Below are 144165 nucleotides of genomic sequence, written 5' to 3'. Positions count from 1 at the left end.
CCTTTGAATTTCCAATCGAAGGAGCCTTTTGTGAAGTTTCCAAGACACCGCCTTCTATAAAAACCTTAAAAGCCCCCAGGTCATATCTTAAAACCCTTGCCTCCTGAAGGTTGTGGGGGAGTGTCCTCCTCAAAAACATATTTTCCATCTGGAAATCAACTATGCTGAAAAAAATGGCTAACTCAAAATTTTTATTGGATGTGTTTGGGGGGATGATGGGCCTGGAGGGGAGGGCTAGTTGCCCTCCAATCAATTTTGACTATTAAAAAGGGCACGAGTCACTTCAATTTCCAATCGAATGAGCCCTTTTCAAAGTTTCTATGACTTGAGATGATTCAAAGCATTCAAAACTTCACAACGCAATATAGGCAGAACAAAGCGCTGACTTAGAAATCTAGGGACAATTCGTCCCCTGAGAGCGGTTTTGTCGTAACTATGGTTTTCAAAATTCCTATAAAAACGACTTTGAAAATTTCCTCTTTGCTGGAACTTACACGGTACAACCGATTTTCTTCGCAAATACATCAAAAAAAAGAGAAAAAATAACAAGGAAGGTCTCCCCAATATGAGATGGAAAAGGTAAAGTTTTCATTGTCAAAACTTGAAATGAAATACAGATACGACAATACGCCCTTAACGAAATGGGAGTAAACATAGATACGATAAAACGGTGTGGGCTGCCTATTCTTTTCACCATAAAGATACGACAAACGAGTTCTGATGCAGCAATACTATTTGAAAAAGTAAAAAAATTAAAAAAAACGTCAGAAACGTCTATTTTTTGTTGAGTTTCTTTGCCGGCAGCCGTTTTGCTTCAGTGGAATTCTCCTCTGGAGAGGGATCTCGCGTAGACGGAGAGGCTTCCAAACGTTAAGCATCCTCCTTGGCCTTGTAGTACTGTTCAATCTTGGTTTCAAAATACTCCTTGTCTTGGTTGGGGATGAACTTCAAGAGATACTTGACATCTTTGATTTTCGCCTCAGGTAGATCAATCTTTTTGCCACAAAGTTTGGTCAAAACAAGACGTTCAACAACACGGACAGCCGAAGTGTTGGGACACTTTTTAACCGAAGTACATTCTTGTGATATAGTAGCCATATGCAAGTCTCCAGAGAAGGAGGCTTTGAACCAAATTCTCTTAGCGTTATCCTGACGGAACTCAAGTTGTTTACCTTTGAATACGGTACCAACGAGTACTTGTACAGCTTTGCTGGCTTTTGAAAGTCAAAGAACTTTGACTGGGTCATTTGCAGGACATTAAAAGGATGTATCCTTCTTACTTTCAGTAACTTCATCATCAGATCTAGTGGGGATAACAAATCAAGATGCTTTAGCCCCCGCTCAATAGTGCTATGTACAGCATCAACCTCCTGTATACTGGAATGACCTGGTTCATAATACTTCATAACCACTTGTTCTAAGTGCGGAAATTTTCTTAGAACATCTTGGATGGCGAAGCTTATAATTGAGTTTTGGTTCTGGGACACGCAGGAGTCCGACCAAGTAATTAACTGGCAGATATCAGGGTAAGTATCAAGGACTTTTTCCAGTATGGCCACTAGTCCACTAGCTATTTCGTTTGCTCCACGTCCAGCATCAAACTCGGACCAAATGCAACAGTATACCTCATTGATTTTCTCTCCAGTCCTTCTCTGGAATGAAAGAATTGCCGTGAGGTTGAATGTAGTTATCTTCCTTTTATAGAAAAATGAAGAAACATTACTCCGGGGCAGCGGAAAAACATTCTCCAGATCAAAACAAAGTAGGGGAATAGATAGGTTTGACCTGTCCACGTCACGTTCAATCTTGGTCTCAATTTTACTTTTCACATGAGCCTCATACTTGTCTTTTACTTCCTGATCCATTTCAATTCGGTTTTCTTCACTTACACGTTTTTCCTTGCATACATCACATCGATCTGTTTTCGGAATATGAAATGACAAATTAAACTGCGTGTTGAAGATCTCACGATACTTAAACTCACTAACATCATTTCTTGCTAGTTCTCTGCAGTATTCCTGATACAGTTCATACATTTTGCGAATGTTTAGATTTGCCTCCAAGAATTTTCTGGTAGACTTGGCTCGAGTATAATGCGATTCAACGCACGGGAAAGATTCAATATGCTTTTTCACTAGTTCAGTGTCCTCGTTACTAGTTTTGTTTCGAGGTATCCGTACTGCCTTTGGATTTGGCACTCCTGTTGTAGGAACATTTGAATGTGCGTAGTAAACTCTTCTCTCTGACATATTAAGAGTAGCCAAATAAAATGTCTTGCAAATCTAGACTGTTTTCGTGTTAACGACAAAATAATATCGCAGTTTGAAACTCCTGCGCGTCTCCGCTTTCTTCTTGATTTTAGTCTCGGTTGGAACGGTTTTAGTTGTTTTCAAGTAAAACATTTTCTTCATATCCTTGCTTAGTTTCCAGAAATCATCAAAAATCTTTTGTCTCTCTTCAGAGGCAATAGCCTGACTTCAATTATAATGACAATCCTTATTACAAACAACATCCTTCACTTTCTTCTCTTTTCCATGAGTTTTCTGGTTGTTAGGATTCATATATACAGTACCAGAGTTTACTGCTGCCTTGATCTTTGTCTTAACCCAGTTCTTCTTATCTGAAATTCGTTTTCTGGTTTTTTTACGTGAATTAGGATGATCCACTGTATTGCTTTGACTATTTAGATCTGGCTCGGTTGTTTCTTGTACAGGTTCAGCATTATTGGGAATCTCGAGGTGCTCCTGATTTTCTGCTGCCACTGAACCTGTTATGGCACTTGAACTAGAACCACAGCCAACACTGACATTAACCTCTGAAAAGAGATCATAATCCACATTTTCTTGAAGAGCCTCAGCTACTTCCTGATCAGATTCTCGGAAATTTAGTTCTGAAAGGCTGCTTGCATCTAGTTCAGGTCGATAGAGAGGATCACTGCCTTTTTCTGAATCAGAAGATAGATCTTCCTCGCTAGAAAAAACAAACAAAAAACTAAAAAACAAACAAACAAAACAAAAGCTTAACAAACAAAAGCTTAGGCTATACAAGCCCAATGGACATTGTGGCTTGATGCAATGCTTCCAATTACTTGATTTTACTTCAAGTCAGGAAATGGAAAATGGGGCTAGGTCAGGAAAATGAAATTTTCAGTAGACTAAAGATAGGCTTTGTAAGGATAGACTAGTCTAGGCCTAGTAATAGCAAAACATATTTTTAGCTCTAATATTTATTAAAGGGGAGAAATCAGATAAAGAAAAAAAGGAAATATACCATTAGATTTTCTATTTCCTTGTCTATTCCCCCACAAAGCCAGATACACCTTTAGGCTTAACAAAACAGTTTGATTTTTCTTTAAACTAGCTTTATTTGGTAATACACATCAGCTGCTGATGAAGAACTGGGTATATTATCCAAGCACCCCTGGTGTTTGGATAATCACTAACTTTGGACAAGCAACCGAGCATAATTTGATTCAAATAGAGCCTATATTTCCAAGCAAGCTCTTAGTCTTGCATATGTATAGATTTAGATTACCTTGTTGGGATTAGCTCAATTTGATCTCAGAAACTTTTTTATACTGAAAATTAAGCTTAAAGAAAAGTTAGCAAACCCTAGTAGCCTATTTTTTCTTTACAGCACATTTCTGGGATTGAATCTATTTATGTTTGAGTGGTTTTGTATCCTACAAGGCCTATAGGATCATGTGTTTAAGATTGGGCAGTATTTTCTAGAATTAGCCTAGGCTATGCTTAAACTAAATTGTGTATTTGTCATTAGACTCTACTATTAACTATCAATGCATTCAAAACATTCAGCAATCCATATGGCTAAAATATTCAGCCTAATCAAATAGCCTAGGCTAGCCTACTTGTTCAAGAAAATTTGATACTTCCTTTGAGTTCTGCAAATTAGCAAATCGCATTATGAGATGGTGCAGTGGTACAATAATGTGCGTAAATAGACAAGACAATTCTGTTATCTAGGAATAGAACCATATTCCTAATTCAATGCTGTTTCCAAATCAAACTATATATGCACCAAAAATCATAACAAATCAGGTAGCCTATTTGATATACTCTTGGGTAAAGGTGCAGTGTAGCTCCCCTGTACTATAGGGTGCAGAGACCCTACTAAGAGAACTGCAATATACAGTAAGATGTGTGTTGTTAGAATTATACTTCTATTGGACAGTATCTGTGCAACTTTACAACTCAATTGACTGAATAATAAACCCTTGGAAATACGCTGTTTTTATCAGGGGGAGCTACACTGCACCTTTACCTACTCTTGGAACAAAATATTAGTCAAGTCCACAAAAATGAGGTACCTGGATTCCTGCAAATATTGTGCAGCTTTTGCGGATGTAAACAATGTCCGTTTGGGTTTCATTGTGAAACTTTAACAAACTTTTTCTTCTTCAAAAGTATACGTCGACGGAGTTACGACAAAAATGCCCGTGTAATTTTCCCATATGAGGTACGACAGAACCGCTCTTAACAAAACGGCAAAATGTGAGATACGATAAACGAGAAATCTAAAATTGGGGCACTTCTAGCTGAGCTACAACAAAATGGTCGACGGAATCGGATAGAGCAAACAATTTCACGTTAGATGGCAGTCCTAACTCCACTTCCCGAAAAAGTCGCAGATACGACAAAACCGCTCTCAGGGGACGAGGTGTCCTCTAGGGTGAGAGTCACACACCTCTTCAAGACATGAATTACATCCTTTAATTTGTACTGCATAGCCTCTATGTAATTTACAAGGATTACATAATTTGCACTTTTCTCTATAGTCATCAATAAATGTACAACTCTCACATTGAGTCCATCTGCCAATAGTTTACATGCACAATGGACATAGATAGAACATTTTTTTGGTTTTCCAATGTCACTTGACTCTCTCACAGCTAAAACGAAACTGAGCGTCCTCGCTCCATAAATTCAGTGAGGGGAAATGGGGAGAGGAGTAGCTCTGTGACGTTACCTCTTTCGAAGGAGGAGCCATTAACTGTTTCCTATTCCGTTAGGTCTTGCGTGCACATGAACAAAACAACAACAAGATCTTGAAGAAAGTGTCATTGACCCTGTCTTCGTTAGACTCAATAATCCATCAAAGTGAGAAAAATACTGTTTTTCCATTCTCACTGACAAATACCATAAAACAGACATAAATTATTGTTGACATCCATGAAAAACATCAAATAAATTGGCCGACACTCATAAACCTGCAAGAAACATCCATCAAAGTGAGAAAATTCCTGTTTTTTCAAGTGAGAAAAATTCTATTTTTCCATTCTCACTGACAAAAACCATAAAACAGACATAAATTGCTGTTGACATCCATGAAAAAAATCAAATAAATTGGTCAACACACACAACCGTCCAAGAAACATCCATAAATGTGAGAAAATTCCTGCTTTTTCAAGTGAGAAAAATCCTGTTTTTTCATTCTCAGTGAGAAAACCATAAACCACGTGGTTCGTACCGGAGTATAAGATAGCTTTCTACTAACACTATGTAAATATTAAACAAAAGTGAAACGCCACGTTGTGCGTTTGGTTTCCTCTCCAAACTAACATTTAAACTACTGTGGAAATTTTCACTCTCAGCTTAAAGAAAGAAAAACGAGCAAAAATGAAGTCTTTAAAGGCCAAATGAAAACACTGAAAAAACAAACAAAAGCGAATATTTCGAGAGGACAAACGCCTCTCTTCTTCAGTGCGAAACGAAATAATGTATCCAAGGAAAGTGCCGAAGAAAAAAAACAACAAAAAACAAACACGGAAAGTCAACGTGAAAATAACATTGTATTCATTGTATTTTATTCATCTTTTAAGTTTTTGGTTTTTTTTTTTTGGTTTTTTGGTTCTTTACACATTGACTTTCCGCGTTAGTTCTTTGTTGTTTTTTTTATTCGGCACTTTCCTTTGATGCATTATTTCGTTTCGCGCTGAAGAAGAGAGGCGTTTGTCCTCTCAAAATATTTGCTTTGTTGTGTTTTTTCAGTATTTACATTTGGCCTTTAAAAACACCATTTTTGCTCGTTTTTATTTCTTTATATTACCATATCTTTCTTTATGAACCATATTTGACCATTGTCATCATTGTAGCTTCCAATGTTCAAATCTCAGTCGGTTGGTAATTGAGAGGGCTAGTGCCTTCTTTAATAGTCAAAAGTGATTGGAGGGCAACCATCCCCCCTCCCACACTTATCATTTCCCCAAACACTATCAGTAACAATTTCAAGATAGTTATTTTGTTTGACATAGTTTGAAAGTCCAGAAATTATTTCTTTGAGGATGATGACCCCCTCACAGTCCTCAGGGCAAGGGTTATAAGGTATGCCCCGAGGCCATTTAACATTTTTATGGAAACGGTAGTTGTATAAAACTCGGAGGGGGCTCATTGGATTGGAAATCGGAAGTTGAAGATCCATTTTTAAGAGTCAAATTTATCGGAGGGCAGCTATACCTCAGCCCCACGTCATATTTTCCCCAAATGCATCCGATAGAATTTTTAAGATAGCCATTTGTTAAAAAATTGTCCAAAGATCTCATAACATGGTCTTTGGGGTTGACACAACCCCCCAGAGTATAGGGATAAGGTTTTTATGTTACGCCCAGGGGGGGGGGGGTAAGATTTTTAGGAAGAGGTAGTCTTGAGGACTTTACAGGAGGCTCACTGGACTTGAAATGCATAGTTCTAATTCTATTTTAAGAGTCAAGCTTGGTGGAGATATTCATCTCCAATGAAAAAGGGTATAATGTCAAAAAAGGTGCTAGAAAAGGTTTGAGAATTAATATTAAGAATACTAAGTCGCTATGCCTAGGAATAAGTAAAGATGAAAAGGTGACGTTGGGTAACGAAAAGATTGATCAGGTGGACAACTTAACTTACCTTGGTAGTATCATAGGTATATAGTATTAGTTATAGGGTTTTCTTAAGATTCAAAGCGATCAGAAAGAAAATACCCCCCCCACACACACACGCACGTTGCATTTTCTCGAAACGCATCTGATAGAAATTTCAATATGGCCAGTTGTTGTCATAGAAACTTCGAAAAGGGGTCAGTCGGTTGGTAATTGAGAGGGCTAGTGCCTTCTTTAATAGTCAAAAGTGATTGGAGGGAGACCATCCCCCTTCCACACCAATCATTTCCCCAAACACTTCCAGTCAAAATTTCAAGATGGTTATTTTGTTTGACATAGTTTAAAAGTCCAGAAATTATGTCTTTGATGATGAAGACCCAATCACAGTCCTCAGGGCAAGGGTTATAAGGTATGCCCCGAGGGCATTTAATGTTTTTATGGAGGCGGTAGTTGTCTAAACCTCGGAGGAGGCTCATTGGATTGGAAATCGGAAGTTGAAGAGCCATTTTTAAGAGTCAAATTTATCGGAAGGCAGCTATACCTCAGCCCCACGTCACATTTTCCCCAAATGCATCCGATAGATATTATAAGATAGCTATTTGTTAAAAAATAGTCTAAAGATCTCATAACATGGTCTTTGGGAATAACACAACCCCCCAGAGTATGGGGGTAAGGATTTTAAGCTATGCCCCGGGGGGGTGTAAGGCTTTTAGGAAGATGAGGTCTTGTCAACTTTAGAGGAGGCTCATTTGATTTGAAATACATAGTTCTAGTTACATTTTAAGAGTCAAGCTTGATGGAGATATTCATCTCCAATGAAAAAGGGTATAATGTCAAAAAGGGTGCTAGAAAAGGTTTGAGAATTAATATTAAGAATACTAAGTCGCTATGCCTAGGAATAAGTAAAGATGAAAAGGTGACGTTGGGTAATGAAAAGATTGATCAAGTGGGCAGCTTCACTTACCTTGGTAGTATCATAGGCAGCGCGCTAGCGCTGCCTAAGTAAAGAACGATGTGGCCACAATGTGTTTTTTTTTTTTTTATTATTTTTTTTTCTCCATTCCCGGGCACTTCGTATCGAAACAGTCGTCGTAGAAACTTCGAAAAGGACTCGTTCAATTGGAAATTGGAGTGGCTAGTGCCCTTTTCATAGTCAAAAGTGATTGGAGGGCAACTAGCCCCCCCCCCACGCCCATCATTCCCCCAAACGCATCCAATCAAAATTTTGAGATAGCCATTTTGTTCAGCGTAGTTGAATTCCAGATAGCGAATATTTTTTTGAGGAGAAAGCTCTCCCACAACCCTCAGGGCAAGGGTTTTAAGTTATGCCCTTGGGGTATATAAGGTTTTGATAGAAGGCATTGTCGTAAATAAGTAGAGTAGTACCTTATACTTTGCTTAAGGCCCTAGGAATTACCGTGCTATTTGCTTGAGGCCCTAGGACCATGCTATTTGCTTGATGTTCTACACCTTTTCAAAGAGAGTGAGTATCCTCTCACACCTTTGTTCCTTGGTACCTTTCCAAGAAAAGTGATCAAACAAGTTTCGAAACTATAGTTGAAGTTGTATAATGGAAGTAGACTGGTTTTTGAGGCAATACCAATTTTCTAGGGCCAATCAGAGAGAGAGGAGGTTACTCCATATGCGATAACTTGATTGGTAATTGGATTCGAATAAAAGAATTGATTTTCATTGCAATTCATGTTAGTAAGAGAATTGAACTCATAGAGAGAATAGTTTATTTGAGACGATATTAGTAGAGAAAATGAGTGGAGCATTTACACTATTGGAGCTTGATGAAGGAGCCGGCAGCAGCAAAGATATACGAGTACCAAACGTGACTGTGGAAATAACAGGAGGATGTAGACTATGCCTTGAATGGGATGACTTGTATCTTAGATATGTGATATCCTTGAGCAAATTTAAAATGGAGGAGCAAATATGTTTTGCTGCGAAACTGAATATTGTGCATATAAATAGACTTCAGGCAGCATTAGATGCGCTAGTGAAATATATTGATGAAAACAAATTGAATCAGTAATTATTATTGTTGTACTTATATTCAATAAAACTGTTTCTATATCAAAGATAATTTTCTTTGTATAGTAGGCTAGCGTGTATTTTAAGAGTAGAAAAAAAAATCTGGTTAGTCTGAAATTGGCTGTGAGAGTGTTAGGGCTCTAAAAAATGGATAGATTTGAGAAAGAGTGAATCATGGGAAATCTTGTGTTTATGGAAAAACGTTTGATTCTAAATTATGATTTTCTATAGCTGTCTATTCAAAGGAAGATATTTTCTCAGGGAATGCTTGTCGATATAATGAAAACTGATTCTCCGTCATTAGACTATTGTATGAAGCTTTTACGTTGTGGTCCAAATGCATTTACACAATTTATTGACATATTAATCACGACACAGCAAAATGATATTGTGGATATGCTTTTAAACACCAGTTTAGAAATTCAGGACTTTTTTTTCTCATGAGAAAGATGGTGTTCAATGATGATTTACTCCTCTCTCTCTTTCTCTCTATCCCACTCAATTTGTTGTTGCTAGCTCAGTTTCATTGTGATAGTGAGAGTGTCAACACACATAAAAAAAATGTTCCATACATGTCCGCTATGCATGTACACACTGGGCAGCTGATCATCATGTGAGAATTGCACAATGATTGATGAGTATGATGAAAAGTGCAGATTATGCAACCCGTGTAAATTGCATAGAGGATATGCTGCACAAATTAAAGGTTGTAATTCCTGTCTTGAAGAGGTGTGTGACTCTCATCCTAGAGGGCACCTATGCTCCAATTTCCACTATGATAAATGTAATCAGTGGGAGAATACATATCCTGGTAGGATTGGAAAGAATCCTAAGTGTGATTTTACTTTATTGCTAAGAGATTGGTATCGTCGTGGCTTTAGATTGTTCTGGGAGGAGGAACCGGGTCAGTGATTCAACTGTTGGAACAACAAAAGAATTTGTTTTCTACGTCATCGTTGTGAAGACAATGGCTACTATGATTATAAAAACACTGATTTTTATTTGGCTGTGACAGAATGTGATTCGCCACTTGAGGACACTGTTTGTGACATTGCTTCAAATTAGCAAATTGAAACATGTGAATTCTACAAAATGAATGAGAATAGTATCATTGACTATACAAAGAGATATGACAAGAGTAAAGTTACACTCTATTGTAGAAAATGCGAACCTGACGTTGCAGCACATTAGGATCATTATGCCGTGAATTCATATAATCTACCTACATTAGTTGTTCTCGACAAATACCTATACCTAGTAGAAGATGAAATCTAAAGAGTCGAAAAAGTCGTTTTCTAAAGAGTCGAATCATGTACATACATTTTTCATTTATTAATAAACAATTTCACATACATTTTTAGATCATTTTGTTCTTAGGACACTAAAATCAATATTAAACACACTTGAAAGTATATTCCCCACTAAAAAGTCGTTCAGTTGAGGAAAGTCAACATAGATGCTGAGAAACTACTTGTAGGTATAGCCACGACATCTGAACATGAAACAGAGTAGAGCATGAAAGCCACATGTCTTAGTCGTTAAATCCTGTACTCTTCGTTGATTTTGAATAATAGTTTTTCCACTGCTTTCAATAAAGTTGCTGATGTATGGCGTATAGAATTTATAAGATAGCCCAAGAAGATCAAAAAATTCAATATTATTCGCTGTTTGAATGATTCATAGCCAACAGCCTGTCTTCAAAGTCGATTGACTGCTATTCACAATGATTAGGATATTGTTAACGCTTGGAGTTTTTTCAATAAAGTCCAATGGTACGCAATAGGACTTGTATTGGGACAAGTATGAATCCATACTAAATACGTTGATTATTTGGTTTGCGTTCATGGTGCTAAGTCTAGTAGAAAACTGCTGTCGGGTGTGATTTCCCAATAGTTTTCATATTGACTCAATGATATTAGCGTGATACTCTCAGTCAAAGCATCGGCAAATGTGCACTCTAAACGTACATTCCCTGTTCGTACAATGCTCATAACATGGGTCCCAGACAAGTCCAAAACAATTACACCATGATTTTTGAAAACGTTGAATTGGTTATTCCATTTTCAAATAGTTGGGAGTCATGATCTAGGGATTGCATGGTCAACACATAGAGAGTTCTATAGGATTTTTTGTCAAATGATAGAGTGTACAGCGGAATACCATTCACTTTACACACAAGGCTAGAGAGACCAAAAAAATCATGGGGGGATGCATTCCAGGACCCAACGGCACTGCCACTCTTCACAAAGGCCAAAACGAGTTTTGATGGGATTTTCCCATTGATAAATGATGAACCGGTATAGCTACAAGAGCCGGTGGCAATGTAACGATGATTGGTGACCGTATGGGGGACAAGAAGTTTAATGTTGTTACCATTGGCTCTTAGCTTTCCCACTGCCAATGCAACAGAGCTCATAACCTGTTGTTTTCAGCCATGAAGAATTGCCGATGTTATAATGACATTTGCACCGAGTGCTGCTGCAAATGTTTTTCTCAAAAGAAGATTTAATGGGGCTAGTTGCAACTTTATGTCAATCTTGACATTGGGGGGTAACCATTGGGATATATTGAATATCTCATGATTTAATTTTCCAACTAAATGATACTCCTGGGTCACTGCAGTAGTCAACTCACCTTCAGTATTAACACCTGCTCGATATTCATAGCCCAATGGCTGTCCTTTCAACTCCTTATATGCCTTTGGTGTCATCATCTTAAAGTGTATGTAGGTTGCATAGTTGGATAAGTTATTGCCAGTGCTCGCCAATGTTCCATTAATAAATACATTAATTTGTTTGAACAGGTTGTGTAGAATACAGTTTTCGTAGGAGAGACCATCGGCAACAGTTGGAGTTGTGTTATCTGAATTTTTCTTTACTGCAACATTTAAATCAATAAATGTTGGTGACAAATCAAGGAAATAGTCTTCATTGGAAAATATTTGAAAGTGTATATTTTCCGAGAGGGGTTGCTGGAGATAAAATTGTTCATAGTAGCCATTCTTGACACTGACATCAACATTTTCAGCATTGAACAGATTCAATGAGGAACTGATTGATGGACGCGATTCCTTGTGAGGGAGATATATCATCTTAAAAGAAGAAATCCTTCTTTGATCTAACAATCTTTTTCTTTTTTTCTTTTTATTGGTCTTCGGCATTTTATTCCTCAAAGTCCTTGTTGATGTCCTTCGCTTCCCGCCTGGGTAGAGACTGATGAGTGAATGACGCGCACGCATCCTTTTCAATCCCTTCCCATTTTGCTGATATTTTAATTACTCACCAACGGCTCTTGCTGAAGATCTAATATTTTCCTTAACACTGTCCTTGAAATTCTTGCCGGACCCCCAGTCCTGTAGGGTGGAGGCAGCAAAATTTGATGCAGCAGATACAAGATATTTTCTGGCTAGGGGTACTGCAGATCAAACAGCCTAGCAAACCAGCTACCAAGACCATAGCAAGACATTGTATTACGCCCCTTGTAATAGTCTAATCCATTGCCTATATGACGTGGACTCAAAACGCCAACATAGCAATTGATATCGGGACAGACAAAAGGAATTCTTGTATTGTTCATTTTAGGAGGTAGTGTCGCCGACAATGGGTCGAAAATGACATGTAATCACTGCCATGCCTTTTTGTTATTGCTAAAGGATCACACAATTCGCTTCTTAGTATTAACTGACAGAGTTCCAAATACGAAGTGTATACAGGAACATACTGAAGATGCTTTATATTATAGTGATGAACAAGTTCATGGTTTTTTTTTGTTCAAGAACACGTAGGAGGGGGACATTTGAATTACAAACTCTCGATGTTTCCACAAAGGATGCATAGAGAAATATGCAAGAGTCCGAGGCGAAACCAGGTGCATAATCAGTAAAAATAACTAGATTCATCCCGTTAACAGTGCCAGCGTTTTTCCCATTGATCAAATTCTGTTTAAAGCCAAGAACGTCTCTCAGATTATCACTGAGAATAATCATTTCAGTGTCAAGAGGTGAGGTAATGTAAATGCTATCGTGTTCCACTGAATAATTAAAATGGAATGTACCATTCCTACGATAAGAGATTTTTCTATTGATTGTATGACACAAATCTGTCATATTATCATGTTCAATATATTTCAATTTGACATGTGGATATTCCCTAGATTTAAGTGCTACAACCCATTCAGACTCGACAAAGAGTGACCAATCGAGTGGTATAACTTTTATATTATACACACGATCCTTTCTCAGGATGTCATAGGTATTTTTGAGAATACAGTCGATAAGAGCCACTTCATACTTTCCGTCATCGAATTTAATGACGGGAGAAAGTTTCTTCCAAAATCACTTGTTTTATTAAAGCCTTTGTAGAAAGTATTGAAGACGTTGGGCATAAATGTTACAGAAAAATCACTGGGTACTGTCAGTATCATTAACACTGATACCAGAATCCAGACAAGAATTGTATCCTAGCCACCGAAAAAGTATCTGTTTCCTACCCCTTTAAGCACGAGTCTAATATCTTTTCAATTTGATAAATTTCACTATTATTTTTAATTTTTTGTAGTTCATAGTCATAAAAGCCGCCGAGAATTTCTTCATCTTTGGTATCGTGCAAACGATAAGTTATGGGTTTAGTATCTAGAATTTTAACCACTTTAAAAAGTTCTGTGGACCACAAGTAATTACCCTTTTCAAAAACATTAGTTGTTCTATTAATTTGAACACTATCATCAACATTAAATTTTTTCTTCTTGACAATCGTTTCATTGAAATATTAGTTTAAGAAAGGTGTCCATTGTATCATAATCAGAATGATGAACTTCCGTTGGGGTTGAATTGGGCAATGATCGATGAGGTCGTTGATTATAAATCAACATGATTTTGTCTAAATCATGAATAAAAGCAGATGTATTTTTCAATTTACAATATCTTGAAATTAGAAATCAAATAGTTCTTATCAATCGTTCTGCCAATGCAGCCTTTATATGGCTATAACTATGATAGAGCAGTGTATTATATTTCGCTAGTACTTTTGCAACATGGGGATTAACAAATTCACTACCACGATCCGTTTGAATTTTTTTTATACGAATCCTGTTCGAGAATACTTTCAACGGCTTGAGCAGCTTCAACACCTCTCTTTGGGCGCAATGGAATGGCATATGCATAGCGACTAAAAACACTGATTGCAAGTAGAATGTACTTGTGCGGTGTATTGTGACGTCTTTGAATCTCATCTAGAGTTAAGAGATCTGCTTGCATCATATGCATTGAGAAAAAGCCTTTAATTTTTCGATAATTGTTAGCACGAAGTCTATGGTTTCTATGCAGAGAGTAACTTGTTTCATTTTGTAGATAGTCTTGTACACTTTTAGCGCGAACGCCAGTGACTTTGGAAAGAGTGGTGGGGGAACTTAAACTTCCCACTTCACCAGTATTTTCATAAACACGTTTCAGAACTTCAACCATTTTGAACGTAAACATGTAGTGTAACGTCCACTACCCTTTTGTATACTAGCGGTTGGCGGTGGTTGTGGTGACGTTGAATTGATGAGTCTTCGCTTTTGTCTAGCTATCAGTGGTGTGCCGCTCCTCCTCCTCACCATTGTCAAGTTTCCTCTAGGTGTGCTAGTATTTTCCAAAATTGATTTAAACTCTTCTTCTTCTTCTTCTTCTTCATGTTCATATTTTAATGGTGTTGAGGTTGCATGTTCATTTATTTTTTTAGAATTTGCCTATTGCTAATAAGGCTTTTGGGGAAGTTTAGTGTATTTAGAAATTTGTATAGATGAGCGTCAAATGATAATAGTCCTTTACGATTTGTAACCATATCGTATATTAAATCAACTAGATTATAGCTCTCGCCCTGAATTATAATCCCTTTCCCATTGCTATCAACTTGAATATGATCTTGACCACTTTCCATGAGATATGCTATGAGTCTTTTACTTTGTTCACGATATGAGTGGGGCATTAGATTTCCAATGCTTGACACAATTGAATCCGATTCCTCCTTCTTTAATTGTGTTCCAGCAGCAGCAGCAGCAGACTCCTGAGGAGATGGTTCTTTTTTGTGATCAATACCACTGACCTTCACACGATAGGGCTTATGTTTGTCCACTCGGCGAAGTGCATCTTGAAGTAAAAGCAGTTTTTTTATCATCCTCAATATTCTTGTTGTCAATGAATTTACTCAGATTGTCCTCAAAGTGTTCCACGGGTGAGAGAGCGATGTCTATTGGAGTCAATATATAGGGTTTGGTCATTCTCTCTCTCTAGAGAAAAACTGCTTACAAGTTCTGCAATTATCGGCAGTAAAAGTGTGAAAACGCTATCGCCCACCAGAACAAGACGTTTCCTTTTAAAATTCTTTCCTTTGTTTTTAGAGGCCAATGTACGTACAATGGAACGATGTTGCTTTGCCTGTTGCTTAACTACTTCTGGCAGTTAAACATTGCCCTTGGTCAAATTTAAACAATGTTCGGATAATAGATTAATGAAATCATTGTCAACACCATGTTTGAGTATGGCTTTCCTAAGTGGGGGGTTTTGAAGTGCATAGAACTGAAAATAAATGTCTATTTTCATGTGGTTTCTTCAGTGTCATGATAGCAACTAATAGGTGTTTTTACTGTTCACGGGGAGATATACTGTAATTTCATTGTCAAAAATATCTGTGACGATACGCAAATCCTCGGGTGTATTTTGATTAAGATCCAACAGGATGTAGCCGTAGGGCTTATTAGTTGCCTGATTGCACGCTGAGAGAAGAAATTTAGGTGCCCCGGGGTATATTTGTTTATTGAGGGTTATTAGCGAGCTAGAATCACGAACAACTCTGTAGATGATATAGTAGGTGCAGTTCAATGCAAGTGTTTGCATACATTTGCTCTGAAGAAAGAGGTTGTGTAGAGCCAGAGTAATGGAAATCTGTTCATGATGAGAGTGAACGGTGAACAATTTCAGCATTTCCTGGGGCTATTTTTTAATAGATTCAGCCAGATCGTCAATAGTCAGGCAAGAAATTAGTTCGGTCATGTTGAAAACATTGAGTTCCTGTATGAACTGTATCCGCACCAACCCCAATATGCCAATTGCTTTTATTTTTTTGTATGACTCCTGCCAAATACTATAACAATAGTAGACTTTTTCAGCTTTTCCACAAACACTTCATCGCAATTTTTAATTATTTTAGTTAAGAGTGTCGTTTTGCCGGACATTGATGGACCGCACAGAAACGATCTGAATGGTGTTTTAAATTAATACATGTTCCCTTCGACAGTTCATCTACAACTAACTGTAGACTATAGTTGTCTAATGAATAAATAATTTCCCTACTGTTCCGTTCAAAAATAACGAAAAGAAGAAGAATAAAATCAATAAAAAATCATATTTCTTGTATTATTGACATAAAAAACAGCATTTCACAAATAATAAATTACAGAAAAAAACAAGAAAAATACACTTAAGATTTTTTTTGAATTTATTTATAATAAAAAACATTTATTTTAAAAAAGCACTAGAAAAAGCACTTTAATAAATATACTTTATTTATTTATTAAAAAAATAAAACATTTAATGAAAAAATACACTTAGAATAATATCACTTTTTTTACACCATTTTTTTTTAATTTGAATGCAACAACAACATGTAAATTTACAAAAAAAATCTGCTCTAAGTAAAAAAAAGATACCTTTGGTAGTGGTGGCGCCCCCCGTTGGCGGCTGGCCGAGCGCCCCCCCCTCCGGCCACGAGCCCCCCCCCCCCGGGCCGCGAGCCCCCCCCCCTCGAGCCGCGAGCCCCATCCCCCCTCGGGCCGCGAGCCCCCCCAAAGTCTTGGAAAATTTATTGGACTTTACTCAAACCGAGACTTTCCCTATGACTAACACATTCGGCTCGGTCGGAAGTTAAATAGTGCCCCAGGGGGAGGGTAGACCTTGTCGGAAATGATACTCATGGCAATTTTTTCTATATTTACAGTGAAGTTCCTGTAGTTTAACGAACGAATTGCCAACAATTTTGCTGGTGGAAATTGTACTTTCAAAATTATAATTCCTATAAATTTCCATTTCAAAATTCTTATCCACATAGCACCTGGGTACTTCTTTGAAACGGTTTATGATTTTCACGTCGTGTGTCTGTATAAAGTACACCTTCGGACTTACAAACATACCACGGGAAATCATGTCGCTTCCCGTTTCTGATTTTAAAAATAAAAGTTGATTTGGCGCCCGACATTTTACTATCTCTGCGTAAAACCCATTCTCATTGGTTTAGTTCCTCTGCGAACTGATAATTTCACCATGCGCCAAGTCATTAGTTCTGTTTGTGGTTATTACTTTTACCAGTAGAGAATCTGTGTCCCAGCAGCAGACCTCTACTTGCCCCTTCTCCTGACACTGTACCCTAGCCACATTGTGGTAGAATTCCATCATGATCTTTTTAGAGAAATCCAAGATGGCACTGCCTGCAGCAATATTTTTATTCAATAAAATGCTTCTTTTTTTCCTTTTGAATAGTACCATATCCGGGCATATGATTGTAAAGGAAGTGTAATTTGGATCGGCAATAGTTCGAGCACATTGTTCGGGATCGGTCACGACGTCACAACGATTCCTATTGCGAGCATTTTCGCACACTTTACCAGAAGCCGAACTTAAAATGAGGTTATAAATTTGTTTTTTGACTTTTTTTTTCGCTTCAGAACGATTCTTAGCAAAAGTGTCTAGAAACATTTTCAGATAGTGTTTTTTATTGAGCTGAAGAGTTCTTTAAGCGTTTCTGACGTTAAACTTATTGTTCTACATGTATTTTAGCACCACTAGATGTAAGACATTATGTATCTTTTCCCGGAGATCAGTAACAAGTTTTTGTTTTGAAGATGTCCAATGCAGTTCCCCTACTTCGGTCAAAGGTCTTTTGCAAGGGCTCAAAGCGTCCCTAGACACCAGTCTATTGATGCATGGAAAAAAATCCTTTACCGAATCGTGAAGCTCAACTGGTATCTCCCCATCAATTTCAAAAACCATCCAACCGGCCCATTTTCCTCAACACTGTCAATGTTGGGGAAATGGGGGCTTGAGGATCAGTGAGCCGTTTATAGCCATTTCAGGGTAGCGCATAATGGGACGTGGTCGAGGGGTAGAGGGAATTCATATCAAGGAAAACTGCATCTGATTTTGTCCCCGTCTTCTCTCCAGTTGGATCAGTTTCCAAGATACGATCCCCATGAAAAACGTATCCACCCCTCCTTGACCTCTCGATGAACAGGTGCTTATCGATGTCGGTGATCAGCCCGATTTTTTCTCCGCTAATTTTTAGGATGAGGTCTATTACCAGATGAGGAGATGAAAAATAATATCCTAAATCAAAATTAAATTCCCCATATATTTTGTCCGTATTTTTACACATAATGTCTAACAAAGTTAACAAATCACTCGACAAATAAAGCTTGCAGTAGTCAAACCCATTTTTACACCCTTCCTCTGCCCACACTTTTTGTAGCGAAACTTTATTCATCAGGGGTGCACCTACGATCATGTAGACTTTCGTAAAATGATTCTATCGAGGGAATAGTTTCCTCAGCGAATCTCGACATGGAGCAGTAATAATCATAAGGATATATGCCCTTGACCGTCAATAAATCATATAAAACATTTGGAAATTGTTGCTTGAGAAGGTGGAAAGTGTTGTAGCCGTCATCGTTTTTCTGCACTTGATTTAATTCGCTCAATGATTTGGGGAAAAAACTGTAGGAATCTAAAAAGTGAATTTTATTCGTGGACTCAATGTCGTCTTTAACATATCTCCACATAAATTCCAGAACAAGCAACTTTTCCGACGATTTAGGAATGATTTTGTAGGAAAAGCAGTCTATCACCCATGCATCATCCACTGTTCCATTTCTTTGAAGATGCGCCATTGCTGGTAGCACATACTTCAGATCGTAGTTAGAATTATGTATAAAAACCGGAAGAAAGAGTTGCTGTTTAATTTTTAAATTACATGCATTGTGAGCCCAGCCCACCCCCGAAAGTTACTTTTCCCCGTTGAATTGGGGTCAATAAGATGATTATGATTATGATGATTATGAGCGTCTTTTGGGGCAAGAGCACCCCTACAAACCCAACAAATTGTCCCCTTTTCTAGTGCCCGTTGCTCCTTTTCTGATAATGACATTGGGTAGTTGGTGTGACGCAATCGTGAAATTGCACCGTTCGCTGTTTTTATTAAACACACCAATAACTTCTCCATGCTACCCTCCTCATCCATAGTAAAAAAAATCTTCCAATTGCATTTTATTACTGGAATCACGACGGGCATGCGCATAGGAATATGCAACTAGTTTGTGTTCCTTGACTATAGTTGGCCTTGATGGGTCCGATACCTCCAGCAGTCTTTATTCACAATCTAAACACACTTTATCAACCTTTAGCAGGGAATTTTGGAAGTTTTTAAATTGTAAAGTATCTTTGCCTTCTGCCGGCATTTCTATTCTTTGATTGCCATGAATTTTGCGATATCTCATGTGATCCGTGAATGCTCGTTCAGTTGTAAATGGGGAAAGGCACATGGGGCAATAGTGACATTCCTCTTTCTTCACACCTTGAGATAAGAGTCAAACTTATTGCCGTAACGGGGAAAAATTGACCATAGGAATTTACATCTTTGGGGGGCTCATAGATAATCCAAACCCAATTTTTAACATTATCTACCAACGGTGTCCTAACTGAATATAAAATCCCTTTTTATTTGGTTTCTTTCCCCCATTTACAAATTCTGTGTCATACTGAAGAACAACCACCCCCAACTTAAGATTTTCATTTGCTTTTTCAAATATGGTTATTTCTTTTAAAGACAACGGATACTTTCCCTCTAAACAATCAAAACTTACTTTAGGGAAATTGTCTCCACCATTACGTGCCAGTCTGTTGAGATTTTTTATTGTTTAATGTTTTATGGGCTGCCGCTAAAAATGCATATTTAAAGCATAGCAGTCCTGTGTCAAAACCGAAACCCTGAGCCTCCCCCCCCCTGTAGCCGACAAATCTGGGTGGCATTTTATTTGTCGACTACCCCGCCCTCCCCTTAAAATAATTTTTTTAAATCTATTGAGATTCAGATCCATATATTCAATGTATAAAATGGTGAACCCGCTTCCCCTCTCGTTAAATGTGTCCAAAGTTGATATTAATTTATTGACTCAATTGAGAAAGTTACCCTCAAATTCATTTAGACCAGAGTTAAAAGTTTGGTTGCCAGTTGAAAAATGAAAATAAAAAATGTCCCCAGATGTCCCCTTTTGTAAATAAACTTTTTGATTGACCGATGCCTTAATCCTCCCCTCACCCCCCCCCCCAATTCTGAATCTGAATGTTAATAAGTGCTCGAATTCGGTTGATGTAGGTATGAAGAACATTTACAAGGTCTGTTAAAATGACACTCCCGTCAACCAAGTTTTCCTCGGGAGGATTAAAATCTACCCTATGTGTTTGCAAGTGACCTAGAGTAGACTCTAACAAATAAAATTCACGTATTTCTGAAGGTGCGACACTATTTCCATGTCTTACACCTTTTTGCACAGGACCCAATTAACCAATAATAAAGCCGTTGTCAAAAATCTTCCCAGAAATATCAGGTCCAGCAATTTCTAAAAGGGTGTTCATTTCTTCCATTGTAAACTGAAAATCCAGGGGAATAGTAAACGACGTACCTTCACTAACATCATCCGATTGTTCCGGCGAGAGGGGACAATTACCCATGATATTCTGAAGTCCTGGGCCAGGGAAGGCAGTTGTTTTTGTAGCTTCCCCCTGAAACTAAAATGAATGGATTGAGTTTTTTTCTTCTTTGAGGAAAGTTATATCACTATAGCACACTATTTATTTTTTTTCTTAGTCGGATTTGTATTCATATTATTTATCAAACAAATGTTTTTTTTTCTTAATTGGATTTGTATTTATCGAACAAATGCATAATAAATTACAAATTTTTGCTTATAGCATTATTTATAAAACAATTGCATAATAAATTAAAATTCTTGTTAATAGCACACACACACACACGCTCACGCGCGCACACACACACACACACGCACAAACACACACACACAAACAAACACAAACACACACACAAACACACACAGACACACAAAGACACACAAACACAAACTCACACACAAATACACACACAAACACAAACACACATACACACACACACAAACACAAACACACAAACACATACACACACACAAACACACACACACACACACACACACACTCAACACTACAGGACTGGGGGTCGGGTAAGAATTTCAAGGAGAGTGTTAAGGAAAACATTAGATCTTCAGCAAGAGCTGTTGGTGAGCAATTAAAATCTCAGCAAAATGGGGAGGGATTGAAAAGGATGCGAACGCGTCATTCACTCATCAGTCTCCACCCAGGCGGGAAGCGATGGACATCAACAAGGACTTTGAGGAATAAACAAGGAAGACCGATAAGAAGAAGAAAAAGAAAAAGATTGTTAGATCAAAGAAGGATTTCTTCTCTTAAGATGACTTATCTCCCCCACAAGAAATCACATCCATCAATCAGTTCCTCATTAAATCTGTTCAATGCTGAAAATTTTGATGTCAGTGTCAAGTATGGCTACTATGAACAATTTCACCCCCAACAACCCCTCTCGGAAAATATACACTTTCAAATATTTTCCAATGAAGACTATTTCATTGATTTGTCATCAATATATGTTGATTTAGGGGCTATGGCGTAGAAAAGTCCAAACAATATAAATCAAAATGCTGGCGACAACATATTCAATGAGTACAGCTTTCTAATAAATTGGTTTCAAAAAGTTGATTTTTTTATTAATGTAACATTGACAAACACTTGTAGTAGCTTTTAAAATTATGCAATCTACAAGCAATTTATGATGATGACACCAAACGCATACACTGAGTTGAGAGGACAGTCATTGGGCTATGAATATCGATCAGGTGTTGATACTGACGGCGAGTTGACTACTGCAGTGAGCCAGGAGTTTCATTTAGTTGGAAAATTAAATCATGAGATATTCAATTTATCCCAATGGCTACCCCCCAATGTCAAGATTGACATAAAGTTGCAACTGGCCCCATCGAATTTCATTTTGAGAAAAACACTTCCTGCAGCACCCGATACAAATGTCATTATCAAATCGGCAATTCTCCACGTCCGAAAATTGGCAGTGGAAAAGCTAAGAGCCAATGGCAACAACATTAAACTTCTTGTCCCCCATACGATCACCAATCAACGTCACATTGCCACCGGCTCTCGTAGCTATACTGATTCGTCATTTATCAATGGAGAAATCCCATCAAAATCGGCTTTGGCCTTTGTGAAGAGTGGTAGTGCCGTTGGATCCTGGACTGAATCCCCCCATGATTTTAATTTTGTTGGTCTATCTAGCCTTGTGTGCAAAGTGAATGGTATTCCACTGTACACTCTATCATTTGACAAAGAATCGTGTACAACTCTGTAGGATTTGGCCATGCAATCCCTAGATCAGGACTTCCAACTATTTGAAAATAGAATAACCGATTAAATGTTTTGAAAAAATCATGGCGTAACTGTTTTGGACTTGTCAGGGACCCAGGATATGAGCATAGTACGAACAGGAAAGTACGTTTAGAGTGCACATTTGCCGATGCTTTGACTGAGAGTATCACGCTAATATCATTGAGTCAATTTGAATTGAGTCAATCGAATGATCCATTTTTGAAATATCACGTTTTGACAGCTGCAGCTTTGCAAGAGAAAGCTGGGATTATATGGCATGGTCATCGACACCGAGAATCTCTTGATAATGACACATAACTCTTTCCACAAACGAAAGTTCGAGAAAATTGGAACTATTGCAATTTGATTGGCAAAAAATTGGCATTTCCTATCAGTGTAACTGCGTCATTTTGGTACTGATGACTGCAATAGTGACCATATCGAAGCTGTAACTTGGCCTTCAGCTTTTCGTCGCCTTTAGACATTTCCTCAATCAATTCAACCGAATTAGCCCGATTTGCAGATGTTTCTGATTCGTCATGACCCCTCAAAGCAAGACCCTGGCGGCCAAGAAAGCAAATAGCGCGAAAAATGTACTTCACATGATCTCTATTTTCCTGAACCTCTTGAGATCTGGATTGAATAAAGGCATTCGCTATAGACTTCGACGTATCAGTACTCATTATCTTAAATTCCGTCCATGCTGACATACAATGCCTATGTCTTTCAGAACCATCATGTTGCTTTAATAGAGCAGAACTGTCTTTCCACTTGCAAAATCCTGACTCAATGAAAGCCCTTTTTCCGGCAGTATCTCCAGCCCTTAGAGTCCCCATAGAAAAATGGCGGCAAGCAAAACAAAACACAGAATTCAAGTTTTTTGAGTATTCAATCCATTCATAAATCTTACAGTAATGTTCACTGAATTTCCTTCCGTTAGAAGTGGAAGCCGGATATCTCTCAAGAATAGGTTGAGCTAGTTTGTCGTGACGCGTCCTAGAGATATCTGAGAGAGTTTTTTGACTGCTACTGGAACCCGCAAGGGGTTCAGCGATGCAGACCGAACTTTCATGTTGATCTGAGCCATTTATTGTTCCGCTTGTTTCCAAAATTCTGTCACAGATTGGGGAATTTATCTCAACTAACCCGAGACTTTGGGTGCTGACACTATTGCCAGTTTCTTGCACTAAAGTTTCTTCATTTTTCTTCCGCATTTTCACCGAACAAAAAAAATGCAAAGTTTGTTGTCGCCTTTTACTCATAGTTAAACGAGTAGTAGACAAGAACTTCACTCAGACACGGCAAGAGAAGAACTGAAGAAACACGTAGAAACTCACTTAGAAAATCACTCCCATACTCCACGGTGAAACTTTCCCGCTTAGAAATCCCATAAACCAATCACTTACATTTCCCCCGTTCACGACAGTCCCATACACTCCACTGGGACTAGTCATCCCATAAACTATTCAACAACGTCAAGAATCTGCTGACCAAAACCCCCTTGAAAGCCTAGAACACATTTCCTTTCCCAGCTACTAAAAAAGGCAATATACAAAACTCATATTTTACAACGAATTCTTCACAAGAACAATAACGAAACGGGTACTGACCACATGAAGCTTAGTTTTGAATGAACCCTCCTCGGAAATAAAATAGTGTAGACGCGCTCGCTCTTAGACATATCAAAACAAGATTATATAATTAGGGCACCAGTTTGTTGGTCGTATTTATTGGACCAGTTGCTGGTTTAATATAGCACATAGCTAAAATAGAAAATAGCTGTGAAATATAAATAAGAAGGTAATTTTCAAAGTCTAGGGGTTCTCTCGGTTAGCCCTGCCCTGTCCTTTTCTTCTTTTTTTCTTGTTTCTTAATGATGGGTCTTTAGCTGCCCGTATTATTTCATCTTGAGATTATGAAGGCTTTAGTATTAACCCCATTCCGACGTTTGCTTTTCAGGCCTTATTTTAATTTTAAAGTTATCTTTAAATAATATATTTTTGTTGTGCGATAATAAACCAAAGATATATCTGTCTTCGGCTTGTGGTTATTACTAGTTTAGACCAGCGTATCCATCGAAATAAGCTCTATTAAGTTCTAAAAGTAAATAAAAAGAGTTCACAGCTGTTTAACCATTATGACGCATAAATCTGCAGCGAAAAACAGATGAAATTTGGTGAATCACGCAAAATGGTTGTTCTTCCGAGAAAGCGGAGCAGGATGAACCAATGGTAAGCAACATGGGTGCCAATAAGAGGGACAGTTGGGGGGGGGGGGAGGGAACTCCTCCCCCCTGGCTGAATGATGCTGTCTTATTTTTATATTTTTGTTCTGAGATTTCTATTATATAGCATTAAAAGTGCCAATTAGACGACGTTTGCCCCCCTAGAATTCACCTTATGGGCGCCCATGGTAATCAAGTAAGGTAAAAGTAGAGTTAGATTAGGGGCGAAACTTTTTCTGACTTTAGCCCGAAAGAACTATCTTAGCACTGTTTCATCGTGTGTAGCGCTGTAGCACGTTCTTCAATTTGTAGCACTTTCGTAATACAATTTCTTAATTTTGATATGGACGAAATAATGAGGATTTTGAAAAAGGCTAAGGAAAGAACAAAAGGTGTGGACCGTATTTGTTTCGAAAGATTTGTGCGAAGTTTGATTTAACCAGGACCACCTTTTTACCGTGTTCGTTTCGAAAGATCGGTACAAAGTCTGAAATAGCCGGACAAAAAAAAATCATCTAACTAATCAAAAAACTGATAAAACTAATCCAACTGCACTTATCGGGCCACGTGCAATTTTTTCTTTTTTTTACTTTAGCACCGAAAATTGTTTTGAAACACGCAAAATTGGGCAACTTTAGCACTTTAGGAACTGTCAATGATGGCACTCTTGGTTTTCAAAGGCTTGGACAGATTTTGGATTGTTTTCCAAAGGCTCGTGCTTGTTTTTTGTTTAATTTTCTGGCAACAGTGACTGATAGTCGTAAAGGACGAGAAGGAATAAAATTATTTACATTTTTTTTTTGAAGGCCCATAAGGTAATTTTTAAGTGTTTTCCCATTTCCATATTCTTTGTCCTCAGGTTAAGCTTTAATTTTAAAAACGAGTTTAATTTTATGTAAAGATGATTTCTTCCTACATTTGTTAGAAGTTAGGTCCACCTAATTTTCTTAAATGCATCATTTGATGGTTTTTTATGCTCTTTCATAATTCAATAATTACATCTGGAGGAAAGTACATTTTTAGCGCTTAATCAGGCTGCTATAGGTAAAACATTTTATAGTAATCAAAAGGTTAAAAATTGTTCCTAAAAAAACTGTCTTGGGAAAAAAATTACCTTTTGTGGCTGATTTAAAAATGTAATTAGGCTATTGTTTCCCTTACTTTTGATTGTACAAGTAGCCTAGCCGGTAAAATTCTAGTTTAGCTACTTTTGGCTATCTTGGAATGGGTTTAGGTTAGGAAAATGAAACTTTCAGTTATGGGTCCACAGGCCAAAGAATGTCCTGGGAAGGTATTTTGAAGTACCTACCTCCACTCCTTTTCCCTCTAGAGGGTCCTGAAATTTGCCTACATGATAGGTCTATAGACCTACCTATTGAAATTTTGTCAAAACAACACTTTACCTTAATTTTGAGTTATCAGTTTCTTTTTCACTGGCTTTAGTTCTGAGACTGTAATTTTAGTCATTTGAGTAGAATTTTGAGCCATATCAATGTTTTAATTTCAAAATTTAGGAAAAGTATTTGCATATCTTTAAAACCTTATAAATTGGGATTGAGCAAAGTTGTGAAGCTGAAAACAATTTTGTTATGCTTCATTTAAGCAGAAGATCTATTTTGCAAGGTTTTACTTCTATAGCTCACAGATTTTATAAGGTCATCAAAGGTCAGGACCCTCTAGACAAAGAAGGAGTAGAGGTAGGTACTTCAAAATACCTTCCCGGGACATACTCTAGCCTGTAGACCCATCCCTGAAAGTTTCATTCTCCTAACCTAACCCCTTTCTGAGACAGTCAAAAGTTGCTAAACTAGAATTTTACCGCCTAGCCTATGGCAGGAATTTTGAAATAGAGCTTGTAACCCCTGAAAATGACACCACAGCAAAATTGATGTCATTCTGAGGGGTTTCTGGCTCTATTTAAAAAAAAAATTATAATACATTTGGTAGTAGCCTCATGGGCACCCATAAGCTGAATTCCAGGGGGGGGGCAAACTTCGTCTAATTGCTACTTTTAATGCTATATAATAGAAATCTCAGAACAAAAATATAAAAATAAGGCAGCATCATTCAGCCAGAGGGGGCAAGAGCCCCCCCCTGCCCCCCCATATGGGCGCCCACGAGTAGCCTAGAGCACTAACTGGAGAGAAGGAATCATGGTACAAAAATAATTCTTACTTTATAATATACAGAATAATCATAATTAACCAATTTTGCATACAGCCTTGCTATACTCTATCCCCCCCCCCCTTAATTTGCAAATATAGAAGAAATTCATTAATTTCTTAGAACCTATATATTCACAGAATATATACCCCCACCCCCCTAATGTGGAAATATATACCTAGAATTGAATCCTCAATCTAAATATAACATCTATTTGCATCCGAAATAAACTTTACTCCCATATTAGCCATGTGGTGGATGTCCATTTACAACTAATGAAAATTATAAGTACTGTTCCTTAATCAGCTACAAAAGGCAATTTTTTCTCACTAGCCAGTTTTTGCTAAACAAGTTTTCAAACTCTTGGTTACTATAGGCTGTTTCAATCCTATAAGGGCTGAAAACTTAATTTCCTCTAGAGGTAAATATTGAATTATGAAAGAAGGAGCTGTTTCCTTCAACCTTGTGGTTTTAATGCCAAGTTCTCTTAGCCTAGGCAAGTGTTTGGTAAGTTCTAAAAGGATGTTTTGGCTTTTTTGAAAAGTTGTTGAGGAAAATGACTGAAACTCTTGGGAATGAATTGGAAGCTCAAATGATCCCAATGGAAGTTCTTTTTAAATGCCTATTCCCACCCCTTCCTTCTTAAAAGGGACACTGGCCTTTGGTGATATTCTACAGTCTTTATGTGTTAAAAGTGAAACCTTGAAGAATACACCTAGTAATCAAATGAGGCACATAGAAAGTGTTTTAAGGCTCCTTCCTCTTTTGATCTTTATTTACAAGGTTTTAAATATTTGAAGATCTATTTCAATAATATGAACTAAGCCTTAATATGGCTTAAAATCTTGTCTCATATTCAGGGAGCTTTGTTTGACTTTGGCTCAGGTGTAAAGAATAGTATCTTGTTTGATGGGCCACCATGATAACACAATAGAACCAAAAGGTCAGTATCATCTCCAATGACAGCAGTGTTGTGATACCACGAAGAATCAACAGCAGCTTGCACAATTTGGACATCTGCATGACTTGGTGCCTGGACTACAACAAAGCCCTTTGATTGGAGATAAACAGCCTCTGTGTAGATAAACCTGGCTATGTTTTTATTGCAGGACAAGAATTCATCCTTTTTTGCCTTCAGCTGCATATCTGATGGGAAGAAGATCTCACAGCCAATTATATGACTTCTCTTTGACTGGGCCATATCATTTATGGTAGCTCCACCAACATAGTCATCAACCACAGTAGTGGCAGATGGATACTTTTGGGTCATGTAGGTAGCATAATGGTGAAGGATTTTGGAGTATTGTTTGTTTTTGGCCCTTGGAATTCTGTGCAGATGAGCTCCACAGTTGATGATACATCAAATGCCTTTGGGAAGGGGAGTAGAGCACTCTTCAAGATTGCAAGCATGTGCTATAACCTTGGCAAACTGGCTTGTTTGGAGACCAGAGGATGGAAGAACTGTCAAAAAGTGATGCTGGATAGGAACACAGTTTGTGTTGAAAGTACTCAGATCCCATGAGATGGATCCTCTTTGCTAGCATGATGAACCTCTGAAAAAGGAGAGTGGGGTCCAGTCTTTTGCAATCTACACCCAGATTCTGCTTTGTAGTAATTTGAACTGCCTGTTGTTTTTGACAAAACACAAAATCAGAGACCAGCTTTCCAGACATGGAGTCAATGATTTTTAGACCTAAATCTCTAGCAGAATCAATGTTGGCAGATTTGTAGGCTGTCAGACTATTGCTGATGTTTCTTAGTTGAAGATCCCCATATAATGGGGATCTTTTTCAAGGAAATCAATAACAATCTGAGTGTCTTTACAATCTCTTAGCTGCCTCAGCTCAGACATTTCCTTATGTTGTTCATTAGTTCCATAGAAAGCCTGTGACATACCCTCCATCAGAAGATTTAGTGTAGAGCAGACTGGACAAGTCAGAACCCATAAATACCTTTGAACTTCTGTCATACCACTTCCATCAGTAAGGCCACTAGCTGTTTTGAGACAACACTTGAGCTCCCGCTCAATGACAAGATCCATGGGGAGCCCAGAATCTATCAGAACGTCTGATCACATGCATCCCATTCTGGAAGGCTTGATAAGTGGCAGGATGGGTTTCTTAGAGCTTGAACATTTGCTGGATATAAAGCTGGCAGGATTTTGTGTCATTGTTGTGCCTAGATGCTGCCAAATGAGTTAGCATATCAGGGGTGGATTTTAAGTAGATATCCCATGACCCAGATTGTTTGGCTCTTAAGAATATTCACAGTATGGATACCATAGTATTGGAACCACAGTTTCAAGTTTCTGGACTGGAGCAGTTTCAGTTTCTTCCTATTGATAAAAGTGCATATTGAAGAACATGAAACGGGTTTTCTAGTAGTCCTTACATTAGGTTAATTTGATTTTTGAGATCAGCTCAACATTTTATGTCAGAATAGTTGTCTTCTGATAGTATGGTGAAAAAGAGGTCACAACAATGAGAAGGGTAAAATCACATATTGAGGATTATGAAACTTTCTGGTACATTGTACGTCAATTTTGCTTTAATTTTTGGGCTGCCTAAGTAAAGAATGATGTTGGTACAATATATTATGGTATTTATTTTTTTTCCTTTAGACCAGGGCACTTTGTATCAAAGGAGTTGTTGTAGAAGTTTGAAAAGAGCTCATTTGATTGGAATTGAAATTTGATTGGAATTAAAAATGACTAGTGCCCTTTTTAATACTCAAAAGTGATTGGAAGGCAACTGGCACCCCTTCCATGCCCACCATTTCCCCAAACACATCCAATCAAAATTTTGAGATAGCCATTTTGTTCAACATAGTTGATTTCCAGATAGAAATTATGTTTTTGAGAAGGACACTCCCCCCAGAGCCCTCAGGGCAAGGGTTGTAAGTTTTGCCTTGGGGGCATATAAGGTTTTTATAGAAAGTATTGTCATAGAAACTTCAAAAAGGGCTCATTCAATTGGAAATTCAAAGGCTTAGTGCCCTTTTTAATAGTCAAATATGATTGGAGGGCAACTAACTCCTCTCTCTGACCCACCTTTTCCCCAAACATATACAATCAAAATTTTGAGATGGTCATTTTGTTCAACGTAGTTGAAAGTTCTGGAAATTAGGTCTTTGAAGATGACAACCCCCCACAGCTCTCAGGGCAAGGGTTGTAAGTTGTGCCCTGGGGCATATAAGGTTTTTGTAGGAGTTGTTGTAGAAACTTCAAAAAGGGCTCATTCAATTTGAAATTGACTAGGCTAGAGCCCTTTTTAATACTCAAAAGTGACTGGAACGAAACTAACACCCCTTCCACGCCCACCATTTCCCCAAACACATCCTATCAAAATTTTGAGATAGCCATTTTGTTCAACGCAGTTGAAAGTTCTGGAAACTATATCTTTGAGCAGGACACTCTCACCACAGTCTTCAGGGGTTATAGGTTATACCCTGGGGGCATATAAGGTTCTTATTGAAAGCTTTGTCATAGAAACTTGAAAAAGGGCTCATTCAATTGGAAAGTCAGAGGGCTAGTGCCCTTTTTAATAGTCAAAAGCAATTGGAGGGCAACTAACCCCCCTCTCACGCCCACCTTTCCCCCAAACACATCCAATCAACATTTTTAGATAGCCCTCTTGTTCAATGTAGTTGAAAGTTTTGGAAATTAGGTCTTTAACGATGACAACCCCTCCCCCCTCACAGCCCTCAGGGCAAGGGTTGTAAATTATGCCCTGGGGGTCTATAAGGTTCTTATAGAAAGCGTTGTCACAGAAACTTCAGAAAGGGCTCATTCGACTGGAAATTGAAATGGTTAGTGCCCTTTTTAATAGTTGAAAATGATTGGAGGCCAACTAACCCCCTCTCACAGCCACCAGACACATACAATCAAAATTTTTGAGATAGGCATTTTTTAATGTAGTTGAAAGTTCTGGAAATTATGTCTTTGAGGATGACAACAACAACCCCCCCCCCACAGCCCCCAGGGCAAGGGTCGTAAGTTATGCCCTGGGTGTTTATAAGTTTTTTTTTATATAGAAAGCAATGTTGTAGAAACTTCAAAAAGGGTTCATTCTATTGGAAATTGAAAAGGATAGTGTCCTTTTTAATAGTTGAAAGTTATTGCAGGGCAACTAGCCACCCTCTCACATCCATCGTTTCCCTAAACACATTCAATCAAAGTTTTGAGATAGCCATTTTGTTCAACGTAGTTGAAAGTTCTAGAAATTATGTATTTGAGGATGACAAACACCCAAGAGCCCCCAGGGCAAAGGTTGTAAGTTATGCCCCGGGGGCATATATTGTTTGTATAGATAGTGTTGTTGTAGAAACTTCAAAGGGGGCTCATTCAGTTGGGAAATAAGAGGGCTAGTGACATGTTTAATAGTCGAAAGTGATTGGCAGGTAACTAACCGCCCTCTCATGTTCACCATTCCCCCAAAAACATCCAATCAAAATTTTGAGATAACTATTTTGTTGAACGTAGTTGAAAGTTTTGGAAATTAGGTTTTATAGGTTTTATAGCACGAAAGAAGCTTTTGCTGTGATCTGGCTGATGTGATCTCCAAACGAGAGATCATCACTTCATGTAATACCAAGTATTTTTTTTTCTAGAGGCACTAGCCCTCCCAATTACCAACTGACTGAGCCCTTTTCGAAGTTTCTATGACAACAACTGGCCATCTTGAAATTTCTATCAGATGCGTTTCGAGAAAATGCAACTTGTGTGTGTGTGTGTGTGGGGGGGGGGGTATTTCCTTTCTGATCACTTTGAATCTTAAAAAAACACTATAACTGGTTGCCCTCCATGAGCTCTTTTTGATGTTCCTATGACATTTCTTTCTATAAGAAGTGCCCTGGTCTAAAAAACAAAACAATATATTGAACCCACATTGCTCTTCTTTTAGGCAGCGCTATCGTGCTGCTTATGATATTTTGTCTTGAGATATCAATTATATAGTACTAGAAGTGACGATTAGACCAGGTAAGCCCCCCCCCTAAAATTCAGCCTATGGACGCCCATGCTCCTGCCTCCCCTTAAATACGCCAGTGCCTACTCTGTCTGTAAGCTCTTATTCTCAGCTAGGATGTCTATCGCCAAAAAATTGCAAGGAATATGGAAACTGATGCCAAACGCTATGTAAGTATTAAACTAAAGGGAAACGCCACGTTGTGCGTTTGTTTTCCTCCCCAAACTAAAATTTAAACTAAAATTGAAATTTCCACTCTTAAGTTAACAATTGAGAAGTTCTTGTGTTATCAAACACCCTTGGTCTTCAGTTTTATGGATTATGAGCAAGCGTTCGATTCTGATGGAAGAAGACCTTTAGTGAAGGTCTTATCCTTGTATGGTATACCAGAAAATAACATTTTAGTGATTATTGCTATTTACCAGAATAACACTGCTGCTGTTAAGGTAGGAAAAGAGGTTACCAGCTGGTTTCGTATTTAATCAGAAGTTAAGCAGGATTTTGTTCTATTCCTTTTATATGGATCATTTTGATGGACTTCGTCTTAAGAAGCACAGGAAAGGCATTAGGAAAACATGGATTCAAATGGGGAGGAAAAACTTTCTTGGACATAGTTTATGCCGAAGATTTAAGCATCCTAGATGAAAGCATGAGCAAAATTAATGAACTTTTAGAGGTTTTGTGAGTTCAAGGTGCTTGAATAGGCTTGAAAACTAATGTTAAGAATACTAAGTCACTAAGGCTACGAATAAGTGAAGATGAAAAGGTGACGTTGGGTAACGAAAAGAATGATCAGGTCGACAGCTTCACTTACCTTGGTAATACTCGTATTATTAGTAAGGAAGGTGGGAGCGGTGAAGATTTTAAAAGTAGAATAGCCAAAGCTCAGGATGTTTTTTCACCGTTGAAAAAGTTTGGAAGAAAATGAAGATAAGTCTGCAAACTAAGATTAGAACATTGGAAGCTACAATGATGACAATGATCAAATATGGTTCTAATGCATGGGCACTCCGAAAAGCGGATGAAGATTCGCTAGATGTTTTCCAGAGAAATTGCCCATGGATTGTTTTGGGTACCCGGCTGACTGACCGCACTTCAAACAGTGGACTGTACGAAAAGTGGGGTTGAATCCCGCTATCTAGGGCTATTAAAAAAAAAAGTTTTTTTTAAACTGAAAATAAGGAGCGACATTAAAACTTAAAACGGACAGAAATTATTCCATATATGAAAGGAACTGTCCCCTCCTCAACGCCTTGCTCTTTAGGCTAAAGTTTTTTATTGTTTTAAAAAATAAAGTTGAGTAACAGAGTCAAACTTTAGCGTAAAGAGTGAAGTGTTGAGGAGGGGACAGTTCCTTTCATATATGGAATAATTTCCGTTCATTTTAAGTCTTAATGTCGCTCCTTACTTTCAGTTAAAAAAAACTTGTTTTTTTTAAATTTAATTTCTGAACGTTTTTGAATTAATTCAGCTTTGATTTTGGCTAACCGTACATTAATAATTAAAACAAAATTTGCATATTAATTTTACTTTTTTTGGCTAAATGGCTTTCTCGAAATTTTTTTCTGACGTAAATTACGAATTAACTTACGTAACGAACTTCTACATTCCTATGTTTTTATTACGTATATTAGGGAGTTTGCTCCCTAGTCAATACCTCGTTCTTTACGCTAAAGTTCAAATTTTGTTCGAATCACAAACCTCTGAATCACAAAGGCCGGTTAATTAGAATAGATACCTCTTTTGAAAGTACTAAAAAAACTTTAGCGTAAAGAGCGAGGTATTGACTAGGGGGCGAACCCCCTCATATACGTAATAATTTCTGTTCGTTTTAAATTTCAATGTTTGCCCCTTACTTTCAGTCGAAATTTTTTTTTTAATTTAATTTCTGATCGTTTTTATATAATGCTGGGAAATCCGGCGCCCCCTTCATGGAAATGTCCCTTCCCCCAAGGAAACATCCTTGGGAGTTTTTTTGGTTTCTTGGTCTTAGACCAGGGCACTTCGTATCGAAGGAGTTGTCGTAGAAACTTTGAAAAGGGCTCAGTCGATAGGAAATTGGAGTGGCTTATGCCCTTTTTAATAGTCGAAAGTGGTTGGAAGGCAGATGGTACCCCTTCTATGCCCACCATTTCCAAAAACACTTCCAATCAAAATTTTGAGATAGCCATTTTGTTTAACGTAGTTGAAAGTTCTAGAAATTAGGTCTTTGAGGATGACAGCCACCTCACAGCCCTCAGGGCAAGGGTTGCAATTTATTCCCTGGGAGCTTATAAAGTGCTTATAGAAAGCGTTGTCGTAGAAACTCTAAAAGGGCTGCCATTTTGTTCAGCGCAGTTGACTTCTATATACTTATATGTATATATACATATATATGTATGTATATATATATATATATATATATATATATATATATATATATATATATATATATATATATATATATATATATATATATATATATATATATATATATATATATATATATATATATATATATATATATATATATATATATATATATATTCAGGAGGACACTCCCCCATAGCCCCCAGGGCAAGGGTTGTAAGTTATTAAGGTTTTTATAGAAAGCTTTGTCGTAGAAACTTAAAAAAGGCTCGTTCGATTGGAAATTCAAAGGGCTAGTGCCCTTTTAATAGTCGAAAGTGATTGGAGGGCAAGTAACCCCCTTCTCACGCCCACCTTTTCCCCAAACACATCCAATCAAAATTTTGAGATAGCCATTTTGTTCAACATAGTTGAAAGTTTTGGAGATTAGGTCTTTGAGTAAGACACCTCCCCTCCCCCAACCCTAAGGACAAGGATTTTAAATTATGTCCTGGAGGCATATAAGTTTTTTTTTACAAAAAACGTTATGGTAGGGACACCAGAAACGGCTCATTCGATGGAAATTGAAATGACTAGTCCATTTTTTAATAGTCGAAAGTGATTGGAAGGCAACTAACACCCCTTCCACGCCCACTATTTATCCAAACACATCCAATCAAAATTTAGAGATAGCTATTTTGTCCAAAGTAGTTGAAATGTCCGGAAATTATATCTAAAAGGATGAAACTCCTCCCACGGCCGTCCGGATAAGGGTTGTAAGCTACGCACTGATGCCCTGGGGGCATATAAGGTTTTTATTGAAAGCTTTGTCGTAGAAACTTGAAAAGGGCTCATTCGATTGTATATTCAAAGGGCTAGTGCCCTTTTAAATAGTCGAAAGTGATTGGAGGGCAACTAAACGCCCTCTCACACCCACCTTATCCCCAAACACATCCAGTTAAAATTTTTAGATAGACATTTTGTTCAATGTAGTTAAAAGTTGTAGAAATTAGGTATTTGAGGATAATAACTCCCCTCAGAACCCTTGGGACTAGGGTTGTAAGTTATGCCCTGGGGGCATATAAGCTTTTTATAGATAGTGATGCTGTAGAAATTTAAAAAAAGGGCTCATTTGATTGGTAATTAGAAGGGTTTGTGCCCATTTTAAGTGTCAAAAATGAGTGGAGGATAACTAACACCCCTCTCACACACACCATTTCCCTAAGCACAGCCAATCAAAATTTTGAGATAGCCATTTGGTTCGACGTAGTTAAAATGTCTGGAAATTATGTTTTTAGGATGATACTCCCCCCACTGCCCTTAGGGCAAGGGTTGTAAGTTATTCCCTGGGGGCGTATGCTATAAGGTTTTTTATTATAGAAAGCGTTGTCGTAGAAACTTCGAAAAGGAATCATTCGATTGGAAATTGAAATGGCTAGTGCTTTTTTTATAGTCGAAATTGATTGGTTGGCAAGTAACCCCCTTCTCACGCCCACCATTTCCCCAAACACATCCGATCAAAATTTTGAGATAGCCATTTTGTTCAACGTAGTTGAAAGGTCCGGAAATTATGTCTTTGAGGATTGCAACTCCCTAAAAGCCCTCAGGTCAAGGGTTGTAAGTTATGCCCTGGGGCATATAAAGTTTTTATAGAAAGGGTTGTCATAGAAACTTCAAAAAGAGCTCATTCGATTCGAAATTGAAAGGGCTAGTGCATGGGCGCCCATAAGCTGAATTCCAGGGGGGGGGGGCAAACTTCGTCTAATTGCTACTTTTAATGCTATATAATAGAAATATCAGAACAAAAATATAAAAATAAGGCAGAATCATTCATCCAGGGGGGGGGGAGCAAGCCCCCCTGTCCCCCCATATGGGCGCCCATGGGCTAGTGCCATTTTTAATAGTCGGAAGTGATTGGAGAGCAACTAGTCTCACTCTCACGCCCACCATAGTAGTATCCATCTTTTGAATTCTAGGAGACATATAGCAAATACTTCTACGGGACATATAGCAAATACTTCTACGGGACATATAGCAAATACTTCTACGGGACATATAGCAAATACTTCTACGGGACATATAGCAAATACTTCTACGAGACATATAGCAAATACTTCTACGAGACATATCGCAAATAATTCTACGGGACATATAGCAAATACCATGTTATTCTACGACGCCCCCGTACCAAACAGGTTTTTCTAATAGGTATTGTATTCTACTGGTCATTACACTCTTTCTTTGTCAAGAGATTTACGCAATTTCAAAGTTCAATGTCTTTTTTTTAGTGATAAACCAAAACCAGCCTGTCTTGTTTCGCTGTTGTACAATTATTTTTTGTATATATTCAGGTTTCAAATTAGATTCTTCAACAGTTTTGAATAGTTTATTCAACTTAACACTACAGACATTTTTTGTAAACATTTACATAGAAAATGGATAATTCTAAGCAATTTCTGGTGATTAAAAATTTTCTCATTATTATAATAAAAAGAAATTGTCTTGTCATTAAGTTAAAGAAGAAATTCTTTCCTTACACTGTGTGGTTACCTCTTTTAAAAAGTTTTGACTACTTAAGACAGAAACTAGAACTAAGGGTACTTATGCACTTAGAAGCCTATTGTTTAGGAGCTGAAACCTTTACATATATCTCTTATAGGCTGAAATTTAAGGTGCGATTTTTATCAAGATCAGTGGGCCTTTTTAGAGTTTCGGCTACTATTAAGCTGATTTGTTCCTTACTTATAGTTCGTTACCATGTACTGCTGGAAAATGTATTTCAGTGATATTTTAGATCATAGTAGCCTAATGGTGCTTTTAGTCTTTAGAAGAAGAACCAAAACAATTTAGAATCTATGCTGCTGCTTACCTTAGTTTAAGAGCTGAAAATCATTCTAAAAAATCTAAATTTGTAACAATGAGTATTTTATTTTGATAATAAAGGAAAATATAAATATTTATTTAATTGAAAAAAAAAAAGACTCAAGTAAGGTTTTGTAAAATTTCGTGGCAAACCCAGTTTTTGTCGAATTAAGATTCAATTGGTAAAAAAATTAATTGAAAAACCCTTATTTCTAAATCAAGATGTTTTTTAAACTTATTTAAATGCAAGAAATCCAATTAATTATTTTCAAAAATATAAATACATTTTTTCTTCATGCTAAATAATGCCTTTTTTTTCAATGACTAGGATGTGTGTAATAACCCCCCTTCTGAAAAAAAAGCAAGATGTAGCAAACGTGTATTAATGCAAGCTACAAGACCATCAATTATCAAATATGCCGGTAGAATTACACACGATCTGGACCATCCAACAATTACCCAACTTATAGTGACAGAGCCCTCTAACCCCAGTGTTAGCTCCAAGCAAGCTGGAAGGACGTTCAAGAGAGAATGGACTGCTTCTCATAATGCCTCAGCTTAGCCTACTGAAGATCGTGAGCTTGACCCCCTTTATGTTTTGTCAAGGAGTTCAGATGTAGAAGCCCAGTCAGAATTTGTAAGTATATACATAATTTTTTCTATCCCTATTTTCAAAAATAAGGTAAATTTTCTCAGGCGCATAGCTTTTGATGAGTAAAACTTAAATTTGTTTCTAAAATATTTCATTTTCTTTCATTAACCAAATTAGCGGTATATAAAGGAATGCTTATCACGCATTTCTAAAATAAACAAAAAACTTTACCTTGTAACTTCTAACTAACACGCATTCTAATGCAATAATTCCAATATTCATTTTAAACAAAAACTAACTATTTGAAAAACAAAAAAAAAACAAAAACGATTTGCTATTTCACAGTTGGCAAGCACTCTTTAAACTGGTATTATTGCGCTGAGCTTTTGCGCGCATCCGCTCCTTATCAGATCTCCCCTCGCTAAATTTGAATTTTAATCCGCTTTATAGCTATAATTTGAATTCTAAGTGGGCTTCGTGTGACAGGATGTGTATTTCTAATAAGATATATTAGCACAGGGGAAGAAGCTTTTTAGTAATCTTCTATTATGTGTTCACAGTGTTGTCAAGAAACATTATTTGGGGCAGACTCATTTCATTGAAATACTTAGGTGTTTTCGAGAAAGAATTTGAGGCTGTTCTATTTGAACAGTGTTGTGAAGTCCGATACCCCCAACTCGAAAGGGTATCAATCCTCCTACCTCGAAGGAAGCTCCCGGTTCCCAAGGGTCCTCCCCGGGAGGGGTTGGGGGTTGGGGGGTTGGGGGGGGGGTAACTTTTAGTAAAAAAAAAAAAAGTGTGTTATAATTGTGATAAAACTTTCGTCAAAAAAAAAAACTTAATCCATTCATTTTCTAGTTTCAGGGGGAAGCTGTGGAAACTTCTGCCTTCCCTGGTCCAGGACTTCAAAGTATTATGGGTAATTGTACCCTCTCGCCAGATGTTAGTGAAGGTACGTTATTTGATATCCCCCTGGATTTTCAATTTACAGCTGAAGAAATGGACAGTCTTATTCAAATTGTTGGGTCTAATTCTTCCGGGGACATTTTTAACATTCTTCCGGGACATTCTTCCGGGGACTTTACAATTAGTGAATTGAGTCCTGAACAAACAGGGTCAGGACATGATAATAGTGCAATGTCCCCGGAAATACCGGATTTTATCTGTTAGAATCGTCTCTAAGCCATTTACAAACATACAGGGTAGATTTTAGCCTTCCCCATGAAAACGCGAGCATTATTTTAACTGACACCGTGAAAGTTCTCCATAGTTATATCGACGGAATTCGAGCAAAAATTGAGATTCAGATCCAGAATTGGGGGAGGGGGTCGAGGGGGAATTAAAGCATCGGTGAATCAAAAAGTTTACTTACAAAAGGGAACATCCGGGGACATTTTTTATTTTCATTTTTCGACAGGCAACCAGACTTTCTACCCAGGTCTAAACGATTTCGAAGACAACTTTTTCAACTGGGTGAATAAACTAATTTCAACTTTGAATACATTTAATGAGAGGGGAGTGGGTCCACCATTTTATACATTGAACGCATGGATCTGAATCTCAGTAGATTAAAAAAAAAAACTTTATTTTAAGGGGAGGGCGAGGTAACAAAATAAAATGCCACCCAGATTTGTCGGATACCAAAGGAGTTCAAAGTTTCACATTTGAAACGGGGCTGCAATGTTTTAAATATGCATTTTAAGCAGCAGCCCATAAGACATTAAAAGATCAATCATCAATGAAAAATCTTGACAGACTTGCTCGTAACGGTGGGAAAAATTTCCCTAAATTAATTTTTTTTTTTTTTGTGTTAATTTATCGGTGTTCATTTAAATAAATACGACTTTTTTAGAACGCAAAGTAATTTGTGGGGGGGGGGGGTGTTGTTCTCCAGTACGACACAGAATTTGTAGATGGGAAAACAACGGATAAAAAAGGAGTTTTTTACTGAGTGAGGACCCCGATGATGGAAAATGTTAAAAAATTTTTATGGCTTATTTACGAACCTCCCAAAGATGTAAATTCTTATGCTCATTTTTCCCCGTTACGGCGATAAGTCGACTCCTATCTGAAGGCAAAAAATTTGGAGAACGTTTCTATTGCCCCATGTGCCTTTCCTCATTCACATCTGAGCGAACATTCTCAGATCACATGGGGTATTGCAAAATTCATGGAAATCAAATAATTGAAATGCCGGCAGAAGGCAAAGACACTTTACAGTTTAAAAATTTTATAAATCCTCTTCTGCAATCTGATAAAGTGTCTTTGGATTCTGAAACAAGACTGATTGAGGTATCGAACCCATCAAGGTCGAATATAGTCAAGGAACACAAACTACTTGCGTGTTCCTATGCGCATGCCCGTCGTGACGCCAACAATAAAATGCTCTTGGAAGAGTTTTTTTTACTATGGACGAGGAGGGCAGTATGCAAAAGTCATCGGTTTCCTTAATAAAAATGACAAAAAAGGTAATTTCACGATTACATCATATCAATTATCCAATGACATTGTCAGATAAAGAGCAACTGGCACTGGAAAAGGGGACAATTTTCTGGGTTTGTATGGGTGCCCTTACCCCAAAAGACGCGGTGCAGGACCACAATTACCTTATTGACCCCAATTCAATGGGAAAAAGTAACTTTCGTGGGTGGGCTCACAATTCGTGTAATTTAAAAATTAAACAACAACTTTTTCTACCGGTTTTTATACATAACTCTAACTATGATCTAAAGTCTGTGCTACCTGCATTGGCACATCTTCAAAGAAATGGAACAAGTGATGATGATGCATGGGTGATAGACATGCTTTACGTACAAAATCATACCTAAATCATCGGAAAAGTTGCTTGTTTTGGAATTTATGTGGAAATTTGTTGAAGCCGGCGTTGAGTACACGAATAAAATTTGCTTTTTAGATTCCTACAATTTTTTCCCCAAATCATTGAGCAAATTAATTCAAGTGCAGAAAAACGATGACGGCTGCCATTCTTTTCCTCTTCTCAAGCAACAATTTCCAAAAGATTTATATGATTTTTTAACGGTCAAGGGCATCTATCTTTATGATTATTATTGTTCCATATCGAGATTCACCGAGGAGACTATTCCTTGTAGTGAATCGTTTTACGACAGTCTTCACGATCGTAGGTACACCCCCGAGGAATACAGTTTTTCAACAAAAGTTTGGGTAGAGGGAAGGTGTAAAAACTGGTTTGACTACTGCAAGCTGTATTTGACGAGTGACGTTTTAACACTGTTAGACATTATGTGTAAAAATACGGATAAAATCTATGAGGACTTTAATCTTGATTTGGGATATTATTTTTCTTCGCCTCATCTAGTGATGGACCTCATCCTAAAAATTAGTGGGGAAAAATTGGGCTAATCACCGACATTGATCAGCACCTGTTCATCGAGAGGTCAATGAGGGGGGGGTTTTGTTTTTCACGGAGACCATATCTTGGAAACCGATCCAACAGGAGAGAAGACAGGAACAAAATCGACTACAGTTTTCATCGATATGAATCCTCTCGATCCCTCAGCCATGTCCCATTATTCACCACCTTGCTCTGACTATAAATGGCTCAATGATCATCAAGCTCTCCATTTCCCAAGCGTTAACAGTGTTGAGGAGAACGTGCCGGTAGGATGGTGTTTTGAAATTGATGGAGAGATAGCAGTCGAGCTTCACGATTCATTAAAGGATTTTGTTTTCCCATGTATCAATAGACCTGTGACTAAGGACTCTTTGAGTCCTCGCAATAGGCGTTTAGTCGAGGTGGACGGATTGCATTGCGCACCTTCAAAACAAAACTTATTGCTGACCTTCTACCAAAAAAAAACATATTTATACATCATGTATCGTTAAAATGGATGTTTAACAATGGTTTCAACGTCACAAAGGTTCACCGAGCACTTCATTTTAGTCAAAAACTTTATTTGAAAACATTTGTTGACACTTTTGTCTGCAAACGTTATGCAGCACAGACGAAAGCCGAAAAAGGAATTTATAAACTCATTTTGAATTCGGCTTTCGGCAAAATATGTGAGAGTGTTCGCAAGAGGAATCGTTGTAACGTTGTGACCGATCCAGAACAATGTGCTCGAATTATTGCCAATCCCAATTACACTTACTTTACAATCCTTGGCCCGGACATGGTACTTTTGAATAGGAAAAAAAGACGCATTGTCTTGAATAAAAATATTGCTGCAGGCAGTGCTATCTTAGAGATCTCAAAAAAGCTCATGTTGGAATTCTACTACAATGTGGCTACGGTATAGTGGCCGAAAAAGGGGCAAGTAGAGGTCTGCTACGGTGACACGGATTCTCTACTGCTCAAAGTAAAAACATCAAATCTAATTGATGATTTGGCGCATGGTGAAATTATCAGCTCACGAATGTACTACACCAATTGGAGTGGTGGTCTTTACCCTGAGCTAGTGAAACGTGGGGCGCCCAATCAGCTTTTATTTTTTAAATCGGAAACCGGAAGCAACTTGATTTCCCGTGTTATGTTTGTAGGTCCGAAGGTGTACTTTATACAAACATACGACGAGGAAATCAAGAAACGTTGCAAAGAAGTACCCACGTGCTATGTGGACAAGAATTTCGAAATGAACAATTATAGGAATTGTATTGTAGACAATACAATTCCACGAGCAAAATTGTCGGCAATTCGTTCATTGAACTATAGGAACTATACTGTAAATGTAGAAAAAATAGCCATGAGTACCATTTCTGACAAGGTCTATGTTTCTCAAGATGGTGTGACCACCCTCCCCCTTGGTCACTATTTAACTTCAGACCGGATCGAATGTATTGCCCATCGGGAAAGTCTCGGTTTAAATAAAGTCCTGTAAATAATTTCCTAAAAAAAACCTTGGGAGGCGGGGCCTCGCGGCCCGGGGGGGGGGGCGGCCCCCGCCAGCGCGGGGGGCACACCGTCACCAAAGTTATCTTTTTTTTGGACTTAGAGCAGATTTTTTTTTTCAAGTGCCATCTCTCTAATTTAATGTTTTTTTTTCACTATAAAAAAAAAAGTGTTTTTTCTCTCTGTGTGTGTTTACCTATGTAAATGTTGTTGTATTTTTTTTTTATTATAAATAAATTTTAAAAAGTGTATTTTTTTTTTCAAGTGCTCTCTCTCTAATTTAATGTTTTTTTCTCTATAAATAAACAAAAAAAAAGTGTTTTTTCTCTGTATCCCCATGTAAATGTTGTATTTTTTATTATGAATAAATTTAAAAAAGTGTATTTTTTTTTTCAATGTATTGTTACTTTTTTATGTGCATATAATAAAAGAAAAAATATGATTCTTTATTCGTCTTTTGTCTTTGTCTTCTTCTTGAAGAACAGAGTAGTAGTAGGGAAAAAAATTATTTAGTCATTAGACAATTAGGGTCTACAGTTAGTTGTCCAGGTGAACTGCTTAAATGAACATTTATCAATTTAAAACACCTTTTATATCGTTTCTGTGTGTGACCTCAATGTTGGGCAAAACAACACTATTAAATAAAATAATTGAAAATTGTGATAAAATGTTTGCAGAAAAGCCGAAAAAAATATACTATTGCTATAGTATTTTGCAGGAGTCATACAATAAAATAGAAGCAATTGCTGCTGCAGTGGGATCGGTGCAGATACAGTTCATACAGGGAGTTGATGTTTTCAACATTATTGAACAAAATTCATGTTTGATCATTGACATTCCGGCCGAATCTATTAAACAATGATCCAAGCAAACGTTGCATTCGGTTATAGTCTACTATCACCATGGTCAGAGTTTTAACACTGTAGTCCTACACAACCTTGTTCAACGGAGAACTAGTACGTAAAAACTTGTATAGTATTATACCTACTATAACATCTGATAGGTCTCTCGTGATTCCTTCTCAGCAATAGAACAAAATAAACAGAAATATCAAGGTTTCCCAAAAATCCTGCTCTCAGAATACAATCAGGCAACTAATAAACCCCACGGCTATATCCTATTGGATCTTAATCAAAATACATCCGAGGATCTGCGTGTAGTCACAGATATTTTCAACAATGAAATTACTGTATTTCTCCCGGTGAACACCAAAAAGACATATTATTTTCTATCATGACACTGAAGAAAATGTATCAAAATAGGCATCTGTTTTCAGATCTAAGTACTTCAAAGCTTCCGATTAGGAAAGCCCTGCTCAAACATGGTATTGACACTGATTTCATTAATCTAATATCTGAACTTTGTTTAAAATTGACAGAGGGTAATGTTCAACTACCAGAAGTTTTTAAGCAACAGGCAAAGCAACATCGTTCCATTGTACGTACATGTGCCTCTAAAAAGAAAGGAAAGAATTTTTAAAGGAAACGACTTCTTCAGGAGGGCGGTTGCTTTTTCACACTTTTACTGCCAATAATTGCAGGACTTGTAAACAGTTTTCTCTAGATGGCAAAACCCTATAAATTGACTCCAATAGAACTCGCTCTCTCACCCGTCGAACACTTTGAGGACAATCTGAGTAAATTCCTCGACAATGAAACTATTGAGGATGATAAAAAACTGATTTTACTTCAAGATGCACTTCGTCGAGTGGACAAACACTATCGATCAAAGCCCACTGCTGCTGCTGATCCCAAAAAAAATCGTCTTCTCAAGAATCTACTGCTGCTGGTGTAACAAAATTAAGGAAGGATTATTGGTATTAATTTTTTTTTAAATTTGTAAATATAAGGCCCAACAATTTGGGTGAAAACTTAACACGACTCCTAATCTATCTCTTGGAAAGTGATCAAATTCAAGTTGAGAGCAATGGTGAAAGTATTATAATTCAGGGCAAGAGCTATAATCTACTTGATTTAATGTATGACATGTTTACAAATCGTAAAGGACTATTATCATTTGACACTCGTCTATACAACTTTCTAAATACATTAAACTTCCCCAAAAGTCTTATTGGCAATAGACAAATTCTAAAAACATTAAATGAACGTGCATCATCATCATCATCATCATCAACATTAAAATATGAACTTGAAGAAGAAGAAGAAGAAGATTTTAAATCAATTTTGGAAAATACTAGCACACCACTGATGGCTAGACAAAAGCGAAGACGTATCAAGTCAACGTCCCCACCAGCAGCCAGTGTACCAAAGGGTAGCGGACGTTATACAACGTGTTTACGTTCAAAATGGATGAAATTCTGAAAGGTGTTTATGAAAATGTTGGCGAGGCAGGGAGTTTAAGGTCCCCCACAACTCTTTCCAAAGTCACGGGTGTTCGCAGTAAAAGTGTACAAAACTATCTACAAAATGAACCAAGTTACACTCTGCATAGAAATCATAGACTCCGTTCCAATCAATATCGAAAAACTAAAGCCTTTTACCCATTGGATATAATGCAAGCAGATATCTTGACTCTAAATGAGCTTTAAAGACGTCACAATATGCCATAAAAGTATATTCTACTTGAACTCAGTGTTTTTAGTCGCTCTGAATATGCAATGCTCTTGAGATCAACGAAAGGTGGGGACGTTGATATGGCCATTGAAAGGATTCTCTAACAGGATTCATATAAACAAATTCAAACGTATCGTGGTAGTGAATTTGTTAATCCTAATGTTGCAAAAGTACTAGAGAAATATAGTACACTGCTCTATCATAGTCACAGTCCTATAAAGGCTGCATTGGCCGAACGATTGATTAGAACTATTCGACTTTTAATTTCAAGATATTGTAGATTGAAAAATACGCCGGCTTTTATTCATGATCTAGATAAAATCATGTTGATTTATTATCAACGACCTCATCGATCATTGTCCAACTCTACACCAACGGAAGTTCATCATTCGGATCATAATACAATTGACACCTTTCTTAAACAATATTCCAATGAATCAGAAGTCAAGAAGAAGAAAAATAAATTCAATGTTGGTGATACTGTTCGAATTAATTGAACAACTGATGTTTTGAAAAAGGTAATTACTTCTGGTCCACTGAACTTATTAAATTGGCAAAAATACTAGAAACTAAACCCATAAATTATCACTTGCATGATACCGAGGATGAAGAGATTCTCGGCGGATTTTATAACTATGAATTGAAAAAAGCTAAAAATGCTAGTGAAATATACCAAATTGAAAAGATATTAAAGACACGTACTCGCGAGGGTAAGAAACAGTTACTTGTTCGATGGCTAGGATACAACTCTGATTTTGATTCTTGGATTGTTGTTGAAGAAATTGACAATGCCCAATGATTTCTATGTAACTTTCATGGCCAACGTTTCCGATCCTCTCTACAATGACTTGAATACGACAAGTGATTTTTGGACAAAACTCTCCCCCGCCGTCAAATTTGACGGTGCATATGAAGTGGCTCTTTTCGACTGTATTCTCAAAAATATCTATGACTTCCTGAGAAAGGATCGTAAATATGAAATAAAAATTGGACCCTATGATTGGCCGTCACCACCAGGTGATGAAGAACTAATTCAAAAAATCAATTGGATGAATTATCCATATATTGAATTACCCTACGAGGAGCTCACCTGCATGAATGATTTATGTCGTACTATCAATAAAAGAATTTCTGCTCGTAAAAAAGGAGCTTTTCATTTCAACTATTCAAAGGAGGAGGGCAAGATCTACATTAGTTCACCGATTGCCAATGAAAAGATTATTCTCAATGATAACTTTAAGGACGTTCTTGGCTTTAAGCTCAATATAATCAATGGTAGAAGTGCTGGAAACACTAATTTCATTTTTGCTGACTACCCACCTGCCTTCTCCACGGACACTTGTATATTTCTCTACGCTTCATTTGTAGAAACATCTCGGGTTGGTAATTCAAATTTTCCCCTCCTCCTTCCGAGTTCTTGAACGAAAAACCAATCAAGAACATGTTCATCACTACAATATAAAGCATCTTCAGTATATTCCCGTAAACACTTCCTATTTGGAACTCTGTCAGTTAACACTAAGAACTGAATTAGGTGATTCTCAAGCAATTTCAAAAGGCTTAGCAGTGATTACATGTCATTTTCGACCCATTGTCAACGACGACGGTACAATAACCTAAAAAATGAACAATAGAAGAATTCTATTTGTCTGTCCCGATATCTATTGTTATCTTGGTGCTTTGAGTCCACGTCAAAAAGGCAATGGATTGGACTACTACAAGGGGCGTACTACAATGTCTGGCTATGGTCTTGGTAGCTGGTTTGCTAGGCTATTTCGTTCTGTACTACCCCTTGCCAGAAAATATCTTCTACCTGCTGCATCAAATTTTGCTGCCTCCACACTACAAGACTGGGGGTCGGGCAAGAATTTCAAGGAGAGTGTTAAAGAAAATATTAGATCATCAGCAAGAGCTATTGGTGAACAATTAAAATCTAGACAAAATTGGGAGGGATTGAAAAGGACGCGTTCGCGTCATTCACTCATCAGTCTCCTCCCAGGCAGGAAGCAAAGGACATCAACAAGGACTTTGAGAAATAAAACAACGAAGACCAATAAGCAGCAGACGAAGAAAAAGAAAAAGATTGTTAGATCAAAGAAGGATTTCTTCTCTTAAGATGACTTATCTCCCCCACAAGGAATCATATCAATCAATCAGTTCCTAATTGAATCTATTCAATGCTGAAAATGTTGATGTCAGTGTCAAGTATGTCTAATATGAACAATTTCACCCCCAAAAACCCCTCTCGTAAAATATACACTTTCAAATATTTTCCAATGAAGACTATTTCATTGATTCGTCGTCAACATTTATTGATTTAAATGTTGTGGTGAAGAAAAAGTCAGATAATACAACTCCAAATGCCGGCGATGGTCTCTCCTATGAAAACTGTATTCTACACAACCTATTCAAACAGATTAATGTATTTATTAATGGAACATTGGTGAGCACTATCAATAATTTATCAAACTATGTAAGCTACATACAATTTATGATGATGACGCAAAAGACGTACAAAGAGATGAGAGGACAATCATTGGGCTATCAATATCGAACAGTTGTTGATACTGACGGTAAGTTGACTACTGCAGTCACCCAGGAGTATCATCTAGTTGTAATATTAAATCATGAAGTATTTAATATATTCCAATGGTTACCCCCCAATGTCCATATTGAAATAAGCCTACAGCTGACCCCTTTAAATTCCATTCTGTGGAACTCTCTTCTTCCAGTACCTAATGCGCATGCTCAAATCAAATTAGTCCTTATCCCCGTTTGAAAAAAACAAGTTATGAGCTCTGTTGCATTGGCAGTGGAGAAGCTAAGAGCCAATGGTAACAACATTAAAATTCTTGTCCCCCCTACAATCACCAATCAACGTCACATTGCCACCGGATCTCGTAGATATATAGATTCATAATTTATCAATGGATAAATAACATCAAAATTGGCTTTGTCCTTTGTGAAGATTGTGAGTGCCTTTGTATCCTGGACTGAATCCCCCCATTATTTTAATTTTTTCGATCTATCTATCCTCGTGTTCAAAGTGAATGGTATTCCACTGTACACTCTTTCATTTGACAAAAAATCCTATAGAACTCTGTACGAGTTGACCATGCAATCCCTAGATCATGACTCTCAACTATTTGAAAATGGAATAACCGATTCAATGTTTTCAAAAAATCATGGTGTTATTGTTTTGGATTTGTCATGCATGCAAGATATGACCAGAGTACGAACAGGAAATGTACGTTTAGAGTGTACATTTGCCAATGCTCTAACCGAGAGTATCATGCTAATATCACTAAGTTAATATAAAACCTATTTAGAAATCACCCCATGCGGCAGTGTTCTACTAGACCGAGCACCATGAACGCAAAACAAAAAATCAAAGTATTTAATTTGGATCAATACATGTCCCACTACAAGTCCTATTGCATACCATCAGACTTCATTGAAAAAATTCCAAGTGTTAACAATATCCTAATCATTGTTAATAGAAGTCCATCGACTTTGAAGACCGGTCATTGGCTATGCATCTTTTAAACAGCAAAGAATATTGAATTTTTTTGATCCTCTTGGCCTATCCTATAAATTCTATGCTCCATACATCAGCAACTTTATTGAAAGCAGTGGGAAAACCATTATTCGAAATCAACGAAGAGTACAGGATTTAACAACTAAGACATGCGGCTTTCATGCACTGCTCTTTTTCATGTTCAGATGTCGTGGCTACACCTACAAGCAGTTTCTCAACATCTACGTTGACTTACCTCAATCGAACGACTTTTTAGTGGAGAATATACTTACAAGTGTATTTAATATTGATTTTAGTGCCCTAAGAATAAAATGATCTAAATATTCATGTGGAATTGCTAATTAATAAAACAAAAATATATATACATGATAAAACGACTTTTCTACTCTTTAGATTTCATCCAATACTAGTTATTTGTCGACAACAACTAGTGCAGGTAGATTATCTGAATTCACAGTGTACTGATCCTGATGTATTGCAATGTCAGGGTTACATTTTCTACAGTAGAGTGTGACTTCACTCTTGTCATATCTCTTTGTATAGTCAATGATACTATTCTCATTCATTCTATAGAATTCACATGTTTCAATTTGCCTATTTGAAGCAATTTCACACACAGTGTCCTCAAGTGTCGAATCACATTCCGTCACAGCCAAATAAAATTCAGTGGATTTATAATCATAACACCCAGTCTCTTCACAACGATGACGTAGAAACCATATTCTTTTGTTGTTCCAACAGTTGAATCGTTGACCCGGCTCCTCCTCCCAGAACAATCTAAAACCACGACGATACCACTATCGTACCAGTAAACTAAAATCCCGGTCAGGATTCTTTCCAATCATACCGGGATATGTATTCTCCCACTGCTTACATTTATCATAATGACAAATAGAACATAGGTGGTCTCTAGACTGAGAGTCAAACACCTCTTCAAGACAAGCATTACATCCTTTAATTTGCACAGCATATCCTCTATGCAATTTACGCGGGTTGCATAATCTACAGAGTTCATCGTACTCCTGAATCAGTTTGAAATTCTCAAATAATGATCAGCTGCACTGTGAGTATATACATAATGGAGCTGTATGGAACATTTTGTCATTTGTTGACGCTCTCACTGCCACAATGAAACTAAGCTAGCAATAAAAAAAAATTGTCTGAGAGAGAGAGAGAGGAGTAAATCATCCTTAAGCACCATCTTTCTTATGAAAAAAAAAGTCCTAAATTTCTAAACTAATGTTTAAAAGCATATCCACAATATCATTTTGTCGTGTCGTGATCAATATATAAATAAATTGTGTAAATGCATTTGGACCACGTTGTAGAAGCTTCATACAATAGTCTAGTGATGGAGAATCGGTTTTCATTATATCGACAAGCATTCCTCGAGAAAATATCTTCCTTTGAATAGACATCTCTAGAAAATCATCATCTAGAATTAAACGTTTGTCCATAAGAACTATATTCCCCATGATTCGATCTTTCTCAAATCTATCCATTTTTTTTTTTTAGTCCTAACTCTCTCGCAATCAACATCAGACTGACCATAATTTCTTTTTTCTACTCTAAAAAACATACGCTAGTATACTATAGAAAAAAAAACCCATTGATTTAGAAACAGTTTTATTGAACATAATTACAATAATAATATTCACTGAAGCATTTTGTTCTCATCAATATATTTCGATAGGACATCTAACGCTGACCGAAGTTTATTTATATGGAGAATATTTACTTTTCCAGCAAAACACAGTTGCTCCTCCTGCTTAAATTTGCTTAATGATATCACATATCTCGCATACATAGTGTCCCATTCAAGACATAGTCTACAGCCAGCAGTTATTTCCACAGCTACATGAGGTACTCGTATATCGTTGCTGCTACTACTGTCGGTTCCATCATTAATTTCCAATAATTTAAATATGTCACTCATTTTTTTTCTCCACTAATATCCTTTCAAATAAAAACAATTCTCTCTGAATTCAATTCTCTTACTAATATGAACTGTAAAGAAAACTATTCCTTTTATTCAAATAACAATCATCAATCGAGTTATACTGGTTCCTCTTAGCAAAGGTGTAATGACCTGTAGAATAGAACTACCAGAAAAACCTGTTTGGTACGGGGGCGTCGTAGAATAACATAAAAATTGCTATATGTCTCGTAGAAGTATTTGCTATATGTCTCGTAGAAGTATTTGCTATATGTCCCGTAGAAGTATTTGCTATATGTCTCGTAGAAGTATTTGCTATATGTCTCGTAGAAGTATTTGCTATATGTCCCGTAGAAGTATTTGCTATATGTCCCGTAGAAGTATTTGCTATATGTCCCGTAGAAGTATTTGCTATATGTCTCCTAGAATTCAAAAGATGGATACTACTCACCATTTCTCCAGACACATCCAATCAAAATTTTGGGATAGCAATTTTCTTCAATATAGTTAAAAGTTCTGGAAATTAGGTCTTTGCGGATGACAGAACCCTCCCCCCCCCTCCACCCCTCAGGGCAAGGGTTAAGTTATGCCCTGGGGGCATATAAGGTTTTTATTGAAAGCGTTGTCGTAGAAACTTCAAAAGGGTTCATTCGGTTGGAAATTGAAAGGGCTAGTGCCAATTTTAATACTTGAAAGTGATCGGAGAGCAACTATCGCCCCTCTCATGCCCACCATTTCCACAAACACATCCTATCAAAATTTTGAGATAGCCATTTCGTTTAACGTAGTTGAAAGTTCGGGAAATTAGGTCCTTGAGGATGACAACCACCTCACATCCCTCAGGGCAAGGGTTGTAATCTATGCCCTGGGAGCATATAAGGTGTTTATAGAAAACGTTACCGTAGAAACTCAAAAAGGGCTCATTCGATAAAAATTGAAAGGGCTTGTCCCCTTTTCAATAGTCGAAAGTGATTGGTAAGCTTGACATTTTTATAGTAAAGATCGATGTTGTACAATGCACCCACTTCCTATTTTTTTTTTTTTTTTTTTTTTTTTTTTTTTTTTTTGTTTAGACCAGGGCACTTCGTATCGAAGGAGATGTCTTAGGAACTCCGAAAACGGTTCATTTGGTTGAAAATAGAAAGGGCTAATGCCCTATTTAATATTCAAAAGTGATTGGAGGGGAACTAGTCTCCCTCCCACGCCCACCCTTCCATTTGCCCATATATTGCCTGAAACCGTATGCTCTTGCCCATGTTGAACTCAATACTTGTGTTCAGGCTGTGGCTATCAGCATGTGGCTCGACGTTTGAGCTACAAAGCGTATGCTGCTTTTCAATAGTGATATTTATAAGGTTTGTGAAGTCGAAGAAAGTGACCAAACAACTGATCTAGTCGATCTTGATAATATCCTAGCCTCCTTTGAATCTTAGTCTTAGGACCTTAGTCTTATGGACCTAAGTGCCTTTTTTTGGTTTGTTTTTTTTTACTTGAAGGATAAAAAAAATGTGTTGATTTGTCGTAGGCATTCTCTCGGTTAGCCCTGCCCAGCCCTTTTCTTCTTTTTTTTCTTTTTTGTTAATGATCGGTTTTTAGCTGTCCGTATTATTTCATTTTGAGAATTTGAAGACTTTTGTATAAACCCCATTCTGACGTTTGCTTTTCAGGCCTTACTTTAATTTTAAAGTTACCTTTAAATAATATATTGCAACTGTACCAAAAATTTTTGTGCGATAATAAACCAAAGATATATCTGTCTTCGGCTTGTGGTTATTACTAGTATAGACGAGCGTATCCATCGAAATAAGCTTAATTAGGTTCTAAAGTTTACAAAAAGAATTCAAAGCTGTTTAACCATTATGACACATAGACCTGTAGCTAAAAACAGATGAATTTTGGCGGATCACGCAAAATGGTTGTTCTTCCGTGAAAGCGGAGCAGGATGAACCAAGGGTAAGTAACATGGGCGCCCATATGGGGGGGGGCAGTTGAGGTGGGGGCCCTGGCTGAATGATGCTGCCATATTTTTATATTTTTGTTCTGAGATTTCTATTATATAGCATTAAAAGTGCCAATTGGATGAAGTTTGCCCCCCTGGAATTCAGCTTATGGTGCCCATGGTAAGCAAGTAAGGTAAAAGTAGAGTTAGATTAGGGGCAACACTTTTTCTGACTTTAGCCCCAAAGAACTATCTTAGCACTGTTTCATCGTGTGTAGCGCTGTAGCACGTGATTCAATTTGTAGCACTTTCCTAATACAATTTTTTAATTTTCATACGGACGAAATAATGAGGATTTTGAAAAAGGCTAAGGAATGAACAAAAAGTGTGGACTATATTTGTTTCGAAAGATTTGTGCAAAGTTTGATTTAACCAGGACCAACTTTTTGCCGTGTTCGTTTCGAAAGATCGGTACTAAGTCTGAATTAGCCGGACAAAAAAAAACTAATCTAACTAATAAAAATAAAACTAATCCAACTGCGCTTATCGGGCCACGTGCAATTTTTTTTTTTTTACTTTAGCACCGAAAATTGTTCTGAAACACGCAAAATTGGGCAATTTTAGCACTTTAAGAACTGACAACGATGACACTCTTAGTTTTCAAAGGCTCAGACAGATTTTGGCTTGTTTTCCAAAGGCTCGTGCTTGTTTTTTGTTTAAATTACTGGCAACAGTGGCTGTTAGTCGTAAAAGACGAGAAAGAATAAAACTATTTACAGTTTTTTTTTTTTTTTGAAGGCCCGTAAGGTAATTTTGAAGTGTTTTCCCATTTCCACATTCTTTGCTCTCAGGTTAAGCTTTAATTTTAAACATGAGTTTAATTTTATGTAAAGATGATTTCTTCCTACATTTGTTAGAACTTAGGTCCACCTAATTTTCTTAAATGCATCATTTGATGTTTCTAAAAAACTGTCTTGGGAAAAAATTTACCATTTGTGGCTGATTCAAAAATGTAATTAGGCTATTATTTTCCTTACTTTTGATAGTACAAGTAGCCTAGCGTATTGCAGGAATTTTGAAATAGAGCTTGTAACCCCTCAAAATGACACCACGGCAAAATTGATGTCATTCTGAGGGGTTTCTGGCTCTATTTAAAATTAAAAAAATAATTATAATACATTTGGTATTTGCCTAGAGCACTAACTGGAGAGAAGGAATCATGGTACAAAAACAATTCTTACTTTATAATATACAGAATAATCATAATTAACCGATTTTACATGCAGCCTTGCTATACTCTATCCCCCACTTAATTTGCAAATATAGCCTATAGTTCAAAATATTTATTTTCAATGCATTCTACCACCCGTAACTTGTTTTTCAAGTTTTTGTTTTGTCATACCGCAGTGGATTCAATCTACAGGTACACAGGTTGAAACCGGCATAACTTCAAACACATACAATCAACCTTTTTGAGATAGGCGTTTTTTTTTTAATGAAGTTGAAAGTTCTGGAAATTATGTCTTTGAGGATAACAACACCCCCCCCCCCAGCCCGCAGGGAAAGGGTTGTAAGTTATGCCTGGGGTGTTTATAAGTTTTCTTTTATAGAAAGCGATGTTGTAGAAACTTCAAAAAGGGCTCATTCAATTGGAAATTGAAAGGGATAGTGTCCCTTATAATAGTCGAAAGTGATTGAAGGGCAACTAACCCCCCTTCTCACGCCCACCGTTTCCCCAAACACATCCAATCAAAGTTTTAAGATAGCCATTTTGTTCAACGTAGTTGAAAGTTCTGGAAATTATGTATCTGAGGATGACAAACCCCCAAGAGCCCCCAGGGCAAAGGTTGTAAGTTATGCCCTGGGGGCATATATATTTTGTATAGATAGTGTTGTTGTAGAAACTTCAAAGGGGCTCATTCAGTTGGAAATTGAGAGGACTAGTGCCCTTTTTAATAGTCGAAAGATATTTGCGGGTAACTAACCCCCGTCTCACGCCCACCATTTCCCCAAACACATCCAATCAAAATTTTGAGAAAGCCATTCTGTTGAACGTATTTGAAATTTTGGGAAATTAGGTCTTTGAGGATGACAACCCCCCACAACCCTCAGGGCTAAGGTTGTAAGTTATGTCCTGGGGGCATATAATTTTTTTTTATAGAAAGTATTGTCATAAAAATTTCAAAAAAGGCTCATTCGATTGGAAATTGAAAGGGCTATTGCCCTTTTAATATTCGGAAGTATTCGGAGGGACAATACTGCACCCATCATTTCCGATCAACATTTTATATGACCATTTTGTTCAACGTAGTTGAAAGGTCTGGAAATTATATCTGTGAGGATGACAATTTTCCCACCATAGCCCTCAGGACAAAGGTCATAAGTTATGCCCTTGGGGCGTATAAGCGTTTTATAGGAAGTTTTGTCGTAGAAGCTTCAAAAAGGGCTAATTTGATTGAAAATTAAGAAGACTAGTGCCCTTTTCTATTAGTAGTAAGTGATCAAAGGGCAAATGCCCCCCACACGCCCATAATTTACCCAAACACTTCCAATCAAAATTTTAAGATTGTCATTTTGTTCAGCGTATCAGAACGGTCTGGAAGTTATGTCTTTGAGGATAACAAAACCCCCAGCCCTCAAGTTAAGGGTCGTAAGTTAAGCCCTGGGGACATTTAAGGTTTTTATAGAAAGTGTGGTCACATAAACTTCGGAGGGAGCTCATTGGATTGGTAATCAGGCACTATAGTGTTCTTTTTAAGAGTCAAAGTGATCGGAGGGCATCTATCCCCCCCCACACACACACACGTGGTGATTACCCCGGAATACATCTAATAGAGATGGTGAGATACCTATTTTATTCAAAATGGTATAAATATTATAGAACAAGGCCTTTGGGGTTGAAACAACCCCCATAGATTAGGGGCTAGGGTTGTAAGCTATGTCCAGGGTTTTTTAAGGTTTTTATGGAAGGGATGGTTGTTTAACTTTAGAAGATGCTCAGTCTTTCTCCCGGAAAAAGACTATGTCTATATAAAACAAACACAAATTAATTAAAAAAAAATTTTCAACAAAATAAGTTTTTTTTTAAAGTAAAGAACTATTAAACCAAAATGAAAAAAGTAGAATAAAATAATTTACCAAGAATACAACTAGCACAAATCAGTATCAATAATATATGAAACCCAAAATAAACAGGAATTAAAATAAATAAGAGTCAAACTCAAAACGAGCAGAAATTAATGTGAGTAGGGTTCTAAATCCCAAGCTTTCTAAAAGCCATGATATAATTTGTTCTTTACTGAAAAAAATTCTTTTAAATGTTTTCAAAAATCAAATAACATTTTAAGGAATAAACATCAGCATATGTATATTAAACTGACAATGCAGATTTTTTTCAGTAAATTCATTTAAATTTTTTCCAGTAAAGTACAAATTATATTCTGGCTTTTGGAAATCTTGAGGTTTAGAACCCTACTCATATTAATATCTGCTCGTTTTGAATTTGACTGTTATTTATTTTAATTTCTGTTTTTTTTGGGTTTCCTTTATTTATTGATACTGATGTGTTGTAGTTGTATTCTTGGTAGATTATTTTAATCTATTTTTTTTTTCCTTTTGGCTTATTGGTGTTTTTTACTTTTTTTTCAAAACTTATTTTGTTGAAATTTTTTTTAATTAATACAGAAAAAGGAACATTTACCCACAGTTCAGTTTTTTTTTGAAAAAAACTGAAAAATTTACACGAAAAGCAAAAAAAAACTAGTTTTGCGTCGACCTATTATGTGCAACTTTAGATATGTTGTTCATCTTTTTTTTTTCTCTATAACATGGTGTAAAAATCTTTTCTGTTGCAATTTGTCTTTACCAACAATCGACGAATTGGTGGACAATAAGTGCTTAAAGAAACATGTCAAATGAAAATAAAAAAGTCTATATTGATGAATATGAAACAGGTTCTCTAGTAGACATTACATCAGGTCAATTTTATTTTTGGGCTCAGCTCATCTTTTTATGTCAGAATAGTTGCCTTCTGATAGTATGGTGAAAAAGAGGTCACAACAATAAGAAGGGTAAAATCACATATTGATGATTATGAAACTTTTTTCTGGTACATTGTTGATCAGATTTGCTTTCATTTTCGGGCCCAGCCCTTCATTTTACATCGAGATGATATTTCATATAGGACAGAAAAACGAAAGTTTTCCGACAGTTCATTTTTTTTTGAATAAAACTGAAAAATTGACATGAAAAGCAAAAAAAAACTAGTTTTGGATCGACCTAGAATGTGCAACTTTGGATATGCTGTTCAGCTTTTTTTTCTCTACAACATGGTGTAAAAAATTATTTCTGTTGCAATTTGTTTTTACAAACAATTGATGAATTGGTGGACAATAAGTGCTGAAAGGAACACGTCAAATGAAAATAAAAAAGTGTATATTGATGAATGTGAAACAGATTTTCTAGTAGATATTACATCAGGTTAATTTGATTTTTGGTCTCAGATCATCATTTCGTGTCAGAATAGTTGCCTTCTAATAGTATGAAGAAAAAGAGGTCAAAAGGATGAGAAGAGTAAAATCACAATTTGATGATTATGAAACTTGTTTCTGGTACATTGTACATCAAATTTGATTTCACTTTCAGGCTCGGCTCTTCCTTTTTCATTGGGATGATAGTTCATATACAGAAAAACGAACATTTACCGACGGTTCATTTAAAAAAAAAAAAAAAAAAAAAAAAAACTTAAAAAATTGACACGAAAAGCAAAAAAAACGACTTGTGTTTTGAGCTAGAATGTGCAACTTTGGATATGTCTTTAAGCTGTTTTTTCTCTACAATATGGTATAAAAATCATTTCTGTCGCAATTTGTTTGGGTTCGACCCATATTTTTGGCTAGTTTGCCTGTACTATAATTGAAAATGTTTGTTTCAGACATTGGTTGACAAAAAAAAAAAAAAAAAAAAAAAAAAAAAAAAAAAAAAAAGGTCCCACAGAGAGGCCACAGTCCTTTTTTGTGGTGTGTCCAGCTATATTACTGGTGAAAACAGTTTTTATCTTCCTTATGTGCAATCAATTTTTTAGTATGTTTTCTTTATAATAGTTTTTAAGCCCCAAACTGGGAACCTGTAAATGATTAATAGTATACTGTTGTGTTGGATATGTGTCTAATATCAAAATTGATTAGGTGATATGACCACCTTAAGTCTTATGATTGTTACCAATACTATAAGAATTTTTTTTGTAAGTATTGTTATAAATCAGAAGCAAGAGTCATTTTAGAATGGACACATCAAGTGTCAATCAGGACAGATTTTGGCATCATCTCACAACAATTTTTTACCGTTCTGTAAAATAGTGATCTTCAAAATTTGGTCCAATGCTTTCTGACACTGCAGGGACACATTTTGTCAGGCTGCCCGTTGGTTGATTTTGACCTTTAAAAAAAACTACTAGAACTCCTAATTAGTGGTTCCATGAGCCTTCTCTCAAGTTTATATAACCATTCTTCACTGTGAGAAGGCAGGAGAAAAAAAGAAGAAGAAGAAGAATAAAAATTTTCATAGGAAATGCATTGTTCTTTACTAAGTCAGTCATATTGCATTCATCATGATGTGGATTAACAAAAACACAGAGGCTCCCATCAGGCGTTTCTAAAACAACAAGTGGATTGACCTAATCTGTTTAATGAGCAACCTTCTCAATCATTTCCAGCTGACACTTGCAGACAAGTTTATTCTTTAGTTTTGATTATAGAGCAGAGGTGATTTGCCACTCTGGCTAGACTAACAGCTGCACTCCTTTCTTCAGCTTCCCAGCACCTTCAATTAGTTTAGAAAACACTCTGTGGAGATTATTCATCAACGACACCTTGTTGTTAAGACTCAAGTTACCTTGAACAATTTCAATTCATGTTAATTTTATATCCTAGCAGTACTTGTAGCTTGGTATTGGTGCTATTTCTGTAAAAGAAACAAAAATATCAAAGGATTACTGTTTATAGCTTCTGTACAGGATATTTTAGTAACACATGGTAATATGTTCCCTTTTGTGCAGCCTATAATCAAGGCAATGATTTTAACTTATCAATGAATGGCTTTGGAGATTATACTTACTTGTGCTGCATTGTCAATTTTGAGGTGTAGAATTAGTTGAAACTAAATGTTATAATAATAATAATCTTTATTCGTTCCCTTTATTACACTGCAATAACATGGGTATCGTCAATTTAAGCAAAAAAAAGAAAAGCACAAAAAGACCCAACACCAAGAAAAACAAATGATGAACCATGACCTCTACTTCAGGACACTATTGTTGTAACATCTGACGTAGTAGGGCCTAAAGGATTTTAGATATCTTGTCGTCAAGTGTGTAGGCGGGCATTCTAACAGTTTTTTTCCTTTTTTCAGAGTTGCCAACCTTGTTTTGTGTGCGTGGGTCTCTGAAGTAAACGGAGGAAGGATATCTTGGTGTGTTGAGGACTTCAGGATGTCAGCTCCGAACTTCATCAGCATTTCATGCCTCATTCCATCCAGGGTGGGAGCTTGAATTAGCTCAAGCTTTGTTCATAGTTTTTATAATTCGGCCCAAAAATTATTTTGCAGGCTCCCTTCTGAATTGTCTCTAGTTGGTTTCTGTGCTTCTCTGTAAGCAATGGGTGCGAGACACGACAGCCGTACATCATTACGGGCATTACATAGGTTTTATAGCACGAAAGAAGGAGTTGCTCTGTCATTCCAAATCTTTTTAGATTTGCAAAGGATTTTAGAAAATCAGCTGCTTTTATTATTATTATTATTATTATTTTATTATTTATTGGAAAACCCGTCATACAAAAAAGGAAAAGACGGAGCAATAAGCAAAACAAAAAAAGCAATACACATAAACTTAGGAGTTATACTTGTGGTTTGTAGTCACGAACGCTGGAGCTAAGATCTAAATCTGCACTTAGAACAAATTACACAAGACGAGAAAGAAAAACACAATTATACACTGCTCTGTAGGTACGCGACATGTTTCTTTTCTTTTTTTTAGGCTTCTAAATACTGAACAAACATAAATAATATGAACATCATTGCATCAAGCCGTAATTGGTAAAAAAAGACACAAACAATCAAAAGTGAATTAAAAAAGATATACAGTAGATAATAATATTAACTAGTGTAAATATGACAAGGAACGGTAAAAACAGTTAAACGACACTTGCGCCCACTGGTCTTGAACTCAGATCACTCTCAACAAATGATTCATTTACTCCGATATAAATAAATAACAGAAACAAGGAAATTATTCAATCACGGTTCCTTTTACAATTGTACCTTAAAGCAATATACTAAAAAAGCCGATAATTAATAAACAATTAAATTATTAGTAATATACGCAATATATTATAAAAACAATTGACATCAAAATCGAGAATAACCAGCGTCATTTAAATTGGACTCATACAAAAAGAGACTAAATCATCAGTCAGTTTAAAAACTGCAACAATTACACTAAGCGCGAAAACAAACACTTTAAAAAAAAACAAAAACACAACAAATACATCTTAACTAATGGGCCAATACTGACGACCAGGGATGATTCAACTTCATTAAACGGGAATTATAAGCACGAATTTGCTTTTCCACAGCTATAATGGGGTCAGCAATTTCTGAATTTTCTAATCAGATAAGAATTGCGCGTCCAAGAGGGAAAACGTAAAAGATATTTTGCGAACCGGAAGAAAACTGATAGAATTTTTGACTTGTCAGAATTTGTGAGCATTTTCCAAAACAGAGATATCTACAGATAGTGTGGTAGGGTGACAGAGTTAAAAAGTTCTAAAAGAAGACGGAGGTTGAAGCGTAACTAATTAGATACAAAAAAAGCATAAGATATCACAACTCTACGCTCGTTGTGAGAAATTAATAATTGTCGCGGGTGCATTACTGGCAAACCAATGGGAAGACCAAGGTAGGTGATTTGATCTACTGACTTAATCCTACTATTTCCGAGAAGAATATCCCTAGGCGACGCTTGTTTCCAATTGAAGAATACTACTTTGGACTTTTCAGCATTGAACTGAAGACCTAGTTTTGCATACTCAGATTGTAGCGTTGTGAAAATCTCGCTTATGCGCTGGATAGTACGGCTCAAATTCAGAATGTCGTCTGCATAGCATATGAGAGATAAAGCAAGACTGGCAAAGGTGAAAGATGTGGGAACAGATGACTGTGCATCAAGAACTCCATTATTGAAGAGTGAAGGGGAAGAAACAGCACCTTGACGGGTACCTTTTTCGACATTGACAAAAATATTACGGGTTAGTGCATAGACTTGAGCCGTCAACTTTAGCTAATGGGTGAAGTATTATGCGAACTTTAAGACGATAATACATGTCTCGAAGGGCTCTGATATATGAGGCGCTCACTCCACGTTTTGCTGCATGGAATAGCATAGCGGCGTGAATGAGAGTCGAACGCTTTACGAACATCATTCCCAGCCAACACGAGAGTTTCGCCTGATGCATCAGCATCTATCAATGCGTTCGCGACAACCGACAAAGCGTGGGCACAACCAAGACGTGGCTGGAATCCAAATTGGTTAGGTGGAACATAGCATTTTGTGTTCAGTTGGTCAATGAACAGAAGTTCAAAAAGCTTACAGAAGGTAGTAGCAACCGTTATAGGGTAGAAAGACGAGCACTGGCTGGCAACTTTACCTTTTTTTGGAATTTTAATGAGATCTCCGATCGAAAAAGAAGAAGGTATAGCTCCTTGGGTAACAATCATCTGCATAAAAAGAGCAATATGGTTTATCTGCAGCTCGCTTCCATCCAGAATGTGAAGAGCGCTTATTTAATCGATGCCAGAAGATTTCATACGCTTTAGGCGTTGGATTGCTCGCAGTACAGAATCAACTGAAACAACAAAATTGTCGGTAGGACACCCTAGACAGAAATTTATCAAGCTTATCTTCATATTCGGACTGTAGGGCGGCATCTGGTGGGGAGAATTCAGCAGAGAAGTATGAATTCTCTGCTGATGAAGTATGATAGCCCGGCCCTAGGAGGATCTCTTGATACGTTTCTCCAGAAGGAAGGTTGGAACAGAGAAGCTTGCTGGGATGTCTCTTCAACTATCTCGTTCATGTGGATAGATAGTTCTCTTGCAAACTTTCTTTTGGTAGAAAGACGAATGTCAGAAACCCAGCCAGAGCGAGAACGGTCACACTGGTGCCACAAATGATACCAAAATTTGGATTTTCTCCAAGATTAAACTAGGCTCGGATTACTGGACCAGTGCTTTGTGACACCCCGACGTATACGTTTAAGAGGCATACTAACTTTTTCTGCGCATCGCAGAGCGTGGCAAATTTGTGCAAGATAGTTATCCCGCAACACCGGTGTTTCATTTGCATCAACTTGTTGATTTTCCATGAGCAGCTGGAACGGAACATGAATTCTATGTAGAACATAACTAGTATCTGCAACAAAAAGATCATCTTGGATATTTTCCCAATCCCTGTAAAATTGGGCGTGGGGCTGATGTGGTTGTGTGGTGGGAGTAGACTGAGCAGAGGGACAATAAATGGATGCAGATATTGGAAGGTGGTCTGATAGTTGAAAATCAGTAACGACGTGAACAGGTGACACTTGGAGATTTATAGAAGAAACTGGATGGTCAAGGTTCGACACGTGACTTGAATGGTGTGTGTAAGTGTAATCAAGATCTTTCGGCAATATCCTAAGCCAATCGTCAAAAATACCAGACAAAATAGAAGTACGCAATAGCGAGGCGTCAGTTAAATTACAGTTAAAATCTCCTATAATAATACAACACTTACCTAACAGGCGAATCTTTGAAAGGCAAGACCCTAGTTTCTCACACGCAGAAGTAAATAAAAATCTCTTTCGGTCATTGCGATAATCTGTTGGGAGATAGACGTTTACAATAACATACTCTTTTACACGGACAGCAAGAAAAATATCACATGAATCAAAAATACTCGACCGGCACTAAGTCCTAACAAGCATCGCAATACCACCCAAGGGGCGGCCACTAGAAGCGGATCGTTTAGCGGGCACCGAATAGCTAGTAAAATTATTGTCAATTTTCAGAAGGCCTAACCATGACTTGTTCAGAAAAATTCTTGCAGTCTCAATGCGTTACAATTCGAAAGCACACCTTTTAATAAAGGGATTTTTACAGAAAATTCCTCATTAATATTCAAAGAGAGTACAGCTTGCGTAGTAATGAATACATCCATGTCCTACCATGGGCTTTGCTAATTGACTATTGGTATCAGGACACTGTAACAAGTATGGCCGGTAACTTTACATTCTAGACAGAACATTTTTTTCCGAACACGGAGAGGCACCGTTTGAGGTGTGATCGCATGATCCACAGCGAGAGCAGAGGCCCCGATAGGAGCACTGTGAGGCCAGACGCCCAGTTTTATGACACGAGAAACAACGCTTTGGGAGATATACAAATGCTTGTGCAGAAAGCTTTTCGTAGCCAACTTTCACAGAAACTTTTAAGAACTAATCCAGGTTTTGTTTCGGCTCAAAGTAGACCTTGAACACTCGGGACTTTCCGCACTGTGAAACTTTCACGCAATTTGGTACAAGAGATTTTACTTGATTCTCATCGTATTCGATCGGTACGCCTTTCAGGATCCCTTTAAAATGTGAGGATTTCACACTCACCGAGATACCTGAGGTACTGTTTTTAGCATTCTCGGCAATTTTATTCGCTGCACGCTTTGACTTAACAACAAGTTTCCATTCCGAAGCCGATTTTTTAGGTTCAGTTATTTCACTTAGGCCTTACGGTAAAGGTTATCGACGAAGTTCTTACGAGTACTAGGTGAGGTCAGGTTTGCTGGACAGTTTTTAAGTCCAAGGGCAAACGTAGGAGCTGGGGCAGGGATAATTGTTAAGTCGGTATCAATTATAGCCGGTCAAGCAGGGCCTGAATGCGTCGCATTCTCTAAACAGCCGTCAATTTTCCGAGAGAGTTCATTACCTTTCGAGACTAAAGTAGCCGAGACTGCCTCCCCGATTTTTGGTGTTTCAGAAGGTGAGAATATAACAAAAGTGGGAACAGGCAAATTGTCCCTTGCCGCCTGATTTAACTGTTTACATATGTCAAATACATTATCTTCATCCTTTGCATGTTTCACATATTGGCTCTGAATATTCAGCTCCTTATACAGAAACTCTTTAGCACTGATAATAGTACCATGATAAAAAAAAACTAACAGCTTTTCTGATAATCAGATTAGTTTTCGCACCATCAAGCATGGATCTCGTGACAAAGTTCTGTAATGGATTTAAAATAATTTTACTATTTTGATCGGTCATTGCGCAATTTAATTATCATAGCCACGGACAGTCGAGCATTCCAATCGAAACATATATGTAGTAGGTAAATGTACTATGTAGTTCAAATAGTATAATCCGAGTTCAAGGTGAACTATTTTTAAGTCCAAATCCGATTATGAAATTAATTCATTAAAAACTATAGGGAATCACAAAGGTCTTACTGTATTAACAGTTTTACTGTATAAATGAGATTATATCCAAAAACAGGTGTTTTCAGTATGAACTCTCAATGTATAAACTCTTTTGCTGTGATCTGGCTGATGTGATCTCCAAACGAGAGATCATCACTTCATGTAATACCAACTATTTCTTTTTCTCGAGGCTTATCTGGAGCTTTACTTGATCAGCTTGATGTTGAAGCTCTGCAGCAAGGGGTATGAGCTGATTGATTGTTTGTGACAGGAAGTGCAGCAGGCGTAGCGAAAGATCATCTGCAAATTTATACCTCTGTTTGTGTTGCTTCATCAGTCGGTTGATGACTATAACAAATAAGATGGGACCCAACTTGCTTCCTTGGGCAGCTTCACGTGTGATGTCTTGGAAGTGGTCTTGGAAGTTGGATGTTTCCCCGTTTTCGAGTTGTACGCACTGTTAACGACAAGAAAGGGAACTTGCAATGGTATATAAGAGAAACAGTGAGACTTCCAGGGCATGTGCTTCGTTGATTACAGTCTCATGATCAAGCAGATCGAAAGCTCTCACGAAATCAGAAAATGATTATTTCAGCAAGGGCCTCAGGATTTTCTAGATGTTCTAGTAGATCATGGAGTAATCTGACCAGATGGTGAGCTGTGCTGTGTCCTCGACAAAAAGTGAACTGCATAGGATCGATTTTGTGTTCTACTTCTGCTAGTAAACATTGTAAAGTAAAATCTTTAAAGACTTTTGAAATGAAGGGTCTTTGAAATTGGCCTAAGATCGGATGATGAGGTGGGTAATCTTTTCTTTGAAATTTGTGTGATAACTGCCTTTTTCAACTTATCTGGGAAAATGCATTCCACTAGGCATTGGTTATACACCATTGCCAATCATTTAGCCAGTAAGGGGGAGCATGCATGTATCAGCCTTATAGGAATTTAACCAGGGTACAAGGCTTTCCTAATGTTTGTTTTCGAATTTTCTTTGGACATTGGAAACTGTGATAATAGGGATGGTTTTGATTGGACCATTCTGTGGCATAACCTTGAGGGGAGGCCGTTGGCGGCAAATATTTTAAAAGTGTGCATTAATTGCTTCTGCGGTTACATTCTCTCCTTGCAGGTCCCTCAGGATGTATTTAAACTTCTGCTGTCCCATTAGTTTCTGTACAGTTGTGTAGAACTTTCTGGGGTCACTGGCTGACAACTTAGCAAAATTTTGGTGTCCATACAGACGTTATTGATCAGCTATGAAATACATGATGTTTGGTAAACTATTTATGCTACTTGATTAGCTCAATATTTGAGCCTTCATTTATATATGGTGGAACATAATGCTAATATTTGCTACTTGGGTTTCAAACTAAAAGTGTATGATGTTTTCTCTTTTCCAGGTTATATTTTTGTTCCCTAAGAGTGATTCATTTTAATTGCTTCTAACTCAATTACAATGAGTGGATCATCGTGGGAAGAGGTGAAGAAATTAGCTGCTGATTTTCAGAAAGCCCAATTGTCATCAGCAGTTCAAAGGTATAGGTATTTTTTGGTATTCTTAGGACCAGTTACCCATTGATAACAATTCTTTTCATCATGAATTTCTATTACTCTTGCAGAGGGTAAAGATTTGGGTTGGAATAGACCAAGAAGCCTAGTTCTTTGATTGGTATAATACAGATGATATATGCCATAGCTGAATGATTAAAAACAATACTGTGCACTCAGGTATGGATTGTCAAAAACTAAACTTAAATAAATACCCCTAAACTACCTGAGAAATAACCAAAATATACTAAAAAAAGAAATACATAAAATCACAAATCCGATTATCCTAGGCAATGGCTTCTCTTCAAAGAAACCACATTAGATTGTCTTCTCACCTTCATCATGTTTGCTCTCAGCAACCATACCATGCACAATAACCAGAACAAGGCTTGGATATTTGTGTTGCTGTTTAGTTTGAGCAGATGAAATGCTCATATACTTGTAATCCTGTTTTAAATTTTGGGCTTTATTGAAGCCACGTCACTTTGAAAATCACACAAATGAAATTTTGGCAGAGGCCTTGTCAACATTTAAAATATGCTGGGGTTGGAAATTACGTTATACAGAGTGTTCTTGCTTAAATCACTTGCAGTGGTTTGTATATCACATCACTATCCTGCTGTGTGCATGTAACATATCTAAAAACATAAACTCAAATTTAAATATAGCAAAATACATAAAAAGAAATATATAAATAAAATAGGTAAAAAAAATATAATGAAGACACAAGAATCATAGAATATTATGCAGATTGCAATTTTTTTATACGCTTAGTCAATAAGGACATAGCCTTTCTATGGGCCCACTTAGAGGAGTTGCCTGATCTAGGATTGCTCTCATTATAAATGCATCAAAACACTTTATAATTAGGTTTCTGAAAAGATTACTTTTCAAGACTTCCTAGACTTAATGAAAGTATCTCTATCATTGGCATGACCTGTCCTCAATCTGATAATGGTAACAGCAACAGATCTAATATCATGTAGGTATTTCCCTTAAGGGTATGTTCTCTCTTACCAGAGTCAGTAGACCTCCCCTTTTTCTATCCCACCTTACAGGATGAAAGCAATCAAATACTGGTATCTTCTTTTCTTTAGTTAGAAGAGCCTCTTGGAAGAGTACCAAATCAGGTTTTGTTCTCATTATTCGTGTATTTATTAAAGCAGTTTTAATTGTTTCTTTCCCTCATGTGTTTAGTTGTAAATCCTTCATGTTTTAGTGATGTACTTCGCCTTCTTTACGTATTTACCTTTGTCTGGTGAGTTCTCTTTGTCAGGTGATGTACGGACACTTTTAACTATTTTCTCTTTCGTTTATCCGTTTCTGTTTTGTCATTGCTTGCAAACTTTTTAGTTGACCCAGGAACCAGGCCATGAACTTCATCTAGGACTTTAGTAAGATTTTGTACAATATTCTACCTGTCCTTGGGATAATTGTCTTTCTATTATCAGTATGACCCTTAGCTAGAATATGCACACTAGTCATTGTCATTTTGGTATGAGTGCCTTAGCACAAGTCATGAGTGTGAGTGCCACAGCCCAAGTACTTTCTTTAACATCTGTTCAGAGTCATGTAAGGAGGTGTAGAAGGCTCTACCTCCATCCCCACAAAAAATACCTGGCACCCTAAGAACTAGCCAATTCTATTTATTCTAGAATGATTTGAAAAACAACATAACATAGACTTACTACTCTCTTATGCAAGAAGCTTAAAACGCACTTTTCACAGTCTAATAACAGACAAATAGTTTCTACAGACTGGTATATACGGGAAAATTGTCAATGATATAAAAAGCCGTTTCACTCTGGCCAATCGTCTCCCCCCCCCAAAAAAAAGGCTACTTCTTTTGATGTAGGTTTTAAGTTGTAACCGTTTGTTTCTTCTCAATAAAGAATCTGCACAAATATTTCAAATTCTCCTTTTTTGAATTTCAAATTCTCCTTTTCTTTTTCTTCTCTGCAATTTTTCGTCTTCTGTCTATGGTACATGAAAACCCCCTGAATTTATAGACATCATAGGCAGCGCAATAGCAATGCCTAAGTAAAGAGCGGTATGGGCACAATGTAATATTGCTATTTTTTTTTATTTTTTTTAATTATTTTTTTTTACCAGGGCGTTTCGTGTAGAAGGAGTTGTCGTAGAAACTTCGAAAGGGGCTCATTAGATTGGAAATCAGAATCTCTACTGCCCTTTTAAGAATCAAAGCGATCGGAGGGCAACTACCCCCCCCCCCCTTCACTTCCTATTTTCCCCAATTCCATCGGATAGTAATTTTGAATTGCCATTTGTTTAAAAAATAGTCCAAAGAGCACATAAAAAGGCCTTCGAGATTGACACAACCTTCCAGAGTCTAGTCACAAGGGATGTAAGTTATGCTGCGGGGGCATATAAAGTTTTTCTGGAAGGGACGATCGTTTAAACTTTAAAGGAGGCTCATTTGACTGGAAATGTTTTAAGAGTCAAAAGTGCTGGAGGGCAACTGTTTGAATTTTACTGTCCAAAAAGACGAAGGGCATTAGTTGAGCCTTTCAGAGAATGTTGAGGGGAGTGTTGAACGAAATCAAAACACATTTATGCGTGTATGGGTTGTCAAAAGGGCATAACCCAGGAGTTACTGAGAATGTTAATTTGTAACTTTCAGGAAATGACAAGAGAGATGATCAAAAAAGTAATATTTGCATCCTACCACTTTTACTACAACTACCACCACAACTACTGCTCCCACTACTTCTACTATTACCACACTACTGCATTTACAGTATTGAGGGGAAGTTTGAACTAAATCAAAAAATGCTGTGTGCAGGCACATTGTCAAATGAGCGCATCTCAATAATTGATTTGGGTATTAAGTTGGAACTTTCAGCGAATGCTTAAAAGATCATCTGACCAAAAGACAATATGTGCACGCTACTAATAATACTACTATCACTGCTACATTAACTACTACTGCTACTACTTCTATTGTAACTACTTGTAACGCTAAGAGCATAAGATAAAAATTTCAAACAGTATATGAATATACAGGTTATCAAAAGGACACATCAGCAATGTCATAAAAATGGCTAATTGTATTAAGTTGAAACTTCCAGGACTTGATGAGAGGTATGTTCAACTGACCAAAAGGCACGTTAATACTACTGCCTCTACTAGTACTACCGGTGTAACTATTAATACTACTACTAGTAATACCAATACTACTACTGTGACTACTATTACAACTATGCCTAATTGTTTGAAGGTTAAATTTTCAGGGAATTTTGAGAGGGGGGGGACTCAATCACAACACGCAATCTGTATGCAGGTTAGCAAAAGGTTGCCACAGCAATATCTTAGGCCCAATTTGCTGTGTGAAGTTGAAACTAACAGTGCTTGTTGTGTCGAGCTAACCAAAAAGAATATTTGCATCCTTACTGTAACTAATGACGCTAAAGGTATTGAGGTGAAACTTTTAGAGAACGTTCAGGTGGACTTTCAATTAAACGAAAAAACTATATGTAAGCTGGCTTTTAAAAGGGCATACAAGCAATATCATAGATAGCGCCGCTCTATAATAGCTAATAATATCATTGACCCTTTTAAAGGAGCTAATTCAGTTGGCAATTAAAATTTCTGGTACCCTCTTTAAGAGTCAAAGGAGTTGGAGGGCAAGCAGATCTCCTCCCAAGCCCATCCATTTTCCAAACGCATCTAGTCAAAATTTTGAGACAGTCATTTTGTTGAGCATAGTAAAATGATCCAGTAACTATGTCTCTAGGGATATTGGGTATGTGATCCCCCATCAATTATGTAATTGGCCCATTATGATTTAAAACTAAATCAAAAGGCACTCTGTGTAAGGTGGCCAATAAGACACTTCGACAATATATAGAGAACGACTGGCTCACCTCTTTAACCAATAGCAGGTTACAACTATACACTTCTATACATAAATTTAGGACTCATCAAATCAATCAACTCAGTCAAATAAAGCTTTAATAGGAGGCTATGTAAATAGTTTTTTGACAGTTCAAATTAGACGGTTTATTTGTTCTGTAGTGGCGCAGTGGGTTTGATATCAGCTTGGTAATACTGGACCCAGAGTTCGAACTAAACTGTAGCAACGCACTGGAGGGTTCGGAATTTGATTCTGGTCATGAGATATGTGAAAGCGTCTCCAGATTAATCCAAATAAGAAGAAAAATGTTTATCTCAAGATATTGACTCCATAGAATTTTTGCCCTGTTCAGTCCAAAATGTTTATTTGACCCTACAAAATAGTTAAAATTGCCAGCTTGATGTGATGCAACATCTTCTGTTACATCACAGGGCACGATGACTTTCGATTTCCATTTGAAGGAGTCCTCTTTGATATTTTATGATCGTTGGTTTAATACAGTCCCTCCTCTCATGATAAAAAAAAGTAGCACAGATCAATTACCATTCTCCTCTGGAAAAATACAAACTTGTGTTCATAAGGACTTGAATCCTCTGCTAAGGATTTGCTGAATCTGATTTGTGGAATTTACATCAAGATTGCTCTCCTTTTTGTGAATGTTTCCCCCCTTTTTTAAAAATCTTGTAGCTTTTTTTATAGTAATACATTTTGTTGAATTCGTTGGATAAATTTCGCCTATTTGAAATCACTTTAGAAGCAAATACTTTTTATACATATGTATTTATAAAAAATATATTTCCTTGAGTTGTAGTTACTATTGGTAGAGGTTGTTCTTTATTTAAAATTTGTTTGCTACAAACTGTTTGATGGTTTAGTTTATCGGAAAATGTACATGTTGTTAATTGGCATCCCATCCTAGGGATTAGTTTGGATTTTATTGTGTGTGCTATTTCCTATTTTATATAGATAAAGGCTACCTCTTATGAAAATATTTTTAAAAACTTGGACCCTTTTTTGTACAATCTTTAAAGCCTTATAAGCAGGCAAGGATTGGAGACCAGAGTTTGAAGAAACTTTCCTAATGTTTAATTTGGGTTCAAACACCATTGTTAGGGGATTAAATTCTATCAAATAGAGCGATTAGAATTTTTAATTTAATTTTTTATATTCGGTAGGCCAATAAGGTAATTTATTCTTGTTGATTAACCTCTTTATTTTTCTTATTACAGACTTTCAGAAAGAAATTGTGTGGAAGTCATCAATAAATTAGTTTCTCAGAAACTTATAGATATCCTGTATACTATTGATGGAAAAGAGTATATTACCCGGACCCATTTAGCTAGAGAAATTGTTGATGAGTTGATTTCTCAGGGTGGTAAGCTATTATCATAATATTATTTTCAAATGCTAAATTAAACTTAAAAAAAAATATTTTTTTTCATGAAAGGTAGATGACAACTTTAAACTGAAAAACAGCGCAAATTGGCTCATTTAAGATGTGAACTTAAAAATAGACACAATTTATTATTAATAAAGAACTGAAGCGTAGAACAAACATAAACTTACGTGAACGCTGAGGCAATCTTAAAACGAATAGAAATTATTGCAAGGCGCCCATTTATCAATATACAATATTTGGAAGATTCGCATAGAGTTGAAGGGGATGTAGATAAAGGCAAGGGGACCAAAAAGACAATGAAAGCACTTACTAAAGACAATGAAGTAATAAGCTATTGAAAAAATAGTTCTATTGATTTGTGACGTTAAAAATGGACCTAAATTGTTTTTGTTCCTAATTCGCTACCCAATTACTGGACATTTATCCTGGGTAGTGCAAACCTAGGAGGAAAACAAATGTTTAGAAAAAAATAGGCTGTATAGATTTATGAAACTCCAAAATGGGCTTACCATTGTTCTGATTGGTGTTAAACTTTTGAGGTAAGTAGACTGGGCTGAGAGGACCCTGACAAGAATAATAAATTTTGGAAGAACAGTCTGGCTATGTTATTTCTTAGCACAAAAAAAGAAGAAAATTGCTTGCTGATCTGCTTTACAATTGTAGACGGCTCAAATAAAATTTCAGAACTAAGGGAACCTCAGTTAAAACAAAAAATTAAGGAAACAATTTCGGTTGTGTTGATTCGAGATATTCTATTTTCTGTAAGATATCAAAACAGAACTCTTTCTAGTAAATTTCTTTTGCCTGCATTTATTTAAACAAACAAACAAAAAAATAAGAAGAAATATAACTTAAAAATATTTTTTTAATGAAATGGTAGATTAAGGTACAAGGGTGTCTGTAGGATGGCTCTAGCCTGTAGAAAACCACAATTACGCCAATTGTAGTTCATAATACTCCTTTTTTCCGCCCGGTTCTATTAGTAAAAGTATTTTTTTTAGTGTATTACATAAAAATACTGTTGATGGAAAGTACCCGGCTGACTGACCGTATTTCAAACAATAGGCTATACGTAAAGTGTGGTTCAACACCGCTCTCTAGGGCTATAATGAAAGAAAGGTTGAGGTGGCTAGGGCACCTTGTACGGATGAAGGATGATAGACTGTTGAAGATTGTTCTTTTCGGCCAACCGTCTAGGGCTAAACGGAAAGCAGGTCGTCATCGTCTGGGGTGGAGGACGTCATAAAGAAAGATTTAAAGGAAACGGGAACTTCGTGGACTGTTGTAAAAAGAGATGCTTTGAATAGTTTGGGGTGGAGGAGGATCGGGCGTAGCTGTGTTGGCCTCAGGCGGTTTGGTGCTGCGGTGAGTTGTTAGTAGTAGTAGTAGTTATTAAAAATTTAAATTTTGCACAAAGTTCAATGAAAATCCATCATTTTGAATTTCAAGCCCCCCCCCCAAAAAAAAAAGATACAAATATTCCTAATATTGACCAACAATAAACCTGTGTCTACCAAAAACCGAATAAAAATTTTAAAAAAGGTTTTTGAAGAAGGAAGTTTGTCAGAGAGAATTAAAGAGTCAAATTAAAATCTGAGATGAGTGGAAATGAAGTCTTATAGTAATTCAAGCTTAAAACGAATAGAAATTAGTGAATAAACAAAATCCAAAACAAACAGAATTTAAAATAAATGATGACGTCAAACATAAATAAAACAGATTCTGCTATAGGTAACTAAATGAATCCTAAACGAACAGAAATTACCACAGACAGGATTATGGCTACCACCTCCTAATTCTTCCAAAAGTCATGATGTTTCTTGCCCTTTCTTGGAAACAGTATATGTTTTATAACGTTTTCTCTTTTATAATTGTAATACCGAAAAATAAAAAATTGCTGGGATTTCCAGGAATTAATATCATCATGTTTTAAACGCTGAGTCTATTTTCCTATTTCTTTCCGGTCATCTTGATTAGAATTGTGATTTATTTATTTATTTTTGTTTTTTATCGGTGTTTTGAAAAATAGAAACGGCACTGTACCAAATTTAAATAATTTTCAGTAAAACGCAAATGATACTCTAGCTGTTTTGATGGTTTGAGAGGGAGGGAGGGGGTGAGGTATAACTACTCTTATTTGTAAGCCGTGTGCCTTGTGGTATTGTTTTTTGTTGTTGTTTACTTCTAGAAGGTTTAGGGGGTCGGTAACCCCGAGGGTAACCCTACTCCTTTTCTCGTGGTAATTTCTGTTTGTTTTGTCTTGATTATTCGTTTTATATCTGCTCGTTTTAGGATTCATTGATAGCAGTATCAGTCTTCTTTGTGTTTTATGTGATTCTTTATTCAAATTTTTCTTTGTGTTTGTTTTTTTATTCGCTGATAGTAATTTCTGCTCGTTTTAAGTTGGAATTATTATAGGACCGAATTTCTGCTTGTCGTAGGTTTTATTATGACTGTTTGATTTTCTTTGAAAAACTTGTTTTTCGAAAACGTTCTTTTAAATTAAGTTTAAAGTAAAGAGAAGGTAATATATAAAGAGTATTGAAGATATCTTTCACAAAGAAAGTAATCATCAATTTTCTAGACTTTACATGTCCAAATATGCTTACGATAAATAACCTTTATTATTTTTCATTTCTTGTTAACTTGATAAATGATATCACTAGCTATACTTATTAATCACAACCTCGCCTGCTCTCAGGGTGTTCTGTAGATGCTTTGTTGGATTTTGTTATTTCCACTTCAGTTATGATTAGAACCCCAGGAAAATTGTATACCTTATTTGCATAATTTACGTCACATTCTCTCCTTGGATGGCTGATTAACGCTATAGGCCTGTTTTTTCACTCATCAATGTGCTAAGATCTTACAACTTTTGTCAGAAAACGCTTAAAAGTGAAATCTTTGAACAAAGATCTTTCATCTTTGGTCGTTTTTGTGCAAATGTCTTTCATCATTCTGCTCTGATCAGCGGTCTGAGAACAATGATGAGTAGATCATCTAATTTTTCTTATCATTGTTCAATATGGCAAAACAGTGGTAGTTTTCACACTTTTTGCTAACATCAGTGAGCTGTAAGATCGTAGAACAATGATGAGATAAAAAACCATAGTCATAGCAGAAAGATGTAAGTTCTTAGAGGCAAGATCATACTGCTAAGAAACGGGCCTTATGTTGACAAAGGCGATGCAGAGGCAATTTAACTGCCTATAGGCAATTAGCTCATGTATCCAAAGCGAACTACTGTTTTGCTTCAAGTCTGTTATTAGATAAGTTTTACGATGAGATGTTTCGATTAATTATTTTGGATTTCGTAAATTTTTGTTGTTTCTTCCACCTTGGACCAAAAACCGGGTAATTATTAATAAATTTCTTGTTCCTAATATTACTGAAAAACTGGAAGCACTACACAGAAAACTTTCAAATACTGCTTGTATCCGTTTTTCTCCGCACCCTCGCCTTATCAGGTTTTTTCAGTCGTATGTTATTTTTCTTTTATTTGTTTATTAGTTTTTCTCTGTTTGGTCACTCCACATTTTTTAGTATTGTAAAGAGTGAGTAAAAATCTAATAATGATAATAATAATGTCAACTTGTGTCCACATTTCTGTATGTTTACTGCTTGTTAGATTCTGCAAGTTGTGAGTTTTTTCTCTCTTCTTCTTTTCCCTCTCCTTTCATGCTATTTCTCTTTTGTTTTAGTTTCTTTTAAATTTTTATGTGATACTCTGTAACTGGTAATCTTTGATTTCTATATTGATTTGTTTTGCATTTTATGTGTTTTTCCTCGTGATACTCCACGTATTGTACCTCTGTACAGTGTGGGTTAGAAATAAATAATAATAATAATATATGAAAGATTAAATGACGAGATGAGAGATTAAATGATATATCGATGTTTTCACTTTCTATATTTGTTATAATGATTTCTATATCTCCGATCGTTTTTTTTTCTGTTCAAATTTATCAACTCTTCGCTTTGCCAAAGTTCAATTACAAAAATTGTAATTAAAGAGTATTTTGAACAATTTTTTTCCAAACATTGAATAATATAAAAATAAGTTTCGGTGATATAAATGCTTACTATAAAAATCTAGATTTGAAATTACACGATCTCAGCCTCTGGATAAAGAAAAATAAACTACTGGCTATTTTTGACTGTTTAAAATCAGTAGAATTTCTATGTTTTAACCTGAAAATCGTTTGTGCCTTTTCGTGATTAAACAAAAAAAAGCAGATTTTTCGACTGAAAGTAAGGATCAAAATTAAAGATTAAACGAACATAAATTATTGTGATATGGGGAGGACAGAGAAAATTGACCTCCCGAAAAATGTCTGTTTACTTCCCAATAACAAATGCTATGTGTAAGGAATGGGCAATAGGCTTTTCTTTTTTGGATTAAATGAAAAAAAAACAAGTTTTTTAAACTTAGAGTAAGCAACGACATTAAAACTTAAAATGAACAGAAATTATTCCATATATGAAGGGACTGTTCTCTCCTCAACGCATCGCTCTTTACACTAAAGTTTGACTCTTTGTCACAACTCTACTTTTTAAAACAATAAAAACTTTAGCGTAAAGAGTGAGGCGTTGAGGAGGGGACAACCGCTTTTCATATACGGAATAATTTCTGTTCGTTTTAAGTATTAATGTTGCTCTTTACTTTCAGTTAAAAAGACTTGTCTTTTTTTTATTTAATTTCTGGACGTTTTTCATCTAATGCAGGTTCGAATTTCGCTCACCGTACATGAAATATAAAAACAAAATTTGCAAACTAATTTTGGAAAATTCATTACTTATATGAAGGGATAACCCCTCCTCATTACCTTACTCTTTACGCTAAAGCTGTTAGCACTTTTAAAAAAAGCTTCCTATTCTAATTAAAAAGCCCCCGTAGTTTCAGTAAATGCTCTTAAAAGATTGGGACAAACCGTCAAATCTTAGCGTAAAGAGCAAGGTATTAAAGAGGGGGACACCCTTCATATACGGAGGGGGCATCCCTCCCCCTCACGGAAATCTACTTTGGTGAAATTTCATCCAACGTAAAGTAAACGTTTCCCCAGTCAAATTCCCTCCGGACAGTTCCATCCTTGCTGAGAGTCCCACCTCCCTGTAAAATTGCTTGTGGATTCAGCCTTAAAAATTCTCCTTAGCATTCTTTCATTTGAATGCGACTTTAATCTCGAATTGCTTTCTCGATCACTTTAGAAATACCCCCTTCCTTGGAAATTATTTTCCAGAAATGATAACACGCGGAAAATAGCCCTCTGATAAGTCCGCCGAAACATCCCCACATGAAAAATTGGAAGAAATCGTAATACTTCCGGGCCGGCACTAATGTTTTCAATAATTTAGTATTTGTTATTAAAATATTTATAATATTCAATGCTGTTACTGCTACTCACAACTCACCGCAGCACCAAACCGCCTGAGGCCAACACAGCTACCCATGCTCCTCCTCCATCCCAATATATTCAAAGCCTCCCTTTGTACACCCTCCCAGGAAGCTCCCATTTCCTTTAAAGCTTTGTTTATGACATCCTTCCACCCAAACCGCAGATGACCTACTTTCCGTTTAGCTCTAGACGGTTGGCCGAAAAGGACAATCTTTGGAAATCTGTCATCCTTTATCCGCAGAACGTGCCTTAATCATCTCAACCTTTCTCTCATTATAGCCCTAGAAAGCGGGATTGAACCAAAACTTTTTGTACAGCCTACTGTTTGAAATACGATCAGTCAGCCGGGTACCCAGAACAATCCGTAGGCAATCTTTGGAAAACATTAGCAAATCTTCATCCGCTTTTCGGAGCACCCATTCTTCCGAGCCATATTTAACCACTGTCATCATTGTAGCTTCCAATATTCTAATCTTGGTTTGCAGACTTATCTTCCTATTCTTACAATTTTTTTTAACTGCAAAAAACACCCTGAGCCTTGGCTATTCTACTTTTAACATCTTCACTGCTCCCACCGTCTTTACTAATACTACTACCAAGGTAAGTGAATCTGTCCATCTGATCTATCTTTTCGTTTCCCAACGTCAGCTTTTATCTTCACTTATTCCTAGCCTTAGTGACTTAGTCTTCTTAGCATTTATTTTCAAACCTATTCTAGCACCCTGAACTCCCAAAACCTCCTAAAGTTCATTCATTTTGGTCACATTTTGATCTCACATTTGATCTTAAATCATCAGCATAATCTAAGTCCAGGAGATTTTTTCTCCCCATTTGATTCTATGGTCTCCCATTGCCTGCTCCGTAAGACAAATCCATCAAAAAAATCCATATAAAGGGGGATATCATACAAGACAAAACCTTTAATAAAGATCTTCTATAAAGAAAAATCAAACACTTGCTCATAATCTGTAAAATTGAGGACTAAGGGTGTTTGATAACTCAAGCACTTCTCAATTATTAATCTGAGAGTGAAAATTTGGTCGACACATCCTCTACCTACAGCGGTCTTCACATCTTCCAACATCTACCAACACATCTTCTCAAGTCTACATCGAAGCGCTTAAGCCGGCTTAGAACCGGACAGCAAGAAGTCCCTGGAGCCTCCAGTATGAAGGGAGGCTTTGCTCAATGCTCGATGCTCTTCTATCAACAGGAGTCCAAACATGTACAGACAGTCTCAAGCTTATTACCTCCTACTCATTATATATATATATATCCATGCCTACAAATATTATGCTACTACGGGGAGTCAACCCATAGTAGATAAATTAGCCAGGAAGAGATTTTTCAGCATAAAAATGCCCACCAAAACAGACCAAGCTAAGAAAAATTGTCCATTAATCAGAATCCTGTGTTAATGATGTGTCGTTTACTTCAACACAGTAACCCTTTTATGAAATTAAATAAAAAAAACAAGTTTTCAACTAAAAGTAAGGACCTACATTGAAACTTAAAAAAAACTAATTTTTTTCGATATATGAGGGGGCTTCCCCTTTTTAATTCCCTCTCTCTTTACGCTAAAATTTGACTTTTTTTTCCCAATTCCTTAAGAAAGACTTCATAAACATTAGGGATGTTTAATGAGCAAGGGATTTATAAGGGTTCAGCCCCACTCATATATGGACTAATTTTTGTCTTTTTCAATGTTGTTCTGTACTTTAAGTTGAAAAAACTTACTTTTATAATTCTAATTTCTGTTTGTTAATCAGATCATGCCGGAAAATCTAGCTCCCTCAAGGTGGTCTCAGGCGCCATCCCCACTCTGCACCCACCAACACTCTTTTATAACAGGTGATTGAAAACAAAAAAAAAGCTTATTATTCTTATTAAACGGTCATTGTGTTTCAGGATTCGGTCTTAAGGAATTGGGACAAAAGGTCAAAACTTTAACGTAAAAAGCAAGGTCTTGAGGAGGAGGCAGCCCCTTTCATATACTTAATAATTTCTGTCTGTTTAAGTGTTAATGTTGCTCCTTGCTTTCAGTTGAAGAAACTTTTTTATAATATAATTTCTGATCGCTTTTGATAACACCGAGAAATCCGGCTCCCCGCTCCATGAAAAATTTCTTCACCCATGGAAAAAGTCCACCGTCGAAAGATGTTTTCACGTAAAATGTCTTCCCCTTTCCAGGGAAATTCCCCCAAGACAATTCCATTCTAGCTGAAAATTCCACCCGGAAAATTACTTGCAGATGATCTGGGATGAAATTTTTTTCTTAGCGCACTTTCATTTGAAAAAGACCTTAACTTCTTATTAAAAAAAAAAAATAATGCCGATAATTCCCTTCTCGGTGGGAAAGTTTCCCAGCAAAAGGGTATTTTCTAGCAAAAGTATTTTTGGGGGTAGAGGAGGGGTACAAAAGGAACTTAAAAAACGCATCAAAAATGTGAAATTAATATCTACTCCCTTGCGATTTCTGGAAATATTTCTTATCTACGCTGTTATTATGAAAGTAAAGAATAACACTAAACCCCAAATAAGCAGAACTAATTCCGTACAGGAGGAGGACTATCCCTTTCTCATCCACACCTCGACTTCAAGGTCGCAGAAACTTCGGAGTGTGCTCATTGGATCATAAATTGAGAGTCCTAGTCCTTTGCGTGAGGATGGAACTTTCCGGGGGGGGGCGGATCCATGGGAGGCTATTTGGGGGGGGGGGCATTTTCTGCAGGGGGGGGGTATTTTCCAGGGGGGGGGTTAACACCGGTCACCGAAAAAGGACAAGCAAAGATAAAAAAAAGAACGCTAACTTTTTTAATAAGAAGTACGCGTCAAAAACGAGGCTTATTCAATGCCGGTAAAAACCAGAAAAGAACAGAAACGTATAACAATAAGAAAAAAAGGATTGCGACTAATCAAGTGAAGAAGAGAAGGGGAAAAATCAGAATTTTCCGTCATTAAAACTAAAAATAACTAAAATCTAACCTGTATTAGGCTGGACTCTTATTACCTGGATTTGGTTGGAGGGGCTTAGATACAATTGGTTTGCTTCTTTTTGTGCGGAAGGGGGGGGGGGGGTAATTATTTTTGGTTTTCCTTTAAAAAAAATTATTTTTATTGTTCTTGTCTTTTCTTGCATTGTTCTTGTTGTTCTGTTCTAATAGTTTCGTATCGATTTTGCTTCTATTCGGTTATCGTACTAACATAAACGAATAAATAAATCTTAAAACGAGTTTAGCTCTATTTGTATATGCAAATCAAGCGTAAAACGAACACAAATCTTACTATTGTAGCATAAATGAAACCCAAACCGAACAGAAACTAAATAAACAAGGCATCAAAATGAAGCCACAGTGTTTTTGTATTCATAGCAAACAAACATACAACATGTACTAATATAAATGAATAAATAAACCTTAAAACGAATAAAGCTTTAATTAAACATGTGAATCAAGATTGAAACGAACAAAAATCAAATCAAAGAAGAGTACGGGTACTACCTCCTTCGCTAACTGTAAAAATTTAAAACCTACTGCGTCATTGGCACTTTACTGAAAATGGCGCTTTATTGTAAACATTTTCTTACGTAGGCCTACTTATTACAAGATTGAAAACAAAAAACGAAATTACAGTAAAATCAAATTTTGAATTGAGGGGCTTTTCAGCAGTTGATATCGTTATATATAAATATTTAGTTTAACCTTATTTCTTCCCAAGACCGTTCACGAAAAATTTAGTTTCACTACAAACATGAATTCAGCTACTGCCCCATTTCACAACTTTAAAAATGTAAAGCCCACGGCGTCATTGGTCCTTCACTGAAAACGAATTATGTTACAAATGTTCTCTTTTCCAGTTACTACAACACTGAAGTACAAATACAAAATACACTGTTCAAATTATACTTATTCAATTTTATTTATTCAATTAAAATTAAACCTTTAGTCTCCTTATAGTATATTAAACGCTAAATGCATGTTAAATTGCGTTCAATATCATGTGGTAATTAAATGTTTCCCCTTGAACTAGAAAAATATTACAGTCAGTTGAGATGTCTACTGGTACTGAAATTTTAGTCCACTACGCCACTGCGCGTGTGGGCGGTTCTGACAGGCAACAAGCTGAACTTAATCAATGAAATCATGTTCCAATCTGGGATTATAGCCTGTTGGTAAAATAGGTTCTCACCATAACTGACTTGGGACAGTCCAATGATTTAATGTTATGCTATTATTCCAGTGCATTCAGTCTCTTTCCCAAGTTTTACCCAAGTTTCACTTTGCTTTGGTATGCTCAGCAACTTTACATCTGTTTTGCATCATCTTGAGAAACAATTATGTAAAAACCAACCGATTGGGGATCTTAAGTCCTCCAAGCTGCTATACTCTTGGAAAACTATTGGGTTGTATTATTTAAAAGCTAAAATGTGATTCTGCCAGTATTGAATGTTTAATTCTCGCTCTAGGGAAAGCAAATTTGACAGACCTTGTTCAGATCTTAAATGTAGACTACAGTCACATAGAAGATCGTCTGCCAGATGTGACGAGGCTTCATCCAGGTGTGAAGTTCGTAAATGGACAGCTTTTGGACAAATCTTATATTGACGGTTTAGCATTAGAAGTTAATGAAGTTTTGCAAAGAAGTGGACAAGTATACATACCTGAATTGGTGAAGCAGTTTGATTTACCTGGTGATTTTGTGCACGAGGTTTGTTCGTTAGTTGTCCGGTTCTCAACAATTTTGATATCTAGGTTAAATGTAATATACCATCGAAACTGTCTAGATCCTTTAGCTAATATTCTTTATTTTGTTTTATCTACCTGTCATTTTATTCATCCTAGGAAAATCGTTTAACAAGCGCTGTTAATGATTGTTTGGTCCAGAAGCTTTGCTTGTTGGGGGATATCTGGTCCTTGCTACGTGATGCAGATTTAACCACCGACAAATTTAACTTTCTTTTATTTTAATCCCAAGTATTTTTGTGTGATTTTTCTTTAATGATATTCACCTTACGTAAGAGCATGCCTTCAGCCCAGAGTAATTGCTCAGTACGATGAGCCCAAAGAACTCCCTTCTTGAATAATTCACCTATGTTACGCCATCCCCCCCAGTCCCTAATGTTTGTACCTATGTTTATGTATACATAAGAACGGTGGATGAAAAAAAAGTTTTGGAAAGTTGTTAATTAGAATTAGGTTGCGTGAATTTAGAGGGCGCTATATAATGCTTTATCAAAATCATGTTTGTAACTCACCCTATTAAACAAAATACGGTCGATAAATGAGTATATTCTGCTAAGAGATAAATGCAGGCTTTGTCTTGTCAGTGTAGGGCACCGCAGGGTGGAGATACTTAGTATTAGACAGCTTCTAGAGGGGTTAGATGAAAAGCAAAATTTAATGTCTTTCTTGTGCCCCCCTCCTCCACCCGACGGTTCATGGACTGGGTGGGCCAGGATGGCGCTGCCCTGAGTATTGTTATTTGAACTTTTAATCAAAAAAGAAAAATGTTCGAAGCTGCGGTGAAAAATTACCCCGGGGTCGTCCATAGATGAGATTATTCAAGCAGCTGTGGAAAATATCTTACCAATGGTATGTTGATCCAGTTCTGAATTTAGTTTTGACGAAGTAATGCTTGTAAATGTGCTAGAAAAAGTGGTATCCCTGGTATCTTTCAACCAGCCTCTTTCATGGCTGTCCACTTCTTCTTTGGCAGAATATTATTCCTGAAAATGTGACCTTAAACAAGCTTGGTGCTTAAGGAGACATAAAAGAGCTTGTTGCTGAGAAATGTGGGTAAATAAATTGTGTCGAGCTTTGCTTTTCGCCTATAAAAAGACATTCTACTTTCCTAACTTGAATCCTGAAAACGATAGAAGATTAATGTCTACTGTGGTTCAAAATGTTGAAAAGTGGATATCTCGTCTGCCAGTTTGCCCTTTCCATCTGTAGTTTTAACTGTACTTATTTTTCCAACAAACGCCATCAACTCGCCAATGTTTAATGTGATAAACAATAACTGCTTGGTAAAAGGTTCATTTTATCTTGATTGCTGGTAAAACTGAATTTTTCTCTGGCTTTGTGAAGAATGTTGTACAACAAACCACTAGGAAAATCTAGGTCTAAACAGTTTAAAAATTTATTTCAGTGACGCATGTTAAGTGCATTGAGTTTCAATTGAATTAAGCAATTCTGGCGTGAAATCAAATCCTTCTTCCTGTTTATCCTTCTTAGACACGCACACGCTAAACCAACACGTCATTTCATCGTAATTTTGCTTTGTCATCTTCCAGCAGATTTCGTTGCGGAACGTTTTTAGAAATGTCCTCATAAATTTGACTTCACTCATATAAGTAAAAAAAAAATGACTAAAGAACTTTTCTCAAACTCGTGACCTATCTAAATCGTTTTTTCAGGCCAAAAAAACCTGGTGATGCCAATTTAAAAAAAAAGAATGGAACACTTTCAAAGAAAAGATTTATAAATAAGTATATACACAGTTGCTCGTTTAAAGAGAATATAGTGTATGTGTGTATCTTTGAGTGGTTCATTTTTACAGTTATTTTTTCTTTTTATTTATAGCAAATAACCCAGCGGGTTGGAACTTTGATAGATGGCAGATTTGAAAAAGACGATACGTCCAGACTCTTCACAGATGACTTTATTTTGCAAATGAAGGCCAAGGTTCGTGGCATTTTGTCAGCAGCAACTCGACCCGTCTCAATTGCAAGCTTGATCAATCATTATCATATCCCTGAAAGGCAGTTCTTTAGTATGTATTTTTAAGAGGTTATTGCAATTCAAAAAGCGTCATTTATCATATTTTTCGGTCAAAATGAAGCCACGTTCTTTCTAATCAAAGTGCAAATATATTTCTCTATGACAAGAAACGCATCTAAAAGCTCATCTAATAACCAAAGCACTTAGTTCTTTGTCATGGTTCCATGTCTGCGAGCTTCTTGTTTGTGGTCTGAAAAGTAGGGACTTTGATGGAAATTTCATCAAAGCCCTCGTCAAAATGCTGTCTTTTTGGTGGGAGGAAAAACCGTGCTAGTAATTAATCATTAGTGATGTTATGTAAGTAGTTTACGTTAAAAACAATCTTATGTGTTTTTGCTCTCATATCGGAGAACTCAGTGATGAGAGGGAAAAAGATCACATCAGAAAGGTCTTAACTGTTTGATGATCTAAAATCACTGTGAACTGAGCGTAAAATTTAATATGATCAGTGAAGAGTAATTTCTCCAAAAACGGAAGGAATAATTGGCAATAAGAATTTTTTTTTCTTTTTTCTAAAAGGCAAACTGTTCTACTAACCACAGCCTTCAACACACGTCTTGGGACGCCATCACTTCAGCTATTGCAGGAAAATTTTGCCTGACGGAGCAGCGGCTGGTGGCTGTAGGTGGATCGGCTGACCGGTCATGCTGCTCTAGGATGGGTTCCTCTAAATGGTTTGGTACCAGTGTTATAAATGGTTCTGACTCCCTGTTAGAATCAGAACTCTAGGACGGGTTGAATTGTCTTAATTCAATATCTTGACTTTGATAAAACATTAGGACATGCAGAAAAGAAAACCCGAAAAAATACCAACGCTTAACTCCCGGCAACACTATTCATTTCCCTATTTTTAATTTATCATACATCTAATTAATTTCTTATACATTTAACACCATTACCTAGTATTCCGTTTTCTTTGAAACTTACTAATATTATTTATCCTTTTGACATGCTGATTTAGTAAAAACCTATTCATTTTAAGCAACATTTCTAATCCAAAATCTTACCAAAATTTCTATTAGAAGAAATTTTTACGCGTTCATTAATAAATATCTATTTAGCAAAATCACCAGCTGATTTGACATACTAGGGCAAACAGAACCATTTTAATGACAAATATTTAAAATTATATGCACTGCATTACATTTTTGGTAAAAAGTAATACAATATTGATAACAATGGGATTGTGAGAAACGATAGTTTAATTTGACACTTAAATTTCGAAATGTGTACTAACAATTAAAAATGCAACGGAATAATCCGGAATGATAAAACGAATAAAGATAAATGTTAAAATGGGTGTATTTACAACAGAGCAAAACATGGCCCTCAATATTTAACTCTGTGCCTCAACACCTTAAACTGACTACGCTGGGTCCATTGGTTCAAATCTGTATACCAGTGTTTTTATTTCTCAAGATGTTTGGCTCGAAAGATTTTTTGATTTTTTCCACTCTTTCAAAATGCACTGCTTGTCTTTTCTGTTTGCAAAGATAGCCGAAAAACGAAGCTTCAAGCTTAAATTGTTTCTGTTTTTAGTATCTTTCCTTGAGCCTAAAAAGTCTCAGAGACCCTAGCCTATAAAAAATACGAGTTCTTTACACAAGATGGAAAAAAAGATATTTTTTTTTTTACCGTAACGTAATGAATTTTAATGTCTAACTAAGAATTAAATTAGTCTTCCCAAATTGAAGCCGTTGAAAACCAAAGGAAAAAGTCGTATTTATTTGCAATTCAATTTGTGTTTTGATGCTATTTGTGAGTATATTTGACTTTTTTTTTCTGTATGTTGTTAGAAATGTATAAGAGTACCTACTCACTTATTATAACGTAATATTGACATTTTAAGATCAGTGCTACCCCCCCCCCCCCCTCGTCTTCAATAATGGTAACTCTGCCCACTTATTGGCCTAAACATGCTTGCAGATTTAAGTAATTTAGTTTGTTGTTTTTTTTGTTTTTTTCTTTATCTTTTTCAGATATTGCTGATGAACTTTTAGCAATGAAACGAATCAGTGGCTCTCTGATTGGTGGCAGGCAAGCCTCAAAAGCAAATTTTATTCCTTCAATTTTCACACAAATGCAGCAAGAGTGGGTTGATAATTTCTACAACCAAAACGGATATTTAGGTACAATTTATATTTATAGCAGTTTAAAAGATAGAATTTTGAAAAGAATGTAGTTGCGACCAAAATAAGGATAATTTTTCATTCTGAAACATATTTTCCCTCTGTCCAAACTCTTTTTCTTCTTCGCAATGGAAAAATGCAACACATCACGTCAAAAATAAATAAGTAAAATGAGGCATGTAAAATTCAAATTAATATGAGCCAGTTTAATTTATGGGAGAACCATTGAGTGATACAGTCTAGCTAATATATCTCTTTTCTTACAGTCATGCAGATGAATGAAAGAGCCTAAAGTCCTTCGGATCTTAGCCTCTAAATGGCTTATTATTAAATGAGGTGACACTCTTTTAGTAGAAGAGTAAGAAACGCCAAAGCATATAACTGAATCCGAAGCATGGAGCACCCACCCATTGCCAAAATCAAGAGGGGGAGAGCTAAAGGGGTCATTTATTGCAAATATTGACGTTTCGCAACATTAATTTTCAGAGTTTTTTCTTTTAATTTTCACTAAAGTCTTAAAATTATCAGTTAATATTGCTTTAGACTAACTTAGTAAAATAATGTCTTCAGCATATGCCAAATAGCTAATTTCAACTGCTAAATAAACTTAAAACTTAAACTTTATTTAAGCTACATAAAAATACAAAAAAAAACATTAACCCCCAACAGAGAGCAGAGCTCGTAAGGTTGGGTGTATAAATAATGCGACATACACAAAACAAAACATTTCGTCATAATAAGTAATAGCAAAATTAACTTAATTAACAAAGAAAACAATAACAGCAAAAACTTAGGAAACAAGGAATATAAAAAAAGAAGAGAGAAAAGAAATGCTGGGCAGGAAAGAAATGCTGGGCAAGAGGGGAATGAAAGGCCGTCCCACTGTGGATACAAAACAAAAAACACAAACAAAATATCATAATTTTTTAAAATTCCATTATTAAAGGTAAATAAACCATCATTAAAGGTAAATAAACCAACATTAAAAAACAATCTTTAATAATTGCTTCTTTAAATACAGCTGAGATTTTTGGGATTGATCCATCTGAGTTTTCTCATTTAGCTTATATTTATTCTCAATGAATGGCATTAGAGACCTAAGTGAAAACCTTGACCTTTTACATCTTATAAAAGGAATTCGGTATAATCCTGCCCACCGCCGAGCCGAAAGAGGGGGCAAAATCAACAGAGATTTATTATAGAAATAATTTTTAGGACTTTGAATTTTGTAAATAAGTGATGCTTTTAAAGAAGCAAACAAATCTTTTGAACATAAATTTATATTCCTTCTTGTCTAACCACTCGTTTGACTGATATGTCGTCTGACGAAATCCGCTGAAGCAACAAGGATTTTAAAATCAGAATGCCTTGACCGAAAATTTTAAACCGTAATTTAACGAACCAAGTAACGAAGAACTATGTGAAAAATTATTGAACCCGGCTTTTGTGTCAATCAATAAGCAATATAACGGGTCTCTCTTAATCCTAAAGGAGCTTATTATCTGAGAATAAACAGTATGTGCATGATCACAACCCATACCTCTCCAGAAACCTAACTGGTTGAACCAAAATCTAGCGAAACAAATAGAGATTCTACACCAACCTCAAATAGCTTACTAAAATGAGAACCTTTAGTAATGGGCTGGAATGAATCACACGTTTCACACTTGCTATTGCCATGCATCGGAACCGGGATGACTATGCCTATTCTAAAAGAAATTGGCACTTGCCCTGTTAAAAGAACCATATTAAAAAAAAAGAAGTTTAGCACAAAAAATGAGCAGGGGAAACCTTGGAATGGTTTGGAAAAGAATCCCTCATGGTACTGTAGCGCTCTTATTTTTAAGATTTTTTTTAACGCTGAATACTATTAAAAACTAATAAAAAACTGAGGATCCTAATGCGAAAAAGCTTATCAAGCTTTCAGATCTGTGAAGGATCATCATTTGGATCAAATATTAAGTTTGGAAATGGTCTACTCACGTCTTTTCGGTCGAGACTCTATAGAAAAGATTTCCTGAATCTACCTTTTTTGCATTGTTTACAGTTCTCATTGTATACAGATGGTCTTTGTCAACATTTCCTTAAGTAATTTGTATTAACTTATCCTTACTCTTATCCATACTCTTTGAAAAGCCGCTTCACTAGCTTTCCTCTCATGGTAAGTAGAGTAACTTGAAACCGAGGTCCAGCCTACGAAAATAACAAACTTTAGCGGATTTATTTGCAGCTACACCTTCTGCATTATTAAACCAACGGGGCATCTCAGTTCAATCAATCATTTTATTAATACTAAAACACTATTACAAACGTAAAGAAAAGTTATTTGGCCCAAGAAGATTGGCTTGTTGTGGGCCATACAAAACAATAATAAAGTACTAAAAGAACCATAAATATTACCCAAAATCAAACAATGTATATGAAATAAAGATTAAAGAGAATAAACACTAGCATACAGTAAAAAAAAAATTATAGTAATAACGATAAATAAGGGGAAAAAGACAAAAAGAGAAACACTAGGAAAAGAGAAAACAGGGAAAATAAATGAAGGAGAGAGAGAGAAATTACTAAACTGGAAAGACCCGACGAAAACCTGCCTTTGCAGACAGAAATAACGGAGGGATGGAATTCCATAATTGAATTGATTTATAAACAGGAGACCTCTAGGCTGCTGTAGATGAACATTGGGTAAAACAAGTCTACGAGAAGAACTGCGTAAAAAAGTGGAGTACCTACCTGAGCCTGTCCATGAAAAAAATTGCTGCAGAGGTGGTGGAAGTGTACCTAGAAAATCAGAATGCGCTAAATAAAGACTGCTTTTACCCGCAATACTATCTAGCAGAGCTATTTCAGTATAATTATAAAGATCAGAGGAAGGGTGAAGCCGAGGGAGAAGAAAACTAGCCTTCACTACCCTATTTTGGGCTCTTTGAAGTGAGCAGAGAAGAGATTTATTAGTATTACCCCAGACATAGCAGCAATAAGAAATTTAAAGAAAAATAGAAGCATATAAAGAGAAAACATAACATCTGGTGGACGAAATGATTTACCCGGTGCAACATTGAAGACTGGCGGAAGAGGAGGGATCGAGTGTGACTTATATGAGATTTAAAAGAAAGGAAACAGTCAAGACACGCACCAACAAATTTCGTCATGGCATCTTGTGGTATAACATCATTCCCACAAGTCATGATGATTGGCTCCCTTACGTCTCTCATACGATAAGGGGTCCTGAAGTGTACAATGGCACTTTTTTGGCTGTTGAGAGTCATACCATTTGACCAGCACCAGTTCCCACCTTATATCTTCTTTTCACAAAAACTAAGCTTACACCATATTCAAGCCAATGAACAAAGTGGTAGAGCTTGCAATCTGTATTAAGCAAAGTTGATTTTTTAGGTATAAGGCTAAAATAATTAGGTATACCAAATTTAGAAACTTTGAACAACAAGTGCGCGGCTGTCCTCCGACAAAACCTAGTATCTACACAAAATCGAATTTCAGTTAAGAATGGATCCCGACTAATTAGACCACGAGGAATCCAATGGTGTAAACGAAATAATTCTCAGATGTTTAGTTTCCTTTGTCTCACATAGTATCTACACAGGACCTCAGCTTTGTTTTCGTGTCATACCTAGTATGTACTTACTAGAAATCGACATTTTCACCAAAACTTAGTATCTGACAAATTGCGCTTTATCAGCAAAAAAACACCAGCAGCTGCAGCGCTATAACATCAGCATCATCGCTTCATTGTTTATATATAGATTGCAAAAATGCATAGAGCAAAACTGGTGGTATATCTTGCTAAGAGAAAAGCAAAAGAACAGCTTGAGTTGGAATATAAAAGGTTGAGACTATTTTATCAGTTTTATTACCAGGTGTGACCATAAGTACATACCCCCGCCCCCTAATGATTGCAAATACATACCCTGATTCGGAGATATTTAGGGGTGGGTGTACAGTTCATTTGTGACACAAATAAATGTTATATTTGGATTCTGGATGCAATTCTGGGTATATATTTGCACATTAGGGGGGCGGGGGTATATACTCCGTTAATGTATAGGGATATCAAATTTTTGCGATGAAAGTAAAGAGCGAAGTTGAAACTTAAAACGAAAAAAAATTATCATCCCTCAGCCCATAGCGTATAATTACATGTAAAATTGACTAGTGTTATGCTGAAAGCATAAAACAGAACAATAAAAAGGCGAATTATACGTTAGAAACTAGGTTTACTGTATGCACAGGATAATCTAATAAGAAAAAATTGTGTTTGTTGAAGGGATGTTTATGAAGGGGGATTTATGTGTTTGTTTATGCTTATCTTTTTCAGTTTGCAAGACTACCGTGGCCCAAAGATGAATATAAAAGCATGCGCTTTTAGCGTTTGTTTTTCAGCAAAGAATGACATAGAGACACTTGATTCTGCTTGCATATATGCATTGACATAAATTTTTAATATGCATAGCAATTACCATTCCTGAATTGGTAATTAAATAAAAAAAACAAGTTTTTTAAACTGAAAGTAAGGAGCGACATTAAAATTTAAAACATTAAACACAATAAAACATTAAACAGAAATTATTCCGTATATGAAAGGGGCTGTCCCTCCTCAACGCCTCGCTCTTTACGCTAAAGTTTTTTATTGTTTTAAAAAATAAAGTTATGAGACAGAGTCATACTTTAGCGTAAAAAGCGAAGCATTGCGGAGGGGGCAACCACTTTCATATAAGGAATGATTTCTGTTCGTTTTAAATTTTAATGTCGCTCTTTACTTTCAGTTAACAAAACATGTTTTTTTTTTATTTAATTTCTGATCGTTTTTTAGTTAATGCAGCTTTTATTTTGGCTTCCGTCATTGAATAAGTAAACAAAATTTGCATAAAAATTTTACTTTACTTTTGCTAAATGGCTGTCTCTAAATTTGGTTCTGGCGTAATTTACAAATTAACTTACGTAACGAACTTCTGTATTCGTATATTTTTCTTCTGGCAAAAAATACAAAGTTGCAGATTTTTGCAGATATGAGCTTGAAACCTATGTATTAGGGTTTTCTGATACGCTGAATCTGACGGTGTGATTTTTATTAAAATTCTTTCACTTTTAGGGGATGTTTCCCCTCTTTAAAAAATCAGGTAAATTTTCTCAGGCTCGTAGCCTTTGATGAATAATACTAAACTTAATACAATTCATATATTTAGAATCAGCATTATAAGCCCATTGTTTTGATACATTTATTGACATCAAAGTTCCGATTTTTAAAGTTTCGATTACTATTGAGCCGTATCGCTAGTTTTTTTTTAATGTATTTTTTTTATTACGTATATGTTATTACATATAAGATGGGTTCTCCCCTTAGTCAATACCACGCTCTTTACGTTAAAAGTTAAAAAAAAATTTAATTCACAACCCCTTTAAAAAACCCTTCCTGTTATTTATGATAGAGACATCTTTTTAAAGAACAAAGAAGAAATTGTAGCTCAACGTACGTGGTACTTACTTTTTGTAGCACAACCTAATCTCAACAATATTCTATGTTCGTTTTAAATCCTAATTTTAAGACTTATTTTTAGTTGAAAAAATGTGTTTTTTTTTAAATTTAATTTCTGATCGTTTTTAAATAATGCTTGGAAATCCGGCGCCCCCTTCATAGAAATGTCCCTTACCCCAAAGAAACATCCTCCACGGAAAGATTATCCCGAGTAACCCCCTCCTCCAGCCCCCCCCCCCCACCAGAAAAAAATCCTTCCTGAAAATGTATGTATAATTACCAAAAACCAAAACAAAATGTAAGCAATGGGCAAAGTTCATAACTTGCAGCCCTACCCCTGGGAACTCTGGGGGATTAAGTCATCGTAATAGACATATTTATTAGATTTTTGACTATGTTGAACAAAATGGCTATCTCAAAATTTTAATTGGGTGACTGAGAAAAAAATGAACGTGGGAGGGGGCCTAGTTGCCCTCCATTTTTTTGGTCACTTAAAAAGGGCACTAGAACTTTTGATTTCCTTTCCAATGGGCCCTCTTACGATATTCTAGGACCACTGGGTCAATACGATTACCCCTGGGGGAAAAAAACAAACAAATAAACACGCACCCGTGATCTTTCTTCTGGCAAAAAATACAAAATTCCACATTTTGTAGGTAGAAGCGTGCAACCTCTACAGTAGGGTTCTCTTATACGCTGAATATGATAATGTGAATTTCAATAAGATTCTATGACTTTTAGGGGGTCTTTCTCCCTTTTTTTGAAAATCAGCCAAATTTTCTCAGGAGCGTAACTTTTGAAGGGTAAGATTAAATTTGATGAAACTTATATATTTGAAATCAGAATTTAAATCTGATTCTTTTGTTGTATCTATTGTTACCGAAGTTACGTTTTTTAGAGTTTCGGTTACTATTGAGCCGGGTCGCTCCTTACTTACAGTTCGTTACCACGAACTGTTTGATAGAAAAAGGACTTTTTTGCACTGACTACTATTTTTAACAACATATTTTTAATTTTTAGTTACTATGGGCCGAGGTTTGCTCTTTACTAGGCTGCAGCGACTGGTTATATTGCATGGTATAGAGTGTATCAGCTAACCAACTGTTTAACGAAGCAGGTCACTATTTCATTTTCTATTACAGAACGTTACCCTATGAACAGGTCCAAGATCCCTGTATATTATCACCTGCTGTGCATTCCACTTGGACAGTAACAAAAAGGAAGTTGCAGTGATACTGGGCACTGGTAATGATGTGAGCATACTTAAAGTTTACATTTGATGCAACCTCTTGTTTTGGATGAGGTAGATGTGGAAACATTTAATGAGATTAGTGCTCTACTAAACACTGAGCAAGTGATTGCACCAGCTGCTCCTGACTTTCCGCCCGAACTTCTTAATCTGCCCTTCACCGAATGTTCAGAACATCATAGGCCAGGAAACCTTCATGTACATGGACCATTTAGCATGAAGTCCTGAACGAAAAAAAGCCAAATGTGGGAAAGAAAAGACAGCACGAGACAAGTTGAAACACCCATTCGATGATTTAACTCCTTGTAAACTATTATGTAAGAAGCAGTGCAAAGGACATACAGAAGAAAATCGATTTGCAATCTGGAAGAGCTTTTGGGAAGAACCTTATGAGTCGAGGCTCAAGTGGCTTGCAAGGTGTGTAAAATCGACTCTATCAAACGCCGAACAGTTGAATAAAACAACTGCGCTGCAACGACTTCACAGAAACCATTAAAAAAATGAATCGAAGCTTTATTTTCTTCCAAAGGCCGTGGCACACCTCCAAACAAAAATCTCAGAATGTAAGAAAACATTTCAAAACACCCTTGGCTTAAGAACTGAAGCTCTTATTACTGAATTGTGTAAGAAAATAAAAAGTGGAATTGTTGGTCAGAATGTCCGTGAAAACCGTGGAAAAAAAACGCCTTGGCACAAGATCTCGGTAGAAATCAAAGAAAAGATTACTTCACATATCAACGGCTTAAAGCCATGTACCCCACACTACCGCAGGAAAAATGCACCAAATGTAAAACACTTATCTTCTTCGTTGAGTATCCAGTTCAAGTTCGATGATTTCTTATAAATCACAATCACGTTCGTATCTCAGTTGAAACATACAGGTGAATTCTGAAAACCATGAATATTTCTTTGAAAATGCCAATGTCTGATGCTTGTCCGACATGTGAGCGATACTCAGAAAAACACTATAATACTGAGATGGATGTGAAGAGTTACCAGATCAGGAACTCGACAGTTCTTGGAAAGACGAATGGTTGCTGCACATAGATATGGATTGGAAAGCTTCCCACAAATATCGGGAAGATACAAGCGAAAACGAGAGTCCCTATACAAGAGTACACAGTGGACCTCCAGAACGTGATCTGGCTTCCAGAGTTGCCCGGAAATAAAGAGTCCATTTTCTTAAGTAGTTTGGTAGTTTTCAATGAGACATTTGCAAAGGTACATGCGAAATATCCAGGATCTGTTGGGTCAGGAAACTCTTTGTGTGTGCTGTGACATGAGGCACTAAGAGGCAGGGGAGCTGAGAACATCAGAAAATTCATATTCTGGATGGATAATTGTTCAGGCCAGAACAAGAACTAGGTCTTATACACAGCCCTTGTACAAATAGTCAACCAAGATTTCGGGTCAGAGTGCATCATTCTCAGGTACCTTACAAAAGGGCACACTCATAACGCAGCTGACGGAATTCACGGCAACATTGAGGTGAAGATGAAGAAAATGGGGAAAATACATGATTTTGCTGTTTTTTTATATGTGTCAGTGGGTCAAGGAAAGGAGTAACTGTTATCACAATGGACAGTTCCTTCCGAAATCGGACCTCAAAAAAGAGAGCTAGCACAAAGAAGGTCAAGCTGTCTTACTTGAAAGACATTGTTGAAGCTGAGTTCCGTAAAGGATCCCGAAATCTGTTTTATCGCTCAAACTTTGAGAACGACTAAGTTGAGATTTCTGACTTTCTTCAAAAGCCATTCAATCACAGGAAAATACCTGACCCAGATTCAACACCAAGAAGCATTTCCAAGGAAAAAAAGGACGCCATTGTACAGAAATTATGCTCAATCATAACGAGCAATAGGCGCCAATTTTCGAAAAACCTTCCGGTCACATCTATTCCAGACTTAACAATAGACGAAGATGACCCACATGAAGAGAAATAGAAGTCTGAACGTGCATATTTGTCAAAACTTGGTAAGTTAGCAGGCGCTAAAGTATTGCTAACATTTTTTTTAATTTAAACAAGTGTAGATACTAGGTTTTTTCAATTGAACTTCATGTTGACCTCGCTAGGAAAACACTGAAAAAGCCTAGTTTCTACTTTTTCTTACGTTTTAAAAAATACGACGGATTTGCAAAAGAAGCAGCTTTAAAAAGTATCGTTTTTGCGTTCTTCTCGGAACTTACTCAGATGTAGATACTAGGTTTTGTTGGAGGACAGCCGAGCTGCACTGTGGGACTCAAATTAAATTGGTTTCCAACCTTTATTTTTCTTTCTATTTCCTAACTATTACATCAAGTAAAAGCGAAAACCTAAGAGGTCTATGGTCCCTAATTTGGAGATCAATAATAAATTTTAACCTTACCAGAAACTAGACTGGATATAAAAACGAGAATGTGAACTGTATTGCTAGTTTAACCCCAATTAATGAAAATATATACAATTATAAGTTCTATTTACAATTGACAAATTTTGTAACGATGAAATAAAAAGGGAAGAGCGCGCTCTAATTGAATCAAGGAGATCAAAATTCAGATCACCCTATATGCCTATATCATCTTTTTCTGAGTACTTGTGGATAAAACTGCACAGATTCCCAAAATAAAAAACTTGCATTGATCATTCCAGTAATCTTTCGGAAAATAGCAATTGATCAAAACATTTGATTAAATAGTAAGAAATAAAATAACCGTTAAAAGAAATCAAATGAGATTCCAAAAGATGTTCAATAAGAGTGACTAGCCCTCCAGAGGGGCACCCACCAGTAGGTAGAGCAGGGAAGAAATAAGCATTATAACCAGGAAGGAACGAATAAAAAAAAAGAACGGCGAAGGATAGTCGAGGAGATGTGTTCCTGTAAGCTCAATTTAAGGGAGGTGGTATAAAACCTGAAGCTAGAAAAATAGCTGATTAAATTATTTCTTTTTTATTCTTTATAGATTAATTTATTCAAACAGAGGTGTTATAATTTGTTTCTAAATTGATTATGTGCTCCTTCTCTTTTTGGAGCTTCGAATGTTTATATGCATCTGGAAAATGGAGGGAAACGTTGTACTTGTGTGAAAATCTTTGGTGTATATCGCAGATCCGTAGGTTTCTCTATGAAAATAAATTTGTACGAACAAGAACAAAGTCATTTTTTTTGTCACAAAGTAAATTTTAATAGTTTATAAAATGACCAAAGAGAGTAAAATTGGTATTGGATATATTAGCATAGATTATACCTGGATGCAGGACCGTATTTGTTGCATGATATTTTGCTTCTTTCTAGAATATTCCTCTTTAAGACAAGTTGGAATTGGTGAACCTGAGAGCTACGTAAAGAAGCGTTTTGCTGAAGATCCAAGTGTTGTTTTCCTGCCTAATTGTGCTGTTGGGAAATCGGTTACTACCCAAGTAGAAGCATGTGTTGAGGAAGCCTTATCTAGTAACCAATTTATTGATATCATGGTAAGTTGTCCACTCGCTGTTTTTATGCAGCGGTCAGCGTTTTCAATATTTGCTTTATGCTTTCCGGTGAAGAATTTAATGCTTCTAGCTGACCACGTCATCTAAGGGTAGAAGTCTTGAGCAGCTGACTGGAGCCAGCTAAGTAAGCGAAGGATGATAACATGTTATCATAGTTTTCAAATTAGTTATCAAATTAGTAACACTTGGAAATAAAGTTGGCATTACGACTTAGTTTTATGTTAAAGGAAACTAAAAGCTCTACAACAGCAATAATAACATCTTTGATAGAAAATTAAGGGTATCTGACAGGGTCGTATCCAGTTTTTTTGGAGGGGGTGTTACAGAAGGATTTTTTGGGGGGGGAGGAGGGAGGGTTAAAAAAAACTTTAAAAACGCATCAAAAATTTCTTTATATTCATTTTTGTTATGTTTTTACGAGTCAGACAAACATTTCAGGGGGGGGGGATTCATGCCCTTCATAATAATGAAGGGCCTGGGGATTTAGGCCCTTCATAATCACATGGGGTTCGGAAGGTTGGGCCTCCGGCCCCCACAGTTGGCCCTTACTTCCGTCGGGTGGTGTGAGGACTGAAAGGCTGGTGCTCAGCTTTTCGGCTACTGCATAATGTCATATTATGTATCTACAAGTGCTGGTGTCAATAACTGATATCTATATATATATAAAATTAAATTCAAATAGCCCTTCGCTTCATCGCTTGAGCCATTGGTCCTCAGTATGGAGGAATGTTTCGTAAAGGCTACTGACTGCTTGTGGCTAACGTAATTTAGCTGTCTATTTATTTACACAAGTTTGGTAATTTCACTTTTTTCCTTAGTTTCCTCTTATTGTCGTAAGATCTATCGCTCAGAAACTTTTTGTATAAGCTCCTTCTCTCTTATCGCCTGAAGCATTTTTGCTAATTTTCCTAGCTTCTTTTTTAACTTTTCTCCCTAAGATACCTTCTACTACTTCGTAAATTACTGCCATCACATTGTTCCATCCATATTATATATTATCACATTCTAAACTCTTCACTTTCATATAACTAATTTTGGAAAATCTCTCAAGTTCTTATCCAGAAGTCTGTCAGTCTTATAATAATCAGGAAGTCAGTTTATACTGTTCAGATGTTGAAGTGTAGGCCCTAATTTTTGGCTTGAAGGTAAAGCAGCATAAATTATGTTAAATTGTTTGGTAGATGCATATGAAAGATTCTATTACAGGGAGAAGAGGGGGAAATTTTTCAAAACAGAAAAAAACAGGCGATAAATAGAAATACCGTAATACAAGAAAACTTTTCATTGCATTGAGTTGAAGGTATCATGCGCTTCTTTTGAAATAAAACCTGTATAGTGAAGCAGTAGTGAGTGAAAATTTGTTTTATTTCAGTAAAGCTGATATTCCGTATAAATAACTTCAGTTTTTGTTATTCTCTGTTCAAACAAGGCTAGTCCCTTCTAGTTCTAGTTCCTTTTTCCCTTCTTCAGTTATTTGGTGTTTTAGCTTGGTACGTTCGATTGGTATTGTAGAGGTGGATCTTTAATTTTGTGATGCAAAGCTCTTGTCTTCCATGTGTGAAGATATGGATAGCACAAGGCCTTGCTCGCACGATTTCTTGGGTAGGAATATAATTACTAGGTTAAAAAAAAGTATATTCTCCCCTAAGAAAAAAAAGTTCAAAAACTGAAAACAGACAACAATATTTTTTTTGTAGTTTATTCAGCATAGATCTTCAAACTGGTTCGAATAAACTGGATCGCGGTGTTCCCAGAATTTTGAATCAATAGCGCTTCACTATAAATGCAAAACCTACGCAATGAAACAGGATTACGAGCAGAAAAATCCTTAAGTAGCCAGCAGAAATTAAAAGACTAATGTATAAGGCTTTTACCGGCCATGAAATCAGTAAATTTTGGCAAGTAAATCATTTCTCTAAAAAACGCATTTCTCTAAATTTTTAACCAAGATCTTTACTTCCATCAGGTTTTGTTCATTATTAATTTCTGCTCGTTTTTAGTTTTTGAAAATAATCTCAATAAATTTTACAAAAAAGATTTTGAAGAAACTTAAGCGAAGAAACCAAAAAAAGTCAGAATGAGCTTTTTTTTATTGGGGAATTAAATATAGTTTATTCTTCGCAAATCTCTTATGCTTTCCCACAGAAAATGAAAAATGTCACATAAAAATTTGAACTGGTATGTTAGTATGAGTAACTGCTTGAAGTTACAATAAAGTTCAAGTAATTATGAAATATTGTCGCATATGAAATATATATATATATATATATATATATATATATATATATATATATATATATATATATATATAGATATAGATATATATATATATATATATATATATATATATATATATATATATATATATATATATATATATATATATATATATATATATATATATATATATATATATATATATATATATATATATATATATATATATATATATATATATAAAGATTTTAGAAAACTGAAGAAAACGGACATTAAAGAATTTTAGATGTATAGTTTATGCAATTTATTGAAATTTGCATTATTATTATTGCAAAATTTTGCCGCGATGCTGCGAAGAATTTTAAACTTCTCATAAGAAAGTACTTTCGCTAATTTTGCTTCTTGGACTTCCTGGACTTCAATGTTTTAGGAAAATTGACCATTAAAAACATATTATTATGAAAAATACAATTTTAAAGCACGAAAATTCTCCGAGTTAAGGGGGGGGGCAGTACCCTTCCCCAACCGCCAAATGATTGGCCTGTGTATGACGTCAAAACCAGTGAGCAATTCATGCACGCCTTTAACAGGGTGGAAGAAGTAAAAGTCTAATAGTGGAAACTGCTTGGTTGTACATTTCGACAGAGACGCATCTTTTTAGCTCTTTTTTCGAAACCCTTCAAAATCTGTTTTACTCTCTATCGTTAGGTTAAACAAAAGTAATATTTATGTTTAATCTATTAAAACTGGACAAACTTTGAATTTGAGTAGAAACAGTATTTCACTAGGCAATTTTTTTTCTCAAAACTTGTCTTAATTTTCACGTACTAAGGGGAATGAGAGGGGGGGGCATTCAAGAGAGGTATTTTGAGATTCTGGTTAAACATTAAAAAAAAAAACTAAATATAAACCGCACTAAATGTTTTTCAGCCCTTACTACCATCCGTTATTTCAATGGAAGACGCTTCAAAGCTTCTTAAGAAAATTCTAAACGAAGCATCTCAAGGTAGTTCCAGCAAACCTGTTGTATTTGGTGAAACATGTGTTACCAACGAGAAACATTTGGAAGATTTAACAAAACTATTCGAAAAGGCCATTCAAGAGAAAGCAAATATGGTAATTTTAATCGTTTTGCTTTAAGCTTTCCTTTATTTACTCATATTTTTCTCTTTTTTTACTTATTTGCACCATCATATGTTTAGTTGTAATTTCTAACGGAAGAGCTAAATTTTCTTTAGAGTTCGAATTCTGTAGGGTCATTAATGACTTTCTGCCAAGATTTTTCAATATGCACTGGAAAATATGAATGTGGCTTTTTTGTTGTTGTTCTTCTTTCCTTTTTATATGTGAAGTTCTCTTTATTTCTGAATTCTTTATTTAGGTTCCACAGAAGCTTGTTAGTTGTGGCAAGTAGAATATCGATGACTGTTCGCGTGAACATTTTTTTGTATGGAACAACTATTAAATTTTGATTAAAAAGCTTGATGTTAAAGTGAACTCCAAAGTATGCCTTTTCTTCTATTTCAACTGAATGAAGTGTGAATCTCTAATGGAAAAATGGAAAAAAGTGAAAGGAGACTACTGAGAAGAAAGAATTGGAATTGCTGATAAATAGAAAGTACAAAAATTAATAAATGCTTCAAACAAGAATAATATAGAAACCTAGAAGTCGGTTAAAACAACATTTGTAAATCATATGATGAGAAAGTTTTTAAAAGCTACGTCTAGTTTTTAGGGTATGTTCATTAGACACTCGTGAAACAAAGTGTGATATATCGGAACGACAGTGAACTAGGTTGATATGTCAATCGCTCTATGGCTAACCTGTTATGAATGAAATGAACGAATATTTGTCTTGTGAGAAATATTACTCAACTCAACTGCTTTATATTCAAAATGAAACAAAGTAACAAGACTATTTGTCTTATGTTTCACCCATATTGTTGCGCATTTGATCTTAAAGGAAGATCAGGTTACAACTTTTTTTGTAGAATTGTAATTTATTAATCATTTACATATTCAATAACTTTTGGAACATTAATAGCCAATATTGTATTTATTTTTCTTTTTTTTACCAGAAGTTAATTGTTACAATTTCTGTTAAGTAACTATTTACAATGTAAACTTTAAAGAAACCTGAAAATAATAGTGCAAGTTAAGTTAGGAGCCTCTTTCAAAAGTATAAGATTTGCAGTCTTATTCTTTGGGTGTTTGGTCAAGAACTAGCCATGGGCCCTTTTTGAAGAGAATTTTGACAAGAATTTTTTAATGAACCTGCGGGGATTAACGTGATACATTAGATTTAAAGTTAGCACAGTAAGAGCAGCTAGATATTCAGTAAATTGTTCTGTCTGGCCCTGATTTTCATTGGTAAAGTTTTAAAACGTCAGATCAAAAGACAATAGAGGAAGAGAAAAATAAGAAAATATATTAGGATATGTTTTGTCGAGCGCAATATAAAACTTTAAATTATAGATTTTCTTTGATAAGAAAGTTTGTGACATAATCAAGCACGCTATAAGCTTAAAATAAAAAGAAAAATTCCCGTTTATAAGAATTCTGGATTTGTATATTCCCAACTTTTCATAATAGCAATATTTTTGTACTTTAGTTTTATAGAAAAAAGAAGAAAAAGTATCATAAGGAGCATATTGAAGTAAAGCAATAAATTCTTCGTTTTTTTTTTATCAGAGCAAGCTCCACCAATTTATGATTTTAGATTGTTACGACACCACAATACGTTCAATTTCAATCTGGACAAGGGTTAGCCACCCCTGTTAAAGCTAGTCGCACTGGCTCAGAAGCATTCGGAGTAAAGTCAAAGAAAGAAGACAGAAGAAAACGTGCCTCTGAAGGGAAAGCTGGAGGTGGTACGCAGGTAAGCCATTTGCATTTTCCTCATTTTTTAAATTAGCTCTTCATACGCTGTGTCATCTTAACAATTAGCCCTATTAGGTTATTTGTTTAATCAACTTAAAATCTTCTGAAAGCATATCCACAGGATGTAAGTTAAGGAAACACTACTACCATTTTCCTTAAAAAAAAAAAGGTAAATAAATGAAAACTTGCGTTACACTAAGTGAGGTTTAAGCGACATAATTTTTCAGAGTTTTAGTTCAAAGTTTAATCATAAGCTCAAATATCTTTATTTATTTAAATATCTTTATTTATCTTTTTACAAATATCTATATTTATCTTTGTTATTTACACTATGAAGTGGCTGCAAAAAGAAGCAGCATTTCTTTTGCCATAATTTGTGTATATTTTTTTATTTTGTTAAATTTGAAGACTTTGCTTTGTAGTGTTCCGGCTTTTCAACTTTTGAACGTATCTTGTGGTTTGTTTTGCTCCTCTTGAAGCTGATATTTCAGATTTTTGGGGTTGGGTTTTGACTTGATAAAACATCAGTTTGGCATTTATCCAACTAGCCAAAGAGCGTGTCAGAATACAGGCATGATAAAGTAAACAAGTCGTAGCGCCTAATCTTTGTGGGGACTGGAGAAAAATTTCTCCCTCCCCCAAAAAATGCAAGGTTCCAAGCCTCCCACCCTCCCGAAGGGTAACCTTTTCAAAATACTTACCAAGCTACGTATACAATTCGTACCCTTTGAGGGAAACTTATCGACTACATGCCGCCTCTATAATGAGAAATACTCGCTTGCCTTTACGCTTCAGGCATGAAAAAAAACATACTCTGTCTCTTGAGGATCTGAAACCTATTTACTCTGATTGTATTATGGAGACATACTTGCTTCACGTACCCAATGTATAGCATGATTGTGTTCATCATGTGACTGTTTTCTGAAGAGCGATTGGTGGGAATTAGAGATACTTACTGGTTATATAAAGTCAAATTTGACTTTGTTAGATAAGATTTTTAAAAAACTGTTTTCACTAAAATAAACATGTGAATTTCTGTAAGTTTTAATGGAAATATATATATATCGTGGGTTTCAACGTGGTTTCTCATTTCACAATTTCCAAAATATGTGCTTCATTTTCTGTGACATGTTTATTGCAATTTCGCCTCAAATTTGTAATCAGAGAGGTCAGAAATCCTTGAATACCAGTGTTATTGGGAATCACACTATTTGTGAGATATGTTCCTAATTTGCCTAATTTTTGATTTCAGATCGGAAATCAACAAGCTCAGGAACACTGAGTAACCATTTTGGTCACAATCAAACACCATTTGTTAAAAATTTTCATTGTTTAATTTGATTTACAGAGTCTGTACTATAATGTTAGTGAATTTTAATGCATGACATATAATCTTTTTTCTTAAAGAATTTTAAAAAAACTCTCCGAAAAAGGGGTTTTTCAAAGAAAGCTATGTCGCTATATTAAACTTAAAAAAAACAGAAATAAAGTTTTTTGATAATTAAAACCCAAAACGGCCGGATCAAATAACAAATGGAACCCAAAACGAACAGAAATTGAAATAAATAATCACATCAAACAAAAATAACATATGCTTTTATAGACAAGTAAATCAATCCTAAAACGACTAAAAATTAAATTGAATACTCAAGTCACACTTAAAACGAAAAAAAATTGTTACAAACAGGAGTGTGGCTACTACCCCCTTCCCCCTCCCTTAACCGTAAAAGTTCTGAAGTCTATTGCATAATTTGAATAATTTTCATAATATCGACGAAAAATAAAAAAATAAGTCACTATAATAATCAAGGTGACCGGAAAGAACTAATGAACTAAACTGAATGTTTAATGTGTAACGATATTAATTCCTAGAAATCTCAGCAATTCAATATTTTACTTAACTGTTTGTATTTTTTTTTTTTTTTTTTATAATTTTTTTTTTTTTTTTTACGTTATAAACACCAGAAAATGTTTATAATGTATTTTCTTTTCAGTAAAGCGCAAATGACGCAATATGCTTAAGAACTTTTACGTTTAGCGGGTTGGGGGAGGGGGGGAGAGTAGCCAAGCTACTGTTTGTAGCATTTTTTATTTCTTTTTATGTTTCACTTAAATATTCAGCTTAATTTATTTTCGTTTTAGGGTTTATTTATTCATCTGTATCAATATCTGTTATCGGTATGCTTGATATGACTGTTTATTTTAAGTTTTGTTCGTTTTGGGTGTTCGTTTTGGGTGTTCATTTGGGTGTTCATTTTTGTTCGTTTTGGGTGTTCATTAAGATCAGTAGAAATAGAAGCCTAAAATAATTAAAACTCAACACGACCAGAAATTATTATTAAAGAATAAAAAAGGAAAGGAGAATAACTGGTATGGTTGTAACACTTCATATCAATTCATATAAATATACATAATCTGGTTTTTAATAATGCCCAATGTAAATATAATATTGGTTAAGAATGGAAAGAAAGACACAGAATGAATGTGCGACAATAATCAAGTAAAAAATAAGCTTTATTTGAACAATGCCATGAAGCGATGACATTTGATTATGATATTTGGTGCTTTGCATTTATATTTCAGTTTTAAAAGTTTTATCAATTTTTTCTCAAAGGGAAATTACGTGGTGGGCATGAATGTAGACTTGCAGCTAAATTAAATATAGTCACTTCCACTTTTCACATCTGTTTATTGATATTGGTTTGATTTTTATAGTCTGTAGTACTGAGGAACTCATTGAGGAGATAATCAAACACAAATTTTAAAAAAATTTACCCCTTTGTTCAAAAAAAGAGACCCAAGTCCTAAAATTGGTCTCAATCAGAAACCCTTATCGCTATCTAAATTCAGAAAATGCAAAGATTTTCAAACAGAGGTGTTTATTGTTTAAAGTTCAGGAAAGGTCTGCCATTTCATATGAAAACATTGATTGAAAACAAAATTAGTCTTATCTCGGCTCTCCGCCTAAAAAGTTAACTAGATTTTTAAAATATCACAGGAACTACAATCTGAGAAAATAAATAACACGATGTGAAAAAAAAAATGATAAACGAGCCAGTTGCAGACCCCGAGGGGGGGGGCGAGGGTTACCCCTGCACATGAGTCTAAATTAGTGTAATTTCCCAAATTAACGCAAGTTTGCATTAATTAAACTTGCTCCTAACGTAAGTTTGTCGGATCAACCTATTTTGCGCCCCCCTCCCCCAAAAAAATACTGGATCCGCCCCAGAAACCATCACACCTATTCCACCAGTTATTAGAAGAAAAAAAAATCCTTTATTTCACAAATTACATCAACCTCCTTTTTTACAAAATCCTACATAGGCTAATCATTTGAGTCCACTGTATGTAAATAATAGATTAAGTCATAATTTGTATATAAATTAAGTCATACCTGTGAGATGGGACAGTTGCAAACCACTTGGCCGGCTCACCAAGTTTTTTTTGTTTTTGCAAATTCGAATAATGCACTTTCTAACCATTTTTTATTGATTGACGCAAAAACACTGATCCATAACTGCACGAAGAAGTAGGAAGATCTTTTTGTTTGCACCGAAAATGAAGACCAGAAATGATCTGCAATAAGCTTACTGGATAATTATATAAACTGTGATTTAAATTCAACATTCTCTGAATGTTTCGACTTAATACGCTTCCTTAACTGTTCTTGAAGTATTGATGATTTACCACTTTGACAAAGTGGATGGATAGAGTATTTTCTGATTTGGCGCTACATCCCCCTCAAGATTCTTTGAAAGTTTAAACTGCAAACCCCAAATATAACCCTTAACCTTTAACATAAACCCTTAACAGTTCTTGGGATATTGCAGATGAATCCTTTTGAACACCTGAATGCATATAGAGTCTTTTGATTTTTTGCAACGTCCCCCTCAACACCCCTTGAAACATTCAACTCAATAACCTTTGTCATTTTTTTTTTATATTGCAGATAAGCCCTTTTGACAACCTGGATGCACTATGCCATTTTGACAAGCAAAATGCACTTAAACTCTTTTGATTTAGTTCAATAGTTCTAGATCTAGTTGTAGAAGTAGTAGTAGTATTTGCAGTCGCAGTTGCAAGCTGTAATAATCTTAAGTTTTCGCAATCACAGTCGCAAGTGGTCGCAGTAGCAAGTAGTCATAATAGCAGTCACAAATAGTCGCAGTCACAAGTAACTGCAGTCGCAAGTAGTCGTAGTTCTAGTAGCTAGCAGTCGCAGTAGTAGTAGTCACAGTTGCAAGTTGTCACAGTCGCAAGTAGTTACAATCACAATCGTAAGTTGCCCTTGTCGTAATCGTAAGCAGTCGCAGTCACAAGTAGTCATAGTCGATGTTGCAAGTAGTCGCAAGCAGTTAGAAGTCGCAGTTGCAGTAGTAGTAGTAGTGGCCCTGAAAGTTTCAAGTTAATACCTTTAGCCGTTCCTAAGACATTGCAGATACGCTCTTTCATAACCTGTATGCTTTTTGAGTGTTTTTTTTATTTAGTTCAGCGTCCCTCTCAATATTCCTCAAAGTTTCACCTTAATGCCTTTCACCTTCTCGGACACGCCTAGGACTAAACATTCCACCCTACCCCAATGATTAATTCTGTATGTAAACAATGGGCAAATAAAAATCCTGTATGCAAAAATGGGCAGCCGTTCCTTAGATATTACTGATCCACCCTTATGACAGCCAGCATGCAAACACTGTGTTTTGACTCTGTTCAACATTCTCGTGAAAGATCTATCGCTCAGAAACTTTTTGTATAAGCTCCTTCTCTCTTATCGCCTGAAGCATTTTTGCTAATTTTCCTGGCTTCTTTTTTAACTTTTCTCCCTAAGATACCTTCTACTACTTCGTATATTACTGCCATCACATTGTTCCATCCATATTAAATATTATCACATTCTAAACTCTTCACTTTCATATAACTAATTTTGGAAAATCTCTCAAGTTCTTATCCAGAAGTCTGTCAGTCTTATAATAATCAGGAAGTCAGTTTATACTGTTCAGATGTTGAAGTGTAGGCCCTAATTTTTGGCTTGAAGGTAAAGCAGCATAAATTATGTTAAATTATTTGGTAGATGCATATGAAAGATTCTATTACAGGGAGAAGAGGGGAAATTTTTCAAAACAGAAAAAAACAGGCGATAAATAGAAATACCGTAATACAAGAAAACTTTTCATTGCATTGAGTTGAAGGTATCATGCGCTTCTTTTGAAATAAAACCTGTATAGTGAAGCAGTAGTGAGTGAAAATTTGTTTTATTTCAGTAAAGCTGATATTCCGTATAAATAACTTCAGTTTTTGTTATTCTCTGTTCAAACAAGGCTAGTCCCTTCTAGTTCTAGTTCCTTTTTCCCTTCTTCAGTTATTTGGTGTTTTAGCTTGGTACGTTCGATTGGTATTGTAGAGGTGGATCTTTAATTTTGTGATGCAAAGCTCTTGTCTTCCATGTGTGAAGATATGGATAGCACAAGGCCTTGCTCGCACGATTTCTTGGGTAGGAATATAATTACTAGGTTAAAAAAAAGTATATTCTCCCCTAAGAAAAAAAATCGAAAAAAAAGAGTTTTTTCTGATGGAAGTAAAGAGTGAAGTTCAAAAACTGAAAACAGACAACAATATTTTTTTTGTAGTTTATTCAGCATAGATCTTCAAACTGGTTCGAATAAACTGGATCGCGATGTTCCCAGAATTTTGAAATAATAGCGCTTCACTATAAATGCAAAACCTACGCAATGAAACAGGATTAGGAGCAGAAAAATCCTTAAGTAGCCAGCAGAAATTAAAAGACTAAATTAAAAGAAATTTTCAGTAAAGCGCAAATGACGCAATATGCTTAAGAACTTTTACGTTTAGCGGGTTGGGGGAGGGGGGGAGAGTAGCCAAGCTACTGTTTGTAGCATTTTTTATTTCTTTTTATGTTTCACTTAAATATTCAGCTTAATTTATTTTCGTTTTAGGGTTTATTTATTCATCTGTATCAATATCTGTTATCGGTATGCTTGATATGACTGTTTATTTTAAGTTTTGTTCGTTTTGGGTGTTCATTTTTTCTTCGGTAATAAACTATGGTCTTCAAGTTCGAATTATTGTAGGACTTAATTTCTGCTCGTCTTAAATTTAATATGGTTGTTAATTTTTCTTTGAAAAACTTCTTTTTCAGCGAGTTTCTTAAAAATTAATTTCTGTTCATTGCCGAAGTTTTATAAAATAAAAATATCCGATTCTATTTTAAATTCTTAAGTTGCATAAGATGACCTGAGTTTTTTCTTTGATTGTATTCAATATAGTTATTGTATAAATTTTCTTTGAATTAGAAATCAAGGTTTGGAAAGGTTCTTAAACTAAGATTTTGACTCGACAGTAATTTATAGATAATGTACTCAAAAGAACACTCCTGGGGAAATATTCGAAATATGACATATGAATGAAAATTGAATGAAAGAATGATTATTTATCAAAGGCATCACTCAGCTCTCTTTAGTTCAGACTCTCTAAACTCTTTTATTTGTGACTTTGACTTGTGGTGTAGAAAAAATATCATTCTGACAACATGGATGCACATAATGTCTTTTGATTAAGATGAACATTTTCTAGATGTTCCACATAATATCTTAGCCGTTTGAAGATATTTCACATACACCTTTTTGACAACCTGGATGCAAACAGTATCTTTTGATTTATTCCAACATCCCCCTCACCATTCTCCGGAAACTTGACTTAATACCCTTACCGTTCCCGAGTTTTTCATGTACCATTTTAGCAGCCAGTATACACATGATATCTTTTGATTTCCTTCAATATGCCCTTATAAATTCCTTGAAAGTTTCAACTTAATAATCTTAGCCGCTCCTGTGATGTTACAGCTACGTCAATTTGTGATGTTGGCTACCAGGATGAAGATAGTATATTTAAATCACAGTTTATATAATTATCCAGTACGATCATTCCCTATCTTACCCATTATAAAAACCCGGACCGGGGTGCAAGTGCTCCAGAGAACGTAAAAACATCAGCAACATCAGCTGTTTTCACAGGTAAGCAATTCAGATTTATCTTGGACGCGAAACTTGGCTTCAACGTTGGAACACTAATTTTGAAGAAACTAATTTTAAATTAATTTATTCCAATACATACATGAAAATCGGTAGTTAGCAGGGCCGTATCCAGGATTTTTGTTCAGGGGGGGTTTTTACTAATTTTTGACTTTTTTGGGGGGGGTTTTACTAATTTTTGACTCAGTTTTCGACTAATTTTATTGATTTTTACCTAGGGTTTACTAATTTTCGACTTATTTTCGAGCCAGTCAAAAATTTCGGGGGGGGGGGGGGTTCAAACTGGGTGACCCCCCCCCCCCCCCCTGGATACGGCCTTGGTAGTTAGTAGTGTAATGTTATTATTAGATGTTTTTAGGAATTAAAAATAGGTTTCGAAGTCTCAAGTTTGTTTCAAAGGCATTTTGAGAAAGTTTCTTCCAAAATACGTGTTCCAGGGTAATTGGACCGCTGATGGCAGATCAAATGAGAGGAGCTGTTTGTACGCGCCAATATAAATATATATATATATATATATATATATATATATATATATATATATATATATATATATATATATATATATATATATATATATATATATATATATATATATATATATATATATATATATATATATATATATATATATATATATATATATATATACACTACGAAACCTTTACGAAAAAGAAAGTTTTTTTTAAAGAAAAGTAAAGGCCATATTAAACTTAATATCAGTATAAATATAAGCCTAAAATAATTCAAACACAAAACGACCAGAAATTATTATTAAAGAATAAAAAAGGAAAGGAGAATAATTGGTATGGCGGTAACACTGCATATAAATTTATATGAATGTATATATAGTGGTCTGTAATAATGCAAAAGATAAATATAACATTGGTTTAAGAATGGAAAGAAAGAGAAAGAATAAATTTACGACGATAATCAAGTAAAAAATAAGTTTTATTTGAACAATGCCATAAAGCGATGACATTTGATTATGATATTTGGTGCTTCGCATTGATATTTCAGTTTTAAAAGTTTTATAAATTTTTTGTCAAAGGGAAATTACGTGGTGGGCGTGAATGTAGACTTGCAGCTAAATTAAATATAGTCACTTCCACTTTTCACGTCTGTTTATTGATATTGGTTTGATTTTTATTGTCTGTAGTACTGAGGAACTCATTAAGGAGATAATCAAACACAAATTTTAAAAAATTTTACCCCTTTGTTCAAAAAAAGAGACCCAAGTCCTAAAATTGGTCTCAATCAGGAACCCTTATCGCTATCTAAATTCAGAAAGTGCAAAGATTTTCAAACAGAGGTGTTTATTGTTTAAAGTTCAGGAAAGATCTGCCCATTTCATATGAAAACATTGATTGAAAACAAAACTAGTCTTATCTAGGCTCTCCGCCAAAACAGGTAACTAGACTTTTCAAATATCACAGGAACTACAATCTGAGAAAATAAATATCACGACGTGAAAAAAAAATGATAAACTATCCAGTTGCGAATCCAGAGGGGGGGGCGAGGGTTACCCCCGTAAAGTAGTCTAAAGTAGTGTAATTTGCCTAATTAACGCAAGTTTGCATTAATTAAACTTGCTCCTAACGTAAGTTTGTCGTATCAACCTACTTTGCGCCCCCCTCCCCCAACAAAATACTGGATCCGCCCCAGAAACCATCACACCTATTCCACCAGTTATTAGAAGAAAAAAAAATCCTTATTTTCACAAATTACATCAACCTCCTTTTTTACAAAATCCTACATAGGCCAATCATTTGAGTCCATTGTATGTAAATAATAGATTAAGTCATAATTTGTATATAAATTAAGTCATACCTGTGAGATGGGACAGTTGCAAACCACTTGGCCGGCTCACCAAGTTTTTTTTGTTTTTGCAATTTCGAATAATGCACTTTCTAACCATTTCTCATTGATTGACGCAAACACACTGATCCATAACTGCACGAAGAAGTGGGAGGAGCTTTTTGTTCGCACCGAGAACGAAGACCAGAAATGATCTGCGATAAGCTTTCTGGATAATGATATAAACTATGGTTTAAATTCAACATTCTCTGAATGTTTCGACTTAATACGCTTCCTTAACTGTTCTTGAAGTATTGATGATTTACCACTTTGACAAAGTGGATGGATAGAGTATTTTCTGATTTGGCGCTACATCCCCCTCAAGATTCTTTGAAAGTTTAAACTGCAAACCCCAAATATAACCCTTAACCTTTTACATAAACCCTTAACAGTTCTTGGGATATTGCAGATGAATCCTTTTGAACACCTGAATGCATATAGAGTCTTTTGATTTTTTGCAACGTCCCCCTCAACACCCCTTGAAACATTCAACTCAATAACCTTTGTCATTTTTTTTTATATTGCAGATAAGCCCTTTTGACAACCTGGATGCACTATGCCATTTTGACAAGCAAAATGCACTTAAACTCTTTTGATTTATTTCAATAGTTCTAGATATAGTTGTAGAAGTAGTAGTAGTATTTGCAGTCGCAGTTGCAAGCTGTTATAATCTTAAGTTTTCGCAATCACAGTCGCAAGTGGTCGCAGTAGCAAGTAGTCATAATAGCAGTCACAAATAGTCGCAGTCACAAGTAACTGCAGTCGCAAGTAGTCGTAGTTCTAGTAGCTAGCAGTCGCAGTAGTAGTAGTCACAGTTGCAAGTTGTCACAGTCGCAAGTAGTTACAATCACAATCGTAAGTTGCCCTTGTCGTAATCGTAAGCAGTCGCAGTCACAAGTAGTCATAGTCGATGTTGCAAGTAGTCGTAAGCAGTTAGAAGTCGCAGTTGCAGTAGTAGTAGTAGTGGCCCTGAAAGTTTCAAGTTAATACCTTTAGCCGTTCCTAAGACATTGCAGATACGCTCTTTCATAACCTGTATGCTTTTTGAGTGTTTTTTTTATTTAGTTCAGCGTCCCTCTCAATATTCCTCAAAGTTTCACCTTAATGCCTTTCACCTTCTCGGACACGCCTAGGACTAAACATTCCACCCTACCTCAATGATTAATTCTGTATGTAAACAATGGGCAAATAAAAATCCTGTATGCAAAAATGGGCAGCCGTTCCTTAGATATTACTGATCCACCCTTATGACAGCCAGCATGCAAACACTGTGTTTTGACTCTGTTCAACATTCTCGTGAAATTTTCACCTTAAAACCCTAAGTATTTTGGTAGACCCGAGATCAAAAATCCCTCATTTCCCAACCCTATATGTAAACCATTTGCAACTTACATACTTACAGCCCTTGCCCCAGGGGCTGTGGGCATCATTTTGTGTTTTGAACAAAATGGTTGTGTTAACATTTTGATCGGATGTCTCTAAGGGAGGGCAGCTGAAACTGGTGTGGGAGGGGATTGGTTGCCCTCCGATCCGTTTTGACTCCTTAAAGCGTACTAGAACTCAATTTCTAATTGAAGGAATCTCTTTCAAAGTTTATGTGTCCACCCTTCTGGGTGAAAATAGTATAAATGAATTTATACATTAAAAATTCATTGCTCTTTAGTATAGACAACGCGTTGCTTCATGACATAAAACTCTCTAAATCATCCTGGTGGTAAAACTTTGAATTGAAAAAGGTACAGCCTGACTGGATGTGTGAAGCTGAGGGTGAGGGATTCTGAAAGGGCATACGGGCCATGGGGTCCCATTTTGTGGCTTACCTGTGGTTTCATTTGGACGTGTGTGTTGAAGGACTAGGCTCAGATCTACAGTCAGATGTCTTCAAATATCAACTGAGGTAGAAATAAAAACCGTTTGTAACATATGCACTTGATTTGTTTTGGTTTATGGTTTCTATAATTACAATAATTATAATGAATAAGGTCAAAAACCTCAAATATAGCCTAGATGTTCGTGAAACTCAAAGCGTGAAATATGTACTTTTGTGTATGCTGAATTAGGACATTCACATTGTGATATTAATTTTTCTAGTGATAACGTTGAATCCTTTATGACCATTCCATAAACAATCCTTGAATGATCATGATAAAAGCGATACATAATGTCTTTGTGAGAAGCTGTGGTTTGAGGGTATGGGAGGGGTCACGGACCTCATTCAGGGGTGAATTTCCAGCATTTTTATTGGGGGGGGGGGCAAGAGGGGTTCATATCCGGATAGTTAAGGGGCGTGGGCTGTATAATATTTTTTCCTCCAAATTATCGGGGGGCATCTGCCCCCCCCCCCAAGTGACGCCTCTGGACCTCATGACCTTACTTGTGCTGCTGCAATTGCACAAAAAGAAATTCCTCAGTATTGTGATATTTGTGTCTGATTTGTAATCAGCAATCTCAGAATTTTTAGTTACTATTTAAACTGAAAATCATACCTGCTTGATTTTGGATACTAAGTCCAGCTAGAGATTTTGAACATTAATATTTAATCAATCTGGACAATTCTATAAATAGCCGCTTATTATCGCGAATAAAGCGAAGTATAACGTGGCTATCGTTGTGAATTTTGAGGTGGGGGAGTCTGACGGAAATGGGACCTGGGTCCTCGCTTTGGGCCTTTCAATCGTTGTACCACTCTAATTTCAATAATATGTAACATGTCAACCTTTCTATTAAACTATACCTATAAAGCCTCTATTTTATACGAGTTTCTTGCGTAATTCGTGTTCCTTGGTTCTTGGACTGCACGAAGCATGTTGAATGCTTATTGCATTCGGATGTTATGCTCAATCAAGCATATATAAATTCTAAAAAGTATATCATATAATTTTTCGTATGCATAGTTTTTGTTTCATTTGTTATGTGTACAGTAATTCACGGTCCCTGAATTGATTCTAGTTGACCCCTAAGGGGATAGTCGGATCACAGTTAGAGAAACTATTTATATAAAATACCGAGGTGAATTATGTTACTGACTTCTCTGACTTTCATCCGAAATTTCATGCAGTATTTCTTATTTGTTCGTTTTTTAGGGAAGAGAAACCAAGACAAAGGCGACAAAGAAGAAATATATGAAAGGCCGTGGTGATGACAGTGAGTCAGAGGGAGAGCAGCCATGTGCAGAATCGAAAGTTTTACCATTTTTTCAATTTCTACCTGCTTCAGATCTTATAGAAGATCTGCGAAAAGACGAGTACTTGCAAGAACTATCCGACGACATTTTAGAGGAAGTCGCTGCTTATCTTTTGAGGTAATTCCTTTTTAAACAACGCTGTAAGCGTTTTCATTTTTTTTTTTTTTATAAGGCCCTGATTTCTGCTAGTCTAAGGCAAACATTGGAATTGTCTCTCTTTTTTCGTAATTAATTAAAAAAAACTTTTTCACAAAATAAGTTTTTCAAGAAAAGTAAAGAACTCCATTAAACAAAAAATGAGCAAAAATAAAGTCAAATTTCACGCTACCAAGCGTGAAACTACCACAAATCAGCATCGATAAATAAATGAAACCAAAAACGAACAGAAATTACAATAAATAACCGAGTCAAACTCAAAACGAGCAGAAATTAGTTGGGCTCAAAACCCCTATACCTTCCCAAGGCCAGAACATAATTTGCACTTTACTGAAAAAAATATAGATGTTTTTACTTTTATAACTTTAATAAATCAAATAATATTAACATTTTGATTACTAAATATCAGTATATGTATATTAAACTGGCAATGCACATTCATTTGTATTTATTTCAGTAAAGTGCAAATTATGTTCTGGCCTTGGGAAGGCATAGGGGTTTTGAGCCCAACTAGAGAGACTCATTTCTTGTTTAATGGATTTTTTTTGCTTTTCTTTGAAAAACTTATTTTGTGAAAAAGTTTTTTTAATTAATTTCTGTTCGTTTTATATTGACATAGTCTTTTCAGGGAAAAAGAAAATAATACTTTAAATCTTTTCTTTTTTTAAGAATTTATAGTTTGGCCAGCTATTTGTAAGCTGAAGAAAAATTTTCAGCAATTTTTAACAACATACACCCTATTAAAAATCAGGACACAAATAGTACTGGTTAATTTAGTTTCATACCTCCTCTTGTTGACCTGAAATGGAAAACTTGATACCATGCGCAAAAAAAATTTGTTTTCTTTCTTTGATAGCTTGGATACACTTACGCTATTTTGATTTGGTTTAATTTTAAGAGCAGAAGTAGCCCCGAAAGTTTGAACATAATACCCTCAGTCGTTCTTGGAATGTTGCTGAGATGCCTTATTGGGAAATAGGATTAACACAGTGCATTTTGATTTAATCTCATGGCAACATTTAGTTTTTAAACATAGGGGCAAACGGGAGGGTGGGCGTAGGAGGGGGATTAGTTTCCCTCCAATCACTTTCGACTATTAAAAAGGGCATCAGCCCTTTCTATTTTCAGTCGAATGAGCCCTTTTGGAAGTTTCTACAACAACTCCTTTGATAAAAAGTGCCCTGGTCTAAACAACAGCAACAAAAAAATAACACATTATACCCACATCGATCTTTACTATAAAAATGTCAAACCTTCCAATCACTTTCGACTATTAAAAAGGGCACTAGGTCTTTTGATTTCCAATCGAATGAGCCCTTTTTGAGTTTCTACGACAACGCTTTCTATAAACACCTTATATGCCCCCAGGGCGTAAATTACTACCCTTACCCTAAGGGCCGTGAGGGTGGTTGTCATCCTCTAAGACCTAATTTCCAGAACTCAACTACGTTAAACAAAATGACTACCTCAAAATTTTGATTGGATGTGTCTGGGAAAACGGTGGGCATGAGAGGGGCGTTAGTCACTCTTCAATCACTTTCAACTATTAAAAAGGCAGTAGCCCTTTCAATTTCCAATCAAATGAGCCCTTTTGAAATTTCTACGACAATGCTTTCAATAAAAACCTTATATGCCCCCAGGGCTTAACTTACAACCCTTGCCCTGAGGACTGGAGGGTGTTATCCTCAAAGAGCTAATTACCAGAACTTTCTGCAACGTTGAACAAAATGGTTATCTGAAAATTTTGATTGGATGTCTTAGGGGGAATGGTGGGCATGAGAGGGGGGTTAGTTACCCTCCAACCACTTTTAACTGTTAAAAAGAGTACTAGCCCTCTCAATTTCCAATTGAATGAGCCCCTTTTGAAGTTTTCACGACAACTCTATCTATAAAAACCTTATATGCCCCCATGGCATAACTTACAACCTTTGCCCTGGGGGCTCTGGGGGGTTTGTCATCCTTAAATACATAATTTCCAGAACTTTCAACTACGTTGAACAAAATGGCTATCTCTAAACTTTGATTGAATGTGTTTGGGGAAATGATGGGCGTGAGAGGGGGCTTAATTACTCTCCACTCCCTTTCGACTATTAAAAAGGGCAATTTCAATTTCCACTCATGAGCCCTTTTTGAAATTTCTCCAACAACTTTTTATATAAACCTTATATGCCCCCAGGGCATAACTTACAACCCTTACACTGAGGGCTCTGATGGTTATCATCCTAAAAGACCTAATTTCAAGAACTTTCGACTACGTTGAACAAAACGGATATCTCAAAATTTTGATTGGACGTGTTTGGGAAAATGGTGGGCGTGAGAGGGGGTTAGTTGCCATTCAATCCCTTTCGACTATTAAAAGGGCACTAGCCCTTTCAATTTCCAATTGAATGAGCCCTTTTTGAATTTTCTACAACATCGCTTTCTATTAAAACCTTATATGCCCCCAGGGCATAACTTACGACCCTTTCCCTGAGGACTCTGGGGGTGGAGGCGTTGTCAACCTTAAAGACCTAATTTCCAAAACTTTCAACTACGTTGAATAAAATGGCTTTCTAAAAATTTTGATTGAATGTGTTTGGGGAAAAGGTGGGCGAGAGAGGGGGGTTAGTTGCCCTCAACTCACTTTTGGGACTATTAAAAAGGGCACTAGCCCTTTGAATTTCCAATAAAATGAGCCCTTTTTCAAGTTTCTAGGATACATATTCCAATAAAAAGTTTTATGCCCTCAGGCCATAACTTATAAACCTTGCCCTGAAGACTGTGGGGGGAGTGTTTTAATCAAAGGCATATTTTCCTGAACTTCAAACTACGTGGAACAAAATAACTATCTCAAAATTTCGATTGGATGTTTTTGGGGAAATAGTGGGCGTGGAAGGGGTGTTGGTTGCCTTCCAATAACTTTCGACTATTAAAAGGGCACTAGCCATTTCAATTTCCAATCGAATGAGCCCTTTTTGAAGTTTCTAAGACCACGCGTACTATAGAAACCTTATATGCCCGAAGGGCATAACTTACAACCCTTGCTTTGAGGACTGTGGGGGGGGGGTTGTCATCTTCAAAGACCTAATTTCCAGAACTTTCAACTACGTTGAACAAAATGGCCATCTTGAAATTTTGATTGGATGTGTTTGGGGAAAAGGTGGGCGTGAGAGGGGGGTTAGCTGCCCTCCAATCACTTTCGACTATTAAAAACGGCACTAGCCCTTTGATTTCCAGTCGAATGAGCCTATTTTTGAAGTTCTTACGACAACTCTTTCTATAAAAACCTTATATGCCCCCAGTGCATAACTTGCAACCCTTGCCCTGAGGGCTGTGGGGGATTGTCCTCAAAACATAATTTCTATCTGGAAATCAACCACGCTGAACAAAATGGTCATCTCAAAATTTTGATTGGTTGTTTTTTGGGAAATGGTGGGCCTGGAAGGGGTGTTAGTTGCCTTCCATTCGCTTTCGACTATTAAAAAGGACATAAGCCACTCCGATTTCCAATTGAATGAGCCCTTTTCGAAGTTTCTAAGACAACTTCTTCGATACCAAGTACCCTGGTCTAAAGGAAAAAAAAATAATAAATAATACATTGTGCCAACATTATTCTTATATGCCCCCAGGGCATAACTTAAAACGCTTGCCCTGAGGGTAGTGGGGGAGTATCCTCTTATTTACTTAGTCTTATTATTTTTTCTATCTGTAAATTAGTATATTTTATCTTAGTATATTTTCTATCTGTAAATCAACTACGCTGAACATTATGGCTATCTCAAAATTTTGATTGAATGTGTTTCGGGAAATGGTGGGCATGGAAGGGGTTTCAGGAAATGGTGGGCCTGGAAGGGGTGTTAGTTGCCTTCCAATCACTTTTGACTATTAAAAAGGGTACCAGCCAATCCAATTTTCAATTGAATGAGCCCTTTTCGAAGTTTCTACGACAAATTCTTCGATACGAAGTGCCCTGGTCTAAAGGAAAAAAAAAATAATAAACAATACATTGTGCCAACATCGTTCTCATATGCCCCCTTTTATAGCTTAAAACCCTTGCCCTGAGGGTTGTGGGAGAGTGACCTCTTCAAAAAAATAATTTCTATCTGGAAATCAACTACGCTGAACAAAATGGCTATCTCAAAATTTTGATTGGATGTGTTTGGGGGAATGATGGGCGTGGGGGGCCTAGTTGCCCTCCAATCATTTTCGACTATTAAAAAGGTCACTAGCCACTCCAATTTCCAATCAAATGAGCCTTTTTCAAAGTTTCCCCTCGATACCTCCTACGAAAACTCCTTCGATACGAAGTGCCCTGGTCTCGCAGACCAAGAAAAAAAAATATGCTCCCAGGGCATAACTTACAACCCTTGTCCTGAGGGCTGGGGGGGGGTTTCATCCTCAAAGACCTAATTTCCAGAACTTTCTACTATGTTGAACACAATGGCTATCTGAAAATTTTCATTGGATGTGTTTGGGGGAATGGTGCGCGTGAGAGGGTGGTTAGTTACCCTCCAATCACTTTCGACTATTAAAAACGGCACTAGCCCTCTAAGTTTCCCATTAAATCAACCCTTTTGGCTGTTTCTACAACAACGCTTACTATAACAGCCTTATATGCCCCCAGGCCATAACTTACAACCACTGCCATGGAGACTCTCGGTGATGCTTTATCATCAAATATATAATTTCCGAAAGTTCCATTAACGTTAAACCAAATGGCTATCTCTAAACTTTGATTGAATGTGTTTGGGAAAATGGTCTGCGTGAGAGGGGGGGTCAATTACTCCACTGACTTTCGACTATTAAAAAGGGCTATTTCAATTTCCAAACAAATGAGCCCTTTTTGAAATTTTGACAACAACTTTCTGTATAAACCTTATATGCCCCCAGGGCATAACTTACATCCCGTGCACTGAGGGCTCTGAGGTGGTTATCATCCTAAAAGACCTAATTTCCAGAACTTTCAACTACGTTGAACAAAATGGATATCTCAAAATTTTGATTGGATGTGTTTGGGTAAATGGTGGGCGTGAGAGGAGGGTTAGTTGTCCTTCAATCACTTTCGACTATTAAAGGGGCACTAGCCCTTTCAATTTCAATTGAATGATCCCTTTTTGAGGTTTTTACAATATCGCTTTCTATAAAAACCTTACATGCTCCCAGGGCATAACTTACAACCCATGTCCTGAGGGATGGGGGGGATGGGTTGTCATCCTTAAAGACCTAATTTCCAAAACTTTCAACTACGTTGAATAAAATGGCTATCTAATTGTATTGATGAATGGCTATCTATTATATTGCCCTGAGGGCTGTGAGGGGGTTGTCATCCTCAAAGACCTAATTTACAGAACTTAAAACTACGTTGAATAAAATGGCTATCTCAATATAAAAAACCTATATGCCCCCAGGGCATATCTTACAACCCTTGGCCTGAGGGCTGTGAGGGGGTTGTCATCCTCAAAGACATAATTTCTATCTGGAAATCAACTATGCTAAAAAAAATTGTTATCTCAAAATTTTGATTGTATGTGTTTCGGGAAATGGTGGGCGTGGAAGGGGCGTTAGTTGCCTTCCATTCACTTCCGACTATCAAAAAGTGAATAAGCCACTCCAATTTTCAATTCAATCAGCCCTTTTAAAAGTTTCTACGACAACTTCTTCGATGTGAAGTGCCCTGCTCTAAAGGAAAAAAATAATAAATAATACATTGTGCCAACATCGTTCTTATATGCCCTCAGGGCAAATAATAAATAATACATTGTGCCAACATCTGTCTTATATGCCCTCAGAGCATAACTTTGAACCCTTGCCCCGATGGTTGTGGGGGAGTTTCCTCCTCAAAAACATATTGTCTACCTGGAAACTACGCTGAACGAAATGGCTACCTCAAAATTTTGAGTGGATGTGTTGTGCCCGGGTATGGAAACAAAAAATAAATAAATAATACATTGTGCCAACATCGTTCTTTACTTAGGCAGCGCTGCGCTGCCTATGATTTGAACAAAGTCCTTGCAGATTAACTTGCCAAATTATTCCACTTTCGATTCATCAGAAATTCGAACTTTTCAATTATGTTTTCACTTTCATTCAAAATTCTAGTTATGTATTGAAATTGATAATGACTATTCTTTTGAATTAATCTCCTATAGAAGAAACTTTCATAATTGATTGTTTTTTTAATCTTTGTCTATGTTATTAGCAGCTGTTTAGCTGAAGTCTTACTTATTTCTGTCATTTTCTCCATATAATCCATTCTTTAAGTAATTCGAAAATTGCCTACAGTGAATTGAATTTGCCTTTGCGCTCTAACAGACTGGACTTCTGGAGCCGCTGCAAGGCTCTAATGCCATTTTATACCATTCCATTGAATTAGTTCTTAAAAAAAATAAAATAAAACAACCAACGAAAGGTCGTATATTTTCCGAGAAAGATGAAGTAAATCAGTAAACTAAATACAAAGTGCCAAATGTCTTTTTCGGAACCCTCGATTTTAGATAGGAAAACAGACTATTGTAAAAACCAGAGCAAGAACTTTACTACTACTACTACTACTAACAACTCACCGCAGCACCAAGCCGCCTGAGGCCAACGCAGCTACGCACGCTCCTCCTCCACCCAAATTTATTCAAAGCCTCCCTTTTTACACCCGCCCACGAAGTTCTCATTTCCTTTAAGTCTTTCTTTATGACGTCCTCCCACTCCAGACGGGGACGACCTGCTTTCCGTTTAGCCCTAGACGGTTGTCCGAAAAGAACAATCTTCGGCAATATGTCATCCTTCATCCGCACAACGTGCCCTAGCCACCTCAACCTTTCTTTCATTATAGCCCTAGAGAGCGGTATTGAACCACATTTTTCGTATAGCCTATTGTTTGAAATACGGTCAGTCAGCCGGGTACCAAGAACAATCCTTAAGCAATTTCTGAATCCAACAAATACAGGTAATTAACTTGTAGTCTTCTAAAACAAATAGAGATAGAAATTTCACGATGAACAAAACAAACGGGACTAGGGCCATTAGAAGGAAAAAACAAAATTAACGCGACGCAGAAATTTGACCTGTGTGAAAGAAGGCGTCTTCGACGCTAAGAAAACTAAAATAACCTAAAATCAAATAAAATCCAAAAACAAGATATGAAAAAATTAAATCTAAATATACAACTTTCGCTACTGTGACTGAGTGCCACAGAAGCTAAATAGAGTTGCTTCAATGAGAAGCAACTCAATTTTCCATTTCGCGTCGCTTTAGTTTTGTCATTTCCTTCTACTAGCCGTAGCCCCGTTTGTTTTCTTCATCAAGAGATTTCTCTCTCTCTTTGTTTTTGTCATGGCTGGTCAGTTCGGCTTTAGATCTTTCATTTGTAGTTTTCTAAAATTCAATTTCTTTTGTCATTTCGAAGTCGAGAGCCAACGAACAGTTCCTGCGCAAAATACCATCCCAAACAATTTTAAAGTGTCAAAATCCAAACCTAGCCAATTTCAACTTGAGTGGGATCTTTTAAGTAGCGTTTACCAAACCACCTTGGAGAATTCTCTATAACTCTTCTCAGAAATGGGCTAACTGAATCATGCTTAAGGCGTGAAGTGCTTCTAAACCCAATTTTAAACAGGTTTTTTTTTTTTAATTTTAACATTAAAAACATAATTTTTAAAATTTAACAATTTTAAACAATTTTAACATTGAATGGTTGCAGAATTTACGATGGGTGAGTATTTTTCAATTAAATTATTGGCACACTAATGTGAGATGGTTCTTTAAACATCTAGTTCCAAGACCTTTTTCCTTTATAGACCTTTGAATTTGATTTATGAAGAAGCTACAAGAAAAGCTTATGAAGCTTTGATATCTAAATCATCTGGAAACCGAAAGCTCACTACCACCGAGCTGTCGGACAAAATTCAAAGAAAACTTGAGAATTTCAAGCTCTATGAAAAAGGATTAAATGCAGTACTTAATACCGACTTGCGGCTTCAGTTGGATAAGTTCCTCGTCAAGAGCTATGGTGTAGAATTATATAATAACTTAGTTCAGTATTGCGCAGTAGACAACATGATTGAGATTGATTTGAACAGAGACTTGACAAGTGAGGTAAGTTGATACATGAAGCTGTATAATTTTTTTTTTTTTTTGTTCAGAATAAAAACAGGATAGAAATATAACTAATTCAGTGGCTGTTAGTATTCAAATTAATATATACTGTTGGAAGAGGAATATAGAGAGACATTTTACTATTTATTCTCTTTTTCAGTTCATGCTAAGTCTCTTCTCGGCACCTATGTATTTAAAAAGAATATATATATAATTTATATGCACTTTCGTAGCATAATCTACGATTATTCGTATCATTTGTTATTCAGCTTTTGAATATACGTTGTTTTTTTTTTTTTTTTTTTTTTGAAGTGAATGTTGATGCAATCTTGTAGTTTTTTGTATGATCATTTTTTCAGTTAATTTTTTTGATGATACCTGGCCGACCTTGAAACCTTTACACTATGGAAGTAAACTTAAGAGTCTGGCTTTAAATTAATTGTTTTATTTAAGTTCAGTGCATGGTTTGTAAAATTTTATTATATAGCCAAATAATTTTTGCTATATATTTGAGATTTGTTTTGTATTTAGGTTTAGCTTCTTTTAAATCGATCTGTCTGATCCATGACCAGTACCTGCATTATATTATAACTTCAGTTTATTCCTTATAATGGTTGGCACTGTTTCTGTTTTAGGCAAGAACAGAAAAGGTAAAAACGGCAATCAAAATTCGGGACAGAAATAGAAACGGAGAAAAAAAAAACGAAGAATCAGTTCTGCTATTTTATTTCTTTTTTAACCACAAAAAAGAAACGAGCTTTTTTACTTAAAAACAGCAGTTTTAAAAAAAATTCCGTCTTTTTGTTAGTCTCTTCAGGTTTATGGAAGTAAAGTGAACATTTACCGATAAACATTAATAAAAAAGGCCAAAAATGCCAAATAGAAAAAAAATGTACCATGAATTAAAATTTATCACTTAAGACATTTGAATTTCAAGTGACTTTGATCGCATTCGTAACTATTGCTTTCGCGTAAAGTACCCAGCAATGCTAAATGCACTCTCACTGTGCACTGAAGTTGCAGGCACTGATGTTGCATACATACATGCAATTTCACTGAACTCCGGATAAGTGTAAAACTATTCACTCCAAAATTAGTCACTCCAGCACCAGCAACAAGTGCTGGTATGCCAACTATTAAAAACTTACCACCATTGATAAACCTTAATAATAGCTTTGTAGTTAGATTGATAGTAATAAATAGCAGTGCCTGTAACATGTTAAAATCTGAGAATTGTAAATTTTTTATTTGTGCAAGTCCACACAAAAGTGTTTGTTTAATTTCCTTTTCAAACGCGTGTGTAATAAGAGAACGGGGGTGATTTGACATATTCACCCCCCCCCCCCCTCCCACTGACTCAAGGAACATATATTAATCAACACTGTCGATTCCAGTTATTTTTAAAAGCAAACATTATTTGTACCATCTCTGCCCCATCCCCCCTTTTCTTCATTTCTGAAAACATATTTACTACTTATTTTCTGTTCTAATATTCCTAAAAATAAAATAAAAAAATATTAAGCTGTGTGGTGTTATGACACCATTGAACGCCCATTTGCCATCCCACCCTATTTAAAGAAACGTTAATGTTGTGAAGCTAAACGAACGTATAATATTTGTTTTTAGCAAAGAGTGAAATTGATAAACGAACTACCTACTGATGTGTCTTCTGTCTTACTCCCTTTTCATCAATCACTTGCGACCAAATCCAGTGCTGACTATGAAAAAGACTTGGAACTTGTTTTGGGTGGTGTGGGGATAATGATCAAGAAAATCGATAAGAAGAAAGAAAAGTGAGTTATTTTCTCCTTTGAGTTTTTAAGAAATGTTTTTTTTTTTACATATTTTTTATATAGAAAACAAAAATCGATCCTTCCATAATTTAAAAGGGCAACGAAAATAAATTTCTTAATTGTTTCCCGAGAACAGTTGTGCTTCAAGGGTTTGAAAAAGAAAAAAAAAACTGTAAAAGTATGTTGTTCAGCTAGAAAATAATGATTCAATTGGAAATATAGCGCACATCAATTTGCGTCAAGTAGTCTGCACTAGAGGTAGTGCAAACGTGTTTTGTCCCTTCAATAATGACTAATAGAATATTGGTTCGTGTTTGAGATGTGCCGCTCCGTTTTCGATAAGACGGTTTGGGAGTTCGGAATATGCGAATATACCATTTGTTTTTCAATTCTTCTGTCAAATTTTTTTCTAAAAATTTTAAGAACCAATTTTTTTAAATAGCCTACAATTATCATTTTGTTTGGCATCATGCGAGAAAGACAATTTTACTACATATAAATTGAAATATATTACTGAAAGAGAAAAAGTTGAGCAGATTGTTCATTAGGACAGGGGAGGCTTCGAGTCTTGTTAAATGTCAAGATTTTTATGACCTTTCGTATAATCGTGTTGTGGAAACTTAGGTTTTATTAATTTTTCTTCTTTTTTTCTTCTTTCCTTCTTTTGTTTTTGCTTTGCTGCGGATTTTTGTCTATTGCAAAAAAGTTGTAAATGTCTAACATCCGTGGTTTCAATTAAAGCATAGGCCTCAGGCTTGATTGGTGAATATTATATCACATTTCGGAAAGCTTGGCATAATTCCTGAATAAATCGAAAAAGGATGTTTTTTGCTTATCCTTGAGTTAGAACCTACGGTGTGTCTATGCCACAGTTTATGTCACAGAAGGCTAATCGAATTTTTTCTCCCAATCTTTTGTTTGCTTGGATCATGGGTTCAAACATGGCTGGTGTTTCTGCTCTCGGGGGGGGAAGTTCTTTTCTATCCTGCAGTCAGGGAGAAACCTGTTTCAAACTGAAGTTAGAATAAAACCTAAAAATGCCTAAAATGTCCACCTGTCTCTGGCCCATCACCAAAGTGTATTCCTAGGATAAAGACATAAAAATTTATTTTTATGTTTTTCACAAACATAAAAAACATAAAATCGTCTGGCAGTGCATTATTTTCTCACAGTTTCAAAAGTGCTACCATTTTCTGTTACTAACCGTTCCTGTTTGTGTTCAGATGAATTGGCTATTTCATTTTCTGTGTTAGATACTAAGGTAGAGCAACGGTATCACTTTGGCCTCATAAATGTAATAGTTTTCTCATTGCAAAAAATAGAGCTTATCCTTTGCTCCTCTCCTAGTAGTAATTTTAGGAAGTTAGCACGCTGCAACAGAAAACTAAAGTTTGGACCAACCCATAGTGATATTTTATTTTCTTTGTGGTTTATCAGAATGCATAGCATCGATATTTTCTTAAAAACATTTGTTAGTAAGATGCACCAGTTTGAGATTTTAAGAGTTTGACAACTTCATTTTGGTGGTACATGTCGAAAGTTTTTTTAGAACGATGACTACAAAAAGGAGCTTAGTTGTGATTCAGTGCAAAAACGAGCCAAGTCTTCCCTCAGTGTAAAAATGAGCCTCATCAAAGCAGCAAATAATCCTACCTTACTACCATTTTTTGTAGAATTGTAGAAAGGTTGAACCTTGTTTAAATCCAAACGCTGCTATTATTTCAGTTGGTGTTATCAGGGTCAAAGTGGGCCTAGTAAACCCCCTCCCCCTTCTCCGTCTACTTTTGTTACAGAAAGGTAGGCATGTTGAACCATGTTTGAAGTTATATTGCGCAAGGATTTTAAATCTGCATTACTGGACGAAGAACGTGGACTCGTGACCTTCTAACACTTCGCTCTTGCTACCGCCAATTTTGTAACAGAAAATTGAGAATGTAGCACATTGCTTGAAGTGTAACAATTCCTGTTTATTTGGAACCGAAGTGAGCCAGTACCTACAGTCAAGGAGACTTTCTCCAAGAAATTTTGACTATTTTTAGAAAACATGTTTAAGAATATCAGCTGTTGTTGTTTTTTGTTGCTTCCCTGAAAAGCTGACTTGGAAGGGATAATTATGATGTATGATCAATCCCAGGGCAACCAACGAAAATTTTGTAAGTACCGGCTGTTAACTGCCAACCTGCAGTCTTACACACGTTTGCTTGAAAGCTGCGCAGCCTTGCACCCTGTCCAAATTAGCCCCTTCATTGCCATGTATTTATCCTTATTATAATATCTCCTTATGACTGTACTGACTGATTGGGGGTAAAAATTGAGCAATAACCCCTGAAATCCCCTCTCCCCTGTCCTAACACCAAATTTTTGCATAAAGGCTGGCACGTTGCACCTCGTTTAAAGTGGAATTATTTAAGAATTCTCAAACTGTATGATTGGAGGATCAGAGTGGACCCTGGGCCACTCAAAACGCTGTTAAACCATGTTCATCTTTGGTGATGATGGAGTTGCAACTTTGTTAGCTGGTGTACCTTTACGTCTAACTGGAATATTGTAAAGTGTATCTCGATCTAGCAACAATATTACCACTAACTTTTTGACAGGGTTGTCACTAATAATATGCCGTTAGGTCGTTCATACAGGCTGTACATGTTATTGTTTAATATCCATGCGTAGATAGTCCTCTTGCAGCTTGGTGCAACTCACCACACACAGAAAAAAAACGGTTTTGTCTTTTTCTCTTTTTTCCTTTTATTTTTGTTGGAAGCCTAGGTTCTTATTTTGTAGTCTCTTTTTGTCTGTTCTTTCTTTTATTCTCTTATACTCTACAACGTGTTGTGCTTTTGTACTTATTGTGGGTAATAGATGAATAGATATAATAAGTGGTTTTACGGCTAATAGACGTTGATGAAACCAATGCTGATTTATTCCAAAAATAATTGTTAGACAATCGAAAATCAGTGGTTAGCATTTCAGTAATAAGACATCGTGCTACTATTTAATGAACTGTAATAATGAATGATTATTTTAACTGTCGTTACTCTGTTAATTGGCTCGTATGTGACCAGTAATTAAACCTGCCTTATGTACTTCAAAAGACAGCTTAAATATCCTTATTAATATAATTGATTTGATCAGGAATGCACTTCAAGTCTTCCGAGCCGAGTTAATCCAGCAGTTGGAAGCTACGGAAGATCCCGCTCTTGCACTTCATCTTGCTGTCGACCTTGTATTCCTCTCGCAGCATCAGGTGCCTATTCACATTTCTGGGAGATTCATTCCTCAGGTGCTGGCACTGGTTAGTGAGGGATTGGATGAAACAGCCCAAAAGGTCTTGCTTGATTGCCAAAGTTAGTCTCTTTTATTTATCATTTAAATGCTCGTTTTATTTTTCTTTAAATTATATTTCTGTGTCTATTGACCTGACGAAATAGAAAATGCCGGTATTCAGCAATTCCGCTCTATCCTCTTTTATTTTGAAAAAAAGGATCCACGAAAAATGCAGTCTGTAATTCAAGTGAATATTTTGGCTCTGTCCCAAAATTGCCAGCTTATCATATCATCGCTATTTCAACCATCAGCTCTTGGTAGCTTAAGGCTGATTTCCACAGTTTCGACACAGTGCTATTCGCCTATCTTGAAAAATGCCTTATATAAATCCCGGGTATGAGTATTCTTTAGTGATGAATTCCTTGTTTGTGCTTCAAAACATAAACAAAAATTTCTCACAGTATTTTTCCAATAATCCATAGCTAATTAAATAAACAGTAAACTGCCGCTCCAGCTCTAATTTTGAAAAGTTTCAATTTTATGATAAAAAAGTAAATGACGATACGCATGCCATGTTGAAACAGCTCAGTAATCTAAATCGATCTGTCACGCCAAATTTTATTTTAGTTTTTCAGTTTCTTAAAAAACTAAATTTTTAGTTTTTTGAATATTCTTCTCCTTAGAGTCTGTGTTTATCCTATACGGTTTATATTGAACAAGTTGACAAATTATTCAATGTGTAATACTTCGGGAAAATTTAACACATTAGGCATATATTTGTAAAAAAAGATTCAATAAAATAATTAATTCTTTTATTATATAAGAAATTTCTATTTCTTCTTCGATTTTCCTTGGCTTCATCAAAACGTTTTAATCGGAAAGCCATGTGAACAGATTTTGAATCGGTTTTGGCGTCAGGGTAAAAAATTCTGACCAAATTATGTCCAACATCATTCCAAATAAATGTCAATTAGGACATTTTACAGGGAGAAATGCTCTTGAGAACTCAACTTGCATATATTAATTTGAAAAAAGAAAAAATTCCCAAAGAAAGTTTTGTGGAGAAAAATAAAGAAGAATATTAAAATTTAAACGACCAGCAATAATTAAAAAAAAAAAACCAAAAAAGAAAAGATGAATGAATAAATAAATGAAACCTATAAGGAACAGAAACAAAAATGAATAGTCATCTCAAACTTACTAAATAACTGTTATAGCAGATGTTACGATGGACAAATAAATGAAGCGTAAAATAAGCCGAAAACAAACTGAATAGTGAAGTCTAACTTGGAACAAATAGACACTACCACAAATAAGAGTGGAACTAGCCTTTATTAGGAAAATTTTAATGTTCAATCTAAATGTTCGATTTTCCATGGTTCTATGCAATAATTTCCAATTATGTTTTTACTATACAATTCGGATTGAATAGAGGGAGATTTTTAATGGTTTGGAATGAAGATCTTCAAAATTATTTCCCTTCAAAAAGTGCCTAAAATGAATTCCGGGAGTAGAAATGTCGGGAAGCATGAAAAGAGTATGCTACGGTACAAATCAAAATGGTCGAAAACCAATAACCAGAGCTTTATAATCCCTTCTTTTTAGTGCTACTCCTTCAGCCCCTTTAGCAACTTAGTGAAGAGCAAACCATAGCTCATAGTAACTGAAATTTTAAAAACGCGCTTTGAAAATGAAAAATACAATGTCTAGTGAAAAAACTTGAAATTTAAAGCTTGTTCAGAAATGGTAAATATGATTAAAATGTGAACAACTGTTACACAAGTTCAAAACAATAAGATTAAAACTTAGTAATTGTCAAATAATTTCTGCTTTTATACAAAATGTGCTTAGATAATCTCTCATGATTAAAAAAAAGTTGAAAAATCAGGAAGTGAATTTCTACAAAAGCTGACATATGGAACTCCTTAAAAATAAATGGTTTCTTCAATGCATAAGGTAAACATATTCAGCACGAGGATTTCAATTGCCTTCTAAATTAATCTGAATTCCATCCAGTTATGTGAGTCGCGTGGTTATAGCCTGTAGAGGAGAGTCTAAGACAGAATAGGATCCTTAATTTCATATAAATTCTAATGCTGGAATCTGCCATTCGTAAAAGGATTCCCCTAGACATAAAAATTGTTTTCAACCAACTTTTGATTCAACGTGAAACTTTATGGCCAGGTTTTCAGAACGGAATTGCGAAATAAAGAGCCGTGACTCAAATGTGGGCCTGCACCTCTTCTAACCTCAACCTGCCTCTCATTGTTAACTTCTGAGTGAGAAAGTAAGCATGTGGCACCTATTTTGAACCGGATTCAGATGGAGATTTTTCATTAGAATGATTTAGTCGTGTAAAAATACGGTTTTACCCGCATTTGAGCACCAGGAATGTTTTTGGCACCAAAATATTCAGAAAAATTTTCTTAATAACATACCCAAAATCCGTCGTGCCCTTTTTCATACCCCTTTTTTCACGGAAAAACGGGTATTTGCCTTTTGGTTCTCCAATTACTCCAGTAAAAGAAAAAAGGCCAAACCTCAGCATTTGAGTAACAGAAATGTTTTTGGCACCAAAATGTTTAGAAAAATTTGCTTAATAACATATCTAAAATCGGCCATGCAGAAATACACCTTTTTTCAGGGAAAAAATTGGGAAAAGCGAGGGAGGATCTTAAAGCTTAAAGGTCAACTTACCTTTTTTCCTCCGATTGCCTTGAAATTTTTAACTATTGCAAAGAAAGATTATTATATTGATTTTTCCTAAAGTACAACTGAACTAGTTAGCTCAGGCTGTAACAAGCCGAGAAGAATTACCGTAAGAAGTAAAAAAAAATGTTCTACAGCCATGTAGGGGAAAATATCATATTGCATCCTAGCAAGTCCCGGTAGATGGTGAAGTCTCCTGAATGCTTTTTCAGATGGTGGGCCCAGGAATATTGTGATGTCAAGACCTACTCCATGTCCAACTGAAGGTCAGTCTTCAGCTGTACCATTTAGTCGTGGCAGGAATACCATCACCATTGGGAGTAGTTGTGGTGGAAGCAGTCATCATAGGAGTAGTTGTAGTTGGCATATTCACATCGTACGATTAGCACCTGTTCTACCTATAGTATTACTAACTGGTGGTGATTGGAGCGATCAAGGTAGGAGTAGCAGTGCCAGTCCTGGTAGGAGTAGGTGTGGCAGATGTAGTTGCGGTAGGTAGTCATAATAATGGTGGTCGTTGTAAGAGTAGTGGTAGTAGTTATGATGATGGAAGAAGTAGTGGTAGTAGTATTAGTAGTCACGGTAAGAGTGTTTGCGGTAAAAATATTCAGAGTAGATGTACTAGTAATGGTGGTGGTAGTGTTGCAGTTGCGATAACTATGATACTAGTAATAGCATTTGGGCGGGAGGCTTTCTGTTAAAGCTAGGCTACTTTTATTTTTGTGGGTTGGATTCTTTACGTAAAGCCTTAAGTATCATATAGTAACTTTTTTTGCCGTTGGCTATTCTCTGCAGTATCATGAGTCAAAAGAGGCCCTATATGTCTATTGGTTTGAAGTTTTTTTTTGGATGGGGGGGGGACTAACCTCCATAAATCTAGGAATCCTTGTTTACTACTTCCTCGGTATTCTCTATGCTATGGCAAAAAAATATTAAAGTTGGCTCATAGTAGCTCAAGGAATTTGGTTTTAACTACATATTTTTTCTTTCTTTTACAGGTCTTGTTATGAGAAAGCTTACTCTTGAACATGAAGACCCTAAATTAGAAGAAGTAAACAGTATGCTGACTGAAATTCTGCCGAAGGTTAAAGAAAGTGCAATCAATGCTAAAAGAGTCCATTGACAGTTTTCTTGTTCTTCCATTTTACTTTCTTTTCTCTTTCTTTTCATTTGTTCAATGATTATGTTTATCGATGGCCGCTCATCCTAGAAGACTGCTTGACTAAACCGCTCTGTCCCCCCCCCCCCTAGGAGTGGAAAATTTTAAGCTAATAGGAGCATGTGTTTCGGAAAAGTCCAAAAATCTGACGGTGGTGAAACTGATTCTAGAGTGGTGTTTAAGTTGACAAGCGGTTCCCTGTTCTTAGCATGACAAAAATTCCGCTTCAAATTTAATAAAAGGTTTTTTAAAAATGGATATACTTGACAGTGACGTTGACGCTTCCAAACGCAATAATGTAAAGCCATGTTCGGTCTGAGTTCGGTTAAGCCAACCCGGTGTGACAAAATGTCACTTCCGAGGATTATCTTTTTATTTCTTAGTTTTTTTCCCTTGACAGTCGAGTAGACAACCAAGATAATTTTGCATTTTCAGGATAGTGCTGAAAATGTTAAAACCACAGGAGATTTGAGTACGTTGTTCAACACACTGGAAATCGGACTTTTCGATAACTAATCTGTGTTACTTGAGTATTTTTTCTTTTTATGTTTTCTTGGTGGACAAAGCATTTAAATTATATTATACTGGTGGCTTATATTGAAGTTATGAATCGCTTACACGTTAATAAACTTTATTTTACTATTAAATGTTTGTGATTATTTTTCATGAGACAAGGCTTTTTCCGAGTTCAAGCTTCAACTGTTTAATACTATTTGAAGCCTAAGTGATTCTTAAGTAGATTCGCCAAAATGTGAAACAAGTTTTTGAGATGTCCCTCCCTTAGCACGGTAAGTGAATTATAAGATTTTTGTACCAATCTGTACTCCTTCAATCTTAAAAGGATGAAATTCATAATGATATCCTTACAATATTGTTACCCGGTTTCTTGTATTTCTGCCTATCATTGTCGCTTTCAGAATACCTTTGGTCTATGGAATCGAAATATGTTTTAAAGATTTTTAAAAGATTTGTGGGATTTGAAGTATATGTGGTTTCATTCAAAGCCCAAGATCTAGCAGATTGTCACACGTGTATTAGCGGCTGTTTCCCTTGAACGACAACTAAACGACAAAACAACCGAATGCCTCTTAACAAAGATGCCAGTCGTCAAGTTAAACAGTTTTCCGTATGCAGCGGTCGGGTAATACCCAACTAGAGGCGTGAAAGTTCATCTTCCTCTGATGGTAATTCTGAACTGTATTCAGACTAAATATGGATATGCCAGTTTATCAAAGGAAATGGCATTTTGTGTGGATGGACTAAAACAGAAGCTTATTACCAGTAAAACTTACCCCGATAGCTAGGTTCCACCCCATTCTCCCCCTCATGCCGACTGTGCGATGGTACAAATGAAACCTTGTATCTGTGCCTTTTTGAGTGCAGTATTGGCTGTCCGCAGCAAAAAAAAAACAAAAAACAACAACTTATCCTGCCCAAAGAAGCTAAGTCCCAGAAGCTAACCCTCTGCAATACCAACAGCTTATAACGAACATATTTTTTAACGTACGAAATGTCAGAAAAAAGAAGGAAACAAAATGATATGAAAGGAAATGTGGTGTCAAAATGAAAGCACGGAAATATGAAAAGAAACAAAATTTACAATAGCAAATCATTAATCAATCAGATTCATTGCTATGATTTTTAAGGTATTGCTCCAGTTATGTGGCTCTGGTTATTTTCTTGCGGAGAAGCACTCTTACTTTCTTTTTTTTGTGATCAGTACCTTTTCAGTAACTTGGAAACGAAAGCAGGAAAATTTGAAATTTTTTCCAGCATGAACATCGAGAAACGGAGAATGAAAGTTCCTCTGGAGTTTGCTAAATTTCCAGTAATTTCCCAAAAATGAAATATAAACTTTTCTAGCCTAATATGCGGTGTAAGACAAAAAAAAAGAAACTGTATTAAATCCAAAAGTAAACCCCTTACGAATCGTTTAACGTTGGGTAGACTATAAAAATATCCGCCGAACATAGAGATTAAAAATTCTGTATAGATTTATAGGAATTACTCGATTTGGAAATACAAAGTTCTGATTTTTTGTGATCAGCGTTTTTTTTTTTTTTTATCTAAGATAATATTTTGTATGCATGTAAGGCTTGGGCCGAGAAGAACGACTCAAATGTTTCTAGCTGTGATTCAGCCTATAGGTGGGTGAAAGAGATGGAGGTTTCCAGAAGCTTGCCATTTGAACTTCAACCAGAAGGGGATGTCACATATCAACCAAACTTTATAAGAAGTGAATTCTAGTGTCCTAGTGATGCCTTTGGAACAGAATCTGACCTCTATTGGAGGCATGCCCTAAATTTGTTTCATCAGGACATGCAATAGAAGAGATTTTCTTATTTCAACTGAACTTGATAGAAAGCAAGTAAATCCAAAAGTAAACTTCTTAGGGCTTGTTTAACGTTGGACTCGTGTAGACCATAAAATTATCTGTCTGAACATTGAAATTAAAAATTCTGTATATCTTTCTAGAAATTATTCACTTTGTTTATGCAGAGTATTTCTGACCCGGTGTCTTTGGGGTGGAGTGGGGGGGGGGGGGGTCTGGTCCCTAAATCCTTGAAATCAGAACAGCGAAATCAGGGGTTTATCAGATCTAAATCAAACTTTGCAGATAATAATGGTAGAGTTCCAGTTGGGCCTTTAGGGTTTCCGGACACAATCCATCATCTGCGGAGGAATGTTCCCTTAAGGGTATCTGCCGGAATAAATGGCCCTTCAGTCAAATTTTGCGGGAAGAAGATGTAGCCTCCTAGCTATATATTGTGTGGGTTTGAGCCTTTTGTTTTATGAAGCCTCATTTTTATAGCACACAAATTTACGAAAAATAAAAAGCGAGGAACTATGTAACAAAAAAAAATCTTCCGCTGACGTGCCAGCAACATTGTTGCTGTTACGAGATCTGTCAGAACGTTTTGTCGGATTTCAAACAAACTTTTTGGGAAGCAAGTAGTTTCCTAACTGTGTTTTGGGGGGAGTTCGTACACAATCCGACCTACAAGAGGGCCAAAAATTCTTGTCTACCTAACCTCTTAGCTTCCTGGCATCTATTAAAACGAGCTATTGGATCTCAACCGATCTTGTTAAGAAGTAGGAGAAAAGGAAAAAACAAGAATTGCAAAAAAGCGGGTTTAAGCTCATTGAAAAAGACAAGAAAAGAGAGAAGTGAAACAAGATGCGTTAGTAGACAAAAATGAAAGGTATAATCGCTAATATTTCGCCTGTTTAAAACAAGTTGTCTTTGAAGCGAGTGAAATAAAAAAACAAAACAGGGAGAGAGGCCATAAAAACGAACTACTCGAAAAGTAACTGTAGCTAAAAACAATAAAAGGCAGCTTTTTGCTTAAGAATTGAATTAATTGATTCACCTGGAGATTTTGTTGTGAAGTTATTATTTGTGGTATTGGGGGGTTGTAGTTGTAGAAGCCTTTATTCTCCCTTTATAGGGGAGATAAACTCTGGCCCTAAGGTAATTAAACTTTGGTAGCGTGCCTTAGGCTATGACCGAACTAATGAGGCGTACCGACTGGGTATGTTCGAGAGGCTAAAAATAGATCGTAGAGAGGTTGTCTAAAATACAGTACTTTTATTCATTTAACATATAATATAATCGGATATATTCTTCCTACTAGGACTGGCTGTCCCAAGTAGACTACAAGTCTAAAAGAAACACAATAATATATAAATAGATACTTAGACACTTACAATGATAAGACAAAGTCCCAAGGTATTTCAAAGACAATAAACGAGAGTCCATGCTGGCTTAAAGTTAAACTATCATTTTCCCTTCCGATAAACTGCAAGCCTTATACATTTTTCTCAACCCAACCTTTCAACACAATCGCTAGCACACGGTGATTTTTAATTTCCCCATTAAACAGAACTTAGCAGGATATGCTACTTATATTAATAAAAAGTGGTATTTCAAAACTTCATATTTGCGTCTTATATATTTTTCCTAAATTAATAATTAACTAAATTAGAAAGCTTTACCACAATACTCCCCATTTAAAGAAGAATTGTCCCAATTCTCAATATTTTACTTTTAAAACAACTTAGTTTCGTTTACAGCCATTTTTCTGCCATCTTTGGGTCATTATTTGCATCTACCCTCAATGGGTTTCCTTAGGGTTATGTTTCTGGTCCATTATTGGCCATTTTCTTTTTTTTTTTTTTTTTTTTTTTTTTTTTTTTTGTCGAATGGATTTCAATTTTAAATTCATCCTTGTTTCTCTTTTTATCTGTCTATAGGATTAACAAATACTATTTTACTCTATCTATATTCTGTTTTAATTTACCCCAAGCGGCGTATACATAATAATCGTAGTTTTTATACAATTAGATATATGTTAGAAAATTTTTAGGAATTTTTTTAGCTTAAATTAAATTCCCATTAATAATTTAATTTATCTGTGTGATTCGGTTGATATACCGTTTATTTTTTTTGTTTTAGAAATGCCTTGGGTACATTACATATAACATTATTGACTTTTAAATTTTCACATATATTTTTTTTTTCTTTCAGCAAAAAGCATTTTCACTTATTTCAATAACATATGCCATTTGGGTATGTAGCACATTTTCTAGGCCTAAATTAAGTTCTGTTTTTATCTCACTTTCTGACGAACTTGTAGTAAAGTCTGTATTACTGCTATAGTTTCCAAAATTTCAGTTGATTGAGTATGTGATGAAAGTATCAGGATATATTTGAAGTGTCTTCAAAATTTGTTACTTCCCAAAAAATGTGTCAAAATATGATTGAAGGAAAAATGGATCGGAAAAGATTCTATGAAAAATTCGATTTCCAAAAAAAAAATAGCTACGGCTATATCTAAAATACATATTCATATGAGTATGCACATAAAGTATATATTTTTACATGCATAGCAAAATGAAAAACTCTATTTTTGTATATATCAAAGTATATAAAAGTAAATTACTTTAATTACATTCTTAACTTTTTTTAATCACTTCAAAAATAATCGAAACACGCTTAAATTGAAAAATTATGTTCCTTGCTGGATTATTGTTTCAAACTTAATACTAAACGGATTATCTTACATATAAAATTTTTGAATACGTTGACTCGAAGTCAAACATTTACATAAACATTACATCACTAGTTAAAACTTAAAGTTGATAAAAACATAGTATATATATATATATATATATATATATATATATATATATATATATATATATAAGCATTGTGTAATAACTTACACAATTATGTTAAATAACAAAAATACTTTAAAGCCTCAAGCATTTTTTTTTTTTTTTTAACGTCGATTTTCGCAAAGCAACTTAAAAAGTGGTATAACTCTTTTTTTTCCGTAAACACTCGAATTGCGAATTTATTTACATTCGTAACAAGTATTATTGCTGGCACAGTAATAAAATCTCTTCAATATCAATCATAGATTTCTCTTTTACTTTCATATTCATGAAATCATAGTGCCAATCGAATTGTCTGCGGTTGTAGATAAGTTTTTTTTGTTTTTTTTAACGTTAGATTATGGTTTTGCGCAGACAGGGTTTCTTATATCCTTCCCCCCGATGGTTTGATGTTTCATATTATACCAAAATTTAAGACCCATATAAACAATCCCAGAACCACGATAGTAGTTCTGAAATATCCCCAAGTATAGGCTAATAAGCCTTTATAGTAAGTGGTTCTGTCTATTTCTGTTTGGAAAATGGGATAATTTATGTCCAGATTTTTATTTAGATCTTCCAGGGTTGTCAGAAATCTGGGTGTTTCTCCTTTTATTTTTTCCAGTATGGAGATATCAATTAATTTCTTTAACATCTTTTGTACTTTCTTAATTTTTTCATTATCCTGTTCCCCATTTGTTGCTTTAAAAATATTTATGTTGGGTATCGGTTTTATACCCCATTTGTCCATATTTATTTTCGTAATTTCAACCTTTGGAGATGATAAAATTGTCTGTCTTTTCATTGAACGACAGTAGGGGGGAATATTAATTAGCTGCATCCCTTCTATTCGTATATCTCTGGTATTCTTCAACCCAGAAGAATTTTTGCATCTCAGCTTAGCCATATAGGGTTGTGGAACGCTGAATATGAAATCATTTTCACTAATATTTTTCCATAGCTCCAGATTAATTGCGCTTACTATATCAACATCACATTCTTTTGGTAGGGGATTTGAGTGATCCACCTCCTCCCAAAGTTTAATAGCACAGATTTTCCTTGCGCGTAGATGCGATGTAGTTCCTAAGTTTCAAAAGGGAAGTTTATCGTTTTGACATTTGATTATTTCCTTTTGCTCTGGTATCCTATATTTTAAGTTGGAAATGGCTATATATGGGGGAAAATTATTTATCTTATTCCAGGTGGCGGTGTTCGTCAATTTAGAAGGGAAAGTATCTATTAGGAACAGTGGATATTCTTCATTTTTAACTAGGGGTACCTTTAAAAATATCTATAACTCCCCATGCTAAATTTGCGAATAGTTTTCCGCCATGCTATAAAAGTATAGAATATTCTCGAAATTTGGTTCTAGTCCTAATCTCAATTGATAAGGTAAATGACTCTCTATGGTTTTGAGCACCTTTATTAATTTAACCGGTTTTAGGAGTCGTGCTGGTAAATTTTTTGTCAATAGGGTTAGAAACTCTAACTTCAATTGATTAAATTCATAAGATATTTCCATGATGGCACTATATAATAACTGTAGAGCCATCTGAAGATTTATGTCTTCTATGATTTCACTTTGATTTCCTATTATTAGTTTTAGAGTTATTAATACTCCATTGTTTATCTCCTTTTTAAAAATGGAAAGCGTATTGATTGTTTGATTAACTTCTTCTTCGATTTTGGATATCCTTGTTTCGTGGTGTTTTAAGTTTGTTAGTTGTTTGTCTACGAAGTGTAGAAGATTTTGATTTGTTACTTCGACTTTCCCTATTCGTTTTTCAGCTTCCTTCCACGTAGTCTCAGATACCGTACCGAATATATATTCTGAGATTTCCCCTACAATACCGATTAAGCTTCTTTTTTTTCTGGCCAATGTATTGTCTGGTTCGTTTTTGTTTTGTTTTTGGAGCGTAATTATCATTCTTTTTATATCTTCTAGAACCCCATTGATTTGGTTGTTCAGTACTTTGAACAACAGAGTTGCCTGCGTTTGAAATAATGATACTTTTATTTCTTTCTCTATTACCTGCGGGGGTGTGAAAGGAGGCGGGTTAAAAGTTTTTTCCGATTCTCTTCTTGTCATTTCCAGATTATTTACCAATATCATTACTTGGCTCTGGAGGATACGTAAGTCTGAAACATCAAACCTAATTGCGACTGGCTAGTAGCCTTCCAGGGGTTTGATTGTATTCATTCTGCGAAACGATACTCCTTTTATAACCCTAAATTCGGCCGCAATAAGCTGGATAAGCTTAAAAACGAAAATTATTGTCCAAATTCTCATCTGTAATAAATATTCCATATATCAATCATATATAAACACTAAAAACACTTTGAACGTGTCGAAAATTAATGCGTAATTCCTGCGTATTCTGCATATTCTTGGATCATTTGCAATTGCCTTGGCGTTATCGTTAATTCTTGTAATTCGTTTACTTCCTGTCTGATATTTTGTATTTTACTCTTTTGATAAATAATCCAAACTGTTATAAGTGTAAATAGACTTACACATACTGTGCCCATTATGCACCCTACTAACAATAATTCATTAAATTGAATGCTTTCTTCCCTTATTACTCTCAGTGTAACTTCTGTTTGACTGAGTGCTATTTCTTGCTCTTGTTTTATATCTCTCATCCTTTGGGCCCAACTAGTAGGCTCTTTAAAATTCTTTTTCCAAATTTCTACTAGATGTTTACTATTTTCTTTGAAAAAAAATTCTAATTTGCCTAGTAAAATTGTTTTAATTTTTAATGGAATTAACTTATTAGTGTTTTCTTCTGATCTTGGTCTATTTTCTCTTTTAAGTATGAAATTTGTATCTTTGTGCCATAGATTACATTCTGACATTGTTGATATAATTAGTGGAAAATTTTGTATTTCTCTGTCTTGAACACAAGTTCCATCTAGCGTAACATTATTTGAAAACAACACTTCTGATGCGCTTACTTTTATAAGTCCTTCAGTTGTTTCAGAAGGTTTAGAAACTGTCCAATGGCATGTTTTTTGAATCCCTCGTCTATTTTCCAAAATTATGTTTATCCAGCCATTTAAACTATTTCCATTTTGTGTTCTTTTTAGTCCTTTTTTGGTCAGTTCTCGTTTAAAAATACCATTTTCCTAAACGTCCATGATCCAAATTTTTTTAGAGAAATTATTCTTCCTTGGTTGTCTTCTGCTAGTAAGTATGCTGAAGTTGATGTCATAATAATTACTTCTCCCTCTAGGCTCGCTATTGCCGTGGGAAAAGTTTGAAATATTGTAAATACGCAATTTTTCTGAACTAGGGGTGTTTTTACGTTTATTCGGAGGTTTTCCACTAATATAAAATAAGACACTTTTAATAGCTTAGCATACCAGCTTAAAGGGCCTATCGGGTCTAACCCCGAAGGTAATTCATAGTACCCTTCCTTTAATACAAAATATTATATGTCTTGCAAGATCTCTTTTAATTACTTTGCCGGCAACAGAAGTTTCGGAATTTGTCCTAACTGTAGTAACCCTGATGCTCTGTGAACTTCTATTGTATAATCACTTAAAATTTGTAGATGTGTCATTAGCTCTAACATGCTTGCGGCTAAATATTCTCCATATAACGGCTTATCTTCTTTACTTCCATTAAGCAATAAATTCTCTATTCTATTAAATATATTATAAATTTCCCCTAGAGTCCAATTTAAACTGGAGATTTTTTCATTCTGAGCTATCCATAACAATTTTTTGTCTTTTTCAATATGATAATATGTTTTGCTCGAAATTTTTGTGTTTTCTTCCTCCGGGATATTAGCATGAATTATTTCCAAGTAATGTTTTTGTATATCTTCGAAAGCTATATTTGTTTTATTTTGTTCTTCTATTAGTGATTGAACATTATCATTTATAAGGTATTCCATCACATACATTATTGCTTCTACGTGTCTGTTTATTCCGTACAATTTTGCGAGTACCGATTGCTCGAACCTATGGGATATCTTTGCACTTCTTTCATATCTGGTTTTTCGCGAAATTATTTTTTTCTTCTCGGTTACTAGTTTACAACAAAAAAGTTTCGATTATCTTTTGATAAGAGTCCTTTTTTAATCTTAGGGTATCTAGCATTTTTTGTAAATGATCTAAATCTATTTCAAATAGGACTTGCCAATGATTTTCTACTATTCTCACCTGGCGTATTTGCATTATAATTCCTCCGTCAACGACTTGTACTTTCTCGCCCTTTAATTATGTTTTTGTAATCTTAGGACTGTCTCCGAAGAATCATATCAATAAAACAGCCCACCGGTAAAACTTCCACGTGGTCTACAAGAAGAAATTACTATTACCGTATGTTCCTCCGTATTCTTATCAAGGTTTTTTTTTGCAATATGCTGTTTTACACTTTATAGGGCTCTCCAGCATATTAGGGGTTCTAAACGAAAATTTGGAAAATAAGTTCGTAGCCCTGACAGTTCATTGGTTACTATTTTCCCGTTGTCTTTGTATACTGTTTTCCTTAACGGGTCCAGTATGTGTATCACCTCACAGCAGTGATTTGAAAGCCTGATTATATATTTTATATTACTTTTTTGAAACGTCTATCAGTTTCTTTGAATCTGTTTGTTCTTTTAAAACTTGTAACAATTCTTTTTTTCTTTCGTTATTTTTGTGTTGCTTTTTACCACTTTTTTTAACTTTTGCAAAAAGCTGATGTTAGGATATTTCCCTACCTCTGAGAGGATTCGTATTAAAACGGTTAACATACATTCTTTTGAAAAGTCTTCTGTCACTACGGGGTTGCGCTTACTGGCTTTAATGAATTTGTTTAAACCTTCTTTATCGCTTATTGGTGTTGAGAATTCCTGCGTCATGCCCTAGAATTTTATATATTCATGTATAAATAAATTTATTTATTCATGATTTTTTTCCGCTGATTTTGAACTTTTCATCGCAGACACATATTCCATGTCTGTGGTATTTTACCAAAGATTAGTGCCTATGTCGTGCCAAAAGTTGCTTATAGATAGGGGTTATCTTTTTGCGGTTTCCCTATATTTTTTTTTTATATATTATTGGTGTCTGGATTGGAATTATTCTCAGTATAATTTGCGCCTTAGTTTTATACAGTCATTGAGTGTAATTTGTCCCTTTTGTGATATTTTGACTATTACTCTGTTCTACAAGTGTATGGGTTTAGTGCCCGTATGAAACACGGTCTTGCTATTTATTCTAGCAAGAGGTATTTCACACGAACACTAAGCCCAAACCTCCTCCAAATTTTGATTTTTATTTCTGATCTATATTTGGTTAGCTTGGTGGATCCCCCCAATCACAAGACGTTTAGCAGTTTCGTTTTTAAATGCCAATTGTCCTGTCATTGGTGTTTTTCACCTGCAATGTCGTCGCCCTGTTATTCCTGTTAATGGTTTGTTGTGACTTTATTTAATATGTGAAATTAATTATACCCGAGAAAAATTTTGCTTTACGCTGTGCTATACTTTTTAAATTGTAACCCATTTTATCTACGGCTTCTTGTTTATACATATTTTCCTTATTGGTAAGTGTTTAATTTATTATATATTCTACTATTTATAACAAGATTACAGCTTGCTTGTACATGTAGTCGACTTAATGTAAACTCTTGCTGTTTTTCCTATTATAATTATTTTAAAATTCTTCAAAAACAATTTTTTTTTAAATTCGACTAAAAGTGTTACCTCAAAGAGTTAAAGGTCATTCGATGCATTGCATGTACTTAACAACAATAGACCAGCAGTGATTGAGCTCAACTCCAAATTTGCTAGCTTCCAATGACCCCATTTCAGTAAACTACCCTTCTTCGTTTTTTCATTTTTTTTATTGTCCCCCCCAAAAAAAAATCGCCTTTTAATGCTGATTCTAAACATGTATAACTTGATTAGGTTCCCTACACCCATTTAAAAGTCACGTGGCCTTACTTATTTCCTTTTTCTTTGAAGCGAAGCCTAATTCGTTTTGACAAGTCTTCACATTATAGCGCTAACGAAGTCTTTTTTCGTATTGGAAACAAAATTTTTGCAGGAACCTATGATATCACTTCAGATCGGAGCTAATAATTTGGCGTTGGAATGTGACGTTCATAATTTTTACTGGCGATATATATTTGAAAGAAAGCTTGATGTTATCTATATACCGATTAAAAAAGAAAATATAGATATTGTTTTAGTGGCTTTTATACTCGTTTGATTTTTATTTAATATATATTTTTTTTGTTATTATTGTTTTACTCAAATATTAATCTGCTGGGGGCTGCGCTTGTTCTGCCTTTCTCCGCTTCCTGGTCCGAGTTCTGGACTCCAAATTTTTGCTTTTCTTCCTTATAATATTTGCAAGTTTTTTCCGTGGTTTCTATAGTGTGGCTTGCAAGGCTCTGAGTCCGAGTGCTGTTTTGTTGCCTCATCAAATATCTTTAATCTTTGTTTCTCTTTATGTTTGGCCTTTTTCATAAGTGTTTTAGCGACTTGTGCTGCTGACAAAGGAACTTCTTGCTGCCCCTTTGGTTTCTTTACTATTCTCCATGATTTTTCTTTCGAGGACTGTTTTCATGACGCTGGCCTAGGTTTGGCTACATCGATTTCTTTAGAAAGATTTTCGGTGTCGCGTTCTGTTAGGTCGCGCCTGGTAGATGGCGTTTCTTCAAAAAGCCATTTTTGCGCTACGACAGTAGGTGAGTCTAGTGTATGAAAATCAGATAATTCTTTGGTTTCTTCCAATTTTTCTTCCTCTTAGATTTAACCTCTGGTTTATTATGTCTTAAACCAGTAGGTTGTGTTTGAGGCTCTTCTCTGTCGCTTTCATCGCTAGTATCCGATGAATATTGAACTTTTCTTGTTTTTTCTCTTGTTTGTTGTGGAACGTTTGCAGCCAAGATTGGGCTAAATATTCCTTCCACTTCTCCCTACTGTTGTGGTCGTTAAAAAGGTCATAAAATTCATATGGTCTTCTGATATATACTGGTGAGATCGTGTCTTCTATTTCTTCTTCTGAAAATAAAGGCTCTGTTTTCCACGGTTTTGAAAAATATCCCTTTTTCATTCTATTATGGTGCACTAGTTCTTCCTTTTCCCTATGCTGATGCCTTAGAACATACGTCAAGTTATTTTGTAGAATTTTTTTAGTGCTTTAGGGTCCTTCTCATTTCGGTTTTAACTTTTTTGTTCCTTCCAGATTTGTTTTGTAAACATAAACCAAATCTCCTAAACAGTAACTCGTTTTATTTTTGCTTGTTCTGTCATATTTTTCTTTTTGTTCTGTTTTCGCATCTTCCAGATTGTCTTTAACTTGTTCCATAGCTTTTTTTATTCGCATCACCATCTCTTGCTTATATTGGTCTAGGTTGTAATATATTCTATCAGTTTGTATTTCATATAAACAAATTCTGGGATCTCTTATATGTTGCAAAAAAATGGCGTTTCTTTTAAAGTACGGGAAAAAGCCGTATTTTCTGCAAAGACTACAAATGGTAAATGTTCATCCCAACTTTCATTTTCCTCTCTTGCATGTATTCCCAGCATGTAAGCTAATTCTCTATGCTTACGTTCAACCTTTCCATTAGCGGCTGCCATATAAGACGAGGTAAACCATCGTCTAACCCCCAGATATTCTGTAATTTCGTCTAATATTCTGTAAGCCAAATTATTAGTGGCTCTAAAACATGGCCCATTGTCGCTAAGTAAAACTCTAGGGAAAATCCCGTGTTCCAGAAATAGGCGATTGACCAAAACTTTCGCAATGGTTTTTGTCTTTTCATCTTTAATTGAAAAAGCGTATAAATATTAATTAAAATGGTCTACGCACCTGTTTCCTTTCCTGGAAACTGGTAAACTTCCCCCGGATCCCCAAATGTCTATTGACATTATTTTTCCTACCCCTGAAGGGGTGGTGTATTGACCTAATTCAGCCCTAGGGGTCTTTGGTGGCGACTTTTTTTGGCGCACTCTTGGCAGCTTTTTATAAAAGCTTTTACTTTTGAGTACATTTTTGGAAAATAAAAATTTCCCTTCAGTCTCCCCATAGTTTTTTGCTTCTCCCATGTGACAGTCAATCGTTGCATGTGCCATCTGTAAAACTTCTCCTTCCAGAGATTTTGGAATTACTGGAATAATTTTTCAGTCATTTTTTCTATATTCTTGCGATGGTCTATGGTATCTTACTAAAAGATTTTTACTTTCGTCCAGATCAAAATTATCTAAGTCCTTTAAAAAATGTTTAAAGTGCTCTGGCAGTTCCGTTCCTTTTGATAAAAAGGATTTCATTGCTAAACAAAAATCATCTTTATTTTGATGCTTCGAAATATTTTTATTAGACAGATTTCAACCTCTTCCAGTTCGTTCTGGATGGTTGCTATCACATTTTCTTCCTTGTCGGGATTTTGTGATAAATAGTCTTGTAAAGTATTTGTACGACCTTCTATATATATTGGAGTATATGAATAGGCTAGCAGACGCAGTATCTATCGTGTCGGCCGGGATGGAGTATTTGGCATCGTATGTAGACGAACTAATGGTTTTTGTTCTACTCGCAAAATAAATTTGTTTCAAAGTAAAAATTGTCAGAAATATTCTGCAAATACTGCAACTGCTAAACACTCTCTTTCAACTGTCGAGTATTTTTTTTCTGCTTCCGTCAGTGACCTGCTCGCATATTGGACTATCGACTCTACTCCTTCAGAATTTATGTTTAATAATATGGCCCCTATATCGTACCCCGAAGTATCTGTTTGCAAACAGAAGTCTTGTGACAAATCTGGTAGTTTTAGTATTGGTGCCAGTAATAATTGCCTTTTTATGTCATTTAGCGCTTGTTTTGCGTCCTCTGGACATTCGAATGTACCTGATTTCTTCAAAAGGTTTGTCAAAGGTTTTGCTATTGTGGCATAATTTTTAATATATCGTCCGAAAAAGCTTAACAACCCACAACCGGATCTGCAACTTTTTTGATCTTTGGGAGGTTGTTATTTTTCTATGACTTTAAATTTTTCTTTATTTGGTGAAATAGTACCTTGGTTTATCAGGTGTCCAAGAAATACTAATTTTGGTACTACTATTTTTAACTTTTCTGGTTTTAATTTTAAGCCAACTTTTTCAAACTTTTCCAGTATTTTTCTAAGTCCGACCAAGTAGTCTTCCAAGTTTTCATTAAACAGAATTACATCTTCTAAATAAGCCAAGGTATTTTTTTTTCCTTCCTGGTTCGTTATCTTTTAACACCAAATTCATTAGCCTACTGAAACAATTTGGACTAAATGATAAGCCAAATGGCATACGTTCAAATGTGAATGTTCTCCCATCGTCTAAGATTACTGTAGCCTTATGCTTAGTTTCTGCATCTAACGCGATTTGCCAATATCCTGCTATTAAATCAAAACTAGTGTAATATTTTGAACCCCCTAAGGAA

The 144165-nt window shown here is 35.9% G+C and overlaps 1 protein-coding gene across 1 annotated transcript; it reads left to right on the top strand.

The window, feature by feature from the left end:
- Positions 1-25336: 25336 nt before the first annotated feature.
- Ufl1 (UFM1 specific ligase 1) lies at positions 25337-130235 on the top strand. The gene is made up of 14 exons (XM_089101448.1): positions 25337-25478; positions 65326-65461; positions 70577-70722; positions 80608-80849; positions 82724-82913; positions 84901-85050; positions 95069-95247; positions 98413-98598; positions 100202-100360; positions 112346-112563; positions 120372-120669; positions 122296-122462; positions 125595-125806; positions 129434-130235. Exons 2-14 carry the CDS (start codon positions 65382-65384, stop codon positions 129556-129558), a joined length of 2352 nt encoding a protein of 783 aa, XP_088957574.1. The 5' UTR covers positions 25337-25478; positions 65326-65381; the 3' UTR covers positions 129559-130235.
- The last annotated feature ends 13930 nt before the right edge of the window (positions 130236-144165 follow it).

Source organism: Artemia sp. Qi Xiang Cuo, chromosome 2 (genome assembly GCF_049724085.1).
Source record: "Artemia sp. Qi Xiang Cuo chromosome 2, ASM4972408v1, whole genome shotgun sequence".
NCBI classification, from domain to species: Eukaryota; Metazoa; Arthropoda; class Branchiopoda; order Anostraca; family Artemiidae; genus Artemia; species Artemia sp. Qi Xiang Cuo.
The sequence above is the reverse complement of the archived record's forward strand: the minus strand, read 5'-3'. Positions and strand labels throughout refer to the sequence as shown.

What these genes read in the sequence shown, in the direction of transcription:
- Ufl1 (XM_089101448.1), top strand. Translation starts at nt 65,382, where the DNA reads ATGAGTGGATCATCGTGGGAAGAGGTGAAGAAATTAGCTGCTGATTTT. An exon ending in TGAGTTGATTTCTCAGGGTG is followed by an intron (nt 70,723 to 80,607) that starts GTAAGCTATTAT and finishes TTCTCGCTCTAG; the next exon opens with GGAAAGCAAATTTGACAGAC. An exon ending in TTCAAGAGAAAGCAAATATG is followed by an intron (nt 98,599 to 100,201) that starts GTAATTTTAATC and finishes TTATGATTTTAG; the next exon opens with ATTGTTACGACACCACAATA.